Source organism: Eulemur rufifrons, chromosome 6 (genome assembly GCF_041146395.1).
Source record: "Eulemur rufifrons isolate Redbay chromosome 6, OSU_ERuf_1, whole genome shotgun sequence".
Lineage (NCBI taxonomy): Eukaryota > Metazoa > Chordata > Mammalia > Primates > Lemuridae > Eulemur > Eulemur rufifrons.
In genome coordinates this window covers 93687438-93831616 of record NC_090988.1, presented here as the reverse complement: position 1 = coordinate 93831616, position 144179 = coordinate 93687438, and the positions used below count along the sequence as shown (strand labels likewise).

General features: G+C 43.7%; 5 protein-coding genes and 1 non-coding gene across 6 annotated transcripts; 2 read left to right on the top strand and 4 right to left on the bottom strand.

Annotated features, from left to right (window-relative positions):
* Positions 1–24766: 24766 nt before the first annotated feature.
* Positions 24767–28838, top strand: MPEG1 (macrophage expressed 1). The gene has a single exon (XM_069470056.1). It carries the CDS (start codon positions 24816–24818, stop codon positions 26967–26969), a length of 2154 nt encoding a protein of 717 aa, XP_069326157.1. The 5' UTR covers positions 24767–24815; the 3' UTR covers positions 26970–28838.
* Positions 28839–32698: 3860 nt separating this feature from the next.
* On the bottom strand, positions 32699–63731 carry DTX4 (deltex E3 ubiquitin ligase 4). Its single transcript, XM_069470055.1, has 9 exons — positions 63521–63731; positions 54603–55326; positions 48414–48475; positions 47899–48060; positions 45903–45964; positions 44794–44946; positions 41389–41550; positions 37473–37562; positions 32699–32932 (listed from the first exon to the last, which is right to left on the bottom strand). The coding sequence occupies exons 1-9, from the start codon at positions 63729–63731 to the stop codon at positions 32699–32701; spliced, it is 1860 nt and encodes a 619-aa protein (XP_069326156.1).
* Positions 63732–72076: 8345 nt separating this feature from the next.
* Positions 72077–76735, bottom strand: FAM111A (FAM111 trypsin like peptidase A). Its single transcript, XM_069470054.1, has 2 exons — positions 76658–76735; positions 72077–73841 (listed from the first exon to the last, which is right to left on the bottom strand). Exons 1-2 carry the CDS (start codon positions 76733–76735, stop codon positions 72081–72083), a joined length of 1839 nt encoding a protein of 612 aa, XP_069326155.1. The 3' UTR covers positions 72077–72080.
* A 4660-nt stretch (positions 76736–81395) lies between these two features.
* FAM111B (FAM111 trypsin like peptidase B) lies at positions 81396–103714 on the bottom strand. The gene is made up of 6 exons (XM_069470630.1): positions 103597–103714; positions 99702–99784; positions 90448–92555; positions 89439–89546; positions 86972–87204; positions 81396–81793 (listed from the first exon to the last, which is right to left on the bottom strand). Exons 1-6 carry the CDS (start codon positions 103712–103714, stop codon positions 81396–81398), a joined length of 3048 nt encoding a protein of 1015 aa, XP_069326731.1.
* A 17848-nt stretch (positions 103715–121562) lies between these two features.
* LOC138385486 (U4 spliceosomal RNA) lies at positions 121563–121703 on the top strand. The gene has a single exon (XR_011233724.1). It is a non-coding gene; the product is annotated as a U4 spliceosomal RNA (small nuclear RNA).
* A 1871-nt stretch (positions 121704–123574) lies between these two features.
* LOC138384992 (glycine N-acyltransferase-like protein 1) lies at positions 123575–133800 on the bottom strand. The gene is made up of 5 exons (XM_069470629.1): positions 133723–133800; positions 133031–133138; positions 124712–124836; positions 124307–124486; positions 123575–124034 (listed from the first exon to the last, which is right to left on the bottom strand). The coding sequence occupies exons 1-5, from the start codon at positions 133798–133800 to the stop codon at positions 123575–123577; spliced, it is 951 nt and encodes a 316-aa protein (XP_069326730.1).
* Between the last annotated feature and the right edge of the window lie 10379 nt (positions 133801–144179).

The following is a 144179-nucleotide window of genomic DNA, read 5'->3' as shown; positions in this document are numbered from 1 at the left end:
AGGAAAGAACACAACAAAAAAAGAAAACTACAGACCAATATCCCTCATTAATATAGATGCAAAAGTCCTCAACAAAATCCTAGCAAACCAAATCCAACAGCACATAAACTGTGAATTTGTAACCACATGTCCTTCCTGATGGAGGTTTGTGGTATGAAATCATACTACCTGTGCAGTTCAAGGAATCTTTAGCTGATAATTTGTTTTAATGTAATCCCATATTGGAAATGTCCTCAAGTACCAGTCAGAAGCAAATGCAAACCCTCTCTGAAGATTCTTAAGGAAGAATCTTAAAGCCAGACTCAAACAATTATTCCAAATAACCTTCTAAAGAAAACCAGGTTACACAAATCTCAAAGTACACAAGGAAACCAGACCTTATCAGTGAAAACTAAGAAGACATGGCAATATCAAACCCATAAAGACTTCAGGAATAGCAACTATCTCAAGGAAAATATGAAATAGATGCTTCTGATATGTTTAAAAAAAGGAAGAAGGGGAATTGAAAATATGGTTAAAAGACTATGAGAATAAAGTTTACTAAGGATTTATACATCTGGTAGTATGGTGAATTATATATATCTACATGATCCTCCTATCTAAAACAACTGAAATGCTGGATTAGAAATGAAATTATCTTACACATGTATTTCCACTTAATAAAAATGAGGAATAAGCTAAGCTCCCAGATGAAGCAAAACCAGAAAACCAGGGAAGTAAACAAGTGCCCAAAGTGGCTTTCACCTTTCACCTTGGGGATTCTTGCTGAGTCTAGAGACCCAGAGCTCCTGCTGTGTGGACTGCCTGAACGGTGATGGGTCAGAAGACCAAGCTCAGGGCATGCCTGAGGGATCTGGAAGCTGACCTGCACAAACAGCCCAGAGGGCCATACCCTTGGTGTGTATAAGTAAGAATTCCCAGAGATTATGTTCCAGAAAAAAAAAACAAACAAAACAGTTCATACTAGAAAAAAATATATAAACATACAGAATCAAGCCCCCATAACTGAGAACCAGCCAGGAAAAAAAAAAATAGACCATATAAACAGACTTGCAAAACCTTCAGGTATTGGAATTATCCTTAAAGAGGATAAGGCAATTGGGACTAGATTTGGGGAAACAGATTAACTCTCCCCTGGAAAGAGATACAGGGGAGAAATACTGAGAATAGGTCAGAGATTGGAGACTTAGAACACTGGAACATGATGAATCCACAGGAAGAGGCTTGGTGTATGCATACGGTGGGATATTATCTGGCCATAGGTAGGACTGGAGCACTGACACACGCTACGACATGAATGAACCTTGAAAACATCAAGCTCAGTGAAAGATCCAGTCACAAAGGACCATATATGGTATGATTCCATTTTAATGAAATCTCCAGCACAGTCAGATCTGCAGAGATAGAGAGCAGATTAGTGGTTGCCTGCGGGTGGGAGGGTGGAGAGGAACGGAGAGTGACTGTTAATGGGTATGGAGCGTCTTTTGAGTGAATGTTTTAAAATTAGATTGTGGCAATGGTTGCAAAACTAAAAGCCACTGAACCATATACTTTAAGTGGATGAATTTTATAATTTGTGAAGTATACCTCAATATAGCAGTTTAAAAAGAAAAAGAAAATGAAAGAAAGAAAAAAAGAAAGAAAGAAAGGAAGGAAGGAAGGAAGGAAGGAAGGTTTGGAAACACACAGGACAAAATGTGACATTCTTGGGAAGGCACCATTTCTGAGGTGTATATTGCTTGGAGATTTGGAAAAAGGAAACAAGCCATGAAAGTAAAGTTCTTAAGAAAATTTAAAAAATCAAGTCAAATATTAATCTGTTCCTGTTCCTGAGTAAATCACCATAAACAAAAGAAATTGCTCTTTCCTATACCAACAGAAGACGACATCCTTAAACTAAGAAAACTACTAAACTACCCAAACCCCATGTCCTTGTATGACCCTTGCATAGCCCTGTGCCCTCTCAGACCTCAAGCTGTGGTAGAGGCTTGATAGGCCAATACTGCCAGGATTCCAGCAATTCTCCCACTTGCCATGCTGTGGGTCATGTTCCAAATATATCATTTGTCATCAACACATCTACTGGGTAACTCCCTGGTCTTGGGGCAGAAGAACAGAGACAAATGAGGAAGGAAGGAGAAGTAAGGGGCAGCCCCTTTGGTTAAAAGCAGAAATGAAGAGATTCACCATAGGTTTACTTGAAATAGCCATTTCTCTTTATGCATTTAAAATATGGCTTGACTTGTACCAGTTTGAGTTATATGCATTGTCAAGAATATATTACACGGCTATAAAGAGAACCAAATTACCCAATGAGTATGACGTGGCATGTAAAATGGAGCAAAGTCTTATATGTGGCTGGTGTATCTGCTACAATGAGACATCAAAATGTGAAATCCCATTGGAATTTCCTTAACCAGTAGAGGGAGACCCATTCCAAGATTCTGTAGTAACAGAAACATTAACACAGACAAAAGGGAAGGTGTAACTAGTGACAGTGATAATACTTTCACGTGTGTAACTCTTTAAAGTTTATTATCCATGAACACTTGGTCTCCATGACAGCTCGGCTATGAGCCCCACATGATATGGGTGAGGGAGGAGAAGCTCACCTCACATTTGCAAAAGGGACTTTTTAAAAATAATAGCTTCATTAGGCTATCATCTTCAAAGTTTGGAGGGACTAGTTTTACAGAGAAATATAATAAAATGTGCAATGAAGGTTATTAGTTTTCTATTGGTGCATAATGAATTAATACAAATTTAGCAGCTTAAAACAACAGATCTGTACTATCTCATAGTTCCATAGGTCATAAGTTCAGCACAGCTTAGATGTGCTCTCTGCCTGTGGTCTTCCTGCAGAAGAGGGTAAGAGAGGATATTGAGGTTGTTTAGTTCCACCCATTCTTCAAGCAGAATGTCGTCCCTTCCTACATCTTGTGAAGTAGAGGGGGAGGATGTTTTAATGTCTTAAACCCATCATCCTGGCCTAAATGATTCCTACCACCAGACCTCACCATTTTCTTTGCAGATGAGAAGGAATAGGTTGAAGTTACTTGAAAAGAGCTTGTTGCTTAGTTTAAGGAGGAATTTTTCTTATAGTCAAATTTTTCTTATATTGATTCAAAGATAAAAGGGACTGATTAAGAGGTTGTGAACCCTCAAGACAAAGAGAACTTCTGGGGACAGAACAGAGGTGGATGTATTCAGCCTCTCTCAGACATGTATGCCAAGATATTTATAGGGATAATCTCATCTGGAGTGTTAACTATTTAGAAAAAAGAATATCCTGTTTGGACCTTGAGAAAGAGTATTAACATTCCGTGTCCTTGGTGTGCATACATGTCTGGCCCTCATCTACTGCTCTTTCGCTAGGTCACCTTCAGCAAGTGCAAGCTGAGGGAATAACAGGTACAAGCTCTGAGAGCTCAGAAGAAGGAAAGGTCATATTCAGTTAAGGGTGTCGAGGAAGGTTATCTTGTGGTTGCTGCAAAGAATATGTTAGGGCATCAACAAGAGGCTCAGATAAGATTTTGCGCTGTGAATGTCCTTATGGGATGAGAGGCCACATTTAAATAGCTAAGCCCATCAGCAGCCTGACTAAGCTCATGGATGTCACTGGAAAAGAAGAAAATGGTGAGGGATAGAGGTAGGAATCACTTAGGCCAGTATGATGGGTTTAGACATGTGAGAGGGTCTGAGAAATGAGAAGTCACGAAAATCAAGAATAGATTCCCTGGGAGTTGCAGAGTAGAAAAATAGGAAGTTTGGGTAAGCAGAAATTTTTGAGTTTGATATTTTAGAATTAAGCAACTTCTCACTGTGATGTGGTCTGAAATGCGGCTGCCAAATCGTGTGACTGGGTGGCACAGGGCTTGACATTGGTGGAGGCATGTGAGTCAGGACAGTGTGCAGCCTGGAAACTTAGAGGTACATCAGCCTTGAGACATCTCATTTATCTTTCCAGTTGCCACCATCCCTGGCACAGCGTCATTAAACATAGAGGGCTAAATAAATGTTGACTTGAGAAGTATACAGAAAAATGAAACAATCACAAGGAAGTAAAGTCAATCAAGAAATGTTCTTTGCATTACTGAGCTTGAAATTTGGTCTTAAGGAGAAGAGATAAATGAGTAAGAAGGCATTCCTTGACATTCCTAGCCAGGTGTGGTTGCTTTTAAGCTGATTATCTGAACCCACTAGTGATCAACCTGAGACCTCAATCAAAGATATAATGTAGATAGTCACAGATAGAACCTGTTTGTTTGTTTTTTTCTCTCTGCCACATGAGGCAGAGAGTATTTCAAGACTAATTTTAGATCTTCAGCACTAATTAATGATTCGGTAAAATAAACAGATATTTGATAACTTATAGCTGCTCCCTCCTCTCTTCCCCTCTCACCTCCCATCCGCCTAGACTGAAGTGTCCCTATTTGTCTGGATTTTTTATGGCCTCTCATAGACAAGCCCTTTCCCACCATCTGGGACCCAGCTGGGCAGCCCTCTGCAATGAACATCCATCAACCTAACTGCCTGCTTCCAACCATAGCTGCCTCCTCTCCTTGAAATTGAGCCCTGCCAACAAAATGCCACTTTTAAGATCAAGCAAGTTCAAGATGGTTGTACTTTTCCCAAGTCACATCAGTTCTGGATCACTTTCAGGTCCATTTTAAGAAACAACATGGTGTTGCAACACACAAGAGTCATCTGGGAGCATGATTCCCAAGGGCTCCTGCTTGCCCATGCTCCTGGTCTCAGAGGCTTCTTAAAGAAAGGCTTAGGCTGGGCTCTCTCAGCGGGGGATACCACAGCAGTGGGGCTTCCCAGAAGAGGCTCCTCTCTTTTCCATCACTCCAAGCAGGATCAAAGGATCAGAGTCTCTTCAAAGAACAGACAACGGGCACTATGTGTGGAGGGCCCCAGGCGCTTTACAGATGTGATTGGGCAACTATTTTCTAAGTTTTACCATGCTGGTTTATAGATCTGTTCCCAGATTGCGTGTAAATTTCAGAGACCATCTTCTCCCATTTCCCCTGGATCCAGCAAAATAAATAAATGAAATTTTAGGTTATTTTAAAGAGCTGAAACAGCTATTTACAAAAACAGACACGACCAGCTTTAAGCCAACGTATAAAATCCTGTACCTTTGTCCACTGTGCCACCGCTTCCCACTTTAAGCCTCTCTCATCCTGATTCCGGGTTCCTTGTTCTTCCCACTACCACTTGTGTGTGTCCGTGTTCTCAGGCAGACCTGTCCTACTGTGATTGGAGGCACAGGCTTAAATTCTGGCCCTACCGACAACCGGGTGTGACTTGGTGAGCAGCCAAGGCTGAGAACCTCTGCCTCAGAGTGTCCCCCTCTGTGGCCTTTGCTTGAGTCTCAACACCTGTTCCAGCGTCCCCAGTCTCAAGAATTCCTTCACCGGACATTGCCAGCTGCGGTGCCTACTCTTCCGTTCCCTTCTCTTCCTTCACTGCTAAACTGGCATGTCACTTTCTTCAGTACCTGGCCGTACTCAGATCCTCCCTGGGCCCGATTCCAGATAACCCTGTCTAAGGTTGATGATTCCACCCGCATCATTCTATTGAAACTGTACTGGGAAGGCCACACCTCTCTTCCTTCTTGCCATATTTAGTGGCCATTTGTTCACATCTTTCCTCTGGGTTCCATGCCACATTTACTAAGCATCACTGAGTGGGGAGGGATCAGAAGATCAGAATCAGGAATTTGGATGTTATCAGGCCACCGACAAACAACAAGCTAATGAATACTCTTGAGCAAGGAATGCCTTGCTCAAGGCATTGGATTGGATCTGTGCTCTAGGGAGATCCATCTGCAGGCTAAGGAGGAAGGGTTGAATTGGGGAGAGTCTAAAGGCAAATTATGAACAATCAGCTTAAAACTGTTTGACCAAACAAAATTGCCTGGGGTTGGAGATGACATGAAAGGAGGCCTCATTGATTCTACAGAAAATGTTTCAAGTGGTGTCAAAGAAAAAGAGAATCCTTTCTGAAAGAGAGAGGCAGGAATTGTAAAACGCCACAACCTTCTAGTATGTTATCCTTACACCCTTCACTCTGCAATAAGGAGTGAAAAACCAGAGGTTTGCTTGGGTTTTTGTGGGGTTTTTCTAATTTCTGAAAAGATTTAATTACAAACTATTGCATTGGTCATCATAATCCTTTCCCCAACATCAAGCCTTAGAGAGACCCCAAGAATGTAGGCATGATGCCAAGAGCTGGGAGTTCAAGGAGGGGGGTATAATTAGTTTCCCTTCACAGTGGGAGACTCTGGCCCTGGCAGAAGAGAAGCTGGTGGGGTTTTGGGTGGAGAAGGGAAACTGCAGCAGATTTTTCTCATCTGGATGCAAGCTGAAGAGCTGCCAACTTAAACAGGGTGTGGCCACCATCTTTCACAAATCCTTGAAAGAAGCTGCGGTGTCCTGCGGGTCTACACAATGCCCACTTCCTTCTGTTCCTTGCATGTCCCTCCCCAAGACACACAAATAGACTTTGTCTTTTCAAGTTGGATATTTGATAAATCAAAAACAAAACACTTACATGAGGGAAATCTGGTCCTAGTCAAACAGCAAAAGATTATTTTTCTTTTAAACTCCCTACACAAAGATCTTTTGAAAGATGAGGCCTATCAAGGGATTTTTTTTTTCCATTGCCATCTATTTTTCATGCCTTTCTGAAAGCAGTGGGGTGTCGAGGACTGAGAATTTGGATGCTGGAAGACCTTACTTCAAATTCCAGCATTGCCACGAACTCTTCATGTGACAGGGACTTCTCCCAAATTCCATTTTCTCATCTGAAAATGAATTTAAGAATGGTTTCCTTTTAGGGCTGCTATGAGGATATTAGGAAATAAAGTGTGCAAGAGGCCCGATCTGTCTCCTTCCTCTTTCTCTTTATTTCACAGAACCAGGATCTCAGGATTTTAAGGAACACATACAGTCAACTATTTCAGACTCTCTGTTAAACATTAACCCCTCATTTCTACCTCCTTCTGCATACACACTTCCAGTGATGAGGAATTTATACCTTTCTAGGACATCCATTCTACTTTGAACTGTACCATTGTTTCCTAAAGTCAATCTCTTTTTCTCTCTCATTTTTACCCATTTAGTCCTAGTTCCAACTCTTATAGTCACTCAGAGGGGTTCTGTGAAATATCTGGTGCTTTACAAATGTAACTGCTGTTGTCTGAAATTGTTACATATTTTAGAGACAAAAACCAGTCTTAGATTTCCGTGACTTCAGAAATATCTTACTGGAACAAGATCAGGGACCTGGCATATAATGGAAGCAAGAACAATGGACAATGGAAATCAATCCTACCCTAACCAAACTGGCATCCTCTTTAAGCCTGAGCCCGGGCAGCTAGCCCAGCTGTCCATGGGTGCTCTGTGGGACACATACCTTACAACATAAAGAAAACCAAAGGTACATGGGAGAGAACTGGCCTCCCTTTAAAACCCCACGAAGCCCTTCTCATAGTGGCAAATTTAACTAGCTACATTCATACACTATCTCTTGGGCCAAGACCTATGCTCCAGGTGCTAGCAGACATGGGTTTAGTTCTTTCCCCAGGTGTCTGCTCTTAGCCATCTCACTGAAACGCAGAGTTTAAGGACTTGTAGGTGAGTCTGCCCTTTTCCTTTCCTTGGAATGGTTACTAGTGAATCCTAGAATCACAGGATCGGAGAGTAAGAAAAACCCTTGAAGGTGGAGAAGTTGAAGCAGGCAAGATGCTGGGACCTTCTCTCCTGCTGCTCTGACTTTTACCAGAGGAGCTGGATTTAACCTATTTTATATTCTGGAATTCTGCAGAAGATTTTTTAAAAAGGTTTATGCTGCTTACAAATAGAAACAAGGAATGAAGGAAAGTGGATTAGAAATATGGATCTAAGCTAATCTCTTTATTGTATATAAAAGAGATGAGAAAATTAAGAATCAGAGAGGCAAATAATTTTTCCAATAATCACACAGTAAAAAGGTAGGAGAAGCATAACTTGAATCAGCATTTTTTTTTTCTTTTAACTTTCAGGCTATTGCTTTGTTGTGCTATTCTAGACTCATGGGTATGTGCAAGTGGGAGTGTGTCTGCAATTAAGAAAGAATCATCTAGCTTACTTGGGTCCTCTTTATTTGCCTTTGAGACTTCAGGTTTTAGAATAGAAAGAGGTAGAACAGAAAGAGCTACTCCTGAAGAATGGGATAGAGGCACTACTTCATATCTGGCACAAACCAACTGCACACACATTCACTCTATCTCTTTTGACTTCAGTTTTATTATCTATAATGGGAAAGGCTAGGCTAGCTGGTTTCTAACTCTGATATTTTATGATCTTAGTATTTTAGACATATCACCACAGTTTTCTAGACATCCGTGAAATATTTAAAATAGGGCAGGGCCAGTGGTCTTCAGATTAGGACAAGTTTACAGTGTCTACATAGTAACTATTTCATAATCCTTTATTTACTCAGTGAACAAAATATCCACTGGGCAACTGTAATATGTCAGGCACTGTAGCAGAAGAGGAGAAAGAAATGATCAAAGTAAAGAACACAGTTCCTTCCCTCATGTCAGTCATTCTAGATTTCCTTCATCGTACTCTACGAAATCATCTGAACTACAAATACCCCCTGCACTTCAAGTACCCATTCATTTGGAAATTACCACATTAGGATTTAATTTCTCTTTATTTTGGTACATAGCTTCGATCCTGCTAAAATGTAAATAGCCCTGCAGAGGTTGAGGACAAGAAAGCTCTTTGCAGTCATTTTCAGAATTCAGATTCCTCATAACCAGTCTTGTCCAGTCAGTTGGGATGGGAGAAGGATCATGTCTTCTGCAGTTATATCTATAATATAATCCTATTGATTGCCCAGACACGTGGCTAGCATCCTTTTATAGCATTCAGGAAAGGGAACAGGCTTTGGAGTCAAAGAACCGGGGTGTTCAATCTTCACGCAGTCACTTAATAAACTCTTTCAGCCATAACGTCAGTGAGCTTTTCATCTGCTACATGTGTCTTTTGGCATTGTTATAAATTGAATCCATTCGGCAAATATTGTTTAGTGTTTACTATGTGTCAGGCACTGTGCAAGGCACTGAGGTTATAATGTCCTCCCAAGAGCTTACAGTTAAGGAGACAGAAGTAAGCAAGCAAAAATAAATACAAAGTGATCTAAGTGTTATGAAATAAGACAACATGCTGCCACAAAGATTGCCAATAGCATAAGGAAGGGGCATGCAGTTGATGTAGCCTTTATGCCGTGCACACCTACGTGCATCTGGGTTTAGGCAGCTGGTGCAGTGCAATGGAGAGCAGATCCTGGATTAGGGATGAAAAGATCGGGGTTCAAATCCTGGCAGTGCTGACCCGCTGATAATAAAAATTATTTCTTTTTCTCTCCATAGCTTGGCATTAGTTATTTCGTTTAATCCTCACAATCTATGGAGTAGTCTTATTATTGTCTCCATTTTACAGCTGAGGGAAAGTGAAAGAGAAGATTTAAGAGCAATGTGTCCCCTTGGCCAATCAGCTCACGAGCAGTGACGCCAGCATTAGACACCAGCTCTATCTGACACCAAAGCCCTGCTTTGGGTGACCACGAACAAGAAGGTGGATGTGAAAATGCTGCACAAACTTGAAAACACTGTAAAAATAAGCGGTGGTGGTTCTCAGACCGTGCGAATCTATGTAAATTACTGTTACAAAGGAAATGTAATGGATGTCACATCGTCTGTTTCCATACCTTTACCTCCAGATGATTCAGGTCAAAATAACTAGGCTATCTGTGTAGTAAACATATAAAATAATTGACTATTGGCTTGTATCACATTTAAAAAATGTAATAGAGTAGAAATCGCAGACTCCTGGGGCTGAAATAGAAAAGAATTGTGATGAATCGTGCTAAAATGTACCATTGACGATAACTGTGAATGTGCAGAAATCGGTGGAGGCTATTAATTATCTAGCCGTGCACAATTTCTCTTCCTTACATTGTCACCTCTTGGTGGGGCATTTGTTTCTAAACCTACCTGCCTCAATTCAAATCACCATTAACTTTCTTTTTTTTTTTTTTTTTTTTGAGACAGAGTCTCACTCTGTTGCCCGGGCTAGAGTGAGTGCCGTGGCGTCAGCCTAGCTCACAGCAACCTCAAACTCCTGGGCTCAAGCGATCCTCCTGTCTCAGCCTCCCGAGTAGCTGGGACTACAGGCATGCACCACCATGCCCGGCTAATTTTTTCTATATATATTTTTAGCTGTCCATATAATTTCTTTCTATTTTTAGTAGAGATGGGGTCTCGCTCTTGCTCAGGCTGGTCTCGAACTCCTGAGCTCAAACGATCCGCCCACCTCGGCCTCCCAGAGTGCTAGGATTACAGGCGTGAGCCACCGCGCCCGGCCCACCATTAACTTTCTTCTTGGCTTTTGAAGAACTTTCTGGTCTTCCTTCCCAGACTCCTTTTAGTTCCAACCATCTTTTACGCTACTTCACACTTTTACACTGCTCTCAATTCTGTTGTTAAAAACATATTGGACAACTAGTTCCCTGCTTACAAAAGAATAAAAAAAATTTAAAAACAAACAAAAAGCAAAAGATTCATGTTGTCCCCTCTTGCCCACGGGAAAAAGGCCAAACTCCTTAACTGATACTTATTCAACAAATATTTATTGAGCATCTACTATATGATAGGCACTGGTCTAGGTGCTTGGGATACTTCAGTGAACAAAAGAGACAAAAAATCCTGAAAAATACCAGTCTTTGTTAAGCTTATGTTCTAGTGGAGGGAGACCATCAACAAACAAACCAATTATGTGCAATATTAGAAGGTGATAAGCACTATAAAACAACAAAGCAGGTAAAAGGAGCAGAAGGGCAGAAGTGCAGAAGTGGAGAGAAGGTTGAAGTTAAATATGAATATTCACACATATATGCAACTATATAGACAGTTTATGCAATTATGTATGTACACATGAATTGGTGGTTTTGTGTGTATATCTGTATATCTACATAATATAAGAAACAAATAAATATCTTTGCCTTTTTGCTTTTGAAGCTCTTTCACGATGTCCACGCCTTACTATCTTTGAAAATTCACCTTTCATATCTTTTCTTAATCCCAACTGTGTTCCTGCCATGCTGATATTTTTGAGTCCTTCAAACGCTGTGCTTGCCTGTGCTTTTACAAATGTTTTCCCTTGTTTAATATGAAGCTCTCTGAACCAACCAACTCCCAACCCCCTCACACACCAAATTTTCAGCCTGGTAATTCCTTGCTCATCTTTGGAGTCCTTTTCATACACATCACCTCTCTGAAATTCCCACCCGACTCCAGGGCACTGTATAAATACTTCTCTCCAAGCCCCTGTTATACTGCGCCATGATTTATCTATTTTTCTGTCTGTCCCGTGCATTATGCTGAGGATGTAGGACTTAAGAATAATGTTTTATTAATTTCTACCTCATCAGCATCTTGCTCATCAAACACAGGGTGCAAGGTGTTTAGTTGATAATGTTTGTGCTAAATGAGCATTAGAATTTCACAATTTTTAAACTTTTTCTTTAGTCTCTAAAGACATGCTGTTTTTTCTCAATTCTAATGTGCTTTACTCCACTGCTTACAGGAGAAAGAAAACCACCCTGACTCCACAAAGTCTGGTCAGAACAAACTTTGATGTTTGCCCAGGTGTTGGGCAAGTGGGAGGAGGGAGGAAGGGATGGGTAAATTCACGTTTAATAGGTGCAGTGCGTGCTGTCTGGGGGATGGGCATGCTTGGAACTCTGACTCGAGTGGGGCAAAGGCAATTGATATAACCAAAGCTTTTGTATCCCTGTAATATTCTGAAATAAATAAAAAAAAACCACTCCTTGATCCTTGACTCCACCAGACTAGATTAAGTATCACTGCAATGTGCTTCTATGGCATCCTCTGTTTCATCTATCAGCACGTATGAGACTTCATTATTATTACTATCATTATTATTATTTTGCTTAACTGTCTTCTTCCCAAGTTGTTAACATCCTTGTCTAAATTCCTCTCTATTTCCCCAAAGCATAAGACATGGCTGGGGAGAACTATGTGCTCAATAAGTATTTGTTTAATAAATGAATAAATAAATCCAAATTCGTTGGCAGATATTTTAGAGACTTTATGCCACAGGAAGGGAATTAACATTTATTAAATACTTATAATAGTGCACAGCAGTTTTTAAAAATTAGATTTTGATTCAATAACATATACACAGATTCCTTGTTTAAAAAAGAAATCAAACACTATAGGTAAGAAAATGTATCCTTTGACCCTCAATTTTAGTCTCTTCCAACACTCCCCAAGAGGTAGTGACTGTTACATGTTGATGGTAGGTTTGTACTCTTTCTGCACATTAACATTCATAAATATACCAATTGAAAATGCGTAACACTGTTTTCTGTAGCTCTGTGTGTATTTACATAAATGATATCATACTGAATGGTCATTCTACATCTCACTTTTTTTTAATTCAATGTAATTACTTGGAGCATTTCCTGTGTTGGCACATATAGATCTACCTCAGTCTTAATTATTTCATAGAATTAATATATTTAAATTTATGTACTATTTCCCCATTGATGGACATTTAGGTAGTTTCCAGTTTTTGCCAATTTATTACAAACGGTGTTGCAATACTCATGCTTGTACATGCCCTTCCATGCTAATACATGGTTTCTCTGGCAGAAACTGAGAAGCTGAATTGCTGCTCGTAGAGCTTGTCTAGGCAGTGATGTAACAGGGCACCTATCTCCTCACACGTTTTTTGAAGGATGATATTACCAAACTTAATTTTATTCTCTCTTGATGGGCTCGGTCTATGTCTTCTTTTAATCCTACAGAAAGGCTCTTTGTATAGACTCTTTCTTTTAGTTCTTACAACCACATTATAAGATAGGAATTTTAATCATTTTTGTTTGAGATGAGATATGTAAGGTTGGGAAAGAGGTTAAGTAAGATAGACATGAGCGTACGCTAACAAGTTAAGGAAATCCTAAGTGCATATCTGCATGAAACCAAGGCCCTTCATTGGAATGCACATTCTCACATCTATGCTTGACGGCACTCAGAGATGAAGGAGAAAATATTAAAGCAAATTCTGCCAAAAACTGCCAAAATATTTTCTCAAGTCAGGCATAATTTATTAATAAGTGCAGAAAGAGAAAGGAGAACTGGCTTACTTTTGCTAAATAGTTTGGATTTGTTTCAATTACATGAAACAAATCCTGAGTCATTTAATAGGAATGATTAGGTTAATTTAAAACAGTGTTATTCAAAAGTAATGAATTTCTTAATGGAAAGTTTTATAAATGATTTTATTCACAAATGACTACGAAACAAGGAAGAAACCAAAATGTTAAAAACAGGATTGATTTAATAATGAATTAATGCTTTCCAAAGTTAATGACAGTAAAGAGACTCTATCCCAGCTTATAGCGCCTGCATCTATATTCTGCTAAAGGAGTGAACAGCTGCAGGGTAGGTTCTAGCAAAGAAAAACAGTCTTAAGTAGGGGGCAGTTCATCAGGGGAAAGGTTGATGTTTTAAAGTCTACCCCTGGATGAAGGCAGGTGAAAAGAGTTTGGCACACAACATTGTGTCAGAGTCCACAAAGAATTGCTTATACTGGAGGATGCTGGAAGAAATTCACTCCCTGATCACTGCCTTCTTTTTGACAATTTTTCTATTTTTGTCCTGTCAACAGTCTAAATTTTATCTGTGAACATGGAAACATGAAATCTTTCCACATTGCCCACTGAGAAGTTTTGAGTAAAATTCATGGCCCATCTGTAGCAAGAAGTTTGGTTATTCTGGTGAGTAATTTTATTCTTATTCCTGGCTCTACTCTATATCTCTACTTTTTTTTAGTTTCCTCATTCTTTTAATTTTCTATCATAAGTTTTTATATATCTTAATTTTTATTTTTATTTTTATTTTTTTTGTAGAGATGGGTTCTCACTATGTTGCTCAGGCTGGTTTCAAACTCCTGACCTCGAGTGATCCTCCTGTCTCAGCCTCCCAAAGTGCTGGGATTATAGGTGTGAGCAACTGCACTTGGCCTATATTTTACATATCTTTTAAAGTTGCTGGCTTAAACATTTTGGAAAAAGAAGAATATAAAAATGACCAAGATTTTGCTTTACCTGTAAGTATGATACATTAGAAAGTGTATCATAGTTCTTTTGGTCACAAATATCAGAAATTTCAATCCACTGCTACCAGAAGGACAGAAATCATAAATGCCTACTTTAGAAAGCCAATTAATTTAAGAGTCAGAAGAATTGTGCTCTGATTTCTTACTCAAACTATGTGTCTTTTTAGATAAAGTGGATATCCCAGTGTTTTAATTTATATAATGGAAATATTAATAGCTGTTCTTCCATCATATAAATTACCTGTAAAAGTTTGAGTGAGACTCAAACTAAATAATGCATATAAAAGAAATTTTGTGAACTATAAAATGAATGAAACTTCTAATATGTGTAAAGTGAACCCTCAAGTGTGTTTTGAATCTCTCTCTATTTAGTCATTTCTTGGATTCAATTAGAATAAGAAAAATAATTTTTCAAAAGAAACCACAGAACAGCAACACACTTTAATTTGTGGCAACTCATCCATAGTAATGTGGAGCTGCCCCCCTTTTTAACCAGAATTATGACTTTAGTAATTCCATTTATGATGGCTCTAACAGAAACACAGCTCCCTTTCTGTAACAAAAACTGCTAAAACTTCAGAAAAATATAAACTGATAAAACTCTGAAAACTTAAGTGTTTAACTCCTAATGGAGACCAGCAAACTTGGTTTCTATTACCTGTTCAAAAATGCTAAGTCCTTGAATCCATCCCTAATGCAAAGCATAAAATCTAATTGTAATGGAGCAAATGAAGATCTTCCTCCCTTTATCGATTGCTCCATGTCAGTTTAGGAGGATCTGAAAAGCAGTTGGATGAATACTTTTACTTTCGATGAAACCAACACATTCTGCTGCCTGTGGAGCCAGGAATAAAGTATTAAGCAATAGTGAAACACAAATAGTGTTTTACCACTTTTCAGTGTGCTGAGATTTAAATATCATGTCACAGTATTGTTCTCACTGACAGTTTGCTGAGAAAACAGAATATAACAGAAGAAGGTGATTACTACTTAAAACGGAAAACTACATATGGCGTTAGTCAAGAACACAGGACGGCTCAATCAACAACGTGAATGAGTTGGCAGTTCTCAGAGGACATTCTAGGCAGCTTTTCATATTCGTTCTCATTGCCAAGTATTATCACTGCTATCTGTAAGGAATCACAGGCAATCCTACTGTACACCCTTCTGAAAGCACTAAAGGGAACATGAATTTGAACCTTTGATCAGCACTTATCAGTCTGATTGTGGTCAGCTGAAAAAATAGTGCCCCTAAAGATGTCCTCATCCTAATCCCCAGAACCTGTGTGTGTGTCACCTTACGTGATCTGAAAGAATCAGTGACAGGAGATGTGGAAGGTTGGAGGGGTAGCAAGGAGGAGCCGCAAGCCAAGAACACAGTCCGCCTCTAGAAGCTGAAAAAGCCCAGGACACAGGGTCTCTTCTGAAGCCTCCAGGAGGAGTGCGGCCCCGGAGACACTTTGATTTTAGACGTCTGACCTCCAGCACACGAGGAGAATACATTTGTGGTGATTTATTGAGGTAGCAGCTTTAGGAAACTAATACGATGATATAAAAAATGACCCAAATTCACTCGCCATAGAGCATCCTTACGGATCTTATAAAAAAAGAAAATCATATCACTTTATTTTCCTGAATCAAACCTTTCATTAACTTATTGTTGTTCTCAGGATGAAGCCCACAACCATTATCACAGGTTATATGCGATGCATGATAAAACTCCCTCCCGTACCTGCATCTCCAACCTCTGCTCAAACCACAGCCAGTTCCATAATCCCAAGTCATTCCAGGCTTCTTCGCCATCATCCTTCCCATTCTCTCTCAGTCTGTCTCAGTCTCTGTCTCTCTCTGTCTCTGTCTCTCTGTCTCTATTTTTGTCTCCTTTTATCTCTGTATCTCTCTCTGAATCTGTTTCTCTATCTCCATCTTTTTCTCTGTCTCTCCCTGTCTTTCTCTGTCACTCTGTCTCTATCTTTGTCACTCTCTCTCTATCTTTGTCTCTATCTCTGTGTGTCTCTGTGTGCATGTCTCTCTCCCCCTCTCTCTGTCATGGAGGGCCACCCCTGGGTCAAGTCGGGGCCTCCTCTATGTTCCCTGAGCAGCCTGTCCTTCCCTTTCATACAATGCGTCTTATTCAGTGTCTGTCTTCACATTAGACTATAATCCCCATGACAAAGCAGCTGGTGTCTGACACATAGCAGTTGCTCAACAAACCGGGGGAGGAGTAAATTATTACTTCGATTATATCTCGGAACATTTTTACAGGCATTTAAGAGATTTCCTAGTGACCAGTCTATCCACTCTCCTCTGTTTACAAATAAAAAATTGCAACTCCCCATGGTGAAATAACTAGCTAATGTCTCACAGCTGGTTATTGAAAGAACTCTTTTCCAGCCCAACAATCTTTCCATTTATCGCACAACAGCTGGCCGTGGCTTGTTGACAACTTATCTGAAAGGAGGTGAAAGGTTCTAGAAGGAAGAATGCAGTGTGTCTAAAAACCCTTGCTTCACCTTCTGGCAATGCTGACATCCTGTTTTCAGGGAAATCATGCTACTTTGGCCCTATCCTATGAATTGTATAGCTAGGGAAACGTTTCTTCTTCCCATCACAATGATAATGCCTCAACCGGAAGAAACTATGAGAGAATATACGAACTGGCAGTTTTCAGACTGTGTGCCAGGGATCCCAGGCCTCCGCCGAGAGGGGCCTCCTGTTCAGCAGAGCCAGCTCCTCTTCTATATGTTTTCTGTGTTAGTTTCCTTGTAAGCTCACGTTTGGAAACAAAGCCTCCACTGCTGAAATAATGTTCATAATCCACAAATTTAATACAAAACCTCTAATTTTGTAAATGAGAAAATTAAAGCCCAGGGAAAGGAAGCAGTTTTCTCGAGAACAACTCCACAAACCAGAACAAACCAGCCCCCCCTCAGCAAAAACCCCAGTGCAAAGGAGCTCAAGACTCACAACTTACACATCACTAAGGGGAAGTGTCAGCAGAAACAACAAATGGGGAAATTTGTACACCATGACAAACAAAATATTTTGAATTTCTTTTTTAGTAAAACATCACACACAGCCGTAGTTTTTAATTGAAGAAGATTGCTATAATCAGATTGCAGAATGGACCATGCATCACACAGAAAGGACCTCAACGAATCTTCTCATTTTACAGATGGGGAAACAGAGACTCAGAGAGGGGAAGTGACTTATCTAAAGTCATGATTTAGTGGCAGAATAAGGAATAGAATCCAAGTCTCCAGATTCCTAACCCTGTGCTGCTTTTTTCTGTGATGCCCTAATTTTCCAAGGTAAAAATTAAAAACCTAGCTTCAAGAGAGGATCAGGAGAAAAGAAGGACAGAAAGACTTACCCAGGACTAGGGAAAACCCAGAGCAAGGACCCTGGTTCTTACTAGCAAAGCTCCAATTTGGCTCTCTAATAACTAGGCATTTTAAACAAACACTTCTATCTTGTATTTACATTTATGCTAACCTGTTCCTCTTTTCTATTCCTATTTCTCCTACTGTCCTCAGTCATTTTCCTGACTGTCAGCATGATGGAAGTGGAATTACAATTGGGGCAAGCTTGGTTTTGTGATACTTCCTTTTCCCTTCCCAACCTCTGCCCCACCGTGCTTTTACACCTATGTAGGATTAGGAAGAGGAATGGGGTAAAACTGGGCACCTTTAGGCCAGCCTCACTGGCTGCAGGTAGCTGGTAAGTTTGGGCAGCAAGGTGGGTGTGCAAGTGGCTAGGGGTCCAGCCCTGCAGGGCCAGAGCTGTGAGACCAGATCAGATGTACATAAGGCAAAAGCTTTTGGCATGGAGGAGCACTCCCACTGGGCTTTGTAATTGATTTGTTACATAAGACACCAGCTTTATACCATCCCAAGTTCACCAAGGATATCATTTCAGTCCAGAAAACCAAATTCTTTTACAATAAGAAATACAAATGGCAGGAGCTAGACTCAGAGTAAGTGCTCAAAAATATTGAAGTACATTGAAACAAAAATTCTATAATAGTGTTGCTTGGGCTTGAGTATTCATTCCCAACCAGCATGGCCTGCTTTCCCAAGGAAAGGTTTGAGAAATGTTGTCAGATTTGCCTGCTTTATTCCCTTCTTTATTAATGCAGTATAAGCAAATATTGGCTGAACATCTACTGTGTACTAAACATTGTGCTGTTGTCCAGGAGTAGAACGATGAACCAACGATCCAGTCCCTGCCCTTATGGAGCTTATGTTTACTAGGGGAGAGAATCAAGCAAAAAGTCCATTGAAATGTAGAGCAGTAAACGCACGGGGTGCTATTGGAGCATTATGATTCTATTTAATATTTATTTAATGTTTCTACATTAATGTTTTATTGGGAGGTGCAAGCCCAGCACAGCAAATGTGAAAGGGAGAAAAGGGAGGGAAGGAGATGTCGCGTAAAGGGGTGTATTACTGAGTGGATCATAGCTCAGTGAGAAACACAGAGAGTTGTTTAATCACGCAAATGTCTCCAAACAGACCGTATGTAATCACAAGGGCATTAGAGGGAGAAAGGAAGAGAAAATTATCTGCCCAATCTCTCCTGTATCTCACCTCTAATTCATCAGTGTCCCCTGCCATGTGGAATTAAGTCCCCTGCACTTCTGGGTTGTGCAGCTCCCCTGGCCAGCCACCGGAGGAGCCAGATGCCACGCGCCATGGCTGGGTGCTTTAGTGGAGTCCGGAAGTGATGGGAAGAACCAGAGTCTCCCTGGGGTCATTCATATTTTGGGTGTCCAGATAAAATACAGGATGACCAGTTAAATTTGAATTTTAGGTAAACAATGAATATTTTTTTTTTTTTTAGTATCAGTATTCCCCAAATGTTGCATGGGATATGCTTAAACTAACATTATTCATCGTTTATCTGAAATTCAAATTTAATTGGGTGTCCCGTATTTATATTTGCTAAATCTAGCAACCCTACCCTTGTTGTGCTTGAGTAGGAGCCACTGGGTAGGTGGAGACTATACCAGAGCCCACGCCCTTCCTGCGAAAGGGGAAAGTGGTTTTGGAGGGGCAGGTTTGAGCCACAGCCGGGCCTCTTCACAGACGAAGCAGCCGAGGGCTTGGGAAGCTAGTGCTGCTGAGGGGACCTGGGGGGACATGATACAACAAAGGCCTGTGGATTCGGCAGAGGCTTCTAGGAAGAAATCATGTTTAAACTGAAATGTGAAGGGCAAGCAGGAACTAGCCAGGAGAATTCAGGGAGGAGCCCAATTTGAATAAACAGCACGCACTGCCCAGCCCGGGGAGGGTACCCTTCAGGGTTGAGTAACTGCCTGCAGCTCCAAAGACAACTCTTCACTTGAGTTTGCCTCTGAAACCCTCTCTGATACACATTGCTATTATTTTCTTACATTTTACACAGCGCCCAAGCTTGTAAATATTTCATATGCATGTTAGGTTGAAATTGAGGAAAGGCCCACAACTCTCCCGGGAGGCTGGGATTCCCTGCTTCACAGTTACCACGTGGGATGGGATTCTCCTGGGCTATATTGGAGCTTTTCAGAAAAATGCCCCACAGGCTAACTGCTGCTTCTCCGAGCCTGCCAGTTGCCCATCCCTGACTTGGAAACCACTGTACAGAGGTAGCTCCTGTTGTGTGTGCTTCACGGTTGAGGAGATGAAAGATTAGGGAGACTCCAGAACTTGCAAAGAGTCATATATGGAGCCAGAATGTCTCCTATACTTCAACTTTGAAACCTCTATTTCACATCCACTGCACATTTACCAATCTAGCAGTCGAGGTATTTGAGTAAATAGCCAAAGCAGAACAAAGTCTAGGGACTGAATAGGCGCAGAACTCAGACTACGCTCTTCATTGCTTGTTTTGATGACCAAGAAACAGAAGAGACAATAGGAATATTTCAATAGAGGACACAAAGCTCTTAATTCTACATAATTCTGTGATGGAAGAACCATCTCACCTAACTTGCTTGTTTTCACTTTAATCTATTCTTGGTTATTTTGGGTAGACAGAAAGACGGTGGTAATTTTTACTTTGCTTGAGCTCAAAGTCCATCAGAAGATCCCCTGGTAAAAAAGAGGGAAACATTGGCTGTTGGGTTGGTTTTATGTTACTCAATAATGAAACAAATACAGAAATACAAAATCCATCAGCAGTTAACCCAGAGAGACCTAATTAATGCAACTTAATCACTTCTTTTGTTCAAACCTTCCTTAAAGAGGATGATGGGAAAGATGTGGGGATTGAGAAACGGGGACGTGAGAGAAATTCCACTATATTTCCAGTCCTGTTGCTTTGCATGCAACAGTTGCTTTAGCTCTTCATGCTAAACTGTTTTCAGCCAAAGAAGAATGCAAGAGACACTTTTCATATTAGGCTGATGTCATTAGGAAGCCTGAGGGCAGGTGGGGAGGGGGAAATGGGTGGTCCTAACGGCTCAGTCCTTGCAGAGCTCAGCTTTGAGGGTAGATGAAAGGGAGGGCTGGCTCTGAGGGCCCACTCCGTCTCCTAGACTCTTAAAATAGCATTAAATCTGACATTGGCTACTCCAAAAATGGCATCTACAATGGATGTCTGGCCAATAACGGATGCTTAATAAGTATTTATTCAGGGAATTGATGTAATAGGTTTCCATTAGAACATCCTGGAATGTCCCCAGGGCTCAGTGGAAATCAAGGGTGTGACTGCTTAGTGATGTCTGCCATGATGAGGAATAGAGGAGTGGACGCCTAAAGCCTAAAAAGCCTGTCTTTGCCACATTGGGGTGTCCTTCCTCTTTATTTTTAAATTTTTTAAATACATTTTTTTAGAGACAGCGTATAGCTGTGTTACCCAGGCCGGGGTTCCAGTAGTCCTCTAGCCTCAGGCTCCGGGACAGCTGGGGTTGCAGGTGTGAGCCACCACACCCAGTTCCTCTTTCGTACAGTGGCAGTACCACCTTAACTCACAGGCATTTGTCCTCCAAAGCTAAACTTGCAAATGCCAAAGAGAAAAAAAGAACATAAAGAGAATAATTGACGAGGAGAAAGGATCAGAGAATGTGGGAGGAAGAGAGGGGAAGGAAAAGAGTGTTAATAGAGGAAAGAAATCAGATGGCTTAGGTTGCTAGATTCTGGCCCAGCTTTTAATGGGAATATGCAGAATTGCACAGGGGCCTTCTGTTTTTACCCTGCAGATTAAAAAGAGTGCTGAAACCACCATGTTCTATATTTGTGGTCAGTACCCACACAGTCCTGGTGGGAAGAACAGCCTCTGCGGGGAAGGAGCTGACATAACAACTCTTAAAACAGGAATCACTGTTCAGAAAAGAAAATATTGTCACTTCGTTCACTGATACCTTCTAGAGTTTCTGGAACAAAGTTTATTCTAGAATCCATGAAAGTCATAGCTCTCTGATCCTTTTAACGATTATTTGACTGTCAGTTTTCAGACTGGTCTCCTAGATTCCTGCTAAAAATAAGAAAGGGAATGGTCCCGGCAAATGCAAACAGATTTTCCACCTCATTTTAGATGGCAGGTGAAAGGCAGAAGTAGGAAACACCTGGACTAGTTCCAAGCCCACACCGAACTGAATCTCAGACGTGACTCATGGTTTGGCTTTGCATGAGATGGTGTCAGAAGGTTGCACGTGCTCAAAAGGAGAAAGAAAGCAGACATGGGACTTCCCTCTTGCCTCTTTCTGGAGGAAGTGAAATTGCTCTTTGGCAACGCAGATGTGTACCTTTTGTGGAGGAATTACCTCTTTCTTTTAGAGGCCAGGGTTCAATTTTTTACCGCAGGCCCTTAACTCCTCGAGTGTGGCCATCTGGAGGGTTTATGCAATGGTGTACGCATTTCAGTACAAGAAAAAGCAGAGGAAATTGCTGGTGAACAGAGTAAAACAGGAAAGGTGTGGGTGAAATGCACTGGTCAAACTCTTGTCACCACTTCCTCACACCTGACCATGAAGAGCTGCTCTTCCTGCTCCGGCCATGCAGGTTTAAGTAAGGCTGAAATTCCCATCACTCGCACTTCTCCTTTCATTGTTCTCCCAGTTGAAAAGAAAACTTCCTTGAGCCCAGAAATCATGAGTCCATAGGCTTGGGCTCATTTCAGGCATATGAAAATTCCAGAAATAATTTGTTTCTTTTGTTTTTTTTAATGTATACTTTGGTTATTTTCCTGAGTACAAAAGCGATGATTACCCAGTCCTATTGTTGTTTGGTATATAATAGCTTCCAAATAAAAATTTCTCAAGTGAGTGAACATATCCTTACTGTTGAAAACTCAACAAAACACAGAAAAGTTAGAGGATAAATTAAAATATTCAGAAAATCTACCAACCAGATATAGTTACTGTCAATGAGTTGGTGTATATCCCTCTAGTTATATATATTTATATATAGTTGGGGTCATGGTGAATGTATATCAGGCTTTTTTTCACAATATTAAGGCATAAGAATTTCTCATGTTATAAAAATTGTTTGAAATAATTGTTATGGCTGTAAAATCTTTTGTCATATGCATACAATAGAATTTCACTTTTGTTGGCTATTTTCATCTTTTTTCTGTGACATAAAAGAAGAGAAGAGGAAGACTACAGTGAAAAACAAAAAAAGACAATGACTGGATGTTTAGAGATATAGGAACACTTGAATATAGAATTATCTATAGTAACCTTGTTTATATTCCCATTTCGGGAGAGTGAGGTCTCTGTAAAGAGAAAACAGAGAGTAAGAAATTGTCAACATGTCTCCAAAACAGTGCAAGTGAGAACGTATTCTAATTCTGATGAATCATCCCTGAAATAGTTTGAAGAGCAATGTGCACATATTTCAAGAGGCTTATTGGAAGTACTCAAGGATATTCTACTCTAATTTTTCTAATTCTGGGATCACTCTGCTAAGATATAAATTTATAACTAACTGATATATAAATTACTCAGAACATCCTGTGCAAAAGTTCGGTTCTCTAGCCAAATATAGATTGGACATTGGTTCATAAATTAATCCCTCTTGGGTGGATGGTGTCAGTTCCCCAAAGCATGAAAACTGTGGCATGAATAGACCCAGAATGTGGTATTTCTGGACTCAGAGAACACCATCAAGTTTTAATAACCACTAGTGAAGCTTAGCCTGGGAAGCTAGGCAACTGACCTTATTCTTCCTAAGAACACTTTTCAGCTGTGTCAGTGACAATCTGATGTAATTCAATTCCTTGGAACCTTCTCTCCAGGATGTGTACAGATGACAGTATAGTGATACCTGTCAATTGACATGTGACTTTTTCAGTCTCAGCACGGCATCTGGTTCATATGATTTGGGAAGGCATGAGAGTACAATTGGGAGCTTCAGTAAGTCCTCTGGATTCCCTGGCTACCACTAAGTGTACTAAGACACAGACTAATTGTTCCAAAGAATTAACAGAGCTGGGCTTCAATCAATCCTGGTACTAGATCAATAAACCTGGGAACATTGCTCTAAAACATAGGATTTAATAGAGCTGGCATCAACATATAAAAGGAAACTCATGAAATTATGTTCTCCTAATGATATAACAAATGAATTGCTGCTTTTTAAAAAAATTAAGGAATGAAGAACCATGTTCTTTTTTTTTAATTCACCTATACTGGTTACATGCAATGGAATGAAAAATTAAAGGTATAACAACAGGTACCAACTCATTGCAAAATTCACACACACAGAGGACATATAAATGTATATATAAGTACACATATATTCCTTGGCCACTTTCTGCTTTTTATAAATCAAAATCTAGATTATAGTGTGGCTTTGTCCTTGCTCGAACATTTCTATCTGAAAGGAAACAACACAGTGTGGGGGCCCCTCACCCTCACTCTGAATGTTTAGGACAATGCAGACTGAGGTTTTCCAGCTTATATGACAAACTGAATCTTCTTCGGGGCCCTTCAGCTCTGCTCCAGAAAATTCCATCTCCAAAGACAGGACTATGAGGGCTTATAACAATGAAGGTCTTGTAACAACACAGGATGTGTGTCCTAGGTTTTCACTCCTTCTGTGGGAACAGCCCCCACCACCCTCAGATGAATGGGAAACCCGAGGGCTGGCCTTGACCTACCGCTGGCGTGGCTATGGTAGAGGCAGAGTGTCTCTGTAAGGGTGATGTTGCCATTCACCTCTGCATTTCCAGTAAGAGGAAACTGGTATTGGAGTTTTAGGAGAGAGCAGTCAGTGAAAATTTAAAACATCATGTCATGTCCAAGGGAGGGAAAAAAAGCAAAGCCAGACCTTTCTAGCAGAGGATGTGAGGTTCAGGGTCACACTCACTGAGTGTCCACCACGGCTTCAGAGTAACCAGCTGGGGATGAAGGAATTAGGGTAGTGCATTGTCAAGCACATAGAGCTGTGTTTGCGTATCTAGTACAGCATAATTTTTTCAAAGTCATGATGGACCTTAGTATTCCAAACAACTCTCATTTCCCTATTTTGCAATTAGATTAGCCTAAAGAGGAACTGGTAACTTTTGGAGAACTACTGAATTTACTGTTTCAGCAACTGCTTTCTTTCGTATCTGTTCAGTCTGCACCAAGCTCAGCAGCCACCAGTGCAACCATAGGGCTGGTGTGTGGCTGAGGCTGTCTGAGCCATGAACAGCTTCAGGACTGCCATCCTCTTCTGGGCAGTGGCAGTGTGGGCTAAAGCAGACAAGCCTTTGGGAGAGACAGTTGAGGTTGGATTTCAAAAATGCAAGAGTGCTTTGAAACTACCTGTCCTGGAAGTCCTACCTGGAGGGGGCTGGGATAATCTGCGGAATGTGGACATGGGACGGGTGATGAACTTGACCTACACCAACTGCAGGACCACAGAGGATGGGCAGTACATCATCCCCGATGAAATCTACACCATTCCCCGGAAACAGAGCAACCTGGAGATGAACTCAGAAATCCTGGATTCTTGGGTAAATTACCAGAGCAGCACCTCCTACTCCATCAACACAGAGCTCTCCCTTTTTTCCAAAGTCAATGGCAAGTTCTCCTCTGAGTTCCAGAGAATGAAGACCCTTCAAGTTAAGGACCAAGCTGTGACTACCAGAGTTCAGGTAAGAAACCTGGTCTACACAGCCAAAATCAACCCAGCTTCAGAATTAAGCTGGAGGTTTAAGAAGGAGCTCATGGACATCTCTGACTGTCTAGAGAACAATCAGACAAGGATGGCCACCTACCTGGCAGAACTCCTGGTCCTCAATTATGGCACCCACGTCATCACCAGTGTGGACGCCGGGGCTGCTCTTATCCAGGAGGACCACATCAGGGCCTCCTTTCTCCAGGACAGCCAGAGCAGCCACAGCACCGTGACCACATCTGCTGGAGTTGCCTTCCAAAACATCGTGAACTTCAAGTTTGAGGAGAACTACACCTCGCAGGATGCCTTCATCAAGGGCTACCTCTCAAACCGAACAAACTCCAGGGTGCAGAGCATTGGAGGGGTTCCTTTTTACCCAGGCATCACCCTCCAGGCCTGGCAGCAGGGCATCAGCAACCACCTGGTGGCAGTGGACCGTGCGGGCCTGCCACTGCATTTCTTCATCAACCCCGACATGCTGCCTGCCTTGCCGGGCCCCTTGGTAAAGAAGCTGTCCAAGACGGTGGAAAATGCCGTGAGACGCTATTACACATTCAACACCTACCCTGGCTGCACAGATATCAACTCGCCCAACTTCAATTTTCAGGCCAACACTGATGATGGCTCCTGCGAGGGGAAAATGACCAACTTCTCCTTTGGTGGGGTTTATCAGGAATGTACCCAGCGCTCAGGAAATGAGGATGTCCTCCTCTGCCAACACTTGGAGCAGAAGAATCCACTCACTGGCGATTTCTCCTGTCCCTCTGGCTATTCCCCAGTGCACCTGCTGTCCCAGACCCACGAGGAGGGGTATAACCACCTGGAGTGTCAACGGAAGTGCAAACTCCTTGTTTTCTGCAAGACAGTGTGTGAAGATGTGTTCCGCGCAGCAAAGGCTGAATTTAGGGCTTTTTGGTGTGCGGCCAGTGGCCAAGTACCCGAAAACTCAGGACTACTTTTTGGGGGCCTCTTTAGCGGCAAGAGCATAAACCCCATGACAAATGCGCAGTCATGCCCAGCCGGCTACTTTCCACTGAGACTCTTTGAAAACCTCAAGGTATGTGCTTCTCAGGACTATGAGTTGGGAAACAGGTTTTCGGTCCCCTTTGGCGGCTTCTTCAGCTGCACAGTTGGGAACCCCTTGGTGGATTCTGCCATATCCAGAGATTTAGGGGCACCTTCTCTGAAAAAGTGCCCCGGGGGCTTCAGCCAGCACCTGGCCCTCATCAGTGATGGATGCCAAATATCCTACTGCGTCAAGTCCGGGCTCTTTACAGGAGGGTCCCTGCCCCCTGCCAGGCTCCCACCTTTCACGCAGCCACCCCTCATGAGCCAGGCTGCCACCAACACTGTCATAGTGACCAGTTCAGAGGGTTCAAGATCCTGGATTAAAGACCCCCAGACTCACCAGTGGAGGCTGGGAGAGCCATTAGAGCTGCGCAGGGCCATGAATGTTGTCCACGGGGACGATGGGGGTCTGTCAGGAGGGGCGGCAGCTGGGGTCACAGTGGGGGTCACCACCGTTCTGGCTGCTGTCATCGCCCTGGCCATCTACGGCACACGGAAGTTCAAGAAGAAGGCATACCAGGAAATTGAGGACGAGAGGCAGAGTTTGGCTCCAGGCATAGCAGCCATGGGAGACACCCCTGACGGAGAGCAGGAGCAGAGTCCTGCTTAAATCTCTCCCGGGAAATGGCTTCATCTCTAGCCAGAGTGGTCATCTCTGGCCACTTTTGCCTCCCTAGCTATTGAAGTGCAACAAATAGCAGGTATAACTCTGTGACTTCATATCTAGGTCTCTGGGCCAGGAAATTTATATTGCTACGTGGAAAAGGCTGGGGGTGGGGGGAGGCAGCAGTTATGACTCTTGGAAGCAAAAGCCATCCTGGGGACTAAAGTGGGAGGGGGGGTGTCCTCTCCCTAAATGCCTCGCTAATTGTCTTCACTTAAATGCACTTGTGTACAAAGAGAGAAGGGAGGATACTGACATTTGGATGTGGAAACTATGCATTTAATCTGGTTCCCAATTTGTGAGCTGTGAGCATTTTTGCCTTTAAGCCTTACCTTCCCTCTATTTTGTTTTTTAAAAAGCTGTCTGGATTTCATGCTCCTAGAAGTTGCCAGAGCCCTGAAAAGACACAGGAAGTCCTGCTTGGCCACTGCTTTTTAGCTTTGAGGCTTGCATGTTAAGGGACTGCGTCACCTCCTCTGGGTCATCTCAGTAGCCTGTGCCAATGATACTCTTTCCAACTGCCCCACGATGAAGACTTAGGCCAGACTACTCTTGGACTTCTGACTGGTGTCAGCAAGTCCTCAGAAAGCATTTTAACTTATAAACCTTTATTAGGAGGGCAAGGGGGAAGGGATGGTTTAGAGACAAGGGGTAAGTAAAGAAAGATAAAAACTGGAAAAAAGAGTCTGGTGCTTAAAGGAAATTGGAATTCTTAGCCACATCCAACTACTTGATTTATTCCGCTTAGCTCAGCATAAATTGGGCACCAAAAGGAGATGTCGATGTGCATAGACCAAGCATTACAGTTTCATGTTCTGTGTTACCAAAGTACAACCTCTTCCTCTTCCATGAATGGTCCCTACACTTCCTATCCTCCTGTTACACACACACACACACACACACACACGCCCTGCATTCCAAGGAGTCTGCATTGTTCTGGGGGTGAAAAAATTAAGAAGCAAAGTAAGCCCACATCTAAGTATTACTTCCTCCCTAAAATCAAAACAGAGTAGAAAGCACCAATTATGCACTGTACTTTTTTTTCTTTTCCTAACCGAAAGGGGGCTGACATGATCAATTCCATGTTTTTAAGTGAACAGAAAAAGGCCTCCAGCACCACTCATGATGCACTTATTTCAGTTCCAGGACGACAGCCCTGGGCATCTAGCAGGATGCATGATTGTCAGCTGGCAATATCAGGGCTTTTATCAATTTTAATTCCAATCTCACCTGATTATCTCAACACTAATGTTCCTCCACAACATTTAAAAAAAATCATGTATTTATTCACCGGATGTCCTCAGTGAGTTAACTCCTGTAAAAGATAATTTGTTCTTTCCTTGTTAATGTTCACAATCAAGAGCTTGGACTGAGAATAGGCCCTTCATCTAAGGAGCTTGAAGAGTCCCAGCCTATGGTAAGATGGGAACGAGGCAATTCATTCATTTCCAGCTGAGATATAGAGACGTCAATGGCAGCATTTGCAACCTGCTCTCCTGACTGCCCAGCCAGGGACTCTGATTTCTACAACTTTTTCACTTAACTTGCCTCTTAAGCATTAAAATGTTCTCCTAAACCTCTAAGTGTTTTGTGGGTTTTGGGTGTTTCGTATGTTATAGCCAAGCTGACCACTTTTCTGCAAATACTGACTTTCCTATTAATTCTTGGAAGATTAATTCTGAGTCAGAAAGGCAAAGTGTAGCCAAAGGTTCCCAGGTTTTGAATGCACTAACTGCTCATTGAAACCAAAAGTTCTTTACAAACTTCTATTTCTACTAACAAGACTGCACATAAATATGCATTAAAATATGTACCAAGGAACACTCTGTCCGACTGCTCATCCATATGAAATCGGAACGTGGGAGTTTGCAGGTTACATTCACAAAGGCATTTTACAAAGTCAGAACGCTGATGGAGGCTCTCGCAGGCTCTGCTTCCCAAGTCTCAGTTTCCTAACGAGCAATCTTAGGCAGGGGTCTATGGAAAGAACATTCTGGCTTCCAAGGAAACCACACTCCTTGACAGATATGGGTAACAAAGGTGGCTCTGCATTTGCATTTTACTTTTGTGTTCCCATCAGTATCAGGGATGATTGATACTAAACATTCATTTGAAAAACAGCAGCCTGTAAACGATCGAAACGTACGCTATATTGTAGTCAGGTGAAGGGATCTTTAAGAAGTGAACATTCATGATTTTAAGGATGGTTTTCCTCCCACAAGCTCACTTACTCATTTCCCCAGCCATGTGGTCTGTTCCTTTCGGGGAACAAAGAGTCCAACCAGGTCAAATGTGTGGGTGGGAAAGATGTCAAAACTGAAAAAATAAACCAAAAAAATCACAAAAAAAACAAAGAAAAGGGATTTTCCCCCCATGCATGGAAGGGCTTGTGGTTGCTTACAGGCTCAGGGAGGTAACCCAAATGCCTCACATGGAGGTGCCCTAATCTACAAAAAACAAGGTCATCAACAGCAACACTTTGTGGTGGTTCATTTGCCATTTATTGTTCTGCACATACACCTCATGAGCACCAGGTGGCGATGTCCTCTCACAGAGCAACACCAAGGACTTCAAAACACACCAGTTACAAACAGAACAGTTTAGGTTGGGACATTCACCTGCCCTCTCCCAGAACCCCTCCCCCCTCAAATGCCGGTGACCACAGACAAGGAAAAGGGGTAGGGGTCTCTTCTTGTACCACACGGGCCTTCCCCCATTCCTATCATGCACACAACAGTGCAATACCAGGACAAGTACTTTTCACCAAGTATAAAACCACAGAGAAGTTCCAATTTTACAAAAAAGGGAAGAGAATGAAAACACAAAGGCACACGCAACCACATATACACAATTAACCTTTTAAGGGTGAACATCTGACAAGGTTTGTCTCCAATCCCATTTTCATCCTTGGGGACTCAAGAAGGGAGAGAAATGAGGCTGCTGGTGCTAACACCATGCAAGGAAAGACATGGGATCCCGTCCCTGGGCCAGGGGGACACAGCAGGTCCTCGGGTGGGAAAGAACCCCGTGACAGGCCAGTGGGTGCACAGGGCTCTGGTGGCAGGGTTCCCGCTGAAACCGAGACTGTACCTTTCTAGGTTGGCACGAGACAAAGGGCAAAGGAATGCCCCCTGCCTTGCCGGGCACAGTGTTAGGAAATTCAAGACCCCTTCTGCTCAGGGAGTCCCGCAAGAACCGCACAGGATGAGGTGGCCCCTACTGAGCGGAGTGGAAGAGAAACGAGGCCAAGACACTATGGACAACCTAGGGGGAAAGACGTGAAGGTATGAAGATTACCTCTCCAAGTGGTATTGCCACTGGTATACTGGCTCCCCTGTGGTCCTCTTGGGTGCTCTTCCTCCTGCTCTTGGATGCCCGCTGCCCCACCTACACCTTTTCCTCCCTGCTGCGGGGAAATCGATCTCTCTCCACCGCCCAGTCACATTGGCAAAGTGTGTCTTCTTTTCTTCCCCACCTCCTACTGCCTCGTTATGTTTTTCCACCCATGGACTCAGGCTAGTCCTCGTGCCCACGGCCGAGCAGCCCAGCAGATACTCCAGGAGGGCGCCAAAGCCAGAGACGGTACTGAGCCTACAGGGAGGCGCTCCAGTGATCTCTGGTACGTGGAAACCTGGCAAAGGGCACAGGTGTGGCATTAAACACTGCAGGGATGGCTCTTCCATTTAGTTCAGGTGTTTCCTTCCCAGCTGTGGCAGGAAATGGCCCTGTGGTGCAGGGAACTGGGGACCAGAGTCCTGGTCTGCTGGTGAGGTAATGGCGGCCGCAGGCCTCAGAGGGCAGAACGAGTCCTCCCCTCGGGGCTCCCTCTGGTGGAGAGACTAGCGTCCCTGGAGCCATCTGGGAAGCCAGGAAAGGCTCAGCACCAGCACGTCCCAGGAACTGGGTGACACTCAGGTCACACCAACGTCAAAATGACTGTAGGCCCAACAGCCAGCAGCTACGGAACCGGCTCTCCTGAAAGCTTGGCCTCCGGGTCTAACCTAAGTACCATTTTTGAAGGTTCTTTCGTTTCGATTTTTCCAGCATCAAACACCTTCCAAATATAATGAAATATATATGCATATATATACGTCCAACCCCCAAAACATGAGGTATATAAATTCAAATTAGTATCCAGAGGAACTTCCCCCAAACACATAGTTCAAAGAACCCACTTTCAAAGGGGGAATTGGGTTTCCCTTCTTGATCCCCCTTCTCTCCTCCCCGACCCCTAATTCATTCCTTAATGGGGACCAAAGGCAAGAGGAATGTTGGGGAGGAGATAGACAGGGTCTGGGGACACAACCCAGGAGCAGGTTGCACCCGACCACAATGTGGTCCTGACCCCGTTAGGAACGAGCTACAGAGGCTCCCTCCGTGCTCTGAGTCAACGTGTGACAGATGAGGAGGACAAGAGGCCCAGTGTCACCTCTGGGCTCTGATTAGCAAATCTGCACGGAGACAGATTGAAGCCCTCATAGAAACAAGACTGGATGGAGATTGGCTCTGATCCAATCTTGAAAAGAAATATAAAAAGGGGTTAATCCGGCCCTCCCCTCCTCACATCTCCCCAGGCACAGTTCTGACTCCATCAGGGTCTAAGTTTCCTAAGGGATAGTTTGGCAAAGGGTGAGGAAATTCAAAGGACCACAGCCTGGCTGTTTGATCCCCATCAGATTTGGGGTTTGGCATCTTGCAAAACAGGGTGCAGGGACACGATGGGCAGCTCCACCCACCTGGCCCTGAGATGCCCAGCCGCCCACATGCACACACACAGACAGCACAGAGCCCACCGCGGGCTCCGCTCACAGTGACTTGATGAAACTCATGGAATCTTTGAGCTGGTCTAGGAGGGGCTGGGAAGAAGGCTATGGGCCTCTCTCCCTGAGGACAGTTCAGATGCTCGGTGGGATGCAGGCTCTGGTTTGATCAGAGAGGGGCTAGAAACAGCATCATGGAGTGCCACCCCAGAGAGGAATCCCAGAGTCCATCCATCCACACGAGAGAACCAGATGCCTCTTTGGACAGGTCAAAGGTGTGAGGAGGAAGGGAGGGCCCGGAGAAGCCCAGGACTATGACAAGAGCTGGACGTGCTCCCAGAGCCTTTGCCTCTCTGGCCCTCTAGGCAAGAAACGCTTCCTCGCTCTACACCAGGGCATCCAGTGTCTCAGCTCACAGCAGTTTAGCGGCTCACCCCTTTGCCCCCCAACCTTGCACAGTGAGAGCTCCCTGCCTCCAGCAGAGGAGAGAAGAGCAGAAACTCCATTCTCAAAGCAGAGTGGAAGCAGCAAGAAGCCAGCTGAGGCGAGCAACCTTGGCGCCACCAGGCCAGGGTATGGAGTGCCCACGCACTGGCCATACCCTAAGCGTGCCGCCTGTGCCCCTACCTGGGAGGCGGGGCGGGGGAGGGGGTTCTTGCCTGCCCAGCACCAAAAACTCCATGGGAACAGACCCAGGAAGGCCCTCATCCTGTGGCCCCTTCGTGTTGGATGAGGTTTATGAATGATGTCCCCTTATTCAACCTGGCTGCCCCTGGAACTAGGAGGGAGGGGGATGGAGACAGGCCAGGAGAGGAGACTCGGCGGGAGCCGTGAGCACACGGCACTGACTCCTACCTCGACTCCCCACTTCCTGTCCTGCATTCCCCACCCCCTCACCTCAGAGCCCCTCCAGCCTCAGTCCTTCTCCTGGGCAGTGCTGTCCTCAGAAATGCCCTGGGCAGCCAGTTCAGCGAGCACGTTATCCAGGTAATTGGCATCTGGGTAGCCGTGGCCAGTGAGGTTAGAGCCAAACTCCGTCTTGTGGTGGACCTCATTCCAGATGACGGTGTCTGACTCGCCCGTGGTGCTGGAGGTACCGATGGCAAAGATGAGGCGGCGATCCCAGGCCACGAGCAGCAGCTTCAGAACCTGGGGGAAGAAAGGCCAGAGACCCGAGGCAGACATTCAGGGCTGGTCACAGACTGTCCCGTGGGTGGCAGCGAGTCCTCTGCAGGGTCCCACCCCTCCCTGCATCAGGATGCCCCAAGAAGCCCAGTGGAAGAGAAGGAGATTTGGAGTGAGGGAGCTACAGGTCGAGTCCTGGTTCTGTCACCGAATGACTATGTGACCGTGGATAAGTTGTAGCACCTCTTTGAGCTTATTTATAAAATGGCAATGGCAAATGTACCACAGCCTCTAAAGGTTGTGAACGTCTTGGGGCACTACATGAAAAACGTTTTCATACTAGTGCCTAGAACACACTACTCAATAAATGTTAGCTACCCACATAATAGATGTGTTTTAAAAGATAGGAACAAGGAATTGAAGGTGCTTATTATTTGAGAACTTAGGAAACTCTGCCCACCAACACCTCAATGTGGTGTTTATTTACCCAAAGCTAACATTGTGGAACGATCCTCCAATGACATCGTGAAGCACTTTGACTTCATCCAGGTAAGGAAACTGAGACCCCACGAACAAGTTGAGGCTTGCAAAATGTTCTACTTTAGCTAAATTTAAGAAAAAAAAAATCTTTGTTGAGCAAGACTAATGCCTACTGCCCTGTTCTAGGCCTTGGTCAGAGCAGCATCCAGCGTGAAGAAGGCATCTGATAAAAATGTCTTGGATTGAACTACTATAAACATGGCATGGGGTGGGGGTGGGGACACCACAACAACAGCAGTAATAACAACAGCAGACATCAAAAATATGAGCTGCCACTTCCTGAGTGTTTACTTACTAAGTGCCAGGCATTGGGTGCTATAATGCTTATGAGACATGTTCAGCCATGTGCCGCCGTATAAGGGCGTTGCAGTCAACGCCAGACTGCTTATATGATGGTGGTCGCATGAGATTACAATGGAGCTAAAAATTCCTATTGTCTAATATTTACCACAACATACATCAGAGTGTACTCCTTCTACTTACAAAGAAACAAGCAAACAATAAAACACTTAACTGTAAAACAGCCTCAGGCAGGTCTTTGCGAAGGTGTTCTAGAGGAAGATATTGTTATCACAGGAGACCACAGCTCTCTATGTGTGTTATTGCCCCTGAAGACCTTCCAGTGGGACAAGATGTGGAGGTGGAAGACAGTGATGTTGAAGATCCTGGCCCTGTGTAGGCCTCGGCTAATGTGTGCGTTTATGTGTTAGTTTTTAACAAAAAAGTTTAAAAAGTAAAAAAAAAAAAAAAAAAATTAAATATTAACAAAATCTTATAGATTAAGGATATAAAGAAGAAAATAGTTTTGTACAGCTGCACAACGTGTGTTTTCAGCTGTGTTAGAGTTAGACAAAAGAGTCAAAAAGTTAAAAAAATTAAAAAGTTTATGAAGTGTAAAAGTTACCGTGAACTAAGGTTAATTTATTATTGAAGGAAGAAAAGTATTTTTATATAAATTTAGTGTAGCCTAAGTGCACGGTGTGTATAAAGTCTCCGGTAGTGCACAGTGATGCCTGAGGCCTTCACATTTGCTCACCACTCACACGCTTTCTCACCCAGAGCAACTTCCCGTCCTGTAAGCTCCATTCATGGTAACCGCCCTATGCAGGTGTACCATTTCTTATACCCTATTTTTATGGAAACTTTCTCTGTTTAGATACACAAATGTTTACCATTGTGCTACCACTGCCTACGGTATTCAGTACAGTAGCATGCTGTATAGGTTTGTAGCCTGGGAGCAATAGGCCATACCGTATAGCCTAGGTGCATAGTAGGATATACCACCTAGGTTTGTGTAAGTGCTCGCGCAATGGCATTGCCTAATGATGCATTTCTCAGAACGTATCCTCATCAAAAGTGACACAGAACTATACTTGTATTATCCCATTTTTGCAGACAAAGGAACAGAAGCTCAAAAGATAAAGCCTTGGTCTTATAGCTAGTAAGTGGCTGGTGGCAAGGGTGCGGTTTGAATTCAGGACTGCCCAACTCCTACAGCCCGTGGTCTGAATCTTTACTCTGTTGACTCCTAGATGGGGATCAGTACAGATTTCATGAAGGAGGCTGCTTCTGAGCTGAGTCTCGAAGGAAGAGGGGGATTTGAGGTATTTTAATAGAGAAGGATGTGTAGATACAATAAACAAATGCAAGCCCAAGGCATGGATAATTACAACAATAGTTGCCACTGCACTGGCATTTTACAAATGGTACTTTTGTTTTATTCCTCCAACATCCTGTCCACACAGATAGAAATCATCACATCACCACTGTTTTGTAGATCAGGAACCTGAGACTTAAAGATATGAAGCTTTATGCCAGTTTCCACTGCCAGTAAATGGCAAAACGAGGACTTGAACTCAGGCTGGTCTGGCTCCAAAGCCTGTGCTCTTACTATACCTCCCTCTGCAATGAAGCCTGAGGTTAGGGTCCTACAACAGCAGATGAAAAGGACAAGGATGGGGAACTAGGGAGGGGAGAAGGTTTAAACCTACACTGTAGCGGGTTTTATATGTCAAGTAGACAAAACTGTGCTTTGTGAAGAAGAAAGGCAAAGCCATCAAAATAATTTTTTGTTGTTTGTTCACTCAATTTCTCTTAAATGAAGGTGCTAGATCTCCTAAAGACTGTGCTTTGGGACGACTAACCTGGTGGCAGGTAAAAGATAAAGAAGCATTAACTAGGTTGGTGGTAGCAGGACTAGAAAAGGAGCCATGTGGTTGGAAGGCAGGAAGTGCAGGGGGGAATGAGCTGAGTGGATGCAGGGATACGAGTGAGAGTCCAGGAAGGTTAACTGGACTAATCTGGGTCTTCCAGATTCTGAGTGTATCACTGACATAAATAGGGAGGCCCGGAAGAAGTGCAGCTCTTGGCAACAGGATTCCAGTTTTAGCAGCAGGACTTCACAGTGACAACATTTAGCCAACACTTGGGCTATAGATGCAGGGTGCCTGAGCAAACAGGTATTGGGCTGGTCCTGGCTCCTAATCTGGGGACGCTGCGCTGGCATGTCTTCAGGATGTGGTTGATCCTAGCATTGTTCCAAACTACCTGCTTCCTCCCTGTAGGAAGCGACCGTATCCACACCCTTTGCCCTGACACCTGAGGTGCCTCCCTGTAGGCAGGTCACTACCACAACCCTCACCTGGCTTGCCTATGACTTCTTGGGGCCTGTGAAATGCCAGTGGAAGTACCAGGCTTCCAGGACCTCTAAACGGGATTACACAGTTCCGCTTGGATTCTTTCTTGGTCCTCTGCCACCTTCCACAGGAAGGGCAGGGACCACAGAAGGCCTGTTCCTTCCACCTGGGTTCCAGAGTGGGAGAGCACAAGGAGAAGAATGGTCTGAATGTTTGTGTGCCCCCAAAATGTATACATTGAAATCCTCACCCCCAAGGGGATGGTATTAGGAGGTGGGGCCTTTGAGAGGTGACTAGGTCATGAGGGTGGAGCCCTCATGAATGGGATTAGTGCCCTTATAAAAGAGGCCCCAGAGAGAGACCCCTTTCCTCTTCTATCATGTGAAGACACAGCAAGAAGGCTCTGTCTATGAACCAGGTAGCAAGCCTCACCAGACACGGAATCTGCCAGCACCTTGATCTTAGACTTACAGCCTCCAAAACTGTGAGCAATACATTTCTGCTGTTTGTAAGCCACTCAGTCTACTCTACGGCACTGTGTTATAGCAGCCCGGACAGACGACATTGACCCACAGCAACACAACAGCCACAGACACCGACATGCAAAGTGCATGACAGATAAATACGTGTCAAAGTAAGCTGCTGACATTTGGAGAGAAAGATGACTAAAACACACTTTGGCCAATATTTCCTCTAGCACTCCCCTTAGACAGATTCTTATTCCTTCTGAGATCAGGAAAGATTTGGGAAACCCAATGATTTTCTGGCCTTATCCACAGAGAAACAAGCATACATTTTTTAGTTCTAATTTTAGAGTTCATAGAACCACTGAAGACTGGTCATGAATCACGAGCAATCCAGAAATCCAAAGATTGTTCCCTCTGCCCTTTTGGGAAAAAAGTCAAATAATACAAAAGTACATAAAAAAGAAAATAATCTCCTACATTAAGATCCCTGCCACAGAGCAGTGCTTCTCAAGCTTATTGTCAGATAAGCTAGGGATCTTATTAAAATTAAGTAGGCTCTAGTAGTGCATTTCCATCAAGCTCCTAGGTGTTTCCCCTCGTGCTGGTCCCAGGACCATCCTTTAAGCAGCAGAGCTCTAGACACAAGATCCTAAAATAGATGAATTATTGCCAATAATACCTTGGAGAGGAAAAAACCCAAGAGCTCCATCCCCACCCACCTGCAAAAACAAATTCTAATCATATCCACCCTTACCTATGGTTGATAAACAAGACTTCATTACTATGTACATCTAGAGTTAAAAGAGACCTAGTTCTCTTTGGCCTGTGCAGTTTAGGAAGCAAAACTTTGTCCCTAACGCAGAAGTCAATTCCCCGGTTCTACATGGAAACCTAGTTCCACACTGAAACCTCTGCTCTTACTTTTCTCCCTTTCTCACTGTCTGGAAGGTAGCAGTGTCGTGGGAAGCCACGGGCGCTGAAACTCTTCCCAGGATTCGGGTGTTCTGGCCCCTGAAAGCAGAAAAGAAAGCAAAGGGTATTTTTCAAAATATTTCTGATGAGAAGAGGGTACAGGCTGTGACTAATTTAAACAATAATGACAATAACCACCATAGAGCCTAGACAGAGAACAGACCCAAAAGTAGTGTGAGCAGTAGTTTGACACATGTGCCTGGACGTCCTCAGATCCGGATTTGGACCCAGAGCTGCTACCTCTCCACTCCCCACCCTCCCACCCTCCGCTGTATTAGCTGAGTCCTCTCTTGGGGCTTTTGTTCCCCATCTCTTCAACAGGAACGATGTAAAATACTTACTTCGAGGGACTGCTATGAATGGTAAGTGAGCACGATGCCCAGTGCATAGTAAGAGCTCAGTACGTGTTTAATATCATCGTCCGTCATCGTCATCATCGATTGTGTTACAAAGAGGAAAACCGCAGTGCAGAGAAGTTAAATAGCTTCCATAACATGAGTGGCTTTACTGAAACTTAGCCCAGGTTTCCTGAAGCATACTGTGGCCTTTTTATTTTGCTTTTTTTAAACCTCTTAACTACTCAGAACAACAAAAGTGCCTCTAAGGTAGGGGCCATACAATCAGAATTTTCTGAATGATTCTTGTGGATTTTCTCCTTTGTCCTCGTGGGGTTTTGTTTGTTTTCTTGTTTAATAATATGGATCGGGATATTCAGGACTAAACATCTAACAACAGTTCAACTCTTGTCACCCAGTACCCGATTAAGCAAGCAGTATCAGGCCACGGGGTGAGAAAGCAGCAGAACTGAGCAAGAATAGTTTTCCTAATCTGAGCCCAGAATGTGTCCATAGGCCCCTTTGAGAAGCTCATGAAAAACAATGCATTTTCTCCCAGTGACAATGTGCAAATTCCCCTCCCCACCATAAAAATGTTTGTCTGTAATATCTGAGCATCCCTAACCCTCTCGGGGATGGAACCCTGTTAAAAAAATCCCTCCTAGATGCAACCCACATAATAGTGGTAATTTCTTGCAGCTCTTGGCACGAGCTCTCACGCAGACCGTAAGTACGTATGTCCTGGCTGAGCAAATGAATGAGTGAGTGAATGAGCGAATGAAAGAATGACAAAACTGCAGGGAAAACACAGATTTTTCTTTTTCTCTTAGTATGTACAATGATTCCCAAAATGATGAAGAATTCTGCAGTTTTAACTTTTTCTAATAGCACAGTTCAAGAGCACCTGCAATTTGGCACAGTGAGTGCAATGGGGTCTTGGAGAAAGGAAAGGTCACTATGAGCCGAAAGAAGCAACAATGTCTTCCGGGAGATGCAGGATCTGATAGTTACAAAGTTCATATTCATAGGAAATCAGTACAAACTTACAACACTCCCATGGCCACGGCTATGTCAGGCTGCCTGGCCAAAAGGCCGATTCTAACCACTGCTCTGACTGTTCCTGGGCTGCCTGGGACGGCCGCTTGGGTGGCCAACTCAGACGTCTGCCTGGCACCGACCCAGCCAGGCTGGGCCCTCCCGCTCTCACTAAGGGGAGCAGTGGCGACTCTGCCTCGGCCCAGCCCAGAGCTTCTCCCCGGGGAACAGCGCTCTGCAGCGAAGGTGGGGCTTGCAGGGCTCGACTCTCCACGGAGGCCCGTGCCCGCGTGGTCCCCGGTGTCTTGACGGGGACGTGGCACTGTGCGTCCTGCCGATGCCCCTCAGGGGTGAGTCTGGGGAGGGGCTGTGCTAACCGTGGAAAGCTGTATTTCCCTGACACGAGCTTGGGTTTTCTCGGAGGAGCTGAGGCATCAGTCAAGGCGTCCTGTGGCCTCCTCTGTGCCCTAGTGCAGGCTCTCCGCTCTTTAATCCTGGAGGGAATGGCTGCCCCACCCTGATCTTTGCCCACTTCTGTCCCTTCTACTTCCCGCCAAGGCCATCGGCTGTTTCTTGACATCCACCTTTTCATTTATGTCCCTCTCACCCTGACTGGCTGCCTCAGAATCACTCCAGAAGTCTCACCTGACCCCACACCCAGCCACATCTCACTCGCCTTACTCTGGCCGGTCCCTTGTTCCGGACCCGGGTACTGGAGCCTGAACTTCTGCAAGGGTCACCTAATCGGTCGCCTTTCCTCTGGCCATCCCCCACTCTCCTGCCAGACTGGCCGTCCCAAAGCATAATCCCAGTTGCACACCCAGCAACCGTCAGGGGCTCCCTGCAGCCCGATGAGGAAAGCCCATGCCCCCCGCCCTGGCGTTCAAGGCCTTTTGGGACCTGGCTGCAACCTCCCTCACCGCCTCGTCCTCTAACTCTCCTTCTTGCTCCTCCCCTCCACCTCCTCTGCAAGTCTCAGGCCCCAAAGTAAATCCTTCCTTCTTGCCCTCCAATGCTCCACTTTCTCTTCTCTACGACTCCGTACGTCCCCCACCTAAACATGCTCGTCTCCATATCTTCGTGTCTTTCCAGACTCAACTAGGAAGTGCCCCACACCAGAAAGTCTCCTCAGACCCTCCCAGACAGACAGACACAAGCCCTCCTCCTCACCATAAACCGGATCCTCAAATGACGGCAACCGGGTACCGAGGGCCTTGGTACTGTGCCCAGCGCCCCGATACGCACAGGCGAATGTTGTCTCCTGTCCTCATAAAACCTCTGCATGCCAGGTCCCCGGCTGCACAGGTGAAGAAACCAAGCTTGGACAGTCAAGCGGCTGTCCAAAGTCACCAGCTAATAAAGACTCAGCCAGGAATTGGAACCCAGGTCCATCTGACTTTGACAGCCTTTTATTTCCACTTTGTCTGCGGCTCATGGCTCTTATTAGTGATGCTTATTCATCTTTCCGGACTGGTTGGTGAGTCCATCCTGGAAGAACCGTGTTTTATTCAATTCTTTTACAGGCTATCACAGCTTCCTGTGTTATTTCCTACACATCACTTATTGCTACTTAGTACCTCATTTATTTACTTGTTTACTTTATTGCCTTCCTGACCCCACAAGAATGGGTGCTTCAGGCAACAAAGACTGAGTCTGTTTGGCTCATGGTTCCTCCGGCACCTAGACCCTGCCTGGACCACAATCCACAGTCAAATGTTTTTTAAATAAAAGACAAGATGGAAGAAGACAAATAAGAGAAAGGAAAAGAGGGTGAACTAATAAATATTCGCTAAAAAATCAACTCAGTAAGCACCCTGGAACATTTGGAAAAAGCTTTGGTGTGTGAAGGAAGGGCCGCATTTGTATTTACTGTCAGGAATATTGTTCAGATTTTTCCTTAGGGGTGTCTTTCAAAGAATCGAAAGAGGAAAGAAATGCCCACAAAAATCAAAGCCAAGCACGGCTATCAAATTACAAATGCAAACACCATTTGACAAAGAAATTCCACTTCTAGAAAATTATTCTACAGATACAGTCACATGTGTCCAAGTTATTCATTATACCATTATTTGTTGTAGCAAAAGACTGGAAGCAATCCATATGCCCATCAAATGGTGACTACTGAATATAAACTGTGGGACATTTATACAATGGATTGTTACGTAGACATAAGAATAAGGAAGCTCTCTCTGTACTGGCATGGAAAGACCTGTAGACCATATTGTTAATTGAAAAATGCAGAGTGCAGAACAATGTGCCTAAAATGTCACCCTTTGTGCAGAAATAGGAGGGGTGGATGCAATCTGTTCCATATGCACAAAGAACCCCGGAAGGACACATAAGAGAGTAAGAACAATGGTGGTGCAGGGGGAGGGTGGGTGGTGAGGGTGAGGCTGGGCAGATGGGGACAAGGGTGGGAAGGAGATTTTCATAGTAAAACATTGTATCTGCAAACATCTAAAGCAATAAAAACCAACAGCTAAGGGTGAGCTCACCTGAATGCCAGGCGGGATGCTGTAGATAATCCGGATGGTTTTGCAGTCTGGGTGGCCAGGCAAAGAATGGGGGATGAGGTGGTACTCCATCTTCCCCGGGGGCTGGGTGCCTGTCTTCACCCCATAAATGGTCTTACAGGTTGGACACTGCAAACTTCCATCCTGAAGAGACAAGGCCAGAAGAGCCAGATTGGGAAACAGTTTTGGTAATAACTTCCCCACCCCATCCCAAAGGGTACCAGAGATAAGAGGCTGGGGGAGGGGGAATGCACACAAATCAGTAACAGATCTTAGTTTGCCTCCCAGCCCAGCGGCCTTGGTGATTTCTGCTTTCTCCAAATTAACAGGAGGTAAATTCCACAAATAGTCCCATGCTCCATGCTGAGGGACATGTAAGAGGAGCCCCTGCCTAGAGGAGACCAGCTCATTAGGGCAGGGAGCACGCAAGGGGAACCATTACTTAACCACTAAGTGCCAAGGGGTGGAACAGAGTGCAAACACTTGAGAGCAGCAATTGCCCAATTGTAGAACATCAAAATCGCCCAGGGAGCTTGTTAAAAATAAAGCTGGCCGGGCCCCACATCAGGCTCACTGAATCAGAATGGCGAGACTACAGAGTGTAGTGGTTCAGAGTGTGAACTGTGAAGTCAAACTGTCTAGAAGAGAGTCTCAGCTCTGCTGTCTACCTGCTGTGTGACCTCAGACAAATTAATCAACCTCTCTGAGTTTCAGTTTCCATATAGAACAAGGAAAACAACAGTCTCTGTCTCCCTGGGTTCTTGGGAGAATTAAATGAGATAATCCATAGGAAGGATTTAGTATGTGGTGTTTCCAACTATTATTAGTACTTTTATGATTTCTGTAGAGAGGCTAATGCTTATACAGGTTTGGAAGCCACTGCTATGAAAAGAGGAACCAGGAACTATGGGCTGGAATAAATGAGGATGCCATTGAGAAAATGGTCCTTGAAGAATAGTTATAATTGGCTAAGAAGGATGGAAGGTAACTTCTGTATAAGTAACTAGAGGAGGGAATGATGTCATTAATTATAGCATTTTATTTTATTTATTTATTTATTTATTTTTTGAGACAGAGTCTGGCTCTGTTCCCCGGGCTAGAGTGCCGTGGCGTCAGCCTAGCTCACAGCAACCTCAAACTCCTGGGCTCAAGCAATCCTCCTGCCTCAGGCTCCCCAGTAGCTGGGACTACAGGCATGGGCCATCATGCCAGGCTAATTTTTTCTATACATATTTTTAGTTGTCCAGCTAATTTCTTTCTATTTTTAGTAAAGAAATAGAAAGGCTGGTCTTGAATTCCTGAGCTCGAGTGATCCTCCTGCCTCGGTCTCCCAGAGTGCTAGGATTACAAGCATGAGCCACTGTCCCCGGCCCTTATAGCATTTTAAATCTCACAATAGAGTTTACATCTCTTGTTTCATTTAGGCCTCACCTTCTGACATTGGCCGGGAAGGAATTATTAGCCCCCTTTTACAGAGAAGGGAACAGAGGAATGGCAAGGTTAAAGGACTTGTTGCTCATCTGTCTAAAGCCCCAGGCTTTCCAATGCCCCTCAGTGGCACCGTTAGCAGGAAGAGGGGGTTCTGGATGCAGTGATACAAAACTGATTCCCTGGCTTGCAAAAAAAAGAGGGGGTGAACAGAAGGAAGGCGTGCACAGGCCAGAAGCAACGTGCAAAATGTGCTGCTGCACAGCTGGGACCAAAGCTCTCCAGGACATCCCCATCTTTTCAGGAAGACAGGGATCCTCTGCTGAGCTATTTAGGGACATACCCGTTCAAGCTGTACTTGTTTAAAGGGACAGCTCATACTCAGTGACTACTCTCTGAAACCAGGCTCCCCATCTCTACTCTGGCTCTCACTTGCTTCAGACCTTGGGTGAATTATTCCATTCTCTCTGAGCCTTTTTCTTCCATGTGTTTAATAAAATAAAAACACGTGCTTCAAAGTATGAGTGCAAAAGAGAATAAAGGATAGTCTCTTGAGAAATATTTTTGAAGCCCCATGGAAATAAATGCAAAGAGTTACTAGATTATTCTCAAATACAGTCATCAAAAAGGGAACAAATGTGCTAAGAAACCCCTGTAAGCCCAAAATAACCCCTTAAAATGCAAGGTCCCACTGAAGCCTTTTAACTCAGGGTTGGGAAAGTGAACATGGGATCCGGACTTGCGTCCTCCATCGGTGATCGAGCACCACCGTGTGACTCTTGGGGACCTGAAGAAAGAGCCCGAGGTCCGCACTTTGGGAACGTCAATCCTATAGGCTCCATAAAGATGAAGGGAGAAAATTATAGCCATAATACAAAGGAGATTACCAATATGAACAATAATAGTAACAACATCCTATAATGTAGGTACGGTTTTAATCTCCATTTTCCAGATGGAAAATAAAATCTCAAGAGGTTGAAATATCTTCCCCAAGGTCATTCAGCTACTAAGCCAGGATTCAAGCTTGGGTCTGCTGCCTCTCTTGTCTCTTCTCTTCCCCACACCAGGAGATGTACAGAGTAGCCCCTGAAATCCAGATGTTTTAGAGGACAAGTAAGAGGATACCAGGAAAATCTCAGACTCTGATGCAATCCAAGCTGGGCCTGGAGAAATGAGTCGGATTCAAACTCACGGAGGTGGAGAGTAAGAGTTACTCCAGGCACAGGAAAGAACATCAGCCAATGACTTAGGAAATGCTCAGACTTTGTAAGGTGATAATTACCACTTAAGCAGACTCTCAGATTCCTAGAAACCAGCTCTAATGGGGGAACGACATCGCATTGTCAGTTAATGGACAAGACAAGCATCCCTAACGGTCTTCCCCTCTTCCAACAGTGGGGTTCTGGGGCAGGGATTACCAGATACACTTTGGCAAGAGTCTCTAATGCCTTTTAAGGTACAATCAAGGTGTTTTGAAGCTGTTCAAAGGAAATGAATTATAACTGAAAATCGCTAGCCCCGGAGAACAAAGTGTGATTGGGGAACAATTGGGAAACCCATTTGCAAGGCGTGGATGAACACTCGCCATGGGTCCAGTGCTGGGATAAGAACTTTCTTCTCCTTCACTGATGGGTGCCCATTTCACCTTGCCATGGGCCCTGACAATGCGCCACTCCACTCAGAACCCTGAGGGCCAAAAGTCCTCCCCGCTTAGACCTTCACACCCAAGGCTGCAGTTAGGAGCATGGCCCAAAGGGAAGGTGAAGACAGGTTTTGCCAGCATTGCAATGCAGTGGAGAATTGATCCTGCTGAGAGCAGCCAAGATCGTCACTTGTGCTGCCCTGGGGTACCTCTAAGATTCCCCGGATCACCTGGGCGAGGCCCGAGTAGGACCTTCATGATCTTTTCCTCCAGAGCCCACCTTGGGGGGAGCAGCAGCCCCACAGGCTGGCACTAACCTTGTTCCCATTGTTGTACATGGCCACCAGGCAGTAGATGTGGTAGATGTGGCCACATCTGGACAGCTTTCCCACCAGGTCGGGCTTCACCGTCGGCTGCGGGCCCTTGTAGCCGGAGGGGGCTGTGAGGCGCTCCATGCAGATGGTGCAGTCCTGGGGGCGGGAGGAGACGGAGCACACAGGCCGTCAGCTCTCACCCCGCTGGGAGCCCAGGGCACCTCCACGGTGGTTCCCGCATGATCTCAGGGGTTGGATGAGCTGTTACTGCTCCTCTTCTAGAAAGCCCGCAAATCAGGGGGTATGTGCTTTGGAGAATCTAAATATGGTTTTGCCTTGCTTTACACAAAGGAGAAATTCCTGAAATAATTCCTGGTAGTGGTACTTATTAACGTGGGCTCATCAAGGAAATTGTAATCTCCTTAAGGGCTGGGACGATGCACTGTCCTTCCTTTGTGTCCTCCAGTGGCTTGTGGAGGAAACAGATGCTTGTTGACAGACCCACTGATAAGCTTTACTTAAGGTGAATTTTTGTAAAGAAATTGTATTTCCAGTGTACCAGAGGAGCTGCTATTTAAATGAATCTAGGACAGGTTTTCTCAACCTCAGAACTGTTGACACTTCGGGCAGGAAATTCTTTGCTGTGGGTGCTGTCTCGGGCACTGCGGGGTGTTTAGCAGTATCCCTGGTCTCTGCTCTACCCACTAGGTGCCAGTGACATCTCCCCCTCTCAAATCATGACAACCAAAAATGTCTCCAGACGCGGCCAAATGTTCCCTGGGGGGGCTAAATGGCCCCTGGTTGAGAACTTGGTCTGTATCAAACCCTTTTTAAAGACAGTTCTCATGGCTTATCATACTGTTTTTCTTACATTCAGACTTTCATGTTAAGGTAGCTTAGAATGAGTCCGCACTACGCTGAACAGGGAGGTGGGGGAGATTAAGGTGCTGCAGCAGCTCTGAACCAGGCACCCTGGAGCCAGGTGTCAGCTCTGACCAGCTCTGCACCACTCAGGGCTCAGAAAGCAGCTGCGGCCACATCCTGCAGAACACACGGCAGAAGAAATGCTTGCGATGGAGAAGGCGAACCCTGCCCTGCTTCCCTGCACTCACCTCATCTGGCGGGTGCCGGACTTTCTGCAGATACTTCTTCAGCACTTCCTCTGGGGTTTTACCTGCAGGGACAGGAAGATCAGTGGGCCACCAGTGCAGAGGTAAGGGCTCAGACAGCCTTGCCATGCTAGGCATGCCAGAGAGGAGGGTGACCAGCCAAGTTCAAAGCAGAAAAGGGGAGGAATTCCTTCCGCCATTGGTCTTAAGAATGAGAAAGAGAATACCAGTTGTAGAAGAGCCAGTGAGGTGGTTTGGAGAGACGGAGGTGTTCACACCCACCTTTCCCTCTTGCAGTCACTTCCCTGACATCCCCTTGCTTATTTTCAACAAACCCACTCTTTAGCTGAGATGAGCAAAGTGGGTTTCTCTTCCTTACAATCAAAGAGCCTGGACTTGTCCAAACGATACAATGAGATAACAGATATGAAAGCACTTTGTAAACTGTTACACATTAAATAAACATTAGGCAGTCTTACTGCATGCATTTTACAATTTGCTAAGTACGGTCTCAATTTATACTGTGGCATCAAAGCGAGATTATTTTTATGGGAAACCAGGAAGTCACGAATAAGCCAAAAATATTGCTTGAATTTAACTCCATTTTTACTGAATATTGCATAGTTTATATCAAGTGAAAAACAGGCAGCAACACGGGGCAGAGGGAGGGGGGAGAGAAATGTTAAGCATATTCTAAAAACCACAACTTCAGGACAGTCTTTCTTGGCTCTGGGCAGTGCTGTCCCTGGCAGCAGACACAGCCCCAGCAGCAGGGGAAGGGTGATGCTCTGGGAGGCATCTGGTGGGCTGCCATGATTTAGGGATTTCTTCTGGACCAGACCTATAAGAGGTAGCCCAATCTGAAGGTACAGGAGGGGATGATACCACCTTGCAAAGAGGCAAAGAAAGAAACAAAGATCAATGCCACCTCTTGGGTCACCCGCTTAATTTCTCTAAGCTTCCGTTTTCTCACCTATAAAATGGAAAAGAACATAGCACCTTCCCCAAAGGGTTGCTTGACAATTCAGTGAGCTAATGGACGTACAGTCCTTCAACACTTTGCCAGATAAGCATTCAATATGTGCTATTCATAATAACAGGAAGAGTGAGAAAGTATAAAATCCTGTTACTTCCTATCAGACCATGAGCGAGGCAATTGAGTTCATTTAAGCAGGGAAATTTTGATAAACTGGGAAAGTAGGACAAGGGTTTGAGGAAGTAGATCATGCAACAGCCAAAAGCTGCAATGCGGGCCCTTCCCTCCCACTGCCCTGCTTCTTTTGTAGGAATTATGCTTCCTTTAATTAAGAGCTTATTTCTTGCCAGGACCTGGCCTAAGTGCAATATACACATATGATATGATTTAAACTTCATAAGAAGCTTGCAAGGTGGGGACAGTCAAATCAGTTAACAACCAATACCAGTGACCTGCACTGCCAGGTAAGTCCAGGTATTGACGCCTTAGTTGCTGGGTTGTGGGCAGGTAGGAAGGGGTTCTTGAAGGGTTCAAGCGGCCAGAGTATCTGGAGGCTCTAGAGGGACGCAACACAGTGGCTACTTCCCAAGTGTCACGGACACATTCCAGGACATCCTTCCCAGATATTGCTTATGAGTGTTTTTACCCCATTAGAAAGATGAGAAAACAGAGGCTCCGTGACTTGTAAGTGACAAAGTTACAATATGAATCCAGTCTGTTTTGGTTCCAATGCCACAATAATCTTTCTTTTCTAACATATTTCCTTTGTACCACACTTTATGTTTTTATGTTTCTATACTTTCGCACTGTATATTTTTATTTCTCAGGTGTTTCCATCTGATCCACACACAATCCACTTTGGTATAATCCTCAAAATTTACTAGTTAGGCCCACTTAGCAGATGCAGAAACTAAGGCCCAGAGAGTTAAGCCATTAAGCCATGGCTGTGACCCTTGGTGGTGGGGGCAAGAGCCAGGGCTGGGAGCCAGGTCTTTGTACCCCGTAAGATAAAGAGGCAGGTACCTTTCTTGGCTTGTTTTTTGGTGGTCTTGCGGCTTGTGTTGGAAACCCCTGGGATGGATTTTATTTCGCTCTTGCTGACGGGGGGTGGGTGTAGGACCAGCTTTGGTGGCCTGGTGAGACACACGGGGAGCCCCGCTGCACTCATGAGGATCCCGGTGATTCCTGAAAGGGGCAGGGCATGGGTGAGGAAGGACTGAAGACGTAGCTCCCAACACACCCCAAATTCCTCCCTCCCCATTACCCTGCTCTCCTCCTCTCCAGCAGAGAGTTCTCATAATTCAGGGATTCTCTACTCTGTCTTCTACTTTTCTGCCAGAAACTTATTCTTCAATAGCATTCTTTGCTTTTAGCAATCAGTTCTCCCCCAAATGCTCCCTGCCTCTCTCATGCAATTCCCCAAATCCCCATTTGCTTTCATTAACATCCAGATTACCTCCGTTTTACAAATGCTCACTGCCTATTTTGCAACTCTGATTTCTCTGTCTCAAGCAAGTGCATCGCAGGGTTTCTCTTACCTGCTAAGGCAGGGTTGACAGGACTGGACCCATTTAGGTTCTTCACTGGGACAGTGGGGACCCTGTGAAAGGAAAGAGCAGATTCATTATGGTTTTGACAAGAGGGACAAAAGGGACCGTGTTTAACCTACTAAAGATGCAGTAAGCTCTTAACACAGCAGCTGGCCAGAGATGACATCTTCACAGCCTAAGTCAGACCATGTCACTCCTTCACTCAGAAACTCAGAACTCTATATGACTCCTCAGTTCACTCAGAGTCAAGGTCAAAGTCCTAGCAAGGCCTACACAGCCCTGTGTGATCTGCCAACACCCCCCCCCCCCAATTCCCTCATCTCTCTGGCTTCCTCTGGTTATCACTAGAGTCTTTGCTCTGCTCTTGCTGTTCCTTCTACATGCCAGACACACTCCTATTTCAGAGCCTTTGCAAATACTGTTCCCTGTGCCTGAAATGCTGTTCCACCAGATAACTGTTTCATTCTCTTCTACTGCCCCTCCAGTCTCAGTTCAATGCCTATCTTCTCAGTGAGGTTCCTGAGACCATTTTATTTAATACTGCTGCCCACCCCTCCACCCACCCCGGGACTCCTGCTCTACTTATGATCTTTTAAAATAAATTGTTGCTTGTTATCTCCCCTTCTAGAATCTAAGCTCTACAGGGGCAAATATCTATGTCTGTTTTATTCAGAACGTGGCACTCAAAGCAATCAATCTATATTTGTTGAAGAAATGAAAAAAATAACGAAGCAAGTTCAAACCTGGGTGTACAAAAGAGTCACCTAAGATGCCTTTAACAAGACAGAGTTCTAGGTTTAGACCAGAATCTCTACCCTTGGAGCATGAGAATCTGCACTTTTCCAAAGCTCCCGATAGGATGCAGATGTAGTGAATCCCCAGTCCAGCATTTGGAAGCCACTGCTGGAGCAGCTGCCACTTCTCCTTCTCCCTGAGACATATACGAATATCAGGCAAAGCCACCTCCTCTTTCTGCCCTTCTCCCCAGCAACTCCAGCCAGGCTGGAGAGGAGACGGCACAGCTGCCTGGGAAAGGCAGGCCTCCCACGGTGCTGACTCAGAAAATATGGAACACATGGGGCTGGGTCTTGCGCCATCCCCTCTGCAGCCCAGGCTCCCACAGCTGGGCTTGGAGAGGCCACGGGACCCGGTCACAGATGACTCCAGGGGCCGGACAGCCTGGGAGGCCAGCAGGTCTGCTATGGGGGTAGGATGGTGCTGGGAACACAGTGGGTGGGGAAAGAGCCTTTGTTTATTTGTTTATCTGTCCATCCGAACGGTGTTTATTGAGCCCTACTTTGTGTTGGACACTATTCCCAATGCTGGGGACACAGCAGTGAACACACCATCCATGGCCCTTCTTCATCCATGCATTAAAATTGCTAACCTGCACAGAGCTCGCCTCCTGCCAGGAGCGGCTCCCACTGCCCACAGCATAGAAACTTGTCTCATCCTCCCAACAACCTACGCAAGAACCATTATCATTAGCCCCATTTTATAGACAAGAAAGTTGAGGCATGGAGAGGTTAAGCAAACTTGACCAAGACCACATGGCTAAGGATTTGAACCCAGAAAACCTGGCCCCAGAGCCCATTCTAGGCCACTCGCTATGCCGAGCACTTATGTCTATGCAATCCTTGGGACACCCACACTGCAGAAGAAGACCTGATGTTCAGAGAGTGTCACAAGTAAACCCACCCCTAGGAAACGGGACAGCTAGAATGGGACCTCCAGGCTGAGCAGTAGGGACTGTCTGTGCCCACATGCCCGTAAGGATGGTGCTTCCCCAGCTACCCCAGGGTTGCTCTGGCCTCTGTCCCTTCCCAGGGATGATGGCAAGTGCACCATTGTTGGGAGAGGATGTGAAAGAACAGATGTGGGAATGTTTGTGTCTCACCAGGCCACCAAATGCCACTTTTCTTCCGAAACTGTCCCCAGGATAAATCAAACCTAGATGGAGGGAGGAGAAAGCTGAACTTTAAACAAGGGCCATTAGGCCAAGGAAAGAGGAATGGACTTGATTTTGGACTCTGTGATCCGCCCTCCAGGGCTAAGCATGGACAGGGAGTCAGGGAAACTGTGTTTGAGTCCCAATGCTGCCAGTAGCTCCTCACAAAGTCAGTTAAATTTTCTGAGCCTTAATTTCCTTATCTGTAAAATTGTGAGGGTCTTGGGTTAGAAGATACCAGATAGACTTGTTGATGATTTCTCACCCCACTACCTGGCAGCAAGGTGACAGCCTAAGTCCTAGGACCCCACTCATGGCCACTTCTCCTCCTCGCCCAGCTCCTTCCGGAGAGGCTGGGGGCATGGGGAAGACACAGCCTCCTGGGGCCTGCTCCCAGCTCCCCACCAGGGGGCAGTGCTCCTGCCTGCCCAACCCTGCACCTGCCCTCCCCCTCACCATCTCTGAGGCCTCCACTCCAGCTGATAAGTAGCTGAGATCCGGTGACAAAAGCCACCTTTGTTCCCCAAACTGGACTGGCAGGTTTCCACACCCAACCTGGTCAACCAGGAAATACTCCAATCCCCAGAACACCACACAGCCCAGGCAGCTCAAGAACTCGGGGCAAGGTCTGGAGAGAGGGAGGGGAGAGCCTGCAGGTGGGCCCCAGACAGGCATGAAAACCGTGGGGCCCACAGGTGGGAGAGATGCAATGCCACGTCAGGAAAAGGACAGCGCGGCTGGTGGGCTTATCAGTAGGCTCTAGGCAGCAGGGGTCCTGGGGAGGAGGGGATATTTGCCTATGAAATACCGAAGGGTATGATGGAAGGAGCCTGCACTGGGGTCAGGGGATCGGGGATCTTTGCTTTGGCCCAGCTCAGTGCTAACTTGGTGCTGACTTGCTTTGTGCCTTTGGGGGAGGGGCACACAAACTCCCTGCACTTTGCCGACCACATCTGAGTTACCACCGCTGTGCAAGGGCACCCTAAATATCTGCCCTATGGGGGTCCCTCTAAAGATTTAGGATTTAGGTCAAATACTTAGCAAATGGCTGAGTCCTATGCAAATTTGAGTGATGGTGTACACTTTTATCTCCCAATTGTAAAGGGCCTTTTCCTGCTTTGATATTCCAATATTCTCAGATGCTTGAGGACATGGGTACCAAGTCTAGAGTAATGGGCAGTACTTAGTAGTGCTGAGCTGGCAGCACCTGATCACACCTCCCCCACTGTTACAGGTTACTGAAAAGCTAGGAGAACAGCCTATGAAATCCAGGCCAGTCTCACCCTGTTAGGGCCCCAGAGACTACGCCTGAGTCCTCCTAGAAAACAGCAACCCGATGACAGGCTTGCCTCTCAAGTCCTCTAGGCAATGCCACTCGGTCAAAGCTGTCTGGCCCAGCCACTTGTGGGCCAATCAAAACACAGCCCTCCCCTCCCTCTGTTGAGCTGTTCGCAGTTATAGAGGGTCCAAGTTTTCGTTTCTGTTGCCAAAATATAAAACTGAGACAAGAGATGGGAGCTGGCAAGGTGGAAGGAGGTTGGTTGCGGGAGGGAGGGTGTCTCCGCAGACACCATGGTGAGAAGCAGTGTTTTCTCCGGGAGTTATGCGCCAACCCAGGAATTCTTCAGCAAGACAAGGGTCTCGTCTCTACGGCAACCAAGGCCTAGCTGGGGCGACGCCCACCCTCCACCGCACAGCCCCCCTCTCTCTTTAGAAACCCTTGCTTGTGTCTCTGAATAATTCACAGGATCTTTTGTTCCCCCCCAAACCTTTCTCTTCATCCCACTTCTCCCACCCTCCCTGGTCTTCCTTTTTCCGTGGGAAAGTTGCTGGAAGAGGTCATGGGCAAAGAGGGGAGGGAGGCAAGGGGCCCTCCAACGACAGAAGGTCGATGGCAATGCCAGACAAAGGGAATCAACACGCTAATTAAATGGCCAAGAGAGGCTGGAGGAGAAGGTGGGACTGGGGTGAGGGAGGAGGTTGGAGGTGAAAAGGGAAGGGCTGGAAGATTCAGAGGGGTAGGCAGGGGCCTCCCTTGTCAGAAAAACAGAGCTGAGGGAAAAAAAAAACACAACTTGTTTCTATAGCCCTTTTGAAACTGCACTGCCCGGACCTCCACCCACTCTGTAGCCCCGATTCTATTGGCGGGCAGAGGAAACAAAGAGGAGAGAAAAAGCCGCCTTGACTCATTCCTTGAGATTCAAAGCCACCTGGGTGCCTCTCCCTCAGTGATGGCATGAGGTCACTTGGCACTTGCCAAGGGCACCAGAGACAAGGTGGGGTGTTAGACCCCCGATCAGCTTTGACTTCAAGTCAACAGCTACGTAGTACATATTCATTAGTACCTGTTAACAATGACAGCAATAATAGCAGTGAAGACTGACTGAACTCTCATTATGTGTCAAGCATTGTGCTCAGTCTATACACTGACCATCTCATGTGATCCTCATGACAACCCCAGGAGGAAGGTCCTATTACTATCCCATTTTACAGATGAGGAAACTGAAGACAGAGGAAACTTGCCGCAAGTGACTCAGCAAGGAACTTGGGTTCAAGCCCCGACAGTCCTGGGTTCTAGAGGCCATGTTCTTATCCAGCATGCGAGCCTCTCTCCTCCACACCAGCAATCACCCCGGAACTCTGTTAGAGGCCCCCAGGACACCGCTGTGTGTCAGCGTGGGCAGAGAAATTCAGCAGAGGTGCAGCTAGGTGCCCATTGCCCTCTCCCAGATGCTTCTGCCAACTCAGGGGAAGTCATGAAAATCCCATGCATCTGACCAGCATTTTGCCATTTGTAAATCATGTTTACGTACAATGAGGAGCTGGGCTTTAGCCAGAAGTACAGCAGACTAGGGGGCCGAAACCTGGGTTTCAATCCCTACTCTATAACACGTGAGCTGTGTGGCCCTCCTTCAGGAGTTAATTCTGAGCTAAGTGACCGTGCCTAAGACTTCCATCACAGAGTAAGGGAATGCAATAATCTAGCAAACTGCCACGGGGCAAACTCCCTAAGTGGAGGTTTTCACAGGGACTCCGTGGGGCAGGTAAGTCCATTGGGTGTTGCCCAGGTTCTGTGGCTCACCCCAGTGGCAGAGGCAGGAGTAGAGGCCCAGCCTCTGGGTCTCTGGACTCCCATCCCAGTACTCCGCCCACTCTGCGGTGTACCCTCCTTCCACTGTCCTCCCAGCTGCAAACCTCTATGTACAGAGACCCAGCTGAGTACGACGGCACCCTCTCAGGGCAGTCTGGATTTTCAGACTCAGGTGCCCAACCCAAATCTAAAACCATCCTGACCGTCTGGGGTTCAGGGGTTGAAAGCAGATCCCCCTGGCGAAAGAAAGGGAAGACTGGGTGGGTGTGAGAATGATGAGAAACCAGGGACAGCAGGCACTGCATGGACCTGGGTCGCTTCAATTTTATGATCTGCAAGATCAGGAACAACAGAAAAAGCAATACTAACAGGACGTACGACATCACCAGGTTGTCACAGGAATAACAGACAATCAATACAGGGAAAGCGCCCAGCACATAGTAAGTAGTCACTAAACATGGGCGGCTATTTCAATCTGGAGTCACCCCTTGAGATTCCAGAGAGACCAGAGGGAAGGGACTAACCCTCATTTGGCACCTACTCTGTGCCCCGCACTGTGTGGTACGTGCTTGGTGGGGGAGAAACACAACAGTCAGAATCCGGGCTCTAGCATCAGACTTCCTCAAATCTGAATCCTAGTCGATGCCCACGATGAGCTATGTGCCCTTGCAAGGGAACCTCTCCTTCCTTCATCTGGAAAATGGGTCAGTGCCTATTTCATAGTTGTTGCAAGGATTAAATGAGGTGATAAAGCCCCCAAACCACAACACAGTGGGAGCTCAATTAATATTGCCGATTATTACTCACTATGCACAATCTTCTTTAAGCCTCACGGCAACCCCAACATGAGAATTATTGCCACCATTTGCAGATGAGGAAGTTGGGACTCTATAATGTCAGGAATCTAGCCCCAAATCACATGGCTAGTAAGAGGCAAGGTCTCAATCTGAATCCAGCTCGCTGAGAACCCAAGTCAAACCCTCCCTCATCCACCACACACCGTGCTGCCCCAGGGGGCCAACACAAGATAAGGAGGGGCTTAAGTCTTGGCAGCCCCTCCTTCCGCTGACCCAGAAGATCAGTTACAGCCTCTGTCTGCAATTAGTAAATGCTCTGAGGCAGCCACCGAGGCACCTACCCAGAGGCGATCAGCACCCGGGACTGGGCGATGGCCAGTCGCTGCAGGTTGGTACGATTCAGGGTGGCCAGGGCCACCCTTCCCGTCTTGCCGTTGGCTCCTGGGGGGCTGGCAGGAGAGCCCGCGGTTGCCCCAGCCGGCATGCTGGAGGTTTGTCGCCGGATCACCTGCGATGGGACTGTCTTCACCGGGCCTCGAATGGTGCCTGTGCTGTCCAGTGGCTTGGCCCCGGGGCCTGGTGGGGGAGGCAGCTTGACCACTCCGGAGGGGGGCATGTTCTTGCGGGTCGCTGGGGGCTGCAGGGGCCCAGAGCTGCCATTGACCACGGCCGCCTTAACACTCATCACCAAGACACACTGTGGACAGGAGCAGGGTGGCGCAGGGGGCGAGGTGGCCGACCCAGGGCTGACTGGCCAGGACTGAGCCTTAGGCAAGGTGCCTGTGACCATGGGGTAGATGAGGTCGAGGCGCCGGCGGACGCGGCGCTGGCGCTGGGTCTGCCGGTTGATCTGGCCCATGGTGCTGAAGTCAATGACGTAGCTGAAGCCGATGGAGGTGAGGTCGATCCAGGGGTGCTGCTTCTCATAGGCGTGCTGGATGGTGATGCCCACTTCCATGTCGTAGGGCGTCCAGGAGCCATTGTCGTTCTCCCACTCCCACACCACGCCCTTCCCGGGGGCCGAGGACGGGTCGTAGTAGTTGCGGCGGACTGGGCGGAGGGTCCCTGCCAGAGAGGGACAGAGGAGAGGTCAGGGTCAGCATGAATTACGCTGAATTTACATTACAGGTAAACATATAACAAGTCCTACTGTGTGCCCGGCACCACACTGCCGGTTGAGGTGTCACCTCTGAAAGAGACGCATCCCTGCCTTTAAGACGTCTGAGGTCCAACCAGGCTGGAAGCAGGTGAATTGCAACACGAAGGACCTGGGAGCAGCACCGGCGCTGCAGAAAGAGTGCCTCCTGGTTTGGAGCCGGAACACCTTGGTTTGCCACCAAATACACTCACTTACTAGCCAATACAGAACCTCTCAGCCTCCTTTTCTCCCCTGGCAAACAGGATAATAACTACTTTCGAGGGTTTTCATAAAAATTAAATGTGCCTCAATCATTCAACAAACATGCGCTTGTACATGCCAGGTACTGGATTTCACATGCACCCTTTTACATTGCATGGGGGCATATAAAGCTCTTGACACATAGAGTACATGCTCATAAAGACCATGTTCCTTCTCCTCTGTCCCTCTAAATGCCTCTGCATCAAGGGCTATGGAGGAAAAGAACACAAGGCCACAGAAGCCCGGAAGACAGAGAGAAGATTCTGTCTCCACTCCGGAAGGCAGTGGTGATAGAGCTGGCTCTCTGTACATTTATGGGTATGGTACAAAAAAAAAAGGTATGTTACTGTGAGAAGGGAAATCAGGTTGGGAGAACTCTCTCATATTTCCCAACATTAAATCTTATATCAACAACGATAATATTTTTAATGGTCATGAGAATAATTTTGCATTTCTCTAACATCTTTCTTTTAAGAAGCTCAAACCCTCATAAAGATAAGAAAATCTTAATTTTGACAGCCTCACTGCAGGGGCAGGGAAGAGGCCAAGGTTATTACAGGGGTTAATGGTACAGTAGAATTGAACCAGCAAGACTACAAGGGAGCTAAGCTTGTAACTGTTGCCCCCTCTTCCCTACCCCAAACCTGAGCCAGGCCCATCCTCAACCAGGGCTCATTTCATGTTATCAGCATCAAGGCTAAAGACTGCCTGGCTCAAGGCAGAGTGGGGAGGGCTCCAAGGATGCAGGAATCTCTGCATCTGTCGGCTTAAGAGCTACCCATCAAAGTGGTGGGAAAAGGCTCCCCTTTCCCGGCCTCTGACCCACCCCCTCCCCCAAGCCAGAGGGAGACACCAAGACCGGGGACAGAATCCCATTCAAGGGGGGAAGAAAAGGAACAATGGCTATTCAGGCCTTTGCCAGGGTCATAACCCGCCCCCCACCCCATCTTCAAGCCCCTTAATGACCCAAAACATCAACATTCAGAGGCACCAGGGAGAAGTAGAACAATCCCCTATTCATCGCCAGGGCCTCTGCTGGGGGACATGGGGGTATCAGGATGGGAGGGTGGCGGCAATAGTTCCCGGGTTTGCCTCTATTTCCTTCCTAAGCAGCCAGCTTGCTGGGGAACAAAGAGTGCGGCTTTGGGTCTGACAGGGTTGGTTCTGTCCCTTCCAACTGTGTGATTAAGCCTCAGTTTCCTCGTCTGTTTGGGTCCCGGGTGGCTACTTCAAAGGGTGGATTTGAGGATTAAATGAAGAAATGAATATAAAACTCTAAAATAGCACCTGTCACCATAGCAAGAGCTCAATACAAGTTGCTGATTATTATTGTAATTTACTTTCTATTACATCTAAGCAGGATGAAAAAATCATGGGGAAAGTTTAGTTCAGGGGAGGTGGACGTGTGTGTGTGTGTGTGTGTGTGTGAGAGAGAGAGAGAGAGAGAGAGAGCAAGAGCGAGAGAAAGAGAGAGACAGAGAAAGTTTCTGTATAACTCATATTTGCACAATCTTTCTTACTTACAAAGCACCTCACATATTCCACATAACCACATAATCTTCCTGGCAATCCTTTTACACATGAGGAAATTCAGTTTAGAGAATTTAAAGGCACTATTTTATATTCTTTCCAGGGTAACAGGGACAATGCACTTAACCAATTCTCACAAATGTGCCTAAAGGGCATTTTTTTTTTTTATAATAGTGTTATCAATCCTGTAGATGCCTGAGAGTCATCCCAGAACTTCTGGAAACTATGCCACGGCTCTGTAACATACCTTGCCAGGTTTATCTTTCTCTATCCCCCCATTTTCATGCAAAACAGAAGCGCCTCTTATCCGCAGGCATTCCCTCTGAGTTCCCTAACCCCCTCCCCAACAATTCTCCAGGTCTCTACTACCAAAATGTCCCCCTTTGCCATTTCTGCCTGTCGAATTATCCTTATCATTCAAGTCCTATGCCATTCGCCATCCATTTCCTGAAATGTTCTCCCAGCCCAGGCTCCCCTCTCAGGAACCTGAAGTGCATCTCTTGACCACGCCTGATGGGCACCAGTGTTTTGGCACTTTTCATACTGGGGTGCCTTAAGTGGAGTTCTTTGCATTCTAGTGCCTAATCCAGCGCCTGGCAGCTACAAGGGCTCCATAAACGGTGCTATGATTGATTGAAGACTTCTGGCTACTTTGATATTTAATCATTTGCCACACATCACTCAGCACCCATTAGCGGCTATGTGGAATGCAAAGATTCAAGCATTCCTCAAGTAGCCTGCCATCTAAAACAGGGTTAGAAGACAACTGTGTGAATGACTATTTATGAGGCAGAATGTGTCACAAGCAAGATGCCAACAAAATACATGTTGGCAGGAAATCTGATCACATCCCCTCCCTGCTGAAATGCCTTCCATGACTTCCCCTTAGGTCAGGACCGACAGCCCCTCCACCTGCCGACCTCTGTGGCCCCTCACAGCTAACGCACTCTGCCCAGATTTTGGCCACACTGGCCATCAGCTGCTCCCAGCTGCCAGGTTTCTCTGATTCTGGGCCTCTTCACAATGCTGGTTCCTCCCCCAATACCCTCTGGCATCCTCTTTGCTGCTTATGCACAGATTAAAGATCATTTCCTTAAGGAAGCCTCTCTGGGTTGCCCTGACCAGGTCAAATTCCTATTCCCATTTTTTTTTTTTTCATAGCACTCATCTCAATGTGCAGTTACACATTTATTGGTGAGGCTAATTTGATGACTGTCTGTCTTTCCCATGAGATTCCCAGTGCCACGAGAGCGGGCACTGAGGTGTTTACTCACGGCTGTATCCCCGTGCCTGGCATGCCTAAGGGCCCAATAAATATTGATGGAATAAATGAAGCAATGACAGTTTGGAGAGCATTTCAAGGTTTAGAGAACATTTCAAGAAGTGGATGGCAAATGGGATAGAATCTGAATAATAAGGAGACTTTCAATAGGCAAAATGGCAAACGACAGAAATTCAGAGGAAGGGACCTTATGGATAGTTGGAGACTGTCAGAGAACTCCGAAGGAATGTACAAAGAAAAAAGTGGCCTCCGATTGGCAGGATGGAGGAAAATACAAGGCAGAGAAGAAGATAAGCCTGGAAAGTATGTTAGAGCCAGGGCAGAGAATGCCCTGTGTGTTCTGGAATGCCAAGCTGTGACGGATTTAATTTGTAGGCAATGAGGAGCCAGTGGAGTTTGTTAAGCAAAGAGCGACAAGACCAGAGCTACTCTGTTAATTAGTTCCAGGTGAGTGGAAGGCTGTTGGCAGGGAAATGAAAAGGTGACAGAAAGGAGAAACTCTACAGAGAATAAAAGGGTAGGACTTGACCATGACTGGCTTTCCAAATGAGGTTCTCAGACCACCTCCTTCAGAATCTCCTGGGGTACGGATCAGCAGTGCCCTCGAGCAACAAGCGGGTGCATCGCCAGGGTTTGGGCGTGGGGACCTGCACGTGAATGACCACCTGAGTTTTCATCATGCACACTCAAGTTGCAACTGTTGGGTCACATGGCTCACATGCCTGTACATACTACATGCCCAAATAAGACTCTGGAATGACAGAACGAATCAAAGAATCCTGAGGCTTTGACCATGGGAAAGTGGCAAAATGGTGTCACCATAAACAGGCAGAGACATGTCAAGAGGAAGAGCTGGTTTTTGGAGGGAAAGTTGTTGAGTTCAGTTCAGCCCTAGCATTAGAGACAGTAAGCAGACCTCAGAATCAAAGTCTTGAGACAAGAAAGATGGTGAGATTTCATTCTCTGATTATTTTCAGAGGCCACCGTATTTAGAATGTGCTAGTCCTGGGCTTTTCCAGAATCAGGCCCATAAACTAGATAATCTGCACAGTCATTCAAAAAAAAAAAAAAAAAAAAAAAGGCCTCTAGTAGGAGTAGGATAGGGGATAGAGGATGTTCATAAACTAAAGAGGAAAAAAGAGAAAGAAAATCACCTTTTCCCAGCAACTCAGAGACCTGCATCCCAAAGCGCCCACAATGCTTTGGCTCCTGGGAAATGGCAGGCAATGCCTTCCAGGCATTAACCGGAGGTCTTCAGGGCATGTCACCCACATCTATGTCAGTAACTCCCTGCTATAAGAGCATGTACTGTGTCCAAGAAATCCAAGCCTCTTTTATCAGCATCCCCCATCTGCACCAGAATGTTCCCCAAGGATGGAGACTTGGATGTCCTATTATTGCTATATCCCACAAGTCTGGAACAGTGCCTGCACTAAGTGCCCCATAGCTGTTCACTGATTGAAAAAGTAAGGACACAGGGCACTTGCTTTGGAATCTCAGCTCTGCCATCGAAGCTGTAAACTCTTGAGCAACTTAATCTTTTTCAAATTGTTTTCTTATAAAATGGGGGTAACAATAGTTCTTCATAAGAGTGTTGGGAGGATTAAACAAGATAGTGTGTGCAATGGGCTTGGCATGATGCAGACACGCGGCACATCCTGCACACGACAACTATCATGTGGTCATCATGATGTCTGCCTCCTCCACTCCTGTGCTTACACAGGGTAGTGGGTGTTGGGGGCGGGGGGTGTTGCTAAAAATTAGCTTCTGTCAAATCATCTAATTAAATCCCCTTTCTCTCTCCATCTGACACTTCTCACTGCATTAAAAGACATAAAGGAAGTAAAACTTGCACAGAAAACTCTGAGCTGGAAAAAACTCTCCCTCACACCTACATGCTTCTTACCTGCATCATCATGGGTGCAGGGTTCAAACCCATGCACCTGCCAATCTGCATAGGGGAGGAAAGAAAGGAGGAATCTTAAGGCTGCTCTTCATCCTACACAGGAAAATGAGGCCTGAGCAGCTAAGGGACTTGCTCAAGGTCACATAGTAAGCGGTGAGTCTAGGATGACAGCCTGAGTCATGTCTCCCCTCTCCCAACCTGAGTCTTCCCCATCCTGCTCCTGCGGCCCTGGAGATGGTGGAGATCGGGTGTGTTGGAAGATACAGGAGAAAGTGATGCTGAATAAAGCTCTCCAGTCACTGCCCTACGACACCAAAGGGGCAACCCAGTCAAGGTAAATGACAGCAGGTAGAGAGGACCCACCAAGGCTTTTGGAAGTAGACAAGACCCAGTCCCCTCTATCTCACCCCATCTTTTCCCTTCTCCTAGATGCTCTAGCCCAAAATACCTAGAAGGGACCAGCACAGAATGCAAATGAGCTCAAACCCCTAGGCGGTCTGTGCAAGAAGGGCCCAGGGCAAACAGAGGTGGCAGATGGGTATCTGCCACCTCCCAGCCATCTCCCTGGAGACAGGCTGGATGAGGTCAGGAGCCCAGGCGAGTGGAGAGACTGAGGACTCACTCAGCAGTGGAGCAGGCAACTTCTAAAAAGACAAAGCTCCCATGTCAGGAAATGTCCCCATACAGAGGAGGCAACAAAAAAGAGAGGAATCGCCTCTGGGCAGGGGACTTCCAGCTCTCTTTTGTTTATGGGGATGTTTCTGGTTCCCAGCTTTAAACTGCGGCTTGAGGATGGTGGGTAATTTAATTAAACATTGCAGGGGCTTGGCTGAGGTTGCCTGGGAGCCACTGGTTTAAAGTTCCTACCCTGTCATGGCCTCATCAATGAGCTATATTGAGAGAAACTGTGTATGTGTTGGTGGAGAAAGGAGAGGAGGGGGCTCAGAGCCCAGAAACCCGGAGATTCTATTCTACTTTGACAAGTGGCCTGACAAACCCAGGTTCCTGGGAATTTAGCCCAGCGCCTTCCACACCCAGCACTGGGCCTGGCACGGAGGGGAGAGGTCCTCAGCAGTGAGTGGATGAAACCAAAGCAGTCTCAATGTAAAACACACCCCGAGGCAGTCTTTAAAATGACCCAGGGCGAGTTCTCTGCCTCTGATCTAGAATCCAAGAAGCCTCATCTTCTGGCTAAACTGCCAACCACGAGGCCGTAGTCCACCAGTCCTTGGGTAAGAGTAAGTAGACCTGGGGGAGCAGCTTCTGTCTTTCTGGGTCCTTTAGGTCATGACTGCTCCTAGACACCCGCCCATGCTAGGTGCCCCCAAACACAAATTCAACCTTTGCCCTTCCCAAATGTCGGGAAGGGGCTGAGACCTTTATATCACTAGGATGGCTCTCCATATGCTACAGAGATTTGATCTGAAATAGAAAAGCTAACACCTGCTATTTCGAGCAGGACTGGAATTCCCTGCCAGGTGCCTTAACTGCTGGTCTTTGTGGTCCCACCCATGGCTCAGCTTCCCCTAACACACAGACACCCTCCCCACCCCCCAACTTGACACCTCCACCCTCACCTCCACCACCTCCATCCAAGTTACACAATTACATTCTCTCCCTCCGTCTCAGCCACACTTAATCCTCTTTCTCAATCTCCCCACATTTCTCTCTATTCTCTCCTCCTCCCAGTCTCTCTCAGCTCCGCTTCCCTCCCTTCCCCACCAAGGCTGAAGCCCCTCCATATTCTAACACTTCTGGAATCCTTTCCCCAGAAAGCTTTACTCACTGGGCCAGTGTCTGCAGAGCCCTTGGCAGAGAGGTTGTTGGGAGTTATGACTAAAGATGGGGACATGAGGGTGGAAAGATACCCCTTTCCCATGACAATCCTAATTAGCACACAGGATGTGGGGGCTTTCCAAGGAAGCTGAGACACCCTGCCCAAACAGCTGTTCTCTGAGCCGCCAGCCTGCTCTATTCCCTCCCCACCACACCTGCCTCTGCAGACTCCTTAGTTACACTCTTGGGAAAGCCTAGCTAGAATTCCAGAAACAACGGCCCCCTCTGGACCCCTGTGACGGAAGAGATTACTGGAAAGACAGAGAATTGTCCTGGGCCATCAATTAAGCATGGACACATTGGACCAAGCAAAGAGGTGCAGCTCTGTCCTCCTCCTCCCCCTCCTCCTCCTTCTCCTCTCTCTGACAACCCCCCCCCCCATCCCACCCCCAGGCTCCCTTCCTGGCTCTGACCTGGAAAGGCTGGTCAGCTGAGAAGCCGGGTTGTGGTGGCCATAGTGGCAACTTGATTCTCATGAAGAGATAGGAGTTTAGCGCTCTCATAGGCTATGGTTTCAGGAGGAAGCTTGGGGACAGTTTCTCCTTAGGAATCTGCCTCCTGCTCCACGGACAAAGAGAGCGGCTTCCCTGCCAGACATTCCGGAGCCCCGACCCTCCCCCTCCTCTCTCCATCTGCTTGGCCTGTTGCTTCAGCACTTTAGTGCACCGCAGAGGCATCCCCAGCGCCACAGCATCCAGGGCGTTCCAGCCCCTGGAATCCCCCAACTCCAGTCTCTCCTCTCAGGGACGCCCGGGCGCTTCCTTTACCCGACTCCAGCTGGAGCCTCCGGGGAATCCCTTCTCCCCTTGCCGGTCCCCACACCCAGGACCCGCTGTGGGAAGGCACCCCACACAGGAGAGGCAGAGGCACTAAGGTCGGGGTGAGGGAGGTATGTGGCAGGCCCAAGGCAAAGCAGGGTCAGCCCTGGTGTGAGCAGCTGCGGGGTGAGGGCAGGGAGTTTTGGAGAGGCTGGGATTGCTTGTGGGCTGGGGCGGCCCCAGAACGTCTACATAGAAGGACTTAGGGCCACCAAGCGCTGAAAAGGAGGCGTGAAACGGGGAGGGGGTTCTCACCGACCAGATTGAAGCTGGGTTTGCACAATCAGAACACTGATACTACTTGCATGTACGCTTTGGTGGGGGATCCTAGGAGAATCAAGGGGAGTAAAGCGCCGCCCACCACCACCTCTTGGGGACTCCCCCGCACGGAGGTGCCCACTGGGTGGGCCAAGGTGGGCTCACGAGGCGGGAGATCCCGAGGCAGGCCGGGGAGGTGGGCGCGGGCGGGGCAGGGGCAGCCGGCTCACCCGTGTCTTGGCGGAACTGGTTCATAGACTGCAGGTCGATGATGTAGGGCGCGAGACGGCTGTCCACCTGGCCCAGCACCACGCTGCCCCCCGCGCGAGGGCCGGCGCGGACCACCGCCTCGATGTGGTGGCTCACGGCGGGACTGTAGGGACGCCAGCGGCCGTGCTCGTTCAGCCATTCCCAGACCACCACGGCCGAGGCCAGGAGCATGGCGAGCCCGGGGCTGCGGCGCTGCGCTGCCTGCCTCCCGGGCCCCGAGCGCCCGACCTCCTCCGCTTCCTCCTGCGCCGCCGCCTCCGGGCCTCGACCGCGCCCCCCGCCCCGCGCCCCGCCGCCCCGGGCAGCCTCAGCTCCGGCCCATGGGCTCCTCCCCAGCCGCGCATCCACCGGGGCCCGGGGCCCGGGGCCGCCTGGGTCGGACCGCGCACCGCCGCTGCCGCCGGGGTCCGCCGCTGCTGCCGCTGCTCCGCGGGGTCGAGTCGCTTCATGCAAATGCCCGGCTCTCTGCAAACAGGCCCCCGCCTTGCAAAAGCCACCCGGCGGCCGTGGACTGGGGCTAGCGGCGAGGCGAGGACCCAGCCCTCGCACCAGTTGCGCCTCGGGCTCTGCAGACGCCGGGGTGGGATCTCGCCGCACGATCGCGCCTGGAATGGCACGCTCGCTTCTCCTCCCCTCTCCCCTCCCTCCCCACCCTCTCGCCGCACGAAGTGCAGTCGCCGCCACGGGGACAGCTCCCCCTCCCTGCGGCTCCGCTCAGTCGCTTCCAGAAGGAATTGCCCATCCCAAGCGGGGCGCTAAGGCAAACCCGCGTCCACAGGGGTTTCCCTGGTTCCTTGCTGCGGAGGAGCGACCCGCCATGACGCGGCCCCGGGACCGCCGCTGTCGCCCGGCAGCAACTTTGCAGCCTCCTTCCCAGAATGTAATTATCTTTTTTTTAATGCAGCATGATCGGTGTCCGCAGCGCGAGCTGGAAACACGCAGTGTCTCGGGGCCTGCGCACGCACTCGCACACTCACACACACACGCGCGCGCGCACACCCTCACGCCCTACTAGCTCGGGCTCGTATTACCTCATTCTCGCCAGCATCCTTAGCTGTCCGTCAAGAATGCAGACGCCACGCCCCCTGGCTCCTCGGGAGGGTACCCCGGAGCTTGCGCGCCCCCTGCTGGCCGAAAGTGTCGCATGCTGGCCAGGGGCCGCACGCTGCTCAGCTTCAACCTCTACTAAGGAGACCCAGTCCAAACGGAGGTAACAATTGGTCAAAAGATAGATTTATCTATGTAGAGAGCAATGTGGTTTTCTGGCCTGATTCGAGATTACTAGAGTCAAGAAGATACATACTAAATTGATTTATTCTGTAGCGTTTCTATGACCCAAATTATGAGACACTAAGACAGACAAAAGCTAGACTTGATTATTTTGGTCATCAATAATTAATGTGGAAAATAACTTAAAATGGGTGAGTTCTGACTAAAAGCGAAGGTTGTAATCAGACTTATGCATTAATCTTGTCAGAGAACACAAATTTTGTTCCTCTGAGGCTGCAACATAAAACAATGAATTAATTCTATCAAGATCCAAGATAGGATACGGAAAAATAAATATTGATTACATGTTAGAGAGTAGGATTGTGAATCTTTTTGAAATAATCATGTTTTTCATAAATCATACTATCTTTTTATGTTTTAGAAGATTTTCTTCCCCTTTTGGTTGTCTTTTCTCTCATCATTAGAATTTTCCAACTCTCTGTCTTTACCTCCCTCCCAACAGAGTTCTAAATAAGAAGCAAAGGAAAAAGCATCACCTGTCTCTTCTTCAGGTCTCTAAAAGCCCCAGCTCAAGGGACCTCTGAGCTTGTTCTTTCTGGTCTTCTTGCATAGTTTAACCTCTAAAATCTCTAGTCAGCCTCTCTCTTAATTGGGGGTTTACTCCCAACCCAACTCAATCAACGTTATTCATTAAAATATCAAATTTCAGAATTTGAAGAACAAAAAGAAAAGGAGTTAAGGACACCTTAATTAATCCTACCAACGGCCATTATTATTCCCATTTTACAAAAATTACAAGACTTTGGGAATTTAAACAACTTGCCCCCAGGTTACATATCTTGTCAGAGGAAAAACCAGTATTCAAAACTTATTTGGGCTGGCTCAAAAAAAAAAAAAAAGATGGCCGTTACATAATATGTATTATATGACATGGAGGGGGTGCAGTAGGAGGCAGGTAAAAATGTCTCAAAGGGAAAGAAGGGAGGAGAAAAGATGAGGATAGAATGTTCTGAAAGAGAAACAAAAGTAGCATGGAAGAAAAGATAATTTTAAATTTTATTTAACTACTTTTACTTCCAATCATGAGAGTAAGAGTATGAAGACTCAGGAAACTTTCTTGTGGTCTAGATAGGCATGGATCCAAAAGTGAACAGTGATGATTCAAGGAGATGCTGAAAGTACCAGGGATAAAACAGCACCTGACCAGCTAAGCCGGGAATTCCCAGGTAGGAAAAAGCCTAAACCAGGTAAGAGGGCTATTAACAAATGCCAGGCAGGCTGTTTGAAAGATGAACAGAAAGCAGGAAGAAACTGACTTCTACCTATGTCCAGACTGATTTTGTATCTGGTCTCCTTGTATCTGCCATGTTAAACATGACAAAGTGTTACAGCAAAATAAAAATAACTGATGACACATGAGAGGGTTTATATATAGTCTGATTCATTTGTAAGAGGAAGTGAACACACACGGGATCTTCAAAAAGTCATGGAAAATACACATTATGAAAACACTATGCATGTATTTAAAATTTTTTTTGTACCAAAACAAATTCATACTAACTTGTTATAACCTGTCTGAATAGGATCTAGTTAGAGGCAGTAAGAAGGATAAGATATCAGTTTGAAAAGATCCCCTATCAGAGCAATGTGAATTCTGCTACAATAGGAGCAAAAACAAACAATAAATTTGTGGTGAAGCTTGACAGGAAGAATGGTGAAATCATTGGTACTTTACAAAAAGCATCATGAAGACAATACCTCAGAGAAATCAACAGTTTACAAATGGATAATATATTTTAAGGAGGGAAGAGACAATGTTGAAGATGAAGCCTATGCCTCAGTGGCAGACCATCCACAGCAGTTGGCGAGGAAAAAATTCATTTTCTTGGTGCCATAACTGAGGAAGACCAACAATTAACAGCACAAACAGCCAACACCATAGACATCTCCATTGGTTCAACTTACACAATTCTGAATGAAAACTTAAAGTTGAGCAAATTTTCCACCTGATGGGCGCCAAACATTATTGCACTCAGATCAGCTGTAGACAAGAGCAGAGCTTTTGATGGAAATGTTAAAACAAGTGGCATCAAGACTCTGAAGGATTTCTTCAAAGAATTGCAACAGGAGATGAAATATGGGTTTACCAGTATGATACTGAAGACAAAGCACAATCTAAGCAATGGTTACTAAGAGGTGGAAAGGGCTCAGTCAGAGCAAAAGCAGACCAGTCAAGAGCAAAAGTCGTGGCAACAGTTTTTTTGGATGTTCAATGCATTTTGCTTGTTGACTTTCTGGAGGGCCAACGAATGATAGTGTTTTGAGAAAGTAAGTCAAAGCTTTAGCAGAGAAACACCAGAGAAAGCTTTACCAAAGAATCCTTGTCCTCCATGACAATGTTCCTCCTTATGCCTTTTATCAAACAAGGGTAATTTTGCAAGAGTTTTGATGGGAAATTATTAAGCATGCACCTCACAGTCCTGATTTGGCTACTTCTGACTTCATTTTTGTTTTATTGTTTGTTTCTTTCTTAATCTTAAAGAAAAATCTTTAAACAGTCCCCATTTTTCTATAGTTAATAATGTAAAAAAGACTGAATTGACATGGTTAAATTCCCAGGACCCTCAGTTCCTTAGTAATGGACTAAATGGCTGATATCATCTCTTTCAAAAGTGTCTTGACCTTGATGATGATTATGTTGAGAAATCAAGTTTATACTTTTTATCTTTTAATTCAATTTTTCCATAAACATTTTGAAGTGTGCTCTCTCTCTTTCTATATATATGTATATGACTTGACATTAGTGATCAATTATAGCTGTAAAATATATGTATTTTAATAAGCCATGATAATTTATAATTCATAACAACCCACTTGGAAATAATAATTTATAATTTTATGTCAATAGTCATTATATATGTACATACATTTCTTAGATCTTCCAAGACAATCCTATTTCAAATAACTTGTACCAAAAAGGACTTAAAAAGAGCTAAAGAATGGAGCTTTTCAAAGGATAATGATCAAAACTGGCTTATAAACACAGAAGGAAAAGTCCTCCTTCCTGACGCTCTCGTCAGACAAGTGCTTGAGCATATTCACCAAGGTATCCATTTTGGATGAGATACCACCTTACAATAAATACAACCTCATGTGGCTGGGCCTAATGTGCAGAGAGCCATTTAGACAGTAGCCCAGAGCTGTCCCGTGTGCTTGAAAAATAACCCAAAGACTTCAGGAGGCTCGCAGCCGCCCCTAAAGGAAGGAACTCAATTGAGAGGGGCTTTCCTGGGGGAAGGCTGGTAGGTAGACTTTACCAGGATGTCATGAGTTATCAAATTTTCAATATCTGCTGGCCTTTGTTAACACTTTTTCAAGATGGGTTGAAGCTTACCCAATCAGGACTAAAAAATCTTCGGAGGTCACTAAAGCCTTTTTAAAGGAAATCGTTCCTAGGTTTGGACTTCCTTTAACTCCCCAAAGTGATAACAGAGCAGTTTTTGTTGCCAGAGTTACTCAAGAAATATCATAAATTCTAGGAACTGACTGGAAGCCTCATTTATCATGGAGACCCTAAAATACTAAATGGATGAATAAAACTTTGAAGAAGACTCTTTCCAAAATTTGTCAAGAGACTAACTTAACTTGGGACAAAGTGTTTTCCCTTGGTGAATGGCTGGGACTCAAAAACCTCCTTGTGTCTTCTTGGCTTCCTAATGGGCATATCTAGTCTCTATAAATCCCCAGAATTAGAGCGATGGTAAACAGAGTATATGGGGATCCAGCTGAAACTCCCATAACCAGAATATTAGACTCTACCCAGACTTCAGGGACGGCTCTCCCCTAGTTGGCTGTGACTTGGCCACCACAGACCCTTGGTCAGAAGAAATACCCTAGCAAACTTATGAGTCACATGGCTTTGTAACTTGTGCCCCAGAGGGATATGTTTTCGTATATCAACAAGAAGGAGAGCCTTGGGCCTATACATGCATTAAAGGGGGAGACGATGGCCAATGTTTACTAGGATACGCTATTACTCCACTCTCTGTACACAATGACTCACAATGACTTACTAAACACTGCGCCAGTTTCCTAAAATTGCCAATTTTATATATAGTTCCATAAGCATGTACCACCATAAAAGCATACTTGGAATGAGTATAAATACTGATATGCTCATTTTTCTCATGATATAGGGCTGTAGTCAGTGCAATCAATTCCACCTTCTGGCCAGACATTCCAGGGGGTAGGGCTTGTGCCTCAATTACCTGTTGGCTGGTAACCACAGCATGCCCAGCTTTGCGCTGTCCTTGTTCCATAAAACTACTTCCATCTCTAAAGAGCTCCTTGCCAGGTCTGGCAAGGGTTGATCAGTCAAATTCAGGCAACTAGAATATACTTGGTCAATAATTTGAGTGCTATCATGGACTGGGGAATGAGGGTCCCTAGGCAACGAGGTGATGGGATACAAAGTGGAAACTGTCTTCAAAGTCACATTGGGATTATCTAACAGATAAGAAGGTGGCTACGTGTGTTAGGGCAGGTTGTGTTGAAAGCAACACGTCTTATTCAGGTCTTATTCAGAAGTCACAGATTAGAGATTGATGGTGAGTCTTGGTGTGCAGGAGGTCTAATCCAGAAGTTATAGAATTAGTGATGGATGGTGGGTCTTGGCATTATTATCCTGTGAAGAGTCTGCTGTTTCTGGGAGACAACTTAAATGGTAAAAGCTCAGTTAAACAGAAAGATTATAATGTTTCAGTGTATAATGGGGAGTGGAGTATGACAGAAATAAAGAGTTTGTGTTTTAGTGTGAAAAATAGAAAGCAATAAAGTAAGGAAATGAATGTTTTGGAAAAGAAATGATGGTAGAAATGAGAAATGAGAGGAAAGCCATGTTTGAAGCTTTTGTAAGCTCACATGGAATTCCCATGTGAAAAATAATCAAAGACAGAAAAGAAGTGGGGCTGTATGCCTAATTTTCCTTTGATTTTTTACTCGATACTTCTCTAGGATGGCATCAGACATTAAATATGGCAGAATATTTCAGCTGAATGAAAACACCTGGGGATAGGATTTGTTTATAACATAATTTATTTGCAGGACACAGTGAATACACAGGTGACTTGACGTGAATAATCAGTTAAAAGTTGTAGCATGCGTGACAAGCTAAAAAAATGATAATTTATGATTACAGCAAGTCCTCACTTAATGTCATCATTAGGCTCTGAGAAACTGCGACTTTATGTGAAATGACATACTGTATGCCCAAGGAACTTAACTCTTGTTTATATCAATTAGCTTATGGTAAAATTGGTTTTGTACAGTACATTGTTTCACTTAAAGTTATGGTTTCCAAGAACGTATCAACGACATTAAGTGAGGACTTTATGTGTGTGCCCATGTATGTGTGCATGTATTTATGCAGGCGTAGGCTAGTCACCTGTTGTCAATTTAGTAGCACTACCACTTCCTTATAAAGATGAGGATTATTTTTTCCCAGAACCCCTGTATGTCCTGGATTAGCATTTGCCAGTGAGAAACTTTGCATAAGAAACTTGGAAGGTGGAAATAAAGTGGTAGTCATTGTTTCCTGGAAGATCATGGCAGTCAGATAGGACTTTGTAATATCTCCACAAGGTCCCACTTACAGATTGTATCTGACCTAGGAACTTTGCAACATCTCTGTAAATTACAACTTTAGTATCATTGTGGTGGCAAGGCATGGCATCTTCTCAGACTGCCCCACATCAATTAGCAACTTCTCTCTTCCTTTCAATGCTTTACACTGACATCCACCCTCTAGTTACAGTATTACAGCTCCTTTGCTCCTCTCATTCTTATTGAACCCCCAATTCTTAATTAAATACCTTATTTCTGTAACATTTGTAGTGGCTGTCTTCCTGACTAAATCTGGGCTGATACTATAATATGTATACATATCCTAGATCATCCAAGACAGCCCCAATTTCATTAATAAATCCCATATTTTCCTGAAGAATCCCTGGCATTCCAACACTACCAGTATACCTAAGACCCACAAAACCAGACCATACCAAATGCTGGTGAGGATGTGGAACTAGGAACAGTCCTTCATTGCTGGTGGGAATGCAAAATGGTATAGTCACTTTGGAAGGCAGTTTGGCAGATTCTTATAAAGCTAAACATAATCTTATTATAAACCCATCACTTGTGCTCTTAGATATTTACCCAATGGAGTGGAAAATTTATGTTCATACAAAAACCTGTACACTAATGTTTACAGCTGCTTTATTCATAATTGTCAAAAACTGAAAGCAACTAATATATCTCTCAAAAGGTGAATGAATAAACACATTGTGGTATATCCATAGAATGAATTATTTGGCAATAAAAAGAAATGAGCTATCAAGTCACAAAAACACATAGAGGAACTTTAATTACATATTTCTAAGTGAAAGAAGCCAGTCTGAAAAGGTTACAGATGATAAGACTCCAATTATACAATGTTCTGGAAGAGGCAAAGCTATAAGGATTAGTGATTTCCAGGGTTCGGGGATTCAGAGTGGGATTAAGTAGGTGAAGCATAGATTTTTAGGGTGATGAAAGTATTCTGTATGATAAAACACAGAAGTTTGCAGCACAAAGAGTAAACCTTAATATATACAAACAAAAAACTCATTTAGGAGGTCAAGGAATCAAATAACATGATGTTTGAGATATCCCTCTTGCCCTAATAGCCTATAAAAACAGTGAATTTCAGGACACATACATTATGACAGCTTTGGTAGTATGAAGATTTTGGGAATTCTAAAATATTTTGTTTGAGAGCATTTCTAATCAAGCATTTAGCTCCTAAGTTAACAATAACTATAGTTCCAGGTTTGATTGCACCACACATTTTTCTAAGCACTTACTTTCCCTATGTCAGATATTGGGGATAATGAGATGAACAAGTTTTGGCTCCTGCCTTGTAGCAAATGAATTTTGGGAATGATATGGAAGAAAAAAAAATTGATGGTTACATGACTTTTAGTGTCACAAAACCGACTATTACTGAATCCTATCATTCTCTACATTGCTTGACTTTAAAATAGGAGTCATAGTCCACTTCATTGCGTTGTTAGGAATAATTTCTAAATGTGCTTAGAAAAATGCCCAGTACATAGGAAATGATCAATAATATTCATTATTATTATTTTTGAAATTGACTATTTTGAATTTAGAAAAGTTATTATCAATCGCTGTGGAATAACAACTCCACAGTCAATTCCCTTAAAGCTAATAAAGATACCTAATTCTCCAAAGTCCTCAATCCTCATCACTCATCATTTCGACATCCATCTGGCTCATAAATACTTCTTCATACCATGATTTATGTCTTTGCTTAATATCAAGGAGGATAGATGCCATAAGAGAGCCAAACTCAATGACACTATTAATACCATTTTTGTGGGTATAAGCGAAGCCAGCAGTGTGCATGGCCACCAACGAACCTTTTGAATCAAACACTGGGGATCCAGAAGCCCCAAAGTAAAAACAGGTGTCATAGGTAATCACATCAGGGTTGTGAACTATTTTCTCAAAACTTCTCGGAGTGTACATATGGACATACTGCATATCCTCTGCTTTTCTAGCCTGAACATGTTCCTCACATTTCTTTTCTCGCTGATCCTGAGGGATTACAGCACAAGCATCATGAGACTTTTTATCTCCATATGGATGGCCAACAATATGTATCAACCCACTAAGGGGTACAGGAGTGACTCCATGATGTAGTCCTACGGGTACTTCTTGTCCATTTTCCTTCAGCTTCAGGACAGCATAGTCAAGCTTTTCATCAGATATCTCAAACCAAGGTTCAACAAAAAAGCAGTTCTCTTCTTTCTCTGGGGCATCTTCATAACCAAATGTCACCCTGACACATTGACCAATTATGGCTGCCCATTTACCTAGCTCTATTCCTTCTCCCACAATGTAATTTATTACATGCCGACAAGTTAAAATGAACAAGCTTTTAAAAACAAAGCAGGTGGCAGAACCCGTAATTCCATTGTTGTCCCAGAATATGTAGCCAACTGAATCACTGAGATGTGAAAGAAGTTTTATTATTTTAATCGGAGTAGAGTTTTTTGTTACTTTCCCAAAACTTGTTTTATGCGATTGAAATAATGATGTTTTCCCCTTTCTTTTTTTCATTTTTTCCTTGAAATTTTCTCTGATTTTTTCACTTTCTTTTTTCAAACTGGGGTACTGGTCCACAATGTATTCTCTCAACACACAGGTGTTTCTTTGCTCTGACTCAGAATTCTCAGCAACTGCTGCCCCGGGGCCCATTCTTTTCACAACCTCAACCTGAAAGAGCTTGCCCTCTAATTCATCAACTGGCTGGGTGTTTTCTACAATGGTGTCCAGCTTTTCAATGAGTTTCCAATCTTCCTTCTCCAAACAGGAAAGAAATCTGCCGTCTTTGCACAGAGCATCCTTGATGGTCTCTCCTTTGAAAGCATAGACGCAGAGTTTGTACCCTTCTTTGTGAAGTTGCCCGCACTTAACGATCTTTTTCTTGTACTTTCCAGCTCCAATTGCGTGAATGTAAAATTTGACACACTCAGTAGATGATACCTCCTCATGCCGGCCAAAGCGTTTGTTACTTTCTTTCTGTTTATTTTTACTTTGGGCAAATGTAATTACCACATGGCAGCTTTCAGGAAAACAACGGAGGGGCATTCCAAGGTTGATGAACCCTTCGATTCCCTCTTTGCCACACACTAGCATTTCTTTGCCTTGGTGTGTTTCTATTTCTTCTCTGACAGCCTCAAGAGTGTTGAGAGCCATATATAAGCGATCCTTCTCACTCCTTATGAGCGTATATTTCATTTGTTTGTTTTTCCTCTGGTTTATATCCAAAGTAACATTAATCGTCTTATTTGGGGGCATGGTCTGGTCTTCTGGATTTTTCTTAGGTGAATGGAATCTTTGAGCCTTGGTGTTAGTTATATCTCTTGGACCTCCTTTAGATTTCATCTTCACTGGAGAAGTACTGGAATTATTCTGTCGTTCTTTAGGGACCTAAAAGCAATGTTAGATATTTTAAAACTTTAAATGCAACCCTAGTCTTTTGTTTCTCTTTTTAGTATGGAATTCACAAAGTTTCTCTGGGAAACTCAGAACCAATCAAAGTGAGTAGAATTAAATCAGTGTTTGACTTGGGATCCAAAATAAAAGCTGAGCTACTTGTCACATCAGTCGAATAAGCCCTTGATATCACTACACTGGCAAATTTTTCCGAGAAATATGAGGGAAGAAACACAATTTTTTTTCCAGATGCATCAAAAACAGAGATTCTTGACTCTACCATCTCTATCTGAAATAGTGTCATTTCAGGTCTTGTTTACTATTTTCAGGTACCTAATTTTTATATTTTCTGAGCAGAATGATGGATCATACCAAAAAATTTGTTCTTAAAACACTGAATTCAGCAAGAATGAGTTACCATGATTTATCAGGCATTAAATATTTTTTAAAAACTCCATCATTATTTAACTAACCATTTAGTCATAAAAATGTTGTTTTCTAATAATAAATACTTTGAGTCATCCAGCATATATCATAGAAAGAACTCAATTTCCTGTTATATTAATCCCCAAATTCTATAAAATGAGGGGAACAAATACGGCTTATCTGATGGAGTCTTTCTGGTGGAGAGAGTTTTTCCAGTTTTTCTTGTAAGTGCCCTTTTTAGGACCACATAATAACCAAAAAAGGAAGTGAGTATCAGAATTCCAAATCCTAGTCCAATCTTTTTTCCATTAGACTTCTGTATATATTATATTTTGTAAATGTTGTATCCATGAGTCCCATTTTTATAGGGCATTATCTTAAGAACTAGGGGTTGGGAGGAGGAATTAAATAAGGAGGATTAATCAAATAGCAGAAACTGAATGAAAAATTAAGGGCATATGATTCGTATGTCTAAAAGATACATTTGTCCCAAGTCATATTATCACAGCATGGGCATCAACAGATATGGGTTCATATGCCAGCAATGCCTCTTACTGGTAATGAGAATAACAATGCCAGGAATGTTATAAAGATTAAGTGTAACTTCATTGTGTGACAATGCTTAGCACAATGATTGGCATGTGATAAGTTAATTTTGTTTTTCTTCTTTGTAATAATACTAATATTCTGGATCAAAAAAACAAATAAACAAAAAAAGCTAAGATAATATAAATTTACTCTGGGCATATATACAAACTCTTAGAGAACATCCTTTCAGTCTAATGCTGCCAGAAACTCCCTTGTCATGCACCCTATCTGAGCACTATAATAGACCCCCAGCTTAATAAAATGACTCTTGGGTACATATGGACACTTTTGAAAGGGGAAAAGGGATAATATGTAGTTATTTGTTCACTCTGTCATGGAGCAGGACAGAGAAAAACAGATCTAGGCTTGCCTTGGATATTCTAGATACTTGAATGTTCTAGTTTTCTAAACCAGGACAAATAAAACAACTTGAAAGGCCAGGTGTGGTAGCTTATGCTTGTCCTAGCATTTCAGGAGGCCAAGGTGGGAGGATCACTTGAGGCCAGGAGTTTGAGACCAGCCTGAGCAAGAGCGAGACCCCTCTCCACAAAAAATAGAAAAAAATATTAGCCAGGAATGGTGGTGTGGTGTCTGCTTCTAGTCCCAGCTACTCAGAAGGCTGAAGCAGGAGGATCACTGGAGCCCAGGAGTCTGAGGTTGCAGTGAGTACGATGACACCACTGCACTCTAGCCTGGGCAACAGAGCGAGTCCTTGTCTCAAATAAAAAAAAAAAAAAAGAAAACAAGGTGAAGAATTTTAAGTTGCATTCTCAAATGCTTACCATTCTTCTTGATAAGTTAAAGGAGAATTTTAGACTCAGAAAAAAATACTATGATTTGGTATGGTACAGAGCTCGATGAATAGAAAAAGCCCTGACTATGTGTCAGTGAACATACGTCCAAGTCTTCACTTTACTCCTGCTTTAAGTGACAATTCATTTTTCTTCTCTCCTCCTCATAAACAAATTGAGGATGGCAAAATCTTCCCTGCCTGCCCAACAAGGTTATGGTAAGAATAAATATATAAAAATTGTTTTATAAAGGGAAAAGCACTATTCAAATGTAGGTTATTAGCATGATTGAATAGATTAGCCACATTTGGAATGGTATGTATTTTCATGCTATGAAACACCTTTAATTTTGTTTTTATTTCATAGTTTAGTGTAATATATTGTATTTGATTTTTATTGTTATTCAAGAAATATCACAATAGCTTTCTATTAAAGGATTCCTTGATATGGCTGAGATTTGTATTACAACTCCTTTCTCTGAAGCCACCCCCCAAAAAAGAAAGGATAAAACAGATGAGAAAGATTTTAACTTATTCAATATTCCCAACACACAATGAGGTAGTTTGTTGGCAAAAAGAACTATAAAACTCAATGCCAAGGATGGCTAAGGCTAATATCAGTATACAAACAACCCCCTGTACCTGTGGGTTTCCTATCTGTAGATTTAACCAATGGCAGATCAAAAATATTTGGGAAAAAAATGGATGATTGTGTCTATACTAAGCATATATAGAACTTCTGTTTCTTGTTATACTACTAATATAGTAGTATAACAACTGTTTATGTAGCAGTTTAGCTGGTATTAGGTAGTTTAATTAATCTAGAGGTGATTTAAAGCGTACAAAAGAATGTGCATACATTATACACAAATACTAAGCCATTTTATATTAAATATAAAGGACTTTGAGCATCCACGGATTGTGGTATCCAAGGGGGGTCCTGGAACCAATCCCCCATGAACACTGAGGGACAACTGTATTCCATAAATAGAATTTACAGACATACCTGAGAAAAATAGTGGTCGATTTTCTTATTACGCTTTGCATCAAACCGGATCTCTGATCTGCGCTTCTTACTGCTCATGATGACTTGAAGATGAACAGATGGTTCAGCTGAGACACTAATTTCAAAAAGGTTCAAGTTATAGCAGTTTCTTCATAGCTATCATTAACTGTGCAGAGGAAAAGATTAACTGGAGTCTCATGTCCCACCTTTTCCCTTGAGCTCCAGCCTCACTCTCTCTGGAGATGTTAACTTAGCAAGTTGATAGTTTATTCACCAAGGATAATCACCCCAACAACAAAAGCTCCCTTTTACACAAAACTACTTGTCAGACACTATACTAAGCACTTTACAGAAGAAATTTTCTCTAATTGCCAATCCCCACAGGTTCCGTGGAAAGTGGGTATATGTGCATTCTGCAGACGGGAAAAGTATAGGTCAGAGAAGGCAGGTGATCTGCCCAAGGTCAGAGCTCCATGGCAGAGCTAGATTCACATGCAAGTATTAATACCCTACGGAAGAGTTTGCAGTTGGAGAGTTCAAAAAGCTGTTCTATTTACATTGATGTTAAGTTCCAGCCTGCACTGAAGATGGAGGTGGCAAGGGATGGTAAAATGACAGAGAAATGGGTGGGAAAAGAACTGGACAGGACCATCATGACGAAATAAATTTGGAATGAGATTTCAAAAAGAAATCTGGAATGTCTGCCTGAGGTTTATACTGAGGAACCTTAGTGGCTGCAATAAGTTTTTTGTTTAGAGGAGTATTTTTCCTTCTATCTTTCCTCTCATGTCTCCTTAGAAAAGAATGAATAATTTAAATAAAATAGTAAAATCTCCAATAGAGATAAATTACAGTGGAAGGACAAATAGCACTGGGGGCAGCAGCCATATCTGCCTTCAGCACCTCAACATCTAAAACAATGTCTGGCACGTGGCAGGCCCTCAATATAGACACATTTACAAAGATACATTCACTGAGGGAATGGAGTGGGCATCTGCTGTACTATGTCCTGTTCTAAGTGCTTTGCATGAACTGCCTCATGTAATTCTTACAAGCCTACAAGTTAGGTATTATTATTAGATTATTGTCTCAAATATAAAGAACTTGAACAGAGATGTTACAACTTTCCTTAAGGTCATGACGCTCCAGAGAGTGTACTTTTGAGACTTTTCATTATGAACATTTTCTAACATAAAAAAAATAGAAAACGGTATAATGAACCTCCACATGCCTATCACATGGTTAATTATTTGGTCATTTTTTTGCAAACTTACATCATCTTTTTATTAGACTAGATTATTTTACAATTAAAGACATCATGACGTTTTAACCCTAACTATCACTTTCCATCCTCAAAATTAAGGACTTTTCTTATATAATCACAATACTAATTTATTCACACCAAGATCCAAGTGAGGGACACAAGTTGCCTTTAATTATGTCTTTCAAGGCTCTTTTAGTCTAGAAAAGAACTGATTTGTTGAAGTGAACAGAGAAGTTGTTTCTGTAGGATGTTCACCCTCCTGGGTTGCTTCTATGCAGTGTTGTTTAACTGATGCTCTATCCCCTGTATTTCTTGTCAAGTGGAAGTTTTCCATAGACTATGTTCATTCTCCTAACCATTCCACTATGGAACAGAAGTCCTGGCTGTCTCCTTCACTGGTAATGAGCTACGAAGGAAATCCCTTACCCTCCGAGCCTTAGATTCCTGTTTGTAAAAAGAGGCAATGATTCTAAATAAGATCATGAATATCACAGTGCTATATCAATGTCAGTATTTATAGACCATCTGAGTTCAAATATCAAGTCACCACATACTAGCTATATATATGACCTTGGACATATTAATTAACTACTCATTGCCTCATTTTTCTCACTCTAAATAGGAGTGGTGTTAGAATGTCCATTTTTGTGAAGACTGAAAAATGTAATCCATGTAGAGCCTTGAGAACAATGCTTGGCATGTAATAGGTTGCCCAGTAAATATCACACTGGTGATACTTATCAATATCAACACAGTAACCACAGGGATACTTTATAAACAACAGAGAACCTAGGAAAACAAAAATACAAACAAAAAATATCATTGAAGAACTTGGCTATGCTGTAAGATCCTCAAAGGCAACAACTGCCCAACAATTAAGAAAGTTTGGAGGCCGGGCGCGGTGGCTCACGCCTGTAATCCTAGCACTCTGGGAGGCCGAGGCGGGTGGATCGCTCAAGGTCAGGAGTTCGAGACCAGCCTGAGTGAGACCCCGTCTCTACTAAAAATAGAAAGACATTATATATGGACAACTAAAAATCTATATAGAAAAAATTAGCCGGGCATGGTGGCGCATGCCTGTAGTCCCAGCTACTCGGGAGGCTGAGGCAGTAGGATCGCTTAAGCCGAGGAGTCTGAGGTTGCTGTGAGCTAAGCTGACGCCACGGCACTCACTCTAGCCTGGGCAACAAAGTGAGACTCTGTCTCAACAAAAAAAAAAAAAAAAAAAAAAAAGAAAGTTTGGGACTTCCCTGTGTCATTCATGATGTCTCTTCTAGTGTAGTTTGCGAGAGGACGCAGGTGCTTCAGCAGTGACTAACAGACACGGGCTAAAAAAGGAAATGCAAGTGGGCAGAAAGATACATGCATTTTGTAGGCCACCGGCTTGTAGTGGGGCAGTCGCAGTGGAAAGGGGCAAGAGGTTAAGAAAACCCCCCAATATTTTTCCCCTTCCCACATTGTTTCCAGCATCCAGACTGAACCATGTTGTATTAAAATATAAAATGCCCTTAGCTGTGCTATTCCAGCCTCTGTCTTATAGTTGAAAGTCAATGTTCTACTTACCTTGACTTCCTACAGTAAAGGGATAAAGCAGTACAGCCTGTCCTGAGTCCCATCTCCAGCCCACCCGGAAGCTCCCTTTTGGAATTTCTGTCTTTCTCAATCTCTCTTTCCTGCCTTCTCTCTACCCCAGTTCCTCCCTCCCTCCTTCCTTTCTTCCCTCTTCTCTCCTAGCTCTCTCTCTCTTTCAGGCTTTCCTGAGTCAAGGATCAATGCTGACCCTAAGCCTTATCCAAGCCCAGCACCACCTCATCCAAGCTCACCACCTAGCTCCCACAAGCACATGAAGCAGCCACTGAAATAAAACTCATGCCTTCGTGGCCCTTCAGATGGGCAGTGCTGGCAGGCCCTGGCCTCAGGACCCGAGCTCTTTCCCCTTCCAGCCCAGGAAGGCTCCAGCACAGCACCCACCTTGCCTGGCACCAGAGCACCAAGGTACTCACCAATGGGGATGTGTGCCTTGCCCACCGCCACCACTCAGGCTCAAATTCAGTGCCCAGTGCAGGTCTGGCTCTTACTGGAGGAAGCGAAGGACTCCACAGCTCTGCAGGAAACACAGCTGGTCTGGCCAGGGAGAACATGCCCATGTTAGCCAGGATCCGGATTGAGCAGGAAAGGGGGGAAGTGGGGCTAAGGGTTTGTTTTGCTTTTGGGACCTGTGGTCTGGCAGGCCAGTTGCTTACCTTCTTTCATTTTATTATGCGCCAGGCCTTTCCTCCTGCCTGAACATTCCACCCCCCTCTCCCCACTGCCATCTCTCACTTCTTTGCCTCTTTGGACAGCAGAGGATGCCAGGAGACTGGCTGTTCCCGGCCTCAGGTAGCTCCAGAGCACAAGTAGGTGACACTGTTTATTCAGACAGCCCCACCAGTCTGAAACAAAACCTTCTGAACTTCTTGGTCCCCGGGGCCAACTTGAGAAAACTGACTTCCGGGTGACTGTTCTCTTTCCTATGAACTTTTTCTCTTGCACGAGTACATCAAAAAATGACAAGGACAGAGACAAATTGTACTGCTGCTAGTAATAAGGAAGATTTTCACCAAGCATAAAAGCTTTTAAAAATCTGATCAGATAATCAAAACGATTCCTAGAAAGTTTCTTTACTCCTAGGGACAAAATAAACTGAGCACTTGGGCAGCTCGACAAAAAGAAAGTGGAGTTCGACCTAAGGCAAGCTCTACTTTCCCCACCTTTGAGCTCAGAGGGCCCCTGAAGAGAAGGCTGCAGGGACCTCAGTGGGACACACTGATTCTGACTTGAGGGTCTTCTTGCTGGGGCCTCCTAGAATGTCAAATGTTGGCTCCCCCAAATACCATTAAAACAACCTGTTAATAAGACAAAGCTAAGTTTGTTGCTCACTGAGGTAATGGAAAACAATAACATTTCCTTTTACACTGGCTCTCTCTTTCTTTTTTAACCTTTTCGGGGACAACACTCAGTCCCCTTTTCAAGAGCAACAGCAACTGGTGTACAGGTTTGTTCCACTCTCTCCCCAGCAGTCTGACGTTTCTCTGCATCCTGCTGCTGCCAATGCATCCCGCCAAAACTCCAGGTCACCCCAGAACACAAGGGGTAACTCACCTACAGGACAGTCCCTCCCAAACCAAGCCATCACTTGCCTGATACTTGCCTCTGGGGAACCTTTCCCTCCAGCCACTGGAATCCTTGCACTTTGGAGACCAAACCAGCCTGCGGAACGGTGATTCTGGCCAATGGACAGAGAGATCCTGGGTTCTCTTTTCCCCTAAGACACCAACTCGCCTGTTGCACAAGCGGATTGTCCGCGGTCTGGCCACCAAGTGGAGCAGGGCGGGAAAGGCCGAGCCAGGGCAGCGCGCACCCTCCCTTCCTAGGAGCTCCTCCTTTTCCCTTCCCTCACTACCCCGCTGCCCACTGAGCGAACGCCAGCTTCTGTTAACGGGGTTCCCCTAGTCCTGCGCATCTACAGTAAAAGGTCCCTGTAGCGCCCAGGCTGGGGCTGAGCTCGACGGGAGACGGCGCGGGAATTCCAAAGGCCGGCGTGCGACCAGCAGGGAGGACGGAGGCGGGGCCCCCGCGGCAGCCCGTGACCCGCGCGCGGGAACCAGCCGGGTAGGTCGTGGGCGGGAACGCAGTTTCCGCCTGGAGAGCTTTGCTGGGGGGAGGCGCGCAGGCGCCTGGCTGGGGCCTGCAGCGTGTCATTGCTCCAGTGCACAGGAGGCGCTGAGTGGGGATGAGGGGGCTTGGCGATTTGGGCACTTCCCAGGGAACAGCATCCCCAGCAGGAGGAATAGGCCCCCTCCCCCCCACTATGACAGTCAGGAAGAAGCCACCTATGCAGGCAGAGTGAACGCCCTTATAATTCGATTTCTCCAGACGTGCATTAATATGTGCAGACGTTTACAATCCTGATGAAGGTGATAGGGACGCCAGTACTATGCATCTCAAAGCTCATGTTCAAAGAAGATAGGAAAAGGCTTACAAGGTGGGCTGCTCTTTAAGGACTTACATTCTGAGCACATGTGCAAGTATTCAATGCTGTGTTGGAGGAGATCATGGTCACAAAGGTGACAACTTTTATGAAATTTATATGATGTATATAAGGTGATAGGGTGGCAAAATGTGTTGGTAACTACAACACATGTGGGAATTTTGAGGAACTCTCCTTAACATACATACAATACACCCAGAGTAGCTAAAATGACTGCTTCATCTTCTGTGGGTTCCCTGGTTCCCTGGAGTTTGGACAGAGTAACCTTTAAAAAAAGGTATGAATGCTGAGACTTTACCTATGAGAATCACTTTTGGAATCTGCCCTCTTCTGTATTCAGGAGGGATAATCTCAGCTAGTATCTGAATTCCAAACAAGAGCAGCAATAGGTCTCTTACTCTGCAGGCAACTATAGAACATTATTGTGGACAATCTTTTGTCACTTTAAACTTGAGCGAAGTTAACAGCTTTTGCAGGCACTTGGCTGCAAGTACCCATGACAGGATGTGGTTAGTCAGAATTCATAGATTCAACTGCGTGTGGTGAGATAGTCAAAATTCATAAATTATGGTAGCTCTGTGGGGCAAGAGGGAAAGAGTGTCTGAAATCCCCACCAAAAAATGCAGAGTTTACTGACAACGTCAGAACCTATGGTTTAATTCAAGATACATTTACTTAATGTTTACCATGCACAAGACATTGTGCTTGGAACTATGGGGCTAGAATTTTATCAAGACACAGTCCCTGCTGCGAATGGAGGTGTAATGTGTAACACACTCAGATTGAAATAAACCTTGCTTAAGCTGAAAAAAAGGCAACAACAACCAAGAAAACCCCAAACTGTATAAAAGCTTCACCACTCACTGTCATTCCTGGAATCTTTAGAGGTTTCTATACCCCTGAGAGTAGCATGCAGTGATTACCACAGAATCAGAATTTGGCTGATTCTTTTTTCAGTGTGGATTCTGGAGCTGTAATCATCTCAATGACAGTAAGAGATGATGAGGAATCCCGGGGTTGAAATTGCCCAACCAACTGAGGACACTGTTTTGGAGAGCTATCCTGGGGACTGCAGACACCGATCAGCAGCCTGCCATGGGAGCTGACTTGTTAGTACTTGGTGTGCTTTTGAGATGTTGCCTGGAAATTAAGAAAAGAATCTCAAAAACCTATGAAGAAGAGCGACATTTTCCTGTTTGGAACAAGCACTGGTGTGTTGAAGCCACTGCCTGTAAAGGTACTAGGGAGTAAGACCTGTGATGATAGAACAAAACGAGTGGTTAATCCACTGAGAATGTGTTTGTGCAGATATGAGGCATTTTCTATGGCTTTTCCATTTCTCTTTCTCTCTCTTTTCCTTCCTTCCTTCTTTCTTTTCTCTTTGCCTCTTTTACATTTCAGTGTATAAGCAAATAGTGAGGTAATCGACAGTAGGCCTAATAACACTTTCTAAAACATGGATGTTAAGAATTCAACATACTGATAAAATTTGTTTCCAAGCTACAGGGTTTTAGTTTTAGTTTTTGTTTTTGAGAAAAGCTCTCTCTGTTGCCCGGGCTAGAGTGCAGTGGTGTCATCATAGCTCACTGCACCCTCAAACTCCTGGTTTCCAAAGATCCTCCCTCTTAGGCCTCCCAAAGCTTTGGGATTACAGGCATGAGTCACTGAGCCTGACCCAATCCACAAAATTAAGATTTCTTAGAAATCTTATTGAAATGATTTTGATAGATGGAAATATTAATGCACAAAAATAAAAAGTTATTATTACCAAGGATATAAAATGTGTTCCTACAACTAAATCTACTATGTAGCAAGATATCTATTACCTGTGCAACTAAATCTACCATATACAGCAAGATATCTATTACATTCTTTCTGAAATCTTTATGTCATTTTGTATTATTTTAATCATATTTATTTTAAAAACATTTCTGGTTTGACAGATTGTATGCTGGCTTATTGGAGAAAAAGTATAAAATAACAACTAATTCTCAAATCTTATATTTAAGCAATGAAATATATTTTGGCTTTAGGTTTTAGGAAAATAACTGTTTTTTTAGATCAAAGATTACCATCATATTTTTTTCTTCAGTTTTCTACATCTTTGCCATTTTCTTAATTTACATTACTAACTAAAGTTCCCTATTTGAAAAAAAGGTGTAAGTTTGACATTTATTTTTCTGTAGCAACCTTTGGCTCTTGTTTTTTCTTTAAATTTCAGGCAAAATGAAGTCTTAATTTCAAATTACAAAATATAGCTTGTAAGATCTAAACTAAATAAAATTCACACTCTCAAGACTACAAACAGGTTTCAAAAAGCTACATCAATCATTAAACTTATTTATTAAGTCTAACAGTGTCTTCTTTTAGAGACCAGAGTTTTTATAATTACAATGAAGCTGCTATTCTCTAAACATAGCCTGAGTTCCTTGCCACTGTTTTATTTAGCACGTTATTTCTTAATTCTTAGAATAGGTCTACAGGGGACAAATCTTTTCCAGCATAGCTCCAAATGTTTTTTTTTAATCTACATTTAATCATTTAATTTGTTATCAGTAAGTAGCTTTTTTTTCTTTTTGAAAACTCTTTCCTTGATGGGAAGAAATTACTTACTACATGCAGGATCAAAGATAAAGATAACAGCATTGGATGAATTTTCTTCCACACCCATATCACACATTTTTATTTCTTGCCTCTTGCTTTTATGTAGTTGCACCGTTAAAACAGAATGGACTTAACACGGTATCATTCTTACATATAATTCCTGAGTTTGTTATTCTGCTACAGCAATGAATTCTGTCATTATACTCAAAGCTTATACTCTTATCTGATTTATTGGAAAATATCTAAAAATAATGCTATTTTGGCTTTTGATAGCTTTGTAGGCCATAAACATTAATTTTAATCAATCCCTCATTTTTATGACTAATTTTATTATGGGAAACACATCAACAATAATACACATGGGTATAATTATTCTGTGATAACTGGTCTGTTTGGAGAATATTTATTACTACTCTTAAATATGATACCCTGGCTAAAAAAGTCATAATTTGGTAATGTACCTATAAGAAATTATATATAATAGCATATGTAAAAGTGTAACCTCATCCACATTCTTTAACAAGGCCTTCTTATAGGAAAAGATTATACCATGCATGAAGATGCCCTGTTTTCTATTATTACTCCAGAGTTTATTTTAAAAGCCATAACTGCTTTGTAAACAAATAAATATTAAATACACAAAAAATACAGGTTCATCATACTCTACACAAAATTTCTTTCTTTGTTTAACTTATTCTTAATTATTGAAAGTACTGGAAATAAATACTTGTATCATAAAGCAAGATGTGTGATCAGGTTAAAAGTGCCACTGTTATTGGTATATAGATTTCCCTAATGACTGCTTTTATAGTACTTAAAAGGTGGGAGATGGTGATGTGGGATTCCTCAGCAAAGCCCAACTTGTCCATTTGACTGCTTTTGCTAACCTGGCTAAGACTTATGTCTGCCCAGGGAACGAGCAGGCAGTGTGTGCAGGGAAATGACATCTGGGGCAGAATTGCTTGGAGTTGCTCTCTGAGCTTGGCATTTACATGTGCCCGTTTCATTTAGTAGTCTCAACAACCCTGTGAGGAGGTCACATTGGCTTCTCCATTTCACCAAAGAGTTTAGCAAACAATTGCCACGAAACATTCTTATGAGGATTTGTACTCCCATCTAAAACTAGAAGCCAAACTGCCTCTCATATTTAACTGCCAAAAGGCACAGTGGCTCACCTCTTCTTACTTTCTTTCATCCCCCCATTCACTCAATCATTAATCAATGCATAAATCTGCAGTGACAACTTACAAGACCCAGTGCCACATTCTATAAAGGGTAAAATGTTAAGAGTTCTGTTCTCAAATAGGAAAGATAGAAAAGGCACACAAATAAAATCATTTCCCACACCGTGTCATTCATTTAAAACACATGTTAATTCCTACTCTGTGGCAGGTATTGTGCTGGACATTGGGGATACAGAGGTGAGTGAATATGGTTCTCACATTCATGGACCCAGGGCAGTTTAATGTAATATTGTATCTAAGAATAGTGCTTGTGCAGGACACACCTTATAGCCCATCGGATGTATGAAAATGCACACACAGTCTACATTAAGTATACTTGTTTTCTGTTTTTGAAAGTTCTTGAAGAAGTGGAAGAAGGAGAAGCTGAGTGTGGGAAATTGTTCTTTAATCTTCACTCTTCCCTGTATACACACCCTTTACCGGGTCCCTTTGAAGTTCCTGCCCATGCTGTCAATGTCAGACTTGGCCTTGTGACTTGCTTTGGACAGTGGAATGTGTTAACAGATAGAACCAACACTGTGCTGAGCAGGACCCTGAAAACCATCGGGTCTTTCTGTTTGCTTCTCTGGGTTCCGTCATGGCTGTGAAAAGAACATGCCACTACTAGCACTACCTCATTAGGTGGCACAAGGCTTAATGAGGTCCTCTGTGTGATGATCCACGAAATGTACCTGTCGCAAATGCTCCATAAATGGTAGGTAGCCTTTGTCATTGTTACTACTCTTATTAGTATCATGTTGCTCTGTTTTGGTGTATACTTCTCTAAAGACTCTGGGGGATTTCTAGGTTTTGGATAAATATTGCCAAATTTCTCTCCCAGCAGCAGGAAGAGATGATGTTCATTTCAACTTAAGATCAAAAGTGTTGGGAGATCAAGATTCCTAAGAATCAGATCACAGAGACTCCAGCTCCGCCCAAGACCAGGAAGGCAAAGAACCTAAGGGGCTTCTGCTAAGGTTCTGAAGGGCGCTGCCCGCCCTAGCCCAACTCCATAGGCTCCAAGGAGGAGGCAGCTGGCAGGCTGGGGCCCATCTCATTCCAGAAGGGCAAAACCCACCGCCCCCGCTTAGTTGCAGCCTGAGGCCCAAGCGCCCAGAAGGCGGGGACAAGCAGGGTGGAGCTGTCTGGAGTGGCCTCCGCCCTGCCTCGCACAGCAGGACTCAGAAACCTACCCCGCTCTTCTCCAGGCCCCGCCGGCCGACCTGTCCCTCGTTGAACCTCCCGGGGCGCCTGCGATGCTTCTGGACTCCCAGCCTCCCCCCCCGGAATGAGACCAGCGTGGTCAGCCCCCTTGCAGGGCAGACCCCGGGCCGCCAGTAAACGCCCTGTGAACCTGACCCAGCACCATCTCTCCACGACGAATGGAGTGCCACGCGCGGCCAGCAGATGGCGCCAGAGGATAAGCCTGTGGGAACGGCATGGGGAGGGCGGAGCCGGGGGAGGGATCGACACACCTTCTGCCCAATGGTAGCGCGAAATGGAGATGGTTTATCCAATCCTCAGATCTCTGGGGCGGAGCTTGAGCTCTTTTAGAAACTGCTTTCCCCTTGCTCAGTGTTGGGGAGAAGGGAGTGATTCACAGAGGTGTAAAGTTGGGGAGGTGGAGGTTTATTCACCTCCATGTGCTCCTCTGAGATCCAGCTGTTGGTCTCAAGAAGCTAGAACTGAGGTTGGCTGAGCCTGACGGGGTGGCCTCACCTTTCTGGGCTAACAAGGTCTCAAATGGTCTTTCTCTCCCTCACTCATGTTATCCCGGATTATTGGGAAAATGTAGAGGGATTCCTGGGGCAGGGCTAAGGAGTCTGCTTTTGTTAATTTAGCTGCCAAGTACGAGGGCTGTCCTGAAAGCATCCCACAATGTAATATGAAAAATAGCATTAATATTAACAATGGCTGGATACTTTCCGGACAGCCACGTATTTCTGGCTTTGAAAAGGAGACAGCAGACTGGACCCTAAATATATTTGTTTAAGTTATATATTTTTTCTTGTAGACCAATATATTACATAATAGGAAGTTTATTTCCTATCTCTCAGTTTTCTCCCTAGCCTTTTTATACCAGAAAGAAGAGCAAAAGCACCCTGCAATTGGCTTAGTCATTGCAGCAATTAGTTTACTTAATTAAAGCCCAGCAATTAACTGACTTACCTACTGGCCTCCTCCCTTGCTGGTCATTGAAGTAGTTGAATCACATGACTGGACTGACCAGAATCATTAGCCAGAGGTCATTTTGAGTGGCTGTCTTTGAGTTCTGTTTTAACTGTATAAGAGACCCCCATAAAAAGCAACAACAAAACAGGCAAACAAGAACGCCCAGAAAGTAATGTATTCTGTTCAAAGAGGATGGATCCTCATGTCATGTTGCCAGCAAGGCAGGGGCTAGCCTCTGATTTCCGCTCCTTGGCTGCCTTGATGAAGCTGGATGCAGCCCGTCAGGATCATGCAGCAGAGACAGAAAGGAAGGGCTGGAGGAGACCCACCCCTGGGGCCTCACCTTTAGCTGGTGTGTGTGGTTCCAATCAAGTATGGGATAGGTGACACTCATCTTCCGTTGATCTGTGTCTCAGACCTATAAACCTGAAGTAGTTTTTATTCAGTCTTTTTTGGGGAAGTTTTATGTGTGTGTCAGACATAATGTTAAGCAGTGAAGATACCAAGATTAATGTAAGATTGTCCTCACCATCAAGTTACAATCTAGTAGGTAAGAAGGATAAATGAAAAGACTTATATGTCCTCTAAGACAGGAATGAACAGGATGCAGAGGTAGCACAGAGAAGGCTCCAGGGATGCTGGCACAGAGGTGGTGACATTTGAGATAGAGATCCCAAATTCGGATGTGTTCACTGTTGAATAACCCTAGGGTCTAGGCGTCTGATTCTACAACACCCCAGTGATAAATCATACCTAAAGTTTAGGTGGAGAATTAATCTTACTCTGAGCACTTGGAACCACCATGTGTCTGGACCATCTGGTGGGACCTGTCTTTGGTTCAGAGGGATAGAGGCAGATATCTTTCAGGATCAGGGCCAAGAGGGGCAGGCTTTATTTGCATACTATTTATAAAAATGTTTGAGCATCTGATTTACCCAACATTAGAAGCTTCCATGAATAATCTGCAGCAGAGATTGATTTGCAGCAGTGGGATCAGGTGATTAGAAATCTTTAATGCATATGGTCAGGAGGAATACTGGGCTCCAGCATTTGACAAGAGGAACTATGGTTGTATGATAAAGTGTAAAGATATAATTTTGCTTAAAGTTATACCTCAACTTTGGTTCAGCAGTTGTTCCTTTTAGTTTCAATAAGTCTGAACACAGGAAATGTCAATCTACATGGTCTGGTAGAGAAAGAAAGGAATCTAATGCTGAGAGTAGGACCTCAATGCCCTATTACCTGGGTAGTAAGACAGAAGGTCCGTCTCTTCAATAAGCACTATGGGCCCTTGATGTGCTTATCGGTAAATAATTACAGTATGGATCTAGAATTTCTCAATGAATATTTTCTCTGAGCCAGATTTATGGTTTGTGCACAACTAAGGTACTATTACATATTTGGACAGTCCAACCAGTTGCTAGTGGACAAAGGAGGGTACATCAGTCAGGGCCAAGTGCAGGTAAGAGATTTAATGCAAGGGATTACCTGCTGGAAATCTTTAGGATGATAAGAGCCGTGGGATTCAGGAAGCCAACACTGGAATCATTGAGTTCAAGAACACACCCTCTTGGCTGTAATCCAGGAATCAGGAAGCTGAATTAAGAAATTTAGCACCACAAATTTACCACAAATGCCTCCCCACACCATCAGAGTGAAAGAGTAGATGTTGCAACAGTGCTTCTGGCTGCTACTGGTACTGCTGCAGCTACTTCTGGATACCCATGAAGCTGATGGCTAAACACTGACACTGAATGTGGCCAACACTACCATCCCTAGACATACTTTTCCATGACCTAGTTTGCCAAAAGATGACACAGCAGAAAAATGCCTCCATTTTACTTCCACCTTCCAAATAACATCTATTTGGAGGAACCTGATTTATATTCAGAATCTTAGTGCAAATTAGTCTGCGATATTTAGCTTTTAGCTTTCCAGACTCTGAGCATGAGAGAGTGAGGATGGAGGGGGAGCAGGCCTCTCTTCATAGCTGCCAGAGAAGGGTTAACAGCTCTTGCTGTACTCGAGGAAAGAAGTGCAATTTTCTACTGTCATTTGCAATAGAGGCTGATGTCACAGGTGGCATGGAAGAGAAGAAATGAAGATTACCAACGAATTTTGGATTTCGCAGGAGCAACACATGTTATTTTCCTTAAGTTTAAAGGTGTATTTCCCCATTATCTGTTGGGCAGAGAACAAGAACCACCACGCCAGTAACAAAGATGTATCATCCCATTTAGAATGGCAAATACCAAATTCTTTGTAAGCGTATAAGTGCGCTAAGCATTTTTGTTGAGGATTGAAATTGTTTCAAATAAAAAGAAAAAACAATTGGGAGAAAAATCAGTATTTATTGGACTTCTAATATTTTTTTTTGCATATCCATGTAATTCTTTAAAAGTTTTCTAATTCAGAATTTTCATTATACTTAAAGGAAACAGCCCTCAACACTCTAAATTATTGGCCTGTTTCACTGAAGACAACATCTTTTTTTTACTAGTATTCCATGGGTTCAATCTGATGATCTTGAAGTGGTGAATCTTGTTCGTTATTTTTTTCTTCATTGCAGTTCTTATTTTCCTCTTCATTTAATGATTTGTATAAGCTCTCATTTTTCTCTTTAATATTGAAAAGAATTGAATCCATAGAGTAGCCAAATTCTACAAGGGCAGAACTCTTAACTCCACATCTATAAAACTGCCCAAAGGCATGCATAGCAACCAATTTTCCAGATGCATCAAACACTGGGGAGCCAGAGGACCCCTCAACGAAACAAGTATCATAACTAAGCATGTTCCTGTCCCAAGACTGAGATGGGAAACTTCTTTTGGTAAACATAGGGCAAACATTACCAGTGGCAGCATGGGGTTCTACCATCTCCCCATCATGATGGTGCTGAAACCTTTCTAAGCGTTCACTTAGAGAAACCACAGCACAGCGATCCATTTGCTTGACCTGGCCTTCTGGATGACCAACTATATAAACCACACCAATAGATGGTTGAGGAGAAATCTGTCTAAATAGGCCTGGAGGAAATGCATTTCCATTTTCCTTTAGTTTAAAAATGGCATAATCTAGAGTTTCATCGGACACTTCAAGCCACGGCTCGATGGAAAACCAGTCGTCACTAGTGGGACAGAACTCTTTGTAAGTGAAGGTTACCTTTGCACATTTACTAATTGTATCTGGCCATGAACGTGGATCTGTGCCTTCACCCACTATAAGCTTTAAAACATGTCGACAGGTGAAAATATAACCGTGATTGAAGACAAAGCAAGTAGCATTGCCCGTTTTGCCATTATTGTCCCATTTCATGAACCCAACTGACTTACTATGACAGTTGAGTTTTTCAGAGGTTGCAACTGGAATAGAATCCATATTCACTTTTCCAAAGTACTTTTTATATATGTTGAACTGTTGAAACCTTGGCAGCTTTGTTCTCTTCCGTTCTTCCCGGAAATACCTTCCCATCGAACATGTTTCTTCTTTAAAATTTGGATATTGATGCATTATGTCTTCATTTAGTATTTGTAGATTCTTTAAAAGATGAGTTGCTTCCTTTTGGATATGCAGATGGATAGCATATTGTCTACCCAGACGGGGCCTTCGCCTAACTTGCAAGTTTCTGCCAAAACTCTTATCGTAATAACGTCTAATCCTGGAAATTGTCCAGCGAGTTTTACCTTCAATATCATGCCCTAGACTTTGAGGTGGATGAAGTATTTCTCTGCTGTGTTCCAGGTCTTCAGTCTCTCCATCTATCTCTGGTTCATGGACCTTTTTCTTAGACTGTGTCAGACCACTGGGATTGATTTCATAACTGGCATTTGCATTCTGCTTAATTTTTGTGCCTTTCTTGCCACTTGTTTTTCTATAAATGTCCATTTCTAAGACTTTTCCAGATACTTCATCCACCATGGATCCTTTTCCATAAAGTTTCTTGTGACCTTCCATTAGTTTCCATGTCAATTCGTCTAAGTCAGACCGAAAGCGACCATCCTTGCATAAAGCTTCTGTGACAGTCTCACCCTTCAAGGCATAGATACAAAGTGTACTTCCTTTTTCGTGAAGTTTCCTGATCTTAACAAGTTTCTTTATCGTCTTGCCGACAGCAACGACATGAAAAAGAATGCATTCGATGTTTGGATTTTCACATCGACGCAGTATCTGACCATCTTCTTTCCGGTTACTCTTTCTTCGACCAAAGGTTATATTAAAATGAGAATCTCTAGGCAGGCACTTGAGAGGCATTCCTAAATTTATATACCCTTTTATTTCTTTTTCTTCATAAACAATAATGTCCTCATTTAAGTGATTCTCCATCCTTTCACTGAAATGGTCGTTCGCCCTCAGAGCTGAGAAGATGTTCTCATTGGGTTCACCATATGCTGTAAACACGCTACGGTCCCATGTTCTGGAGGTTTCACTTAAAGTAAAGGTGAAACAACATTCTTTATTGGTGTTTGAATTTGGATTGTGAATTTTAAGGGCTGTTTCACGCGTGTTGACTTCACTTTTAAGCTGAGAGGTGCTGCTACACTCTCCTATGTCAGATAAACAGTGATCAACAGGCGGGTCAGCACGTGTCTGCTTCACGACAGTATCCTTAAAAAAGAAAAGATTAAATATTTACTAAGAATCACCTTTGATAATGTTTCATGTTTTTCTAATGATAGAACTAATAGATATTCTGATAAAAATTGGATAAAATAATGGCAAATGAATAATGGAGAAATAAATCAATTACTATTCTCTCACCAGAGATAAACACTCTTTTAATACGTTTTGATTTATTTGCCTGTTATTTTATATGCAGATAGAATATTGTTCCTCAAATACTGTGCTGCATATGAGTTTATTTTTCACTCTGCAATCTGCCAGTGCTTTCATGTGTCATTGAGCCACCTTCGAAATCGCAATCTAAGGGGCTATATAACATTTCATTGTATAATTCTTTTAATCTGTTGTTTTATTGCTAGATATTTAGGTTGTTTCCAGTTTTTAATTGCTGCATATGAGACAAATATTACTATACATATAACATTTTTGTCTGTACATCTGAATATTTCTCTAGGTAATATCCCAGCAGTGGAAATATTGTGGCTAAGGATATAAACATATTTCACAATATACATATACTGCCAAACTGCTGTCCAGAAAAGTTATATCAACCCACCTTGTCTCTTCTCTCCTTTTCCCTAAGGAACCCAATGATATGGTTGATTCCTCAAAAGGATTTCCGTGTCATTATATTAAGTTTTTGCAAATTGATAGATGAAATGTCATCTAATTTGACTGTTTTTCAAATTTGCATTTATTTACTTACTAGTGAAGCTGGACTTATTTAATATGCCTTGTGGATATTTGAAACATCACCTTTCAAAAATTCCTGTTAAACGTCTATTTTGCTTTTATTCTGTACATGGTTTCAACAGACTACGGAAATATACTAAAATGATTGATAAATCACAGGATTGGATATATATATACACACACAAATAAATATAAACAGTTATAAACATAAATAATCAATTGGTAGTAGCCCAGGGAACAAGATATTGAGAATGTGATGAAAACGGAAATGAAAAACAGGGACAAAAGTGAAAAATACTACACCGTAGGAGCCCACATGACTTAGATGGGAATCATTGTGAAATCTCAAGTGTTGGATCCAGTCTGCATGAGTAGGCGGTAAGTGTGGAGAGGGTCAAATCAGGAGAAACAGCTGGGCTTGCTTCGTTTAGGAAGCAGGTGCAATGGAACTGTAGCTGGGCTGCGTGAGATTTTGGTACTCTGGCATTTCTTCATGTCTGAAATAATGTATAATTTGACTAGGCCCTGGCTTGCTTGCACATACGTGTTAACCACTTGATTCCTGCCCAGTGCCCCTTGTTCTCACAATAAACATTAACCGCTGTGTAGTTTCTTTGTCAAGTAGGATGAAAATCTATAAGTTTGTCTTGCAGAAGGAATGACCGCCCTTGAGAAACTGCAACTAGCTGCCGATGCCCAGAAATCTGGTAATTTAAGGTGTTATCTGAGAGGAAAAGCAACACAGACCTCCCTCTTCAGTTCCCTGAAACTGCCCTTCCCCTGGCCACCTAGTGCACTCCCTCTCCCTCTCCAGCCACGGAAGACTCCCTACTTCATCCTTTGTTAAGAAGGCTCTGAAGATTTGGCTCTTCCTCATCTGGCTTTGGCCAAATGAAATAAACCCTTCTCTGTCTCCAAGCACCATGTCACAGTGTTTGGCTTTGGCTGCACATTGGGTACACGAGCCTGAAATTGGGTTCCACAACAATTCTGGCAGGACCTTGTGCCTGAGACTAGATGCCCTGGCTGGGATGGGAATACAAGGCTGGGAGGGCAATGTACAGGGAGTCCCTACAGCTGCCCTACCCAGACACCCTCCCGGCTTTTCTTCCTGCCTTTGACACAACATTGGCTCAGAGTCGAAAAATGTACAGGACCTTGATCTGTTTTCAAGTTTACATTTGCCGGGGGAGTCACTGTGACACAGGCAGTCAGGATTTTCTGTCACTCCATTTACATTTCACTAAATATTAAAAAGACCCTCATTTGAGAGAGTTGAGAAAATCATTAGACTTCACCCTTTTGTCTTGTCGTTCAAAAATTAAATTTTGTTTTGTGTGCAAACATTTATATTCATTTTATGAGTGAGGGTGTTGGCTGTGAAAAACTCAAATTCAATCCCTGAATGCAGCCACTTGGGGCGTATTCTCAAATATTAGACTGCTTTCAGTTACAAACCAATGACACATAAAATGATAATTTTCTTTTATATTACGGTCTGGCCACAATACTCCCTAGATTCAAGAAAAAAATGGCCCATACGTAAATCTTTAAACTGTATTACTATTATATAACTACACCTGTTTTATAATTTTAAAAAATCAGATAAAACTCCCTATATATAGTCATTTATGTTATGACACCGAAACAAGTCCATATGGAAGAGATGCAATTTAATGATGTAAAGGGCTAAAGTAGTCAAGCCAAAGATATTAAAGTCTAAGAGATTAGACAAAAAGAAAATGAGGTTTTAATCAGTGGTCTAAATTCTCCTAGTGTGCCACCAGCACCTCTACCAGTGCCAGGGCTACCCCCTCAGTTGACACCTGCCCCACTGGACCCCAAACCCCTGCATCCTCCCCAAGCAGACCCCCTGCTGGACCGAGTTTTGCATGGAGGTCAGGGTACAGAAAGGGGATAAGCCCTCCCACTCCCCAGTAAAAGAAGTGGAGAAAGTCAACTCATGATCTCACCATCTCGTACTAGACTGGGTACCCACTTCTGCCCGAGGACTCCTCAAACAGGACAGTTACCACTTTGCCAACTTCCGGTTAAAGGGTTAAATGCCAATGGATGGCCAGCGTATATGCTAGAGATACACTCCCCATTTCCCACCTCAGACCAGTTATACTAAAAAAAAAAAAAAAAATCCCTTTTATTGAGATGACCCTAAACACATGGCTGAATTGTTTTCCTCTTTTTAACATATCATCCGATGTGGGCTGATATTCAAACATTCGATAAATATTTTACTCATGGCCCAAAACTGCCATATGATTACTGAAAAGACAAGAAAAAAAGCCTATCAACTCCACCTTAAAAATAAAAACAACCACCCTAAATCTACTGTCCTTAGGATTGAACCAAACTGAAATATGAATGACAAAGGATTGGCCTGGCTTAAACATTATAAAAAAAAATCAGAAAACAAATTTAAAAGGAGTCCCACCATTAAAAAGCTTCAGTAAAGTTCAAGAAGTTCAACAACAACCCCAGAAAGACCCCTGGGGTTATATCAGACATATGAAAAATATACCGGTGCCAATCCTGAGGCCCCCCTCAAAATCAAAAAATTGTAAATATGAGTTTTATTTGTCAAAGTGTCCCAGATGTATGTTTTTTAAAAAACCACAAAAGATAGATGGGGTCCTTAGACTGACAATCTCACATTTGGGAAAGCTTGGTGTTAAGGTTTACAACAGAGAAGACACAAAGCAACAAACAAGAGTGAAATGATAGACAGCCTACTGGCAACTGTGTTCGACTGTCAAACCAACAAAAACGGAAAAAATGACCAAAAAAAAAAAAAAAAAAGAAACCTTGTAAAAAATAAGAAAAAAACACTCCTTTAAAAAGAGATCAATACACATATTACAAAAAAGAACCACCGAGTTAAGGCAAAGGGCAGCTGGCCAGGCCCCTTCTCTGCTGGGGGGCCTTCCCTCCATGGCCCCCACCTGCCTTCTTCCCAGTCAGGGGTCCCAGAAGCCATGTGCTTTTCCCTCCATAGCTCCGGACTCCAGAGGAGGGGCTCACATGAGAAAGGAGGACCTGGCCCTGTTGGGGGTCCCCTCCCTGAGCCCCAGAATGCTCTGTGGGTGGGACATTCGGGGTTGCAGCCTTTCACCTGACCGGGAGGGGAGTGCCTGGAATTAAAATCAGAAGGCGCTGTCAGGTTGGGTAATCTGCACCCGCTGCGTGACTCCTAAGATTTCCCGTGTGGTCAGGCACATTTGGGGACATGCTGCCTGTCACGCTTTGTTAGTAAGAACAGAAAAGTCTTGAATCAGAACAACTTAGAGCCATGTGTCCTGTCAGCAAGATAGCTGGAGAAGGAGAAATGACTTAGGGACAATAAGGAGGAAGTGACTGTCCCGTTCTGATCATCTTATTTTCCTAAGAAGGCCTGGGACACAGGCCAGAGTCTGGGTGGAATCTGAGCTGAGATTCGGAGATTCTGGAGTCTCATCAGTACCTCCTTGGTCTCGGGGGCTTGAGGTGGAGCTGGGACTGGCAGCATCCACAGCACTCAGTTAGTGTGCTCCAACCCCTGGTGACACAGTGAGAGAGGCAAGTGATACCCCAGGAGATGAATGTCCCAGGGGTAAGGAGTTTTACTATGATGGGGGCCATGGCAGTGGCAGAGGTGGGGGTTGGATGACAGGGTGGGATCCCCCGGTATTAAAAGCAGAAACAGTGTGGGTATTAGTGGCCTCTGGGACAGCACAGAACTTGCCTATTTCTTGACTTTCTCTGCCTTTTTTCCGGATTATGACAGATTCAACACTTGTCCTTCCCTGAGCCCTATTCCTAGGCTAGGCCACGGTAAGGGAAAGAGAAATGGCATAAAGAAGGGGAGGAAGCAGCCCCCACCCCACCCCTCTGACCACTCTTGTCTGATGAGAAAAACCCAAGCATATTCCTGAGAGTCTTCTTCTCCCAGACTCCTCCCCCACCTCCCAGTAAAAGGGGTACCCACTGAATGAATTCATTCCAGCTCAGGAATATCCGTAAGTGCCCCCTTAGGCACAAGGTTTCATGCAGGTATGGGTGAACTACTTAGCTTGGGACAATTATATGGCAGGGAGAGGTTTTCTCAGGGTACCAGGATTGACTCATCGTCTGGGTAGTGAAGCATCTCAAATTACTGCAGCTCTGCTGTCACTATGCAGAAAGCAGCAAGAGGATAACATGAAAAGCACAGCCTGGAGACTGAACAGACACACAAGCAGGTCCTTGAGGAAATTGTGTACTGCTGTAGTGGAGCTCAGCTAAACTCTGGACTGGCCACCCATGTGACCCAGCGAATCCATTTTATTATTTTACAATTAGAGAATACTTTTACTGGCAACATAAAAACCTCTAACTGGGATAAAACCTACTGTGATCTTGTACCATACTACCTTATTAGTATAGAAAGCACTATTTGCCTACCACATTCCTATATTTTCTTTATATACCATCAAATCCAGCTATACTCTTCCCTAAATATGATTTCATGTATACATGACTATCCTCAGGTCATTGTCTTATCCTTGAACCAATTACCTGGTGAAATATTATTCATCCTTTTTGAAAAAAATAATTTTTCACATACAAAAAGACATACATGATTAGTGTACACAACTTGATGAGTTTGAAGATAAGTATACATCCATGAAGTCATCACCACAATCTATGTAGCACAATATTGGCACACGGTAAGTTCATTTTGTTTTCCTTGTTTGTAATAATACTAATATTCTGGATTTAAAAAAATAAATAAACAAAAAAATCTAAGGTAATATAAATTTACTCTGGGCATGCATACAAACTCCAAGAACATCCTTTCAGTCTAATGCTGCCAGAAACTCCCTCGTCATGCATTCTATTTGAGTACTATAATAGATCCTCAGTTAATAAAATGACTCTTGGGTAGATATGCACACTTTTGAAAGGAGAGAAAGGATAATATGTAGCTATTTGTTCACTCTGTCATGGAGCAGGACAGAGAAAAACAGATCTAGGCTTGCCTTGGATATTCTAGATACTTGAATGTTCTAGTTTTCTAAACCAGGACAAATAAAACAAGTTGAAAGGCCAGGTGTGGTAGCTTATGCTTGTCCTAGCATTTCAGGAGGCCAAGGTGGGAGGATCGCTTGAGGCCAGGAGTTTGAAACCAGCCTGAGCAAGAGCGAGACCCCTCTCCACAAAACAAAGAAAAAATATTAGCCAGGAATGGTGGTGTGGTGTCTGCTTCTAGTCCCAGCTACTCAGAAGGCTGAAGCAGGAGGATCACTGGAGCCCAGGAGTCTGAGGTTGCAGTGAGTACGATGACACCACTGCACTCTAGCCTGGGCAACAGAGCGAGTCCCTGTCTCAAATAAAGAAAAAAAAAAAAAAAAAAAAGAAAACAAGGTGAAGAATTTTAAGTTGCATTCTCAAATGCTTACCATCCTTCTTGATAAGTTAAAGGAGAATTTTAGACTCAGAAAAAAATACTATGATTTGGTATGGTACAGAGCTCGATGAATAGAAAAAGCCCTGACTACGTGTCAGTGAACATACGTCCAAGTCTTCACTTTACTCCTGCTTTAAGGGACAATTAATTTCTCTTCTCTCCTCCTCATAAACAAATTGAGGATGGCAAAATCTTCCCTGCCTGCCCAACAAGGTTACGGTAATACATAAAATTGTTTTATAAAGGGTAAAGCACTATTCAAATGTAGGTTATTATCATGATTGAATAGATTAGTCACATTTGGAATGGTGTGTATTTTCATGCTATGAAACACCTTTAATTTTGTTTTTATTTCATAGTTTAGTGTAATATATTGTATTTGATTTTTATTGTTATTCAAGAAATATCACAATAGCTTTCTATTAAAGGATTCCTTGATATGGCTGAGATTTGTATTACAACTCCTTTCCCTGCAGCCACCCCTCAAAATAGAAAGGATAAAACAGATGAGAAAGATTTTAACTTATTCAATATTCCCAACACACAATGAGGTAATTTGTTGGCAAAAAGAACTATAAAACTCAATGCCAAGGATGGCTAAGGCTAATATCAGTATACAAACAACCCCCTGTACCTGTGGGTTTCCTATCTGTAGATTTAACCAATGGCAGATCAAAAATATTTGGGAAAAAAATGGATGATTGTGTCTATACTAAGCATATATAGAACTTCTGTTTCTTGTTATACTACTAATATAGTAGTATAACAACTGTTTATGTAGCAGTTTAGCTGGTATTAGGTAGTTTAATTAATCTAGAGGTGATTTAAAGCGTACAAAAGAATGTGCATACATTATACACAAATACTAAGCCATTTTATATTAAATATAAAGGACTTTGAGCATCCACGGATTTTGGTATCCAAGGGGGGTCCTGGAACCAATCCCCCATGAACACTGAGGGACAACTGTATTCCATAAATAGAATTTACAGACATACCTGAGAAAAATAGTGGTCGATTTTCTTATTACGCTTTGCATCAAACCGGATCTCTGATCTGCGCTTCTTACTGCTCATGATGACTTGAAGATGAACAGATGGTTCAGCTGAGACACTAATTTCAAAAAGGTTCAAGTTATAGCAGTTTCTTCATAGCTATCATTAACTGTGCAGAGGAAAAGATTAACTGGAGTCTCATGTCCCACCTTTTCCCTTGAGCTCCAGCCTCACTCTCTCTGGAGATGTTAACTTAGCAAGTTGACAGTTTATTCACCAAGGATAATCACCCCAACAATAAAAGCTCCCTTTTACACAAAACTACTTGTCAGACACTATACTAAGCACTTTACAGAAGAAATTATCTCTAATTGCCAATCCCCACAGGTTCCGTGGAAAGTGGGTATATGTGCATTCTGCAGACGGGAAAAGTATAGGTCAGAGAAGGCAGGTGATCTGCCCAAGGTCAGAGCTCCATGGCAGAGCTAGATTCACATGCAAGTATTAATACCCTACGGAAGAGTTTGCAGTTGGAGAGTTCAAAAAGCTGTTCTATTTACATTGATGTTAAGTTCCGGCCTTCATTGAAGATCTAGATGGCAAAGGATGGTAAAATGACAGGGAAATGGGTGGGAAAAGAACTGGACAGGACCATCATGACGAAATAAATTTGGAATGAGACTTCAAAAAGAAATCTGGAATGTCTGCCTGAGGTTTATAGTGAGGAACCTTAGTGGCTGCATTAAGTTTTTTGTTTAGAGGGGTATTTTTCCCTCTATCTTTCCTCTGATGTCTCCTTAGGAGAGAATGAACAATTTAAATAAAGTAGTAAAATCTCCAATAGAGATAAATTACAGTGGAAGGACAAATAGCACTGGAGGCAGCAGCCGTATCTGTCTTCAGCACCTAAACATCTAAAACAATGTCTGGCACGTGGCAGGCCCTCAATATAGACACATTTACAAAGATACATTCACTGAGGGAATGGAGTGGGCATCTGCTGTACTATGCCCTGTTCTAAGTGCTTTGCATGAACTACCTCATGTAATTCTTACAACTGTATAAGATAGGTAGTATTGTCCCATTTGGATATTAGATTATTGTCTCACAAGATAAAGAACTTGAATAGAGACGTTAAAATTTTCCTTAAGGTCATGACGCTCCAGAGAGTGTACTTTTGAGGCATTTCATTATGAACATTTTCTAACATAAAAAAAATAGAAAACGGTATAATGAACCTCCACATGCCTATCACATGGTTAATTATTTGGTCATTTTTTTGCAAACTTACATCATCTTTTTATTAGACTAGATTATTTTACAATTAAAGACATCATGACGTTTTAACCCTAACTATCACTTTCCAGCTCTCAAAATTAAGGACTTTTCTTATATAATCACAATACTAACTTATTCACACCAAGATCCAAGTGAGGGACACAAGTTGCCTTTAATTATGTTTTTTAAGGCTCTTTTAGTCTAGAAAAAGAACTGATTTGTTGAAGTGAACAGAGAAGTTGTTTCTGTAGGATGTTCACCCTCCTGGGTTGCTTCTATGCAATGTTGTTTGACTGATGTTCTATCCCCTGTATTTCTTGTCAAGTGGAAGTTATCCATAGACTATGTTCATTCTCCTAACCATTAGACTATAGAACAGAAATCCTGGCTGTCTCCTTCACTGGTAATGAGCTACGAAGGAAATCCCTTACCCTCCGAGCCTTAGGTTCCTGTTTGTAAAAAGAGGCAATGATTCTAAATAAGATCATGAATATCACAGTGCTATATCAATGTCATATTTATAGACCATCTGAGTTCAAATATCAAGTCACCACATACTAGCTATATGACCTTGGGCATATTAATTAACTACTCATTGCCTCATTTTTCTCACTCTAAATAGGAGTGGTGTTAGAATCAACCTCCATTTTTGTGAAGACTGAAAAATGGAATCCATGTAGAGCCTTGAGAACAATGCTTGGCATGTAATAGGTTGCCCAGTAAATATCACACTGGTGATACTTATCAATATCAACACAGTAACCACAGGGATACTTTATAAACAGCAGAGAACCTAGGAAAACAAAAATACAAACAAAAAATATCATTGAAGAACTGGGCTATGCTGTAAAATCCTCGAAGGCAACAATTGCCCAACAATTAAGAAAGTTTGGGACTTCCCTGTGTCATTCATGATGTCTCTTCTAGTGTAGTTTGCGAGAGGATGCAGGTGCTTCAGCAGTGACTAACAGACACGGGCCAAAAAAGGAAATGAAAGTGGGCAGAAAGATACATGCATTTTGTAGGCCACTGGCTTGTAGTGGGGCAGTCACAGTGGAAAGGGGCAAGAGGTTAAGAAAACCCCCCAATATTTTTCCCCTTCCCACATTGTTTCCAGTATCCAGACTGAACCATGTTGTATTAAAATTAAAATGCCCTTAGCTATGCTATTCCAGCCTCTGTCTTATAGCTGAAAGTCAATGCTCTACTTACCTTGACTTCCTACAGTAAAGGGATAAAGCAGTACAGCCTGTCCTGAGTCCCATCTCCAGCCCACCCGGAAGCTCCCTTTTGGAATTTCTGTCTTTCTCAATCTCTCTTTCCTGCCTTCTCTCTACCCCAGTTCCTCCCTCCCTCCTTCCTTTCTTCCCTCTTCTCTCCTAGCTCTCTCTCTCTTTCAAGCTTTCCTGAGTCAAGGATCAATGCTGACCCTAAGCCTTATCCAAGCCCAGCACCACCTCATCCAAGCTCACCACCTAGCTCCCACAAGCACATGAAGCAGCCACTGAAATAAAACTCATGCCTTCGTGGCCCTTCAGATGGGCAGTGCTGGCAGGCCCTGGCCTCAGGACCCCAGCTCCTTCCCCTTCCAGCCCAGGAAGGCTCCAGCACAGCACCCACCTCGCCTGGCACCAGAGCACCAGGGTACTCACCAATGGGGATGTGTGCCTTGCCCACCGCCACCACTTGGGCTCAAATTCAGCGCCCAATGCAGGTCTGACTCTTACTGGAGGAAGCGAAGGACTCCACAGCTCTGCAGGAAACACAGCTGGTCTGGCCGGGGAGAACATGCCCATGTTAGCCAGGATCCGGATTGAGCAGGAAAGGGGGGAAGTGGGGCTAAGGGTTTGTTTTGCTTTTGGGACCTGTGGTCTGGCAGGCCAGTTGCTTACCTTCTTTCATTTTATTATGCGCCAGGCCTTTCCTCCTGCCTGAACATTCCACCCCCCTCTCCCCACTGCCATCTCTCACTTCTTTGCCTCTTTGGACAGCTGGGGATGCCAGGAGACTGGCTGTTCCGGGGCTCAGGTAGCTCCAGAGCACAAGTAGGTGACACTGTTTATTCAGACAGCCCCACCAGTCTGAAACAAAACCTTCTGAACTTCTTGGTCTCCGGGGCCACCTTGAGAAACTGACTTCTGGGTTACTGTTCTCTTCCCTATGAACTTTTTCTCTTGCACGAGTACATCAAAATTGACAAGGACAGAGACAAATTGTACTGCTGCTAGTAATAAGGAAGATTTTCACCAAGCATAAAAGCTTTTAAAAATCTGATCAGATAATCAAAACGATTCCTAGAAAGTTTCTTTACTCCTAGGGACAAAATAAACTGAGCGCTTGGGCAGCTCGACAAAAAGAAAGTGGAGTTCGACCTAAGGCAAGCTGTACTTTCCCCACTTTTGAGCTCAGAGAGCCGCTGAAGAGAAGGCTGCAGGGACCTCAGTGGGACACACTGATTCTGAGTTGAGGGTTTTCTTGCTGGGGCCTCCTAGATGTCAAATGTTGGCTCCCCCAAATACCATTAAAACAACCTGTTAATAAGACAAAGCTAAGTTTGTTGCTCACTGAGGTAATGGAAAACAATAACATTTCCTTTTACACTGGCTCTCTCTTTTTTAACCTTTTCGGGGACAACACTCAGTCCCCTTTTCAAGAGCAACAGCAACTGGTGTACAGGTTTGTTCCACTCTCTCCCCAGCAGTCTGACGTTTCTCTGCATCCTGCTGCTGCCAATGCATCCCGCCAAAACTCCAGGTCACCCCAGAACACAAGGGGTAACTCACCTACAGGACAGTCCCTCCCAAACCAAGCCATCACTTGCCTGATACTTGCCTCTGGGGAACCTTTCCCTCCAGCCACTGGAATCCTTGCACTTTGGAGACCGAACCAGCCTGCGGAACGGTGATTCTGGCCAATGGACAGAGAGATCCTGGGTTCTCTTTTCCCCTAAGACACCAAGTCGCCTGCTGCACAAGGGGGTTGTCCGCGGTCTGGCCACCAAGTGGAGCAGGGCGGGAAAGGCCGAGCCAGGGCAGCGCGCACCCTCCCTTCCTAGGAGCTCCTCCTTTTCCCTTCCCTCACTACCCCGCTGCCCACTGAGCGAACGCCAGCTTCTGTTAACGGGGTTCCCCTAGTCCTGCGCATCTACAGTAAAAGGTCCCTGTAGCGCCCAGGCTGGGCTGAGCTGGACGGGAGACGGCGCGGGAATTCCAAAGGCCGGCGTGAGACCAGCAGGGAGGACGGAGGCGGGGCCACCGCGGCAGCCCGTGACCCGCGCGCGGGAACCAGCCGGGTAGGTCGTGGGCGGGAACGCAGTTTCCGCCTGGAGAGCTTTGCTGGGGGGAGGCGCGCAGGCGCCTGGCTGGGGCCTGCAGCGTGTCATTGCTCCAGTGCACAGGAGGCGCTGAGTGGGGATGAGGGGGCTTGGCGATTTGGGCACTTCCCAGGGAACAGCATCCCCAGCAGGAGGAATAGGCCCTCTCCCCCCCCACTATGACAGTCAGGAAGAAGCCACCTATGCAAGCAGAGTGAACGCCCTTAAAATTCGATTTCTCCAGACGTGCATCAAAATGTGCAGACGTTTACAATCCTGATGAAGGTGATAGGGACGCCAGTACTATGCATCTCAAAGCTCATGTTCAAAAAAGATAGGAAAAGGCTTACAAGGTGGGCTGCTCTTTAAGGACTTACATTCTGAGCACATGTGCAAGTATTCAATGCTGTGTTGGAGGAGATCATGGTCACAAAGGTGACAACTTTTATGAAATTTATATGATGTATATAAGGTGATAGGGTGGCAAAATGTGTTGGTAACTACAATACATGTGGGAATTTTGAGGAACTCTCCTTAACGTACATACAACACACTCAGAGTAGCTAAAATTACTGCTTCATCTTCTGTGGGTTCCCTGGAGTTTGGACAGAGTAACCTTTCAAAAAAAGGTATGAATGCTGAGACTTTACCTATGAGAGTTACTTTTGGAATCTGCCCTCTTCTGTATTCAGGAAGGATAATCTCAGCTAGGATCTGAATTCCAAACAAGAGCAGCAATAGGTCTCTTACTCTGCAGGCAACTATAGAACATTATTGTGGACAATCTTTTGTCACTTGAAACTTGAGTGAAGTTAACAGCTTTTGCAGGCACTTGGCTGCAAGTACCCATGACAGGATGTGGTTAGTCAGAATTCATAGATTCAACTGCATGTGGTGAGATAATCAAAATTCATAAATTATGGTAGCTCTGTGGGGCAAGAGGGAAAGAGTGTCTGAAATCCCCACCAAAAAATGCAGAGTTTACTGACAACGTCAGAACCTATGGTTTAATTCAAGATACATTTACATAACGTTTACCATGCACAAGACATTGTGCTTGGAACTATGGGGCTAGAATTTTATCAAGACACAGTCCCTGCTGCGAACGGAGGTGTAATGTGTAACACACTCAGATTGAAATAAACCTTGCTTAAGCTGAAAAAAAGGCAACAACAACCAAGAAAACCCCAAACTGTATAAAAGCTTCACCACTCACTCTCATTCCTGGAATCTTTAGAGGTTTCTATACCCCTGAGAGTAGCATGCAGTGATTACCACAGAATCAGAATTTGGCTGATTCTTTTTTCAGTGTGGATTCTGGAGCTGTAATCATCTCAATGACAGTAATAGATGATGAGGAATCCCAGGGTTGAAATTGCCCAACCAACTGAGGACACTGTTTTGGAGAGCTATCGTGGCTGGGGACTACAGACACTGATCAGCAGCCTGCCATGGGAGCTGACTTGTTAGTACTTGGTATGCTTTTGAGATGTTGCCTGGAAATTAAGAAAAGAATCTCAAAAACCTATGAAGAAGAGCGACATTTTCCTGTTTGGAACAAGCACTGGTGTGTTGAAGCCACTGCCTGTAAAGGTACTAGGGAGTAAGACCTGTGATGAAAGAACAAGACAAGTGGTTAATCGACTGAGAACGTGTTTGTGCAGATGTGAGGCATTTTCTATGGCTTTTTCATTTTTGTTTCTCTCCCTTTTCCTTCCTTCCTTCTTTCTTTTCTTTTTGCCTCTTTTACATTTCAGTATATAAGCAAATAGTGATGTAATCGACAGTAGGCCTAACAACACTTTCTAAAACATGGATGTTAAGAATTCAACATACTGATAAAATTTGTTTCCAAGCTACAGGGTTTTTTTTTTGTTTGTTTGTTTGTTTTTTTGAGTAGAGCTCTCTCTGTTGCCCCGGCTAGAGTGCAGTGGTGTCATCATAGCTCATTGCACCCTCAAATTCCTGGTTTCCAATGATCCTCCCTATTAGGCCTCCCAAAGCTTTGGGATTACAGGCATGAGTCACTGAGCCTGACCCAATCCACAAAATTAAGATTTATTAGAAAGCTTATTCAAATGATTTTGATGATAGCAGCAAAGGAAATAAAGTACTAGAAATATATTTAACTAAGGAAGTAAAAGACCTCTACAGGGAGAACTATGAAACACTGAGGAAGGAAATCGCAGAGTACGTAAACAGGTGGAGTACGTAAACAGGTGGAAAACTATACCATGCTCGTGTATCGGAAGAATCAACATTGTTAAAATGTGTACACTACCCAAAGTGATCTACAGATTCAATGCAATCCCTATTAAATTACCAACATCATTTTTCACAGATATAGGAAAAATAATTTTACGGTTTGTATGGAACCAGAGAAGAGACCGTTTAGCAAAAGCAATTTTAGGCGATAAGAACAAATTGAGAGCTATTAATGTACCAGTTTTCAAACTATACTAAAAGGCTGTGGTTATTACAACAGCTCGTATTGGCACAAGAACAGGAACACAGACCAGTGGAACAGAACTGAGAATCCAGATATAAAACCATCCTCATCTAGCCATCTAATCTTTGACAAAGCAGACAAAAACATACACTGTGGAAAAGAATCTTTATTCAATAAATGGTGCTGGGAAAACTGGATAACCACATGTAGAAGACTGAAACAGGACCCACACCTTTCACCACTCAGAAAAATCAAATCACGGTGGATAACAGACTTAAACCTAAGGTATGGAACTATTAGAATTCTAGAAGAAAATGTGGGAAAAACTCTTATAGACATTGGCCTAGGCAAAGAATTTATGAAGAAGACCCCAAAGGCGATCACAGCAACAACAAAAATAAATAAATGGGACCTGAGTAAATTAAAAAGCTTCTGCACAGCCAAAGAAACTGTCACGAGAACAAATAGACAGCCTACAGAATGGGAAAAAATTTTCACATGGTACACATCCGATAAAGGACTGATAACTAGAATCTATTTAGAACTCAGGAAAATCAGCAAGAAAAAATCAAACAACCCTATCAAAAAGTGGGCAAATGACATGAATAGAAATTTTTCAAAAGAAGACAGAAGAATGGCCAATAAACATATGAAAAAATGCTCAACATCTCTAATCATCAGGGAAATGCAAATCAAAACCACAATGAGATATCGCTTAACCCCAGTGAGAATGGCTTTTATCAAAAAGTCCCAAAACAACACATGTTGGCGTGAATGCGGAGAGATAGGAACACTCATATACTGCTGGTGGGACTACAGACTAGTGCAACCCCTATGGAAAGCATAATGGAGATACCTTAAACAGATTCAAATAGACCTACCATTCGATCCAGCAATCCCATTATTGGGCATCTACCCAGAGGAACAAAAGTCATTCTATAAAAAAGACACCTGTACCCGAATGTTTATAGCAGCACAATGCACAATTGCAAAGACGCGGAAACAACCCAAATGGCCACCAATTCATGAGTGGATTAGTAAATTGTGGTATACGTATACCATGGAGTATTACTCAGCTATAAGAAATAATGGTGATATAGCACCTCTTGTATTTTCCTGGATAGAGCTGGAACCCAATCTACTAAGTGAAGTATCCCAAGAATGGAAAAATAAGCACCACATGTACTCACCAGCAAATTGGTTTCCCTGATCATCACCTAAGAGCACATTTAGGAATAACATTAATCGGGTGTTGGGCAGATGTGGGGGGGGGGATGAGTGTCTGTGTACATAATGGGTGCAATGTGCACTGTCTAGGGAATGGTCATGCTTGAAGCTCTGACTGGAGGGGGGTGCGGGGGGGAGGGGCCCAAGGGCAATATACATAACCTAAACTTTTGTACCCCCATAATATGCGGAAATAAAAAAAAATTTTTTGAAAACCAAATTATTTTGATAGATTGAAATATTAGTGCACAAGAATAAAAGGTTGTTATTACCAAGGATATAAAATGTGTTCCTGGAGGTGGGGGAGGGTATGGGTGTATACCTACATAATGAGTGCGATGTGCACCATCTGGGGAATGGACACGCTTAAAGCTCTGACTCAGGGGAGGGGGGTGTGGAGGGGAATGGGCAATATACATAACCTAAACTTTTGTACCCCCATAATATGCTGAAATAAAACTATTTTCACATAAAAAATTAAAATAAAATTTGTTCCTACAACTAAATCTACTATGTAGCAAGATATCTATTACCTGTGCAATTAAATCTACTATATAGCAAGATACCTATTACATTCTTTCTGAAATCTGTGTGTCATTTTGTATAATTTTAATCATATTTATTTTATAAACATTTCTGGTTTGACAAATTGTGTGCCGGCTTATTGGAGAAAAAGTATAAAATAACAACTAATTCTCAAATCTTATATATAAGCAGTGAAATATATTTTGGCTTTAGGTATTAGGAAAATAACCGTTTTTTTGGATCAAAGATTACCATCATGTTTTTTCTTCAGTTTTCTACATTTTTGCCATTTTGTTAATTTATATTACTAACTAAAGTTCCGTACTTGAAAAAAAAGGTGTAAGTTTGACATTTATTTTTCTGTAGCAAACTTTAGCTCTTGTTTTTTCTTTAAATTTCAGGCAAAATGAAATCTTAATTTCAAATTACAAAATATAGCTTGTAAGATCTAAACTAAATCAAATTCACACTCTCAAGACTACAAACAGGTTTTGAAAAGCTACATTAATCATTAAACTTATTTATTAAGTCTAACAGTTTCTTCTTTTAGAGACCAGAGTTTTCATAATTACAATGAAGCTGCTATTCTCTAAACATAGCCTGAGTTCCCTGTCAATGTTTTATTTAGCACGTTATTTCTTAATACTTAGAATAGGTCTACAGGGGACAAATCTTTTCCAGCGTAGCTCCAAATGTTTTTTTTTTCCTCTACATTTAATGATTTAATTTGCAGTCAGTGATCTCTGATCACTGAGAGAGAAATCAAATGAGGTAAGCCCTATGGCTCTCTAGCTTACAGCATGGAGAGAGTTTTCACTGCATATCCTAAAGAGGGGAAACAGGTAGAGCCTGGCAGTTTCCCTGAGTTGAGAAGACAAGCTGAGAGTCGTCAGAGGCCAAGATGGCTGGAACTTGTAAGGCAGAGTACTAGAGAGAAGAGAGCTACAGCTACACAGACAGAGAGAGTGTCAGAGCTCTGCAGTGGTTACCCCTTGAGATTTCAGCTAAATAGTGGTCAATGCATGGGTGTGATGAAACTGCTGTAAGCCAGGAAAACAACCACCCTAAAGGAGCAGAGGGTCCTACAGGTTTGGGAGTAGTTTTGGATCCCAAAAGTCAGACTAGAAAACTTCATACCCTGTGCAGTGTCAGGCAGAGGACTCAGAACGGTATTGCCTCCATAGTGGGACAAAATGAGCCCTAGACTAAAAGCTGCTCTGGTTCCACCTAATGAAATTTAAAAGCAATCCTTGAAAGTATAAAACAGTTCCTGAGTAACATAACTGTGTACTGGAACAAAACACAAGACTATCAACAGGAATGTAAAAATTTCTAGCACTCAAAAATGTGAAATTAACAAAGCTTGATATCCAGTCAAAAATTACCAGGCATAAAGAGAAGCAGGAACATATGATCAATAATGAAGAGAGAAATTAGTGAATAGAAACAGATCTAGAAGTGACACAGATGATACAATAGTCAGGAACATTAAAACAGTATTTACCTTAGATTTCTGGCCAAAATGGATTAACAGGGACTGGATTCACCCCCTAGTCTGAAAACAAAACAAAATGGGCAAAATATCTGAAACAAAGGCTTGCAAGGAACTGTATCATGTAATTAAGGACAGAGACAAATGAGGTGCATCCTATGATGCAATCCAGCTGACTACCTTGAGAAATTCCAGGCCAGGGTGTAATAAGGGTATCAAGGCAAAGCCAGTTGGAATTCCAGATTTGAGGAGACAAACGTTAGAGTCCAAGGTGGCAAGAGTTCACAGGTCCCAGACCGGGAGAGAGACCTGCACAGAGAGAGAGCGGCCGATATATGAAGAAGGGTCCCCTAAGATATTCAGCTGCATACTGATCAGAGCAGCAACTGAGGAAACTCCCCAAGGGCAGGAAAGAACCACCTCAAAAATGATTAGAGGGGTTAACTTCCCTGGAACCCTCTCCCTTCACCTCTCTTAGGGATCTCAGTTTCCCCATTTGTAGATTAAGGAGTTTGGCTCAGATCACACTTGTATTGTTCCTGTGAATTATCCCTTCTGATCTTTTTAAAAAGGAAGATTCCAGATCCCACCCTCAAAGATTCTGATTCAGTACGTGGGGGGTGCGGTTATGGAATTTGCACTTTTATCCTCTTGGCTTCCTCGCCCAGTCCCAACCTTAAGTGAACACGACGTTGTTTTGAACAGCTGCCTAGACTGTGTCCAAGTGTCTTTTCAGGAGTAAAGCTTTCGACATTTGAAACTGGGGAGCGGGAAGGGGGTTCCCACAATGGGCAGCTGAATAACTCCCCATCCAAAACCTCCTTGACTCCTCGCTGAGGTCGTTCTGCCTGGCGCCGTTGCCAACCATCCCCCTAAGAACTCTGTGACCCACCCGGGCCCAGAAGACCCACTCACCCAAGCGGAGAGTCTGTCCGGACCCTTCCCGCGACCGCGGCACGGAGATGCGCAAGTGCTGCGGCGACCGCGCTCACCTCGCCGTCTCTGGGAACTATCCCAGAGACGGCGAGGTGAGCGCGGTCGCCGCAGCACTTGGGAAGCTGGCCCGGGAGTGGCGCCCCCCCTCGAGCCAATGGATGGGAAGCCCGGGACCGTTCCTCACCACTTTGCAAGCCTATTGGAGCTCCAGCCACTGAGCGGAGCGGCGGGAAAGGACAAATGTGCACCCCACGCGCCCGCCAGTGGGTCAAAAGGGCGGGCACAGGGTGCGGATGAGGGGCTGCGCGCCCACCCACCCTATTTATCCTGATGACCCGATCCGGGTCTTACTAGCGAGCCACTCCCGGGTCTCTCGGGGCACGGCCAGCTTTCGTGTCCTGGGATAAACTGAGAAATCATTTCCCCCCATTGCTTTCCCGCCCAGCGGGCCGGGGGAGGAGCCGACCGGGCGCTGGGCGGGCGCGGGAGGTGCCAGGCGGGTTCGCGCGTTTCTGGGCTCCGGTGACTCAGCGAGCGCGGCGGGCGTCCGGGGCTGTGGGGCGAACAGCTCGCCTTGGTGTTTCGTGCAGGGCCGTAGCTGCCCTTCTGCCTCTGCAGGACAAGCGGCGGGGGAGGGATAATCAGCCAGGCAGGACCCGGTGACCACGGCAGAGCTCCCCGGAGACCCTGCAGAGGCCTGGGGCAAGAACCTGCTGCGGGCGTCCGCTGGGCTCGCTTCACCAGCCTCCAGCAGACAAAAGAGACCAAAGCGGGCGGCGGCCGCTGCTCCCGCACAGAGGTCTGGCGGAGCTTGGCCTCCCCGACAAAAGAGCCACCTTCGTGGAGAGGCTGGTGTATGTACGTAGACTCTGCCAACCTTCAGGAGCGACCAGGCCCTGCGGGTCCCGGCTCCCAGGACGCGCATAGCTATGTGCAGAACTTTACCGTGCTGATGGAGGACATCACAGTTAGGCATCCCCAGACTGATGATCAGAGAAGTGCTTTGCATGGGGCTTGAGAAAACATCGTCCTGTTTAGGAGCCTGAATAGGAGCAGATGCCTTCAGTACTGCATGCTATTTTGGAGAAGTTGGTCAAAGAAGAGAAGAATATAGGTGACAATAATTTTGTAATTCGTAGAACAAATGTTTATGTAAAAGTTGATGGTGTTGGTGGAATAATCACGAACGCGATTCCTAACTTAGTGTAAAATATACACAGAGACTCTAAAATCACTGCTTAAATTCCGATTGCTCTGTGGGGTTTGGAAAGAGTAACCTTCAGAAGTATAATTGTAAAAGTTGTATCAGAAAGTTAAAAGAAGAGAAAAGAAAAATCATGATGGCCTTCTCAAATCACTGTCATTTCTGAAATCATCTGAAAGCGGGACACGTTGACTAGCACCAACATATTCATCAGTGGAGAATAAATCATTGCGGGAGGGAAATCGCTGATCCTTGTTTCCTTGCAGAGTCTGGAGAAGTTAAGAAGCTATGAAAAGCAAGAGATGGCAGAGAATGATGTTGTCAAAATTGCCTGACATCTCTGGGGACAGAGAATTTGCCCTGGAAAGAAACATACCTTAAGGAGTGTCTGCATGTACCATTAGCTCTAAGTACATTGTAGGCCCTAGTAAGGCGTCTGGATTTTATCATAAATGTGAAGTTTATTTTAGATGGAGGATTTGAGGCAAGAGAGTGCTGTCCCCTGACTTACATGTTTAAAGATCACTCTGGCAGCTGCATGGGCTACAAACTCTGGGGGGACTGAGGAGATGCAGAAGGCAGGACTTGGCTAAGAGTCTATGCCAGGATCCACAGAGGTCAGAGCCCTGGCCTTCGGCAGTAATGGTGGAGGTGTTAGAAGTCGTTGGATTCTGTATTTGTTTTGAAGAGCGAGCCTGTGGAATTTGCTTATGGATGAGGTGTTCCGTAAATGAGAGAAAAATTTGGCTCAATGATGAAAAATAGGGCTTTTGAGTTGAGCAACTAGAGGGATAAATTCTCCATTAACTGATAGAGGAAAGTTTGAGGAAGGAGCTGCTGTGTGTGCAAATAGTCGTGTGTGTGTGTGTGTGTGTGTGTGTGTATTAATAATTCTACTTTTGACATGTTTACTTGGAGATGCTAATCCACTCCAACTGAGAGATAAGGAGTGAAGTGGAAGGGTTCACATTCAATACATGGTGGTGAATTCCCAGGGAGGCTTAAGAAGGGATGAGGGATTGAACATGGGAGGGAAAGAACATAGATCAAAATAAAAGAAATGAGGAGATAGAAGCTTGGAATTTTGATGGTAACAATGTTGTCCATTAACTGAGAAGTATAACTGAGGTACAATGAAAATTAAAAGGGGAACAATGTTCACTGGGAGATAGCTCAGCAGAAGATACAGAAAAATGCCTGTCTTTCCCCCCAGAATCCCTGTTTCTTAGCTGATGTGTGTATTTTTACCTCACAAAGACCACTCTTGTTGGTCTGTAATGGCACCCCAACCAGCACATGCTTTCTCTAATCCCAGAGTTTCCCCACTCCTTGAGCCTAGCAAATAGTTGATGTTTCCATTCCCTCTTCATTTGCTAAGGAGTGGAATCTTAACTGAATGACATGCTTGGAATAATCAGCCTGATGCCACTTTAGGTGGCAGTCTTCCATTTCCACTTTAAGTGTAAAACTGATCCTCACAAAGAAACTAACTGCCTAGATCTGGCTGGGTCAGAACCTCTAGGTCCAGAGTAGAGCTCCAGCTTTGCTTTGCCCTTTGTGGTTGTGCTCTGAGAGCTTTGAAGCAAACCCTCTGCGACTTGGCAGTAATGACAAGATAGGAAGTAATCAGGGAATCTGTTGAGCCACCAGGTAACCCTCACCTTTAGCTGAAGTTTATATGGGGCTGTTGAAATTGTCTGACTTCGCTGGGGCGGAGTGTTTGCCCTGAAAAGGAGCATACCTGAACATTCCCTTGTAAGAATCTTGGCTGTATATAGTAAGCATCTGGATTTTATCATAAATGTGGTAAGAGTAAATTTGGCCAAGCAACAAGTGGTTGAGTCATTTTGCTGTTGTCAAACCCATAAAAAGAGGAAAAGGCCACTCACACGGTTGGGAGAGGTAGGAATGGATCAAACACTAAGGCCAGGTCTGGCAGAGTTAGGAGACAAAGCCAATGTTTTTGGAGAGTGACTCCTTCATGAACCCTTGAAAGACGCTTCCTCACCCCTAACTGAGTAGGCTGATTTCTCTATTTAGAGTTGCAAACATGTTCTGGGAATACAGAGGAAGGTGTATCTGGGGAGTGTATCACAGAGAAAGAGATTTAGATTTGGACTTGACAGATGAGGGATGAGTAAGAGTTTGAGAGAGAAGAGAGGAGCTGTGGTCAGATGTACAAGGGCAAAAGTGGCAGGAGAGGCTAAGGAGAATTGGCTTCTGGGAATGGGTTAGGGATGAGGGCGTGGGCACCCTGTTCCAGAGCTTGCAATGGGATATGCAGAAGCATAGAAGGGATGGTCTTCTCCTTTCCTTCTCCCATGAGTTTGCAGTGGGCTTGCCTCACTTGCTACTGCTAACAAGCAGAGAGAGCTGGGGTGGGGTCTCTAAGCTTTCAACAACCTCTTAGAAGCCAGCCCTGACGTCCTGGCAGGTAAATCTTCCTGTATAGACCGCCTAGTCCATCCTATCCTAGGAAGATAGCACACTCATGAGGAGGGTAACACTTCCCACCTCTACTCCAGAGGCTCTAAGGAGGAGGCCATTAGCAAAATGGGAATTTTCTCTCTCTTTTCAAGAAGAGAAATGTCCACTATGCTGTAGGTGGTCGTAGTCTGGGGCCAAGATGCAGGGGTGGGCTGGGTGGTTTTGCCTCCAACCTGGTACAGCAGTACTGGGATATGGATGGGGGCGGGGCCGTCAGTATTTAGTTCAACCCCTATCACAATGGGGCGGTGCTTGGCAGTTGGTCTTCTGCAGTCACCCCTTGGGGTAGGTGTGACTTTTGCCCCCATTTCACAGATTAGGAAATAGGCTAGTTTTCCGGAGGCCCCAGGATCAGTTGGGGGGAGTGGGGAGGGTGTTAGGTAGGATTTTAACCTTAGAGCCTCACAGCTTCTTAGGATCCAGCAGGGAGACTTTGGGCAAGTTTCCTCCCCTCTTGGGAGTCTCCATTACTTATGCGTAAATTAAAGAGGTTTACCAGTTTCTGATTCCCCATACATTAGTGTTCCAACATACCACTTGAGTAGCTTTTAAAAAATGTGGACTCTGGGAATCAACTCCAATGTATTTAAATTCAGTAGGTCTAGAGGGAGGCCCAGTAATCTGCATTTTTCATCAAGCACAGGCATCAACAGACAGAAAAGCCTGAGTAAGACCAGTGCTTCGCAAAGTTTACGAAGCATCAGAATCCTCTGGCGAGCTGGTCAAAACACATTGCTGAGGTCTGTTTCCAGAGATCCTGATCGATCCTGAGTTGGAATGTGCCCGGTAATTTGCATTTCTCAAGCGGTGTTGCCACTCTGCCGGTCACATGCTGCCCTGTGGCTCCACTACCCTACCGCAGCGCCCGCGGGACTTCTTTACTCGCAGCTCGGCGGAATGAGATCACTACAGGCAGCCTCTTCAGGCACCGCCCTCTTCCGGCACCGCCCTCTTCCGGCACCGCCCCCGTCAGGCACGTGAGCGGAGCCCTTAAGGACAGCGTTAAACTTTCGCCACGGCCAAAGGCGCTTTTTCATGTTGTGTGTAGTCCCGCATGCTGCCTGCAGATGGCGACAGAGGACGAGCCTGCCGGAATGAGGCGGGGCAAGGAGGCGGGGAGAAAAGCGGGCCGGTGAGGATTGACATCCATCAAGGCCAATGGCAGCCCAATCTTCCGTTCTCTGGAGCGCAAGAGCTTCCATACCTTTAGGAGGCCGCAGGCGTGGCGTTAAGTGGAGGGGTGGAAGTGGGTGATGCCGCCTCACGTGCTCCCTGAAGGTCCATCTGTTAGTCCAAGGTTGCTATAGGTCGTATTGGCTCAACCCTTTTTGTCAATTTACCTTCCTCTTACTTAACTAAGGCTGCCTCACCTGTCTCTAGGCAAACTTGTCTCTCCATCACTCTGGGTACTTGGAGTTTTAAAAAGCGTCATGGGGGCAAAGCCAGCGCTGGACTTCTCGTTTTCTTAGCAGCTAAGTATTTCCGGCGCTGACATTGGGGAGCTGCTGGGCGGGAGTAGGGATGCAGAGAATAGGGTGAGAGAATGTATGAAGTGTCCACTAAATGCCAGGCATGGTGCTTTGGCATTTTCCATAGGTTTGTCTCCTTTAATCATCTTTCTATATGACTCATTTTTCTGTTTCACAGACTAGGAAACAAGTTAATTAAATCGCCCCAGGGCAATCCTTGGATAATTTTAATTAATGTCAGATGCCAAAGCCCCAGGTATTTTATTGTGCCAAGGCTGCCTTCGCTGCATTTCAGCGCACCCGGGTCCTGTGAATCACCTCTCCCCACTCACTGAGCCATCCCTCTGTCCGTGCGTTCACGCATTCATTTCTTACAGGCCCATCTGCGAGGCATGGGTCTAGTTGCTACTAAAAATACTGAAGAATAGGGACTCTACAGTAAAGTAAAGGAGATTTTTAAAAAGATATACACAGAATCGTTATGCTCAGAATGGTTTTGCTCCCCCACCCTAGCCCCAACGTGTTATTGATGCCTATTTTGTTCCAGATAATATGGTGGGGTCTGAAGATACAGAGATCGCTAAAATCCACCCTTGTCTTTCAGAAGCTCGTTGCCTTATGCAGTAGTAATCTCTGAACTTTTATTTTCACACACCTATAATTTTTAACAAATTGAGCATCAACTATATATATGGTAGATAGTATATAAACATATATGCTATTGTAATTAATGTACCAAATAATTAAACACTTTAAAATTTTTTAGATAAAAATCAATCTAAATGGAGGTTTGAATATTTTCTCTGTTCACCCCAGTGGAGCTTCTTGGGCACTTCCTGGAGTGCTTCCTCAGACTGTGTCCCTCCACCCCTGACATGCACTTGGCTCTCTCCATTCTTCAGCTCACTGTCAAATGTCAGTTTTTCAGAGAGGACTGCCCTGATGACTTTATAAAATATCACTCTCTCCCGCTCTGTCATCTTTTGTCCCCTTATCCTGTTTTGTTATACATGTGCTATGTCTCTCTAACTAGGAAATATGTTTACTTTTCTCTTTTTGTTTGGTTTAGTTTCTGTCTCTTTGCCCCAGATTATAGGCTTCAGGAGGGGCAAGCAGGAGTCCTTAACACTGGTGACCCTGAGAGGATTAGGGATGCCCAGTCCAGTGTATCCTGAAATCCCCTGCCCAGGGAAGGAGTGGGAGTGGAGGGAAGATGGAGAACTGTCCATCCATCCCTCTCCTGGTTCCTGTATTCTTCTAGTCCTCAGGGCCAGCATTACTTAGCCCCTGTAAGTGTCCCTATCCAGGTCTTGTAAAAGGCATCCCAGGGGCAAAGCCAGTGTTGCACTTCTTGTTTTCTTAGCAGCCAAGTATTCCCAGCACTTCTTCCGCTTCTCTCAGACTTTTAGTGAGGAATAACACATTTTCAGTCCCTATCCCCATAGGTAGGAAAAATAAAGGTCAGGCACACCAAAACCTTTTGGTAAGACTCAGTTATAGTTCAGAGAAAGACTCCACTGTCTGGCTCTCTCAGCATCTTCTCGCTTAAGGCATTTATGGGGTTACAGAAAGTATCCTGGGCTAAGAGCCAGAAAATCTAATCTCTATACCTAGGTTTTCCTCAGAAGGAGGAAGTGAACCAGATGGCTGAACACCCTGCCCCCATGCTATCCGACCACACAGAAGAGCCAAGGATGCTTAGAGCTGACTCTGCATTGAACTTCTTACCCAAATTGTGTCCTGATGTGATGATAAATGAAGAATCTTGAGAGGCTGCCAGTTTCTGTGTAACGTAAGGACAATGTCCTGAGAAACCTATACCTGGGTGTAGAGACTTTTTTACTGTAGGATCTATAATTAATGGGCTCCAGGTGCACCAAGGATGGAGAGCAGTCCCACACCCCTGAAGAGCTATTGTGACTAGCAAGAAAAAGCGTTGAGTGTGCAGATGCAGCAGCTTCCCGGAACTGAGATGATGCATACTCATGCCAGTGTCGTCTGCGGCAGCCAAGCAAACACCTTGCTGTGGGTGAGTCTGAAAGCTGCACCTTGGTCACTGCAGGACTTCTGATGAGAACGCATATGCTCTGCCAGCTCTTTTCTAGGACTGCATCATTTTATGAACTTGAAGTTGGGTTAAACCCTCTTTTATCCTGTGATGATGTTGTTTGTTAATCCCAGCCTGAAACCCTATTGCTGGTCACCGGCTTCTTAGTAGCTGCATGACCTTGAACAGGTTACCTTCTTTCTTTGCACCTCAGTTTCCTCATGTGTAAAACAGAAAATAACATTTGGTCAGCTTCAAATGTAGGGTTGTAGAGCATCAGTCCTTGTAAGTCAAAGAAGGATATTTGGGGATTTTGAAGACTTCAGAAATCATAGTCTTGTGAGGGTCAGTGAAAGATATTTGTGGATTTGGAAGCCTTCATATATTGTATCAGTAGTATACTTACATGTGGAAAATACTGGAGAAAGAATTCTAACCAAACAACAAATAAATGGGCAGAGAGACCTCAGATAGGAGCAGATAGTGAGGAGAGGAAACCGTGGGGAACAAAAAAATCTGGCAAATTTCATTTATATGGTTCAATCTAAAAGGACAATGATAGACCATTGGGGAACGTGTAATGAAAGCTTTAAAGAAGGATTCTTAAATAGAAGTGACACACTGCAAGGGAAATTCTATGAAGCTTGGAGCTAAAACAACCAGCATGTGAGGAGAGAGTAGAATAAAGAAATTAATCTATTGAGAGATACCATCTTATTGAGGTACAGAAGGAAGCAGAGGGAGAATAGCCTCTACTTTATTTCATATAATAGTAAAGAAATTTGTGTTCAATTATGAGCACTAGGAGAAATGCTGTTGATTGAATAAAAAGGTAATAAGGGAATCTGATGGATAAGTCAATTAATAAGATTCTATATTGGAGGCAATCTCCCCCTTTAAACAATTATCTTTTGACTATACACTGGGTACACTTTTCAAAAGAAAAAAAAAGTATATAGAAGGGAAATAACTAATTTTCACCCCATTCTCTAGCATTCAGTAACTATCCAGGGACAATCTATGGCTATACAAGCATGATAACCCTTTTCAATATATTTTCCTGGCAGTTAAGAAATTCATTGTTCCTTATAAGAAGAGTGGCTGATTTGACCTGAAATGAAAAGTTTGCTTTAGACATATTTCTCATGAATATTTGTCAGGTCAGAGAATATGCTCAAAAAGGGATCATAAAGGCCCTGCAGTGCATTAGTTAGTTCAGGAGTACAGGGAGATAAAGATTGAGAACAAAGTTAGGTGAGATCAGGGGCCAAAGAGGTTAGCAGAAGGTTGTGTGTGTGTGTTTGTATGTGCATGTATCTTGGAGCAGGGACAGGTGGGTAGCCTTTGCGGACTGCCTGCAGGCTGCTTGTGAGGTGTCATGATCACTAGACCCTGGAGTGAGTCCTTGGGAAGACACAATGTTCTGAAAGTTTGGTGCCCTTATAGGTTATAAAATATTTTTTTATCACCCCTGGACATCATTGCTAAATTTTAAAAAATATCACCCCTGGGCACACAGGTTAGTCTTCTCATGGTGGTATGGCAAGGCTTGATTTCCAAGAGCTTCCTTTGGAAAGTCCCTAACTTTTCCCTTTGAGAACAGGAGGTCCTTCAGGGTGAGGAAGGAAGGAGGAAATCGTGCCTCCTAACCTACTCCCTCTACTCCATTCAAAAGACCCCAAAAAGGCACAGAAAATTTGCTTTCAGAGGTAGTGCATTGGCATCCATGGAATTTTAGTGCTGCCCTACCCCTGAGTCTATTCCTGTAGTGAAGGTAAAAGAAAAGAAGGGTCACTGTGTCAGGGGAAGATTCGTATGCAAAGCCCAGGACTTGGATACCGTTTCAAGGGAGTTAGTGTCCGTAGTAAAGTAGAATTGGCCCAGGTTCATCTGACTGCAAAGGCAACTGCCTGAGGCAAAAATGAGAACACGGAACAAGAGGGTTGGAACCTTCCTGGGAGAAAGAGTAGAGAGAGAGAGATTTCTAGGTGGAGAGGGATCGGAGTGGAGAGACAAATATATGTCTGTCTTCCCCACATCTATAATTATGTGAAATATTGGAAAAGATAAAAACAAAACAGGAAAACCCAGAATAAATCTGTAATAGCAGATCAAAAGAATAAAAAAAGGTAGTCTTTGGGCCAGAAATAAGAACTGTTCCAAAAAAAAAAAAAAACAAAAACAAAACAAAAATATCTTTAAGTTTGGGGATGGCAGAAGCAAGAAGTGGTGGAAAGTGGGCTGAGATGTGCTTTTTTGGTGGCCCATGTAGTCAACCTCCATCCCCTTCCAACCTTACGTCCCTGCTTGCCCTAAGCAGCATGGTGGCAGCGATAGCATTTATCCACAGGCTAAAGGGATAATTGGCACTAGGGCTAGAGATGCTGTGCTTGTTCCCAGTAGATAGCTGATGACTCCAATCATGGACCAGGAGCCTCTAGACTTAGAGGCAAGTTAGCAGCACTGTCCGTGTGGAGTGTTTCCTTCCTCCAAGGTCCCTTCTGGCCAGCTCTGGTGAACTGGCAAACAGAAGGATAGGAGTAGTCAAGCATACAACAAGCAGATAACCAAAAATCACCCAAAATATCAAGTTTTAATGGTATTTTGTAAATCCAAATTATCTTTATTTTTTATCTGCTTGATTTATTGCTTTCTGAAGGAAGTTTTCTTAATTCTCTCACTCTTTTTGTATGTCTATCAGCTTTTGCCATATATATTTTGTAGTTGTAGTGTTGTTTTGTGTTATGAGGAAGATTTCTTGACTTGTCTTGTGGGAAGATTCTATACTTAGCAGCTGTTCACCTTAAGTTTTATTTTGCCTGGTATTCATGTTATTAATTTGCCTTCAGTTTAACATTTATTTAGTATATCTTTTCCTACTCTTTTAATGCTTGTGTGTTGTTTATTTCCGACATACTTTGTTATTCACTGAATATGTGCCCTCCCAAATTCTTATGTTATAACCCTAACCTCCAATGTGGTGGTATTTGGAGGTAGGACCTTTGGGAAGTAATTAGGTTAGATGAGGTCATGAGGGTGGAGCCCCCTGATGGAATTAGTGTCCTTCTGAGTAAAGAAAGAGAGACTGAACTCTCTCTCCTTCTCTCCCCCCACCATATGAGGACATAGCAAGATATCAGCTACCGACAAGTGAGAGAAGAGGACTCAGAATGAAGCCTACCTTGCCAGAACCTTGATATTGGACTTCCCAGTCTCCAGTACAGTGAGAAATAAATTTCTGTTGTTTAAGCCATTCAGTCTATGGCATTTTGTTATGGCAGTCAGAACAGACTCATACATACATGCTTCTTGGACTTTGTTTTTAACTCAATGTGAGAGACAGAAATTTTACTAGGAAAATTAATTCATTCATTTTTATTATGATTATTGATAGTTTTGAACTTATTTGTGCCATCTTTTAAAAATCATCCTTCTCTAGCTTTGCGCAGTGGCAGTATCGTAGCCAATGAGGTTTATCCGAGGCGCGATTATTGCTAATTGAAAACTTTTCCCAATACCCTACTATGACGACTTGAAATATAGTCAGCATTGGCAATTTTTGATGCTCTCTATGGCGACTGAATAAAAAATAAAAAAATTAAAAAAATTAAATAATAAAAAAAGGAAAATCCTCCTTTCTCTTTCTCATGCTTTCTTGTTGTTTCTTTAATACAGGTACATGATAAGGTTTGGGAATCACTGTCTTAATGGGGCCACATAAGGCCGAATAAGGGCGGCTGGCCTGCGCTCACGAAATGGACAGAAGGGAGAGACTGCCAGCTGAGGTGTGCTGATGCAACTTGAGCCTCAAACCATGGATGAACAGAAAGTCCTCTTTTGGATACAGGACCTGCCTGAGGCACCGTTTTGAAATAGGCAAATTTTATTTGCTTTCTCTTTTTTTCCCACTATCTGTATTTGCTCCTGCATTTTGAGTGCTGGTTTACAGTGGTTTTCACAGAACCCCAAGTTCCTGAGTTTATTTTTTTATCTCAGACTTTTCTACTCTTCAAAATCCAAAATGATATGTTTCCTCTCTTTCTCAGACCATGCTTTCATTTAAGTCCATATAGCAATGAGCCAGGTCTTGGGAGTTCAACAATCTGACTGGATTAATTCATGCTAAAGTACGACAGCTCTACCATAGCCTTCTCAGAGGAATTGGAATAATAAAAACAAACAAACAAAAAAAAAACCACAGCTCATTAACCTACAAAATTCTTTAACTGCTGAAATAATTGTACACTTTTAAATCTTATGAAATATAAACATTACATTTTGTGATGGCTTTTTTTATGGAGCGATGAGGATGAGTATCACTGGTAGATTTTACTCTCAGTGCCAATTCTATTAAGATTTCTTTACATACTTTTTTTCAAAAAAAAATTATCCACATCTAGACTATCAGAAAGAGTGAAATTTCCAAAGTTTTTCTTTTCTTTCTTTTTTTTTTTTGCAATAGCTGCAATGTCCACAGTGGTCCAAGTTCCAGTGGCAGCATAGCAGAACAGGGCCAAAAGAGGTCATGATTATGTCTGTTTTGTTCCTGAAGTATGTAATTTATTTTTTTGTCGATCAGGGACTCTGAAATGGTAATATAAGTTTTTGATTATAAAGTTCTTATAATAGCGCCTAGCACATGTTCTTTCCTTTATCTGGAATTTCCCACCACTTTTTTGTCAGGCTCACTCCAACTCACTCTCCAGTCTTCATCTTAGTCATTGCTTCTCCCAGGAACCCTCCTGATCCCTGATCTTACCCTCAGACAGCAGTGGGGCAAACTCCAAGGGATGAACTCATAACCAGACTTAGAGGAAACACCTTAGCCAGTGCCATGCTTCACTAATGATTAGGAAGAAAGGGGTATGAGAAAGGAGGCACAGCAAATGCCATTTCCATAACAGGGGCCCCAAGTCCATCAGGCTTGGTTTTTGGACTCACTTTTCTGCAAAACTAATGAAAGTTAGCCTAATAGAGGCGTTTGTTGGGGGCCTCAGTTTTATACCTTGCAAGTCACTAAACTACAAAACTGACTCCATTCCTTAGTGTAGTTGTGTCTCATAAATCCATAAATAGCAGATGTATTTACAAGAAAGTATCTGTACAGATTAGGTATATTCTACTGACAATTTTATTACAGTTTCTTATTTATCTTCCATGTAGTAGATTCTGCCAATCAAATTTCATAAAGAGTTCTGATTTCCAGAGGTAAGAACTGCCCCTGGTTTTCTAGTTCCCTGTTTATGGTAACTTCTTCCTTTCCAGCAACATTTACGCATATTGAAAGACCGTACCCTCCCCTGCCCTCTGCCCAGACTGTAAGCTCCTGAAGAGTGTGGCTGTTTCTTTTAACATCGTATCTCCATGTGAGAAGAGTTTCTGGCCCATCATAAATACCCACGAAACATCGGTGAGTAAAGAATGCTACTTTGTGACTTCTGCTTCAATATTAAGCAAGGGCTTGCCCAGGAGGGATAAGCTTCATCGTTTGAACAAATGGAACTAATTTCTGTGGGCAGCATATCCAGGTGTGCCACCCACATGCAACCACAAATAAACCAACACGCATCACAGCTCTATGGGATTTTTCATTCTCTTCCAGCACAGAGAGATAAAATGGAATATTCTTCTGACGCAGATACTTTACATAATGCTCTAACATCTGTGTAAATTTGCCTTGGCCTCGGTATCTTTCCACAGTGTACGCCATTCTCAGTTCACAAGAGAAGTCCATGGTGCCCCATGAGACTGGGTCCCCTCCTGGGCCCAGCAAACAGTACGCTGGCAGCCTCTGTATGCAGCGCTGGATGAAATGCAGGCTCTTTTCATTCTGCCCTGGCCTCCAGCTGGCATTTATTGGCCCAACATGAGAGACATCCAGTCGGGAAATCTTAAAATTAGGATCATCACTATGGAAAATGAAAACAAAAACAAAAAATTTTATCCCTACTCCTGTAATTTCTGGATAGCATCCCATTCTAGAGCTCCCAGGCACTCCTTGTTTAAAGAACCATCATTGCAAAGTTGCTCATTTTGAGCACTGACAGTATTTACTCATTCCAGTGAATGAATTCATCCTCTCCTCTCTCCAAAACTGATTTATGTGCATTACAAAAATGTATAAGGAAGAACAATACTAAAGAAAAGCCGCAGGAGTTATGAGTACATGTTTTTTTTGTACCTCTCAAATTCATCCTCTCTGTGGTCCACCTCACACCAGCTTCCAGCCTTGCTCTCATCGGAGACGTTGAGCTTCAGGATATCTTCATCCATATAGAGGACTGCCTTCAAGTAGTTTATCCTCACTGACTTAGAAAATGCAGCTGCTCTTATCCCCTCACCCAGACTTTCTTGACAACCTGGGCAGAAAGCAATATTGTAAATGATTGAGTTCTCTACTTCTGCAGCTCCCACCTGAAGAATAACTCAATGCAATTGCTTAGAAGTTCTCAAACTTGAGCTTTCACCACGATCAGCTGGAGCACATATTACACCACAGATCGCCGTACCCTTCCCAGACCCAGACTTTCTCAGGTGATGTGAATGCTGTTAGTTGAGGACCCAATTTGAGAAGGACTGCTGTCCTTGGATATGGAGTATCTGTCTCCAGTTTATGACTGCGCTATTTTCCAGGACTTCCTGTAATTTTTGAGGAACTTTGGAGAATATACAATATGTGTTCGCGTATGGATCCAGGTCATCAGTCATCTCCTATATAGGACAGTGAAAAGTCACATCAGTACCCTTGAACTTTTTCTTCCCCTTTCACTTATTGAGATTGTCAGAAAAAGGAAAATTCAAAAGAAAATTTTAACAGTGGCTCACGATGGCTGAAATTGGGCACATGGCTAATAAAATCTAGGCCTTTAAAGCTGACCTCTTGCCCGGGTAACTGGAGTTTGTTAAATACTTCATTGAAAGGTACGTTATAAGCCTGTTTATCAGTTGCAGAACAAAGACAGGTGGCATCAGTCACCCCCCACCGGACCCTAAGATGCCTAAACTTTCTCCCTACCCAGTCAGCTGCATATTTAATATACGTGTAGTGTCACTGAGTGCCAGAGTTACAAGAATGTAACTGTTGCTTATTATCCACTTCTCCCAGCTTCTGTGCCGCGTGTACCCTCCTGTTAGAAAAGGTGTATATACTCGGCCTCATGTAACCTACTTCAAGACACAGTTTTGGTCTATAACGAGTCTGTGTTCCTGGGCTGAAGTCCTCAGGCAGGGCTCAGAATAAACCTAACCATGACTTCTCTAAGTTCTGTTGTCTGTTGTTTCACTTTTCAGGTGACAAAATGTAGGCAGCTGGAATCTACAGCGTCCAAGACCTGGTCAAGATACTTCAGCGGATAACAAACATGAGTGAGACATTGCCTTTTCTCAAGGCTACAGAATATCAGCCTGTTAGAATAGTAATACTTTCTTCAAAGCCAGAAGCCTACAGAGTAGAACGAAGTAATTGGAATTTTTGGTAGCAGTCAGGGCAAATTATGTGGTATTTTATAATCATGGGCTTGGAAGAAGGAGACTTGTTCACGGAAAGATAAGCATGTGTTTCTGAGGGGGAATATCAATAAGAAGCATGAGAGTTTTAGCAGTGAATGTATGATGTCAGAAATTATATTGTTAAAGAGTGAAATATAAAATAATGTAACTAATTTTAAAGAAATGTTCAAAAATGTGAAGGTGATTTTATAAATGCAGGTTCCCAAATATGGCCAAAACCACAACTGCAATGAATTTAAAGTAGTAGTTTAAAAGAGCTGATTTTGAAAGAAAGACTAATTTAAGTCCAATATTTCTTTGCTGATTTCCTGTCTAGTGCTGTGAGTGGGGTGTTCAAGTCTCTCACTATTATTCTGTGCTGTCTCTTTCTTTAGGTCTAGTAACATTTGTTTAATAAACTGGGTACTCCAATGTTGTGTGCATCCATATTTAGGATTGTTATATCCTCTTGCTGAATGGATCCATTTATCATTATATAATGACCTTATTTGTCTTTTTTTTTTTTACTGTTTTTGATTTAAAGTTTGTTTTATATGATATAAGTATAGTTACTCTTGCTTGCTTTTGATTTCTGTTTTGCATGAAATATCTTTTTCTTTACTTTACCCCTTTACTTTCAGTCTGTGTCTTTATAGGTTAGGTGGGTTTCTTATGAGTAAAATAAAGCTGGATCGTGTTTTTATGCATTCTGCCAATCTACACCTTTTAAGTGGGGCATTTAATCCGTTTACATTCAAGGTTAATGTTGATAGGCTTTGTTCTCATCATATTGTTAATTAATTGCTAGTTGTTTTATATATTCTTTGTTTCTTTTTCTATTTTTATCTTTGTGGTTTGCTGAACTTTTGTCATGTTGCCATTTACTTCATTTCTCTTTCTCCTTTGTGTGATTGTTTTATTAGACCTTTGCCTTTTGTATTTTTGTATTTTTTCATGATGAATATTGATCTTTGATTTCCGTGTTTAAGGCACCTTTGGGCATTTCCTGTAGTGCCGATATAATGGTGATGAATTCCTTTAGCATTGCGTGTCTGGGAATGACTTTATTTCTCCTTCATTTGAGAAACTTATTCTGGCAGTATATACAGTTCTTGGCTGATAGTTATTTTCTTTCAGCATTTTGAAAATGGCATCCCATTCTCTTCTGTCCTATAAGGTTTTGTTGAGAAGTCCACTGTTTGCCTGATGGAGTTTCCTTTATAGATGACTAGACACTGTTCTCTTGCTAACTTTAAAATTCTTTCTTTCACTTTGACTTTGGTCATTCTGATTATAATGTGCTGTGGGGAAGTCTTTTTTACAATGTATTTTCCTGGGGCTTGTTGGGCCTTCTGTATCTGAATGTCTAACTCTCTTGCTTTTCCTGGGAAGTTTTCATCAACCATTTCCTTTAATAGGTTTCCTAAACCTTTTAATCTATCTTTCTTCTCAGGAATACTGATATTTTGTGAGTTTAGTTGCTTAAGGTAGTACCAGATATCCCAAAGGCTTTGCTCATTTTTTAAAATTCTTTTTGCCTTATTTTTGTGTGACTGGATTACTTCAAAACACCTGTTTTTTAGTTCAGAGATTCTTTCTTCTGCTTGGTCCTGTCTATTCTTGAAGCTTTCAAATGTGTTTTGCATTTCCTTCAATGAATTTTTCAGCTCCAGAATTTTTATGGTTTTGTTTTTTTAAAATGATAATCTATCTCCTTGGTAAATTTCTCATTCACATCCTGAGTTGATTTTCTGATTTCTTTGTATTGTTTTTTAGATTTATCTTGCATTTCATTGAGCTTCTTTAAAATCAATATTTGGAATTGATCTATCATTGTGAGGAATTCTTTATGATTGGGATTCATTGCTGGAAAATTGTTTTGGTTCTTTGGTGGTGTCATATTTCCTTGCTTTTTCATGTTTCCTGTGTTCTTCCATTAATATCTGGATATCTGGTGTGTTAGTCACTTGTTCTGATTTTTTAAAAATTGCTTTTGAAGAGGAGACTTTTTTCCTAAACATGTATGTATGTTGTTGCTTGAGTAGGACACTTTGGCTTTGATTTTGGGTATCTGCATTAGTGTGATCTTTGTATGTTTTCTTAGGCAGTACACAAGGTTAATGGTATCTGTGATCTCCTTGGTGGCTTAGGGAACAATTATTATTTGAGGCTGTGGTGAAGTTTTGCTGAGGACTTGAACACCAGCTGAGCCAGTCACTGGGCTCCTGTGGTGGCAGCAGTGGGCTAAGTATGCCTGATATTAGGCCCAAAGTGGCTTACACTGGCAGTGGTGTAAGTGCATCCCGAGGAGCCAATTCTTGGGCCTTCGGGTGGCTTGCTCAGAACCCAGTAGTTGAAGAAGAAGGCTGCGTGTGGGACCAGGTTCTCAGGCCCCTGAGAATCAGTGTGATGTGGGAGGTGGCAGTAGCAGTGGTGGAGCCACCTACTAGGACCCAAGTGGTCCAAGTTGGTATCACTGGTAGCTGCAATGGATTGGGCAGGCTAGTTCCCAGTCCCACAGCTGCCTGTGGCAGGGCGGTGGGTATTTCCCTAAGTATTCTTAGGAGAGTTTGATCTCCCATGTTCCTTCTTGGCTGGGTGGCAGCTGTAGCGATGTCATCTTGAGCTTGGCTTAAGGAAAGAGCATTTCCCAGTGTTAAACCCTCAAAATGGTGCCACCTGTGGGCTTGCAATCAAAGAGGGCAGAGCCCCTTTCAGGCAAACAGTATGGGCAAGAAACTGTGGGGAGTGTGCTCTGCTCACATCTCAATCTCACAGGAGCCTGTAGGAGGGTAATGGGAATTGTCCTAGGTGTGTGTAGGGGAGCTTGGGCTCCCCTGTTCCTTCTCAACTGGGTGGGGTACAGCTGTGTCAGCCTAAACTGAGCCCATGGGTGGGGTGCTTCCCAGCTTTAAACTCCCCCAAATGGGTCCTTGGGCCTGTGAGCAGAGAGGGTGGGGCCCTTCTCAATCAGGCTCCTCTGGCAGGAAACTAGGGGGAATGTGATTCACTTGAGACTTGGTCCCATAGCAGATGGCTGCAGGATGCTGGGCAAGGTCCCAGATGCATGCTGAACAGCCTCCTTTCCCTGCCCCTCCCCAGCCAGGTGGGGCTGCAGCCTCATCTGCCCAAACTCAGCCCCAGGGTGAGGCACACCCCAATGTCAAACTTTCAAAATGGTACCTAGTACCTGTGTCCAGAAAGGCTGGAGCCCCACCCAGGCAAGCGGCAGGGGTAAGAAATTGTGGAGAATGCTGTCTGCTTCCACATCTCAGTCTTAGCAGCCCACATCAGGGTGGTGAGGACCTTTCCCAGGGTGCTTGGGAGCACCTAGGCTCCTCTAACCCTCCTAAGAGCTGCACAGTGGCTACGGGCACGCCTGCAGTTCCCCGGTATCGAGTTTCTCAGAATGGTATGCAGCTCAAGCTGCTCTAGGCTTGGATGCCTGTGGGATTCCACATGGATTCCGTTTCTGGGCAGTATCTCTGTGCAGTATCCAAATGGCTCCCTATGTTTGGCCCAAGACCTGCGTGAGTCAGAGATTCTTTTGTAGCCAAGATCATAAAAACTTGTCTTGGAAAGTGGGGCCCTGGGGGTTTCTCTCTTACTGTTTCCCTGAGGCTAGGAGCTTTTCGCAGCTCTTAGCCAGGCCCTGGTGGGGCAAGTTACCATGAACCCTGTCCTTACCCACTTTTGGTGCTTCCTATTAAATCCTAGTGTTTTCTCCTAGACGATCTGTTTGAAATGTGAGAATCGATTTCCTATTCTGGCTCTTCTCTCTGGAAGAGGCGTATACTACCTGTGTCTAGTCAGCTATCTTGATCTTACCTAAAACCTAAAAGTTCATTTTTAAATGATGGTTAAAAAAAAAAGGAGAAAGAGGTAAAACTTCTGGTAAGGCCTTTTAAGGAAAAACAAGAGAAAGAGAGAGGGGAAAGAAAAGAAAACTAAAAGCATAGAGTAGTAGAGATGAGAAAGGAAATAGAGAAAGGAATAAAAGAATTATAAGAAAAGGTTATATGCTACTCCAGGGCAATAAGGCAATACATTTACTCATAAAAGAAATGGATGCTGTCCCTCAAGAATAAACTATCACAATTGACCTTCAAAGAAATAAAAAATCTCTACAGACTAATAGAAAAGATTGGAAATGAAATTAAATGTCTACCATTTAAAAAGTGGCCAGAATTAAGTTATTTTACATTTAAATTATATATAAGCCAAAAATCAACACACAATTTAATATTAGACCATGGTAACAGATGGAAAGATTCCAATCCCGAATCTGGTAAAGAAATAACAAAAAGAAATGCTCTAAAACATATAAAGACAGAATCAAACATAGTTCCAAATGTAAGGTGGTATAGCCATTTCATTAAAATCAGGGATGAGACAAAGATAGAACTACTATTGTTGTTAGTTGGTATGATTTTCATAGTTTCTATAGTATGCAATAAAGCAAAAAAACCTAAACAACCAATACAGATATTGGAAAAGAAGCAGCAAATTATCTTTGTTTGTAGATTACAGTATTATGCATTTAGAAAATCTAAGAGATTTTGATGAAAAAAATAACCCCCACAAACAGGATTGTAAAGCATAGTGTGGCATATTAAAAGTTTAGAAACAAATACAGAAGTAGATACAAAAATATATAAACATGTTATATGAAAAAAGAGGCATTTAAGTGTCAGTAATGGACTGATTTATTTAATAAATAGTACTGGCCTAATTTGCTAGCCATGTGAAAGAAAGAAAGAAAAGAATCTTAATTCATGCCATTCAAAAATTTATTCCAGATGAAATGAAGATTGAAACATAAAAAGTAAAAATTAACCTGTTGTAAGACAGAATAGGAAAACATTTGCATAATCTTGGAGTAGAAAAATCTTAATTAAAAAAAACCCTCAGAAGTCATAGTGAAAAGATAACATATTTAGTTACATAAAAATTAAATATGTCTTCATGTCAAAATCTCCATGAATAAAAAAAAAAGTAATTATATATTGGGCCCAACAAATTTGTAGCACACATCTTGTGTTAGTATCCCTAATATTTAAAACACTCTTACAGTATTTCAAGAATGACACAAAAATTCAGTGCAAAAATAATCAAAGGGTATAAACAGTTTAGAATTAAACTCCATGTGACTGATAAACATGAAAATAATTTCAATTTCCCTAGTCAGAGAAATGCAAACAATAAGATGCCATTTTCACCCATGAATTTGGCATAACTTAAAAGAGAGAATGGGGAAACAGAATGGGGAGAATGTGGGGAAACAGTTCTTCCATGTACTAATAATGGAAATAATATTGTGACAAACTTTTGGGAAGGGACTCTATCGGTATCTACCAGACTTAACAAAACAAAACACTTTTACTTTGCGATACCTCTTTTGGAAATCATTCATATTGAGAAAAGTTTCCAAGATGTAAAGACATGCGTACAAGGATGTTTACTGAAGCATTGTTTATAGTGGCAAAGAACTGTGGGCAATTTGAATCCAAAAAGAGCAGAGACTAACTGAATTACAGTGTATTTACTCTATGGAGTGTCACACAGTTATTAAAAAGAATGAGTTAGTGCTGATTGATTGACCCAAAGGGATGTCCATGATACATTAAAGGCAAATTAAAAAGTGATGAAAGAGGAGTGGTCAATATTCCTGCCTGTGTTAGTATGAGCAAGGACATTGATTACCCCACGGGGTGGGAAAGGAGAAGAGGAAGGGAGGTGAGAGGTTGTTAACTTCTTAAAACAACGCTGGATTTTTCCACTTGTTTAACCAACATATATTACTTTTGGGATTAAAAATTAACAAAGAAAAATTAAAAAATTTTTTCTATATAAATTCTCCTGTATCCCACCCTTAAATGTTCTTCTTCAAAATTGGGTTGAATTTTAATACTGAAAGGAACATGATATGCTATGGAATTAGGATAGATGAGTGTATTGCAAAGCAAATTGCATTATTTTGCAATCTTTCCATTTTTTGTTATATATACGTACCATAGCACTTTCATGTTTTTAATATTTTTATTTACTGACTTGCTTTTTAAACAAAAACTAGCCTTGGTCAAAGCAATGAAAATATGCTTAGTTAAATTCTATAGCCCAACTTCTTCAAAGTGTGGTATACTAAATAACTACAGGTAGTCAAATATTTTTATTTCAATAACTTTGTAGGCATTATGTGTATTTTAGCAATGCAACTATAACATCAAACTCATGATTTTATATTTTCATTGCTTTGAACTCAGTCCTTGAACCCAAATTGTCAGGAAGCCAGGAGATCAAATGAACATTCCTAGAGAAAGTGCCCAGAAAAAATATATGGGGAGTGTAAGGCCCAGTCCGGTTCCCAACTTCTGCATCCCCCCTTTCCTCAAGCGAGGGCCACTCCATTACTTTCTGCACCCAGTCCTGACCCAGTCTGCAAACTAGTTTTGACCTTAACTAGTTTATTATTATTTGCCGACTCAGCTTCTGTACCCACAATGAAGCTGAGCTGGTCACGAAGCTTAGGGTCACTGACTAGATGTCCAGGGGAAGTTCATAGGCTCTCGGGCAAAAGTAGACCTAGGTTTGCATTTCAGTTTAATCACTTATTCCTTAGTGTGACCTCAGCCAATAATGATGCTAAATAATATTTACAATTATATGTGGGTACCAAGTCTTTGATGTACAGTGTCTCATTTAAACCTATATAATCTTCTGCAGAAGTACTGTTATTCCCATTTTACAGATGAAGACGCTGAGGCTCAGAGAGGTGTCTGTGGTTACATTGCTAGTAAAACTGGCAGAGTCAACTGAACTTGAATTCAGGTCAGACAATGCTTTAACATATGGTCTCCTGCAGCTACATGACTTAATATTCCTCAGCATACTTCTCTCATCCCTAAATTGGAGATGTTAATGCTCACTTCATAAGGTTGTTCTGAGGATGACACTCACTATCTGGGGAAATGCTTCCACACAGTAATTATGAGTTCCTTTCCTGGTTCCTAAGAGGCAATTTTTGCTAGTAGACTTCTGTCCTGGTTTTTGTTTCTAAGTCACTGTTCTGATATTCCATACACTCACCTTTCCCGATGGGTTTGCCTCCTTTCAGCCGCTGCAGCTGACCCCTGCTACTGCAGTGGGCCCTTAATCTGGCAGTGTCAGCCTTGTCCTCTTGCAACCTTCTTCCTCCTCCTGCTCCTCCCCCATCCTGCCCTTGACCAGATGAGTCCTGTGCTTTGACAGGAAGGGTGGGGATGTGGAGCTCATCTGTGGTACCAAGTACTGAATGAGGATCTTTAAAATTCTCCAAATTTTCTTTCACCTTACAAGCAGCCCTGGTGAGTCTGAACTGGTTGGTTCCTTGAGTCCTTTGGAACTGCCTGGTCCCACCTGTCCCTATCTGTGTGCCTACCTGTTTCTGAGGCCGGATAATAACTGTCTGATACTCGGGCCAGGAGTCCACCAGCACCTCCATGTTGAAGGGGTTTCCATGATTGATGTAATACACAGAGCCATACACCTGAAGGAGGAGAGAAAGGGACTAGGAGAGGTGGGGATCCTCAGAGATGGGGCCCTGGATGTGATGAGGAAGAGAGAAATGCAGGCCAAGCGGGGGCACTGGAACTAAGTCAGTGATGGTAATCAGATAAACATTGTCTCTAGAACCATATCAAAGGAAGTGAAGATACCAGCAAGCAGGCAGAAGAACTCACAGGTGTCCTTGTAATAACAAATAGTTGTTGTGTACTAATTGGACACTTGATATGCTCTTAGTACATGTGTTGTATGGTTTTATGTAGTGCTCACAGTGACTTTAAGAGGTAGGTGCTAGTATTATTCTCATATCACAGATGAAAAGATCAAGACACGGAAAGGTGAAGAAGCATGCCCAATGCCACCAAACTAGAAAATGGCAGACTCGGAACACACACCCATTCAGTCTGGCTTCAAAACCTGTTTTCTTGGCCAGCATCCCCACTGCCTCTCCAAATGGATGGCAAAACCCGCAGAATAGGCCTACTCCCACCTCCTGAGAAGGAGCCTACTGTTTTCTCATCCCTAACTCCCCTACACCTATACCCCAACCTCCTGCTGTCCCCTAACCTTTATGGACTCAGGGATGCTCCTGGCCAAGGATTTGTATAGGGTTAGCAGCTTCTGGGAATTATTCAGTAGGAGCATTTTCTAGAGTGCTTCAATCCTTGAGCCCTTCAAGCAGAAACCCTGAAAAGATAAGAAGCAAAGGGAGAATGTTAAGGGACCATGTGAATTAAAAATGCACTTTACACATATCATTCAAATAATACTCCAGAGGTAGGTACAGCTACCATCATCCTCATTCTGAAGACACCAAAGCTCAGAGAGACTACGTGACTTTCTCAAGTTCTTCCAGAGATGAATGGCAGAGTCAGATTTTAAAACCACGTATGAATGACTCCAAAACCCCGCTCTTCCTCCCTGGTGGAATGAATTAGACATGAATATTGAGAGTTCTGTGAGGTTCCTAAATGCCTGCAGTAGAACTCTGCACCATGGTCACCATAACCCTTTTTCTATATCTTGATCATTAGATGCCTGAGAAGCCTTCTCTCATCTGGAATAGAGATTATCAGCTCTCCAAGGATAACTGTGAATGGAAAACTTAGAGTAGCTGTTGGGAAAGATTTTCTTTAGTTTCTTAGAGACAAACTAGTAAATATTTTAGGTCTATGGCCATTTTGGAATTTGTCTCAGTTTCATTATAAAAATTGATAAATAAGAAAAATTTTTGACACATATCCATAAACTTCAGTTGAAATGACATTTGCAATCCTGGGAAATGTGCCAAGAATTTAACAATAATTTGGAGAAGTCCATCAGTATAACTGATAGTTGTGCAAAGCTCAGGCAAGGTTCAAATTTTAATTCTTCCTCCTACCTCCTTGTCAAGTTGCTTAACCAATCAGAACTTGGAAATGTTTTCTCACCAGTAAACTGGAAATTAGAATGCATGTTCTTCAGAGTTATGGGATTACACAATGTAATGCATATAAAATGCATAGCATTATACTTGGTATAAGGTAAGTACAGTATTTAACAAGTTTTTTTGGTTGATTTTATATGATCAACATGTCATTTATACATTTAGCAATTATATCCAATTATGTGAAAAATAATAAAAAATGTGAAGAACTTACCAGTTTAATTAATATAAGAAAAATAACCCATGGATCAGGTATTTGAAATGGTCATTAGCAAATTAGTTAATACAGATATTCAAAACTTTTTAACCACAGGGGTAAAATAGTTAATAAATATGTGTTAATTAATAGGCAAGGTGAAACATATTTTCCCTGAGATCAAAGGCCTATTAAAGTTACACTATCTTCTGTACTTTGATGAAGAAATCTTTAAACTGAGGACTCAACTCTGATCTTTTCCTTTTGCCCAAATTCCTTTCTTAGGGGCGTGGTGAGTCAAGCCTACAAATGATAAATCTCACTAACAGGTTTTGTTAACCCAATATAATGTGGTTTACTTCCCAACCTGCTTCCAGTATAGCATCGCATGAAAGATAGAAGACCCCCTTATCTTAACTCAAGCATCCTAGCTATTCTTGTGTTAACTAAGAGAGCCTCCTGTCTGGACCTCCAGGACGCTCAGATCCTTATCTCAAGCATTTCCTTCCCACTGACTCCTGTTCTTTTAGACAAAGGCTAACTCTTTCAGCCAATTGTCAACTAAAGCAGCGGTCCCCAACCTTTTGGGCACCAGGGACCAATTTCATGGAAGACAATTTTTCCACGGATCTGAGGGGTGGGGCGGGGAATGATTTCGGGATGACTCAAGTGCATTACATTTATTGTGTACTTTATTTCTATTATTATTATATTGTAATATATAATGACATAATTTTACAACTCATCATAATGCAGAATCAGTGGGAGCCCTGACTAGCTGTAAATACAGATGAAGCTTTGCTTACTTGCCCGCTGCTAACCTCCTGCTGTGCGGCCCAGTTCCTAACAGGCCATGGACCACGACTGGTCCATGGCCCTGGGGTTGGGAACCACAGAACTAAAGAATCCATAAGCCTACCTATGACTTGTAAGCCTCTGCTTCGAGATGTCTTGCCTTTTCAGGCCAAATCAATGTATGCCTTCCATGTATTGATTTATGGCTTTACCTGTAATTCCTACCTCCCTGACATGTATAAAACCAACTGTAACCTAACCACAGTGAGTCACTTGCTCAAGTCTTCTTGGGCATGGATCTGGGCCATGGTCCTCAAACTTGGCTCAGAATAAACCTCTTTAAATTATTTTAGAGTTTGGATTTTTCTGTCCACACACAAAAGCACCCTGTTGCACGAGTTCAGAATTTCAGAATGTTTAAGAAACATCTAGTAAATAGACCTGGGTCTCTTCCCTGAGTCTGCCCTCTGTCTTCCTGTGCTGTTCTTAGAGAAGTCAACAAAAGCTGGTCATTTTTTCTACCTCCTCCAAGTGCTTTTCTTGCTCTGCATTTCTTCCCTGATTGATCTAAAATTGCCTGTGCTCATGTCTTTCACTATTTCAAAGGATTTCAAAATCCTTTCAAAGGATTTTTTTTCCTTTGAACTTTTGGGAAGGTTTTAGAAGTTTTAATTCAAGATCTGCCATGCTTTATCAGTTTCCCAAAAGAACTGGTGTTTCATTTGCCGTGAGAACACTGTAGCCTGGACTGACACATGAAAAGAATAAACTTTTGTTCCCTACACCAATTAGCTACCACATCTTTCTCCAAAATCTCTCTCCTGTCCATTCCCTCCTCCATCCCTTCTGCCATAACCTTAGTTCAGGACCTGCTTCTCATGTTAGAATATTGCTGTTATCACCTCGCATCTTCCTATTTCAGTCCTGCTAAGGCTCCATCCCCCTCCGGAATTTAGGAATCCGTCATTAACAACATCTCCAATGCCCTCGCCTCTTCTGTAAACACTTCCTTTACCTTTTTACTCCCGACTCTCCCCTGAGGACGTTGTTATGCTTTGGCCGTTTCAAATGGGAAGCAGTTTTTATTCAGTAGCCCTCAAACGCTGGCCTAGTGGTGGGGTGTCCATCCTCATCCTCCTTGCTCCCCATCGCTGCTTTCAGACCATTGTCCAGTTTTGAATCTACACAATCAGATTACATGGCCCGTTACCCTCTCGCGATTGCCTTCATCTACCAGTCTCAAGGTTCTTACCCCTCATTTTTCCAGGATTGTAGCTCCTGGGTTATGGACACTTGCTCTAATATTTTCACTGTTTGAATTCTTGGTGATTTTAATAAACATGTAAAGGATATTTTCAACTGCTGACCTTGGTCCCTTGAACACATCTTCCATCTTTGTCCTTCACCTTTCTCCAGCTGCCCACTTCCATGGTCATACTCAAAACCTTACCATCACCAACAATTAAAACCCCTCCATAATTCCATAATCATGATTTTGTCCTTCCTGTTCTCTGACAATCCCCTCCTTTTCAGCTCACCCCCCTAGAACCCTGACTCTAATATAGAGGCAGCCCCACAAGAACCTCCAATCCTATCACGCTTTCCATCTCGTTCACCTCATTTTCCCCCGTTTTTGCATATACATAGATCCCATGAGTCATCATTGTAATCACTGCCTTTCATCTGCCCGCAGCCACCTTGCCCTTATTTCACACTGCTGTCATACTCATGTGGCAAAACCACAAAACCACAAAACAAATTCAACTCTCCTCCTACCTTGGGCCTGAACTTGGCTGCATATGGCTGGAGAATAATACACCCTTTCACACTGACTGATATTACTTCAAATTTATGACCACACACCTCGAGTGTGACTAACATGACTGCCAGGCAATCATATTAGTCTTCCTCAGTGCATTCAGTCTCCCACGACTTAGATGACTGCTTCACCACCTCCCCTCTCCTCAGACCCATACTTCTTCCCTATTTTCATTCTCCACAGATGGCCTTATTTCTGACTTCACTGAGAAAATTCAAACTGTCAAATTACAGTTGCTCCCCCACTCTCTGCCATGACCCTGTGCCTCATTGTCATTATCTGCTGATATTCCTTTTCCATATAACTTGTCACCTTCCACCATGCTACACAATTTACTTATTTGTTTCATTGTCTGACTCCACACATGAGGCTAAGAGCCCTGTGCAGGCAGGGATCTTTATTTTAATGTATACTAAGTGCCTAGAAAAATTCTTCATATAAAGTAGACACTCAATAAATATCAATAGATGAATATCACATCATTTTTTATGATATCAGAAGTCCTACATTTACATTATAGATATTTTATAAACTACTCATGCATTAAGCAACCCTAGTCCCACTATCTGGAGACAGTTACTACTCACATTTGAATGTATATTCTGCCAATGTTATTTTCTATGATTGAGTTCTTATTTATGAAGGCATGTCTGTTAATATAGAGGATAGAACATATTTAATTTAACAGTTTTCAGTTTGGTTTGTATGGATATTTAAAGTATGTTATATAGACTTCCATTTTTGCCTAGAGATCTGCAAATGTTAGAGTGGGCATCCACTGGGAGAGACACTTCTGCAACAGTGGCCAAGTAGAGGTGCATATCCAAGGAAGGATATGTCCAGGTGGAGTCCAGTTGTGTATGGGCAGCTGCCTAATGGGGAGGGGCAATGTGTTAGGCATGGGACAGGATCCAGAGTTGAGTCTTTGATGAGGGACAAAAATCATAGAGATAATGTTTTTATAAGACTGGCATACTCTTCATATTGTTTTGCAATCTGCTTTCTTCATTTGACAGTATTGTCATGAATATACTCCCTGGACACTAAGTATTTTTACTCAACATTACTATGAGTGGGTATAACACAACTTACTTAAGCACTTCCCTATGGTTGAACATTTAAATATTTTTCTGACTTTTTACTTTTCTGAATATCTCTGTCATTAATCTCCTGGACTTTCAAATTATTTCCTTAGATTACATTTCAAGAATTAAAATTGAGAATCATGAATGGTTAACATTATATTCCAGAAATGCATAAGATCTGGGCTTTATGCAGCCTCAACTGTGTGTTAGCTACCTTCACATGCAATATCTCATTTAGTCATCTCAGTAGCCCAAGTTATGCTCATTTTACAGATGAGGAAACAAAAGCTTAACATGTGATTTATTCAAAGTCATTAAGCTAGGCCAGTGGCAGACACAGGATCTACATCTCCTTGTCTGATTCTAGTTCCAGTGCTAGCCCCAATCTGCCTCAAGACTGCCTCGGTTTCTGGCAAACTCTGTGTCAGGACCTTGGCCAGGAGAACAGCTTCCCTGTGGGCTCCTTTCCTATCTGTACGACTACTGAGCGTGCCAGTCCCTTTGACCGCTTGCCAGTTCCAGAGCAAACTCCTTTGCCTTAGCCCTTAGGATCAGCTCTGGAGTCTCTCTAGAGCTCAGCCCAGGCTCATGGAGTGCAGAGGGCCAGGTCTGGACATCTGCCATCTGACAGAGAGTGATCACTCTGCAGGACTCCAGCAGGGGCTTCTCCAAGTCAACTTCCCTGATACATCTAATCTATGGATCAAAATACAAAGATCTGTCCTTACATCAGTGCCTTAGGGCTCTCTGGTTCAGCTCACTTCTGATACCAGTTTCACCATAGTCAGTATTAGTTACAAGATATCTTCCTGAAACACTCATGGTAGCCTGGACTCTGGTAGGAATGTGGACTCTCTAAACGGCAGCAATGAATTCTGGTTTCACAGGTTCTGAGTGCGTGCTAATCAGCCTTGGGCTCTCTAAGCTGCATTTCAAGGAGCCCCCATTCCTTTCTGATTCCGGGTCCCACACTGGTGGCTAGCCCTGAATGTCATTCTGTCCCCTGGGGTTCTGTAGGCCCAGCATGGGATGATGGTGGAGAGAGGACTAGGAGAGCCATTTGGGCATGGCCTCGCTTTCACAAAGGGTCCCAAACTTGAGCTTGGGGTGTTATCTCCCAGTGAGGTGATATGTGCAGAAATTCTGACAGAACTGAAAGAAAGCATCCACGATAAATTATACACTGCCAAGAGACCACTCTGAATTAATGCTTTATAATTCCTGTGCTGATCTTGTGAGTAGAACAATTGTATTGCACGGCACTTCTTTTGTTGTTGTTACAAGCATAAATTTATAAAATATACACATTTTAAAGCTGTTATAGTCTTTGTCTATGTTTTGGTCTGTCTTTATGTTTTAATATACCTCATACCAAAAAGAGTGGCCATGAGCTGGGCATCTTTGAACCTCTGTGAAGTCCTGAAACTCTTGCTTATGTCAGGTGTTGGGACTGCAGGGCTGGGTGACTGTAGAAGCTGGTGCAGGCCCACCCTCTGCATTCTCTCACAATGCGTCAAGGGTCTCTGGGATGCTTCTTTCATATCAGTGTCTTTCCTTTACTCCTAGCAATGTGAAACTAGGCTGTAGCAGCTGCCTCCGGGAGAGGGCTTCCCAGCTGATGGCAGTCAGTATCTGTCCATAGAATCTGGAAGCTGCTTAGAGATTCTGAGAAAACTTGCCTTTGCAAGATCTTTTGGAGGACTTTGAAGAGACTTAAAGGTCAAAGGATCACTCTGTCCCCCTAGGTTAAAATCAATTCTTTAAAAGTTACCTTGAGGCAATGACTAGACGCTGGCACAACCCACCTTTTCTGCATGGTAGTATATTCCTGTTTCCATTCATCAGGGAACTCACCAAGAGATCCTCCTACTCTCAAATCTGGGGGCAGTTTTTTTACATTGAGTGTCTTTCAAGGGTCAACGTCACCTCTGGCTTCTGAGATGACAGGAGGACACATGGGCCAAGGGTTCTCCTGAAATACCTGCTTTGTCTCAGAATTCCTAAAGAGGTTCCTCTTGATGGTCCACAGGAGCATCCTAACTCTTAATTCAGGAGCTTTGGTGATTGAGCAGATTCTGCACTTCAGGATGCTCAGGGAGGTGTTGTTCAGCCAGTGCTAGGACCTTGAACTGACAGTGGCTTTAGATGTGGTTGCACCTCTCTGTAGCAGAAGAAAGCTGTTCTAACTGACTGGCGGCTGGTGGCAAGGCATAGAAGGGCCAAGTAAACTAAGGTACTTCGGGTCAAAAAGACTGATAGCACCAATTATAATGTGTCCCAGAAGAGGATGGAGGTTTCTGGAGTTTGAGACAAGCAATAACCTGCCACTATAGAAAAACTTAAGACACCAAAGTGGAATTCTAAAGCCTTCACAGGGGAAGAAAAGGGGCATCCGGGGACTTTATGGAGAGGAAATGTCATGTCAAATTGCTCTGTGGAGGTGATGAAATTTCAATGACTCCTGAGAAATAGGGAAATGAGATATAGTCTTGGATAGATCAGGGATTTGGGAAGATATGGGCTCTATAGGACATGTTTTCTTGGCTTGGGGCATCTAAGAACATTTTAGAGCTATATGGCTCTCTGATGTGTTCCGGTCCTCTTAGAATCTAAAGAAGAGAAAAGCAAAAACATTATTGGCTGTACTACAAAGCAATAGGGGACCCTATAGATTGCTCCTAAATATTTTCTTCCCTAATTCTTTTGTCTCTTGTTCCCCAATTTTCTGCCCCAAACTCAGCTTTCATTATTGGTCTGGCCCCTGCAAAGGGCAACCCATACATTCTCTAAATCCGCACCCTAAAACTGTGGGTAAGACAGATACCCAATGCTTTCCACTGTCACCCTTTGTGACCAATGACCTGATTTCAGCCTCTGCATATCTTTCCTGTAAGAGAGAAAAAATAGAAAGGAGGTTTATTAGAGATAACCTAGTCTTAATGTCCCATTTTCACTGGAAGAAACTAAGTCCCAGAAAGTGAACACATGATTAAATGTGCAAAACTGAAACCAGAACCGAGACATCCTGAATCCCAAGCCACTGTTCTTTGTCTTGCAAGATGCTGGCTCCCACTTTGTAATGCATTTTGCACGTTGTGGTTTTAAGAAACACCTTCAACATCTCATCACAATTCTCTTCCTCTCTTCTTTGTTTTGCAAGATGCTGGCTCCCACTTTGTAATACATTTTGCATGTTGTGGTTTCAAGAAACACTTTCAACATCTCATCACAATTCTCTTCCTCTCTTCTTTGTTTTGCAAGATGCTGGCTCCCACTTTGTAATACATTTTGCATGTTGTGGTTTCAAGAAACACTTTCAACATCTCATCATAATTCTTCTTCCTCAGTTGAAATAGTCTACATAATTATTTGAGCTGGAAACTTTTTTCTCTTCCCCTAGCTTGGTCTTGGCTTGAATAACTTGAATAACAAGTCCCCCTATTACATTAAGGGGAAGTTTGATTAATTCATCTTCAAATATGTGCTCAAGACATTATTTTCTTTATTATAGCTATCATCAGAAAATCTAGAAGGTTCAGTAACCATCAGAGATCTAAAATACATCCATACTTCATGGAGAAAGAGTCCAAATGAATTTTCCTCCATTGTGTTTAACTTTTTTTTTTTAAAACCACTTTATTGAGGTATGATTGACATACAAAAAGCTTTATTTGTTTAAAGTATAAACCTTGATGAGTATGGAGATAAATACTTATGCAACCATTACCACACTCTATGCCATATCCAAAAGTTACCTCCTGCCCTCTCTCTTTATTATTATTATTGTTATTATTATTGTGTGTTTTTGTATTTGTGTTTAGCAAGAACATTTAACAAATGATCGACCATCTTTCTTTCTGAATTGGCAGAAACCTCGTCTCCGATGTCACTGAGGCACTTTGTAAATCATTATATAGCAGTCTGATTGGGCACAGTGAGACTGGACATAAGCAAATGATGGAATGGGACTTTCTAGCACTTATCCCCCCACAGAAATATCAATTTAAACAACTATCCATGCACAAAAATACCTTCGCAAGAGCTAAGGAAACCGGGTGAGAGATTACAGCATCTGGATATAGCATAGAAATAAGAAAAGATGGATTCAAGAGCATAGGAAGGACAATTTTACATTACCTGTGTCACTCTCCCCCCAACCTCAGACAGCACAGTGCAGAAAGAGACACCCTTTTGTGGTGAAAGTAAAGGGAAGTGAGCACCAGACTTTACCTTGGACCCTAACACCAAGTTTGCTTCAGTAAAACCCAGTGGGAGGTATGCGCTTATGGTCCTAAACTCCAGGGCTATACCTGCAGACTGAGCCAGACTAGATCCCATAGCCCAAGCTCCAGGCTTTCTTGCTGGGCTTGGTCTCTGGATATAACCCCAGTATTATGCCCACCCCAGTGCACTATATACTAGACTAGCCCTGGTACTGGCTATTCTAGGTTCCAGACTGCCCCCAGGACTAGGATGACCCCCACAGCTCCAGACTTCAGGCCAGCCCCAGCAACAGGCTGACCCCTGTACCCCTAGTCACAAGGCTAGCACCCACAGATCCAACCTCCAGACTTGCCCCTGTAGGTACAGGCTCCAAGCCTTCCCAGCACCTGGCCAGCTCTTGTGGTTCCACCCTAGTCTCCAGACCATCCCAGAAACACATTGGCCCTCACAATCCCAGGTTTCAGCTCCACTCCAGTGCTAGGTTGGCACCTCTACCCTCAGGCACCTGGTCAGTATCTGCAGACACAGGCTTTAGGCCTGCCTAGCACCAAGCTAGTTCCTGCAGCCCCACCCTGCAGGCCAACTCCTGTGACCCCATGCTCCAGCAGACCCAGGGGCCAGGCTCATCACAGTAGATTCCAGCATTAAGCTGATTCCCACAGACTCAGTATCCAGGACTGCCCCTGTAGACTCAGGTTCCAGTACAGTCCCCACAGCCCTAGAACCCAGGCCAGCCCTTGTGGACCTGGGCTCCAGACCAACACTCACACACCGAGCCTCTAGACCAGTCCCCACAGCCTCAGGCTCCAGGTCAGCCCCCATGGTTCCAGGGACCAGTCTGGCACCCACAGTCTCAGGCTCTAGACTAGCTCCATGCCTGCTTCAGCCCCAGGCCAGCCCCATGCCCCAGGCTGGTTTCTGTGGTCCTAAGATTCAATATATTCAGGGCCTAGCCATACTCTAGCAGACCCAGGGTAAGGCCAACCTCAGTAGACCCCAGTGCTAGGTTAGCTATCATGTACTCTGGCTTCAGGACTATCCTCAAAAACCCAGGCTCCAGGCCAGCGCCTGTCAACCCCAAGACCCCAGCTCATTTCCACAGACTTAGGCTCTAGTCCTACCCCAGTACCAGGCTAGCCCCCATATATTCAGGCTCTAGATCTATCCCAGTGGACCCAGATGCTAGGCCCATCCCAGAACCTAGTCAATCCCTGAAGACAGAAGCTCAATGCCTACCCCAGAGCCATGTCAGCCTCTGTGGACCCAGGCTTCAGTTCAGCCTCTATTGATACAAGCTCCAGGCCTGCCTTCACAGACTTAGGCTCCATCCCCATCTCCACAGATCCAGTCAACAGGTCTACCCCAGTGGATCCAGGCTTCAGACTCAACCCTGCAGATCCAGCCACCAGGTCTAAAGCTAAATAACCCAGGCACCAAGGCAGCTGGACTAAGGACTCTAGGAGCAAGTCCACCCACAGA

Bases quoted from the DNA above. Each gene is read 5' to 3' on its own strand.
- MPEG1 (XM_069470056.1), top strand. From the start codon at position 24,816: ATGAACAGCTTCAGGACTGCCATCCTCTTCTGGGCAGTGGCAGTGTGG.
- DTX4 (XM_069470055.1), bottom strand. From the start codon at position 63,731: ATGCTCCTGGCCTCGGCCGTGGTGGTCTGGGAATGGCTGAACGAGCAC. The intron at 48,061-48,413 runs GTAAGAGAAACC...TGCCCCTTTCAG, and splicing joins TGTCAACCCTGCCTTAGCAG to GAATCACCGGGATCCTCATG. The intron at 45,965-47,898 runs GTACCTGCCTCT...CTGTCCCTGCAG, and splicing joins CAAAAAACAAGCCAAGAAAG to GTAAAACCCCAGAGGAAGTG.
- FAM111A (XM_069470054.1), bottom strand. From the start codon at position 76,735: ATGAGCAGTAAGAAGCGCAGATCAGAGATCCGGTTTGATGCAAAGCGT. The intron at 73,842-76,657 runs GTATGTCTGTAA...CATTGCTTTTAG, and splicing joins TCGACCACTATTTTTCTCAG to GTCCCTAAAGAACGACAGAA.
- FAM111B (XM_069470630.1), bottom strand. From the start codon at position 103,714: ATGCATTGGCAGCAGCAGGATGCAGAGAAACGTCAGACTGCTGGGGAG. The intron at 99,785-103,596 runs GTTAAAAAAGAG...TTCATCTTCAAG, and splicing joins TGAGTGTTGTCCCCGAAAAG to TCATCATGAGCAGTAAGAAG. The intron at 89,547-90,447 runs GTAAAAAAAAGA...TTCTTAATTCAG, and splicing joins ATTGAACCCATGGAATACTA to CTTCCTGATTCCTGGATTAC.
- LOC138384992 (XM_069470629.1), bottom strand. From the start codon at position 133,800: ATGCTCCTACTGAATAATTCCCAGAAGCTGCTAACCCTATACAAATCC. The intron at 124,487-124,711 runs AGGACAGCAGTC...TGCTTTCTGCCC, and splicing joins AGACAGATACTCCATATCCA to AGGTTGTCAAGAAAGTCTGG. The intron at 124,035-124,306 runs GTACAAAAAAAA...CATTTTCCATAG, and splicing joins AGAGAGGATGAATTTGAGAG to TGATGATCCTAATTTTAAGA.